The sequence below is a fragment of the Brienomyrus brachyistius genome, chromosome 24, assembly GCF_023856365.1.
Source record: "Brienomyrus brachyistius isolate T26 chromosome 24, BBRACH_0.4, whole genome shotgun sequence".
Taxonomy (NCBI): Eukaryota; Metazoa; Chordata; class Actinopteri; order Osteoglossiformes; family Mormyridae; genus Brienomyrus; species Brienomyrus brachyistius.
In genome coordinates, this window is record NC_064556.1 from 4,360,839 (window position 1) to 4,505,017 (window position 144,179).

Genomic DNA, 144,179 nt, shown 5'->3' on the forward strand with positions numbered 1-144,179 from the left:
AAAAAAAAGATACTTCTAACTCATCTTCTTTGTAGTATATACAGTAAAAAAAATAACTACTAATAAAAAAAGATTCCTGATCATAACTTTTGTTTGTTTGTGCTCTGGCTCACTCACTGATTCATTAGGTCTCATTGTGAGTCTTGAAATGTCAGTGTGAATATTGTTTTCCCATAAGAGTCTCATGCCAGGATAAACCATGAAAAGACTAGTGATTCTTGGCGACTTTCCATGATCGTCGTACGACTGTCGGGCCAAAGTGAATAGCACAACCGCCTTCATCTCCACACTGCTTAAATTTGTGTCTTTCATCAGAGTACGGAATGAATGATTTTGCAGAATATTTTGTCTGGCTCATTCTGACTAAATTCAGCACTGATGAAAAGCTGTTTCAATAAACACTGTAAAAGCAATACAATCTTCTAATATATGCAGTTAATCTGTGTCCAAGTAGCTAGTGGGACCTTCCGCTGATTTGTCGTCTTAGACTTTTGTATTCCTAATATTTCACACATCTGTACTTTCTCAGTTCCAGTGGGTCAACTTTTCATTTAGGTAATACTTTACATTTCCACTGATTTCCCGTACACGTAGGTAATATACGGGATACCGTTGACCCATTTGAATATGTTCATTAATGGCATTTTGTTTACATTTTCCAAATGGTAAATACTGGTAGACTGAAGTTTCAGATTTTGTGTTTAAGAAAGGCTGCCGTTATTAATGAAAATTACCTTTTGTAGATCACACATCTTCTGCGTCCTGTTTAATTTCACTGAAACTTTCTCCACAAAATTTCTAGGTTAGAAGTCTGGTCCCATTGTAATACATCAGATGCGACATCTGGGATGTATGCCGACTTTGGTGACACCCTGGGAGTCTGTTTGTGATCCCCCCCTCATAATAGGCTCCAAGACCACCATGACCTCCCAAGCTATGGGACACACATTTCCGCTTCAGAAGGCAAGAACAGCCCTAGTTGGTGAGCTTCTCATTTGGATGATGAAAGACCTCAACCAACTGGACTGGGACATATGGCACGGAAAAACGAAGAAAAAAAAGTGTTTTGCTTTTTTATTTAGTTTGTCTGATTACGACATATTTCCATCATCCGCGGTGATGATGCATGTTCACTGATGATGTCATTTCGCTACTACAATTGTGGAAACACTATAATCATCATATGAATTTGAGTGGTATATTGGTTAATATAGAACAAATTCATATACAGTTTTGTTTAGGTTGCATATCTCACTTGTGATAATATGGTATAAACCACTGCAGATATTTAACAGCCTTTATGCAACACTCTCAGTGTGCCTCCCAGTATGGGTGAAACAGGAAGGATGACATCATGGCCAGAGCACTCGAAACAGGGTTAATTAGGTCATTGATTTCCAATGTGGTTCCTTTTCTTCGTCCAGCTGATGTCAGGCAGAGCAGACTTTTGTGTTTTCGCTGCCAAATGCCAGTCTGAACCCTCCCCTAAGTCCTCGAGATCAGCGGGACGGAACGAGCTTCCATCTAAACGCGTTCCTTGTGGTTTAGTGTTGCCTCGACATTTCAGAGATGGCTGTTTTGTTGGCTGTGTTCCGCTTTGTCTACGAGGGAAAGATGTGAGGCTGACGTTTCCAGCGAGGGAAGAAACAGGCGGAATTCCTCCGCAGTTGATGACATCACTCCTTTTCGTTTCGGGGGGCTTCCAGAAGATGGACAATGCGACAGCCACAAGCAAAACGGCACAATCGAAACCCCACAACACACCACTTCTGAGGACTAATGCTACGCGGCAAGTGACAGCCCGCGATGTCACTGAGTGCCGTGACACGGTCACACGGAGCCAAAGGCAGACACCTCGTTGACTTTGAAGAGTGGGTCGAGAACGTTATTAAAACGGAAAGACACAGCAATAAATATTGACCCACAAAGTCATCAAGCAGGAAATGAGGGTTCCGGAATGATCTGTTGCGGTGGTGAGGGTTACCTCACACCAGGCTGTGGGATCATCCCTGGGGTCCCAGACACCCAATTTCAGGGCTCTAATGTCATTTCAGGCCCTAACTGGATTTCAGGGCCGTGTGTTTCGTCTTGGGCAGAAGCGAGTAGTTTGATGCTTTGCGAAGGGATTGGGGGTTATTTATTAATCTCTCCCCCAGCTTCAAGTGTACCTCCCCGTCAGTCACCGATTACAAACCCGATCCCGCGCTCTCTGGTTTCCTGCCGAAAAATGCCTCGTGTGAACCGATAGCGAGATGCTAACTGCTAGCGTGTTCCGTGGATGTTTGTCTGGGAAAAACACAGCTCCCTTTTCAATATCAGTTTTATGGCCATTTCTTATGTACTTACATTTCTATGAAACAACCGCTAGGCATTTTTATTTTGTTAGCGAAAAGCGTTTGCTTTTGCTTACACCAGTTATACTTTGACACTTGTCATGTTTGTTAATCCAGCTTTCAAATGTTTATCTTAAATGGGGTTGTCGGGTATTTTTGTCGGTGAGAAATAAGTATATATTTGTCGCATAAAACATGGCTAATAATGAACATAGCCAAGTTAAGTTTTAGATGCATGGATCGTTGTACTGCCCAGCACATCCAGTGACAGTACTTCCTTGTCTTATAACGAGCTATTACTGCAACCTTTTTAATGACATTGTAATGGACAATTTCGACCGGTACTCTAAAATCAGGATTTATGGAGTCTGACACACGTACTTCCGTAATGACACGTGATGGCACCAGATCCATTGACATGGAGCGTTCACTAATAGTTTCCTGGGTACTTACGCATTGCCTACTGGGAATTGTAACGTGTAACATAAAATAATGTATTACGTACAAGCAAGTGGGAGCTCAGAACAGACAAGTTATTTCAGCTTGTGTCAGCATGTAAAGTTTCGCGTCTGATTTTAAACTGCATCTCTTTCAAATGTAGATTTTTTTTCGCAGCTTTGTGAATATTTTCCCAAAATCAAAGATCTACAAAAAGAGAGAGAGACAGAAAAGAAGGAAAAACAAGTTCGCTAGCATATGGGAAGGTTGTTCAAACACGTGTCATGCCAGAGATGGTGTGCAATCGCTTGTGGGAATGGAGTCTTTGTCCTTACAGTATTCAGCGTGTGTTTATCAGAATGTTTCCAAGGCAACAAAACAAAGGAAGCGTCTGAACTACACAAATCAGCCGAGTAGTGATGAAAGAGCTGAACGTTTAACTGTAAACATATAAAATATATTATATAATTGAAATATATATTAAAAGCCTTACTAAACACGATTTTCTCTTCCCTGTGCATGTGAGGACATCGTTTCAAGAAGTTTAATCTTCCTAAATCGGACAAAAATGCTAAGCACGTTGCTATGTCCAAAGCAGCAGACAAGGGACTTACTTGTGCTTTAATGTTAACTTAATGCGAGGCTTGTTTTGCAGGAAAAGGGCAATGCGGAGCCAACCGACATTGCTGCCCCGAATCCCTGCTATTTAAAGCCTGCGCGTGATAAATATTTTGGTTAGAATGTTTCTTGATCCATTTTCGGCATCTTGATAGGAAAATGCCTGACTTATACCGCTGGTTCGCATCCATATGGCCGGATTTAGCGGGGAGGTGCGTTTCCTGACATCGTGGCGGCTGAGTTTCCACTTGCCGTGATCTCATGCCGCTTCTATTTGACGATCTGCGCCGTGGATGAGCGGACTGTCCTCCGCAAATTCTTCAAAACCGTGATATTTGTAAATGCTCCGTATAGGTCTACCTTAGGCTCTTTTTTTCATAAATAAAATGTTTTTTTTCCCAATTTATCAATCAATGTATTGCACTTTGTGGCTTAATGATGCTATTGGAAAAATTCACTAACACACACTGTTCAGTACATAGAATCCATAAGTGAAAAGGCGAACAGGAAAAAGAAAATTCTTATATGTCCTGCCCCTTTCTCAATGATTATAAAGTAAATTACATATGGTCATATAAACTAACATACAAAAATAACTTGCAAACAATATCACTCCATCTCCATTATTCACCCATAAGTTCATAAGATATATTTTTTTCTTTGTAGTTTCTTAAATTGATAAATAGTTGAACATTTTTTCAACTCGTCATCCAATTTATTCCAGTTTTACTCCATATACTGAAATACACATCTGTTTTAATGTTGTCCGTACAATTATACTTTTAAAATCAAACTTCCTTCTGTTATTACCATCACTTTATCTCAAAACAAAGAACTTCTGTGAGTTATTTGGCAATATTATCTTTTTAGCTTTATACATAACTTGGTTTTTTAATTAACCAAGTCCTTTAGTTTCAAAATTTTTGATTGAATAAACAGACTAATTAGTATGTTCTCTAACATTCCTTTTATATAATATTCTCATAGTTTTCTTTTGTAACACAAAGGTTTAATATTTGTTTTATATGTATTTACAGTCGACCCTTCTACTAAAAAACTTTTGCATGTCGTCCGCGGCTTTCGCAAAACAGTCAATTTAATTTCTTACGCCGACCCCACGATATCGATGGGAAAAGTCGCGGTGTAGAAGCGTCAACTTCAGGCCTATCACAGCGACTCCGGAAATCTGCATTTATATTTAATATTCTCACAGTATATAAAACGTTTTGATGTGCCATAGGATTTTTAAAAAATAATTTGAGTAGTTTAACTTAAATTCCATGTTTATACGTCAGTCTTGTGTATCCTCTAAACAAAATTCTGTTTTATTTCATGATACAATGACGAATGCTCACTCATTTTCATAACCTGTCTCGCTGCAAACGTTTCCATAAAAATAAAGGTTGTTTTAACAATGCTCTCGTGTGTTGGTGTAGAGAAAGCACCTGACACACAGCTGTATATATAATTATTTCATCTCCGTTCTTGGAACCCTCTTATTTCGTAGTACACTTTCTCATCCCCACTTCAGTTTTATTAGGCCTATCACGTCATTCTTTCATGTTTATTTGCACTACAAAGAAGCCCTGACTTGCGGGACCGTGCGAGTTCCCTGGAGAGTATTCAGATCTGCACGGTATATGAGTGTTTCTAAGCCGCCACTGAATACGGGCTATGAAATCCTCTCTGTCACCCCGCAAAGGGACAGGCTGTACGCGAAGGAAACGAGGCACATGACAAGTAATATCTGCAATATCCCTGCTACAGTCCATGAGCGCCAACTCACTCTCTGAACTCTTACAAAAGGCAAAATGCAAACGCATCCTGGAGCAATTAGGCTTATAAATCAACGTACATTAGGTCCACTATCCAAATCCTCCACACCAATGGGTTATGTAAATAAGCTTTCACTTAAACCCTAAATGACATTTCATAAAACCGTGTTTTGACTCGATTAAATCGACTGACACTGTTTATTTGATGGATTTGAACCTGACAGACAGTTTTGCTTTGATTTGCGTGAGTTTCATCCTCCATTCAATGTCCAAGTTTTGTAGGCTAACTTATATTTCGGAAACGTGCTGGCTCAAAAAATAAGCAGTACCACAGATGTCAGTAGGGCCTATCCATTTAATGCTATGCTATTACATAGGGCTTCAATTCGAGCGGGCTGATGAGGTTCCGAAAGAGTCACCTGTCCCTCAGCAGTCTGTCAGGTCGGGACCGGCCGATCGCTGAGTTTATGCTGACCGGACCTCCGTGTCTTTTTGCAGCGTTAGAGCCCCGGCAGCCGGTTTGGCGTCAGTCCCGCAATCTGATCTTAAAGACACAGCGCTTCCTTAATTGCCGCAAAGTAAAAGAGCCACGCATAGGGTCCGACCAATAAAAGGCGTTTGAAGGACAGCCACTACCTTTCCCTGGCCCAGAACCTACGCCGAGGCGCTTGGTGCTGTGGAAAGTATTTTAATGATGAGGGTTGTGCACATTTACTTATACAGTCTGTGCGCAATTGTAATGAGCAATTTGGTTCCTTTGTCAATTTGCTAAATATAAAATTTTTGAAGCATAACCATACGAATAATCAAGATGAGGTGGGGTTGGGGGTGCCTGATAGTTAATCGAAGGCTCACACCCCCCCCCCCCCCCCCATCTAAAAAATTACCAAGGGAACCTCCTCTGCCACGCCCCCCTCTTTGCGCACCTGCCCACTCCGGAAAGTCTGTGCACGTACCTGCTTAAATAATCTTGGACTCAAAATATGCGCTTTTGACTTCATGTTTAAGAACGATCACAAACTAAGATGTCCATCAAATGCTGAATATTAAGGTGCGATACACGGGTCTGCACGACTCATAATAATTTAGTAAAAAAAAAAAAAAAAAAAAAAAAAAAAAGTTTAGTGAACTCGATCTTAAGCCGTTTATTTAAAACACTGTTATTACAAAGTGAGATGGTATATACTTTCTCCATCGTTACAAAAATTTAATATTACTAGTCTCCTACTTGGATATTTTAAAACAGTAAATTTAGCACCTATACAAATGAGCTTTGCCTCCTTATAGTAAATTCAACGCGTTCCTTATGAAGAGTAGTTCTACAGCAAGTTCTAACCCAGTTTTTAAGGGATACCTTAACATATCGAACGCTGCCTATAGGTTAGTTAGTTGGTTTAGTTGTTGAAGGCTGCCTATACGTTTAGACCCCCCCCCCCCTCCAGATGGGAGATGAATAAGTGAGAGAGTGTGATGCACCGGCAATATCCTTTGCTGGTCTTGGGATAACAGGCAGCGCTGCCACCTCCGGTATTAAGTTTCCTCCTGGTGCCGCTGCCAGTGCTACAGTAGGACACTTGGCTCGGCACAATTTGGAGACTTTCGTCTTCTTTCCTCCATCTCCTTTCGCCTTAAGATCATGGCCGAACGCAAGAGGAACTGGGACAAGGAGGATGACCTGCCGGTTTATCTCGCCCGACCGGGAACGACGGACCAGGTACCACGGCAAAAATACGGCGGCATGTTCTGCAACGTCGAGGGGGCTTATGAAAGCAAGACCATCGATTTCGATGCTCTGAGCGTCGGCCAGCGAAGTAAAAAGGAGGGATCCAAAGAAGTGACGAGTCCAGATATTGAGAGATGCAGCCCATGTACAGAGAGGCTCTCTGGGGAGCGTCAGCCGAGGGATTCGGGCATCGAAATAAAAACTACCGGAGGAAAGGAAGTCCTGCAGAATCTGGATGACATAAACGTAAGTTCATCTACATTTACGAGTTTTGATCGTCATCACATTAAGTGGAAAAAATACATCCATCATAATCCACATTTTATAGACTCGTTCAGCTGTGTGGCTCTCATTAAAATGTCCTCTAATTTTCATTCCAATTAACCAATGCATTTGAAACATTTTATACCGGAGATTTAAGTTTATAGCCATGTCATGAAGTGTAAAAACGCCTGTCTGGTTTATCGGACTATTTAGGGTATAATTGCGTGACACCACCGAACGTCCTGGATTAATCTATACGAGAGTTTCACCAGCGTGAGCGTTTGGTGACCGGATATTACCATGCTGCTAGCTGCAGGTATTTCAAACGAAATATGGAAAATGATGTAAGTGAGAATAATTAACAGTGATGTCTGCAGCTCAGGCAGTGACAGCTGCTATTCTGTATTACGGGGGGGCGGGGGGGGGGGGGGGTGTTCACCCTTTGCCCCAACGGCTTCCAGATGCTCGGGGAACGTACGGTCACATGAAGTCATTTGACTCACTAAATAATACACGTCTTAACATTTAAGGGTAAAAACGTTTCGGACAAAGTGCCTCTGACTCATTGTAAATTGCATACTTTTTTTTCAACCAGTATAAAAGGGATGGAATGTTCTACCTATCCGAAATAACCTAATAAGACTATTTCATGTATTAATGACCATACTGAGTTTGTTTCTAGGAAAGTTTTGAGTATCTTCCCTATAACGTAATGCCTTAGAAAATTGGAAAATGGCCTGTCATTCACCCACAATTTTCTCTGCTCAGATGGAAGGAATGTCCTTTTCAAAATTTAATAAAAAAGTTCTCATTTAGAAAACATTCATTAAAATATGGAGCGAATACGAAGGGTATTGTTCCTGAACACCGTTGCACACTTGTCGGGTGTTGCGTTAAATATAGGTGTCTTGTTCATTAGGACAACAAGGTCTACAGGACTGTTGACATTTTCAGGGGCCTGTCTGTACTGTACAGCTCGCGTTTCCCGATTAACCCCGCTAAAATATTTTGATATCATTTCATAATTATCCCTTTTACTAGAAACAAAATCTTTCAGGTCACCTATAGCCTATAAATGTGATCTGTAGGCCTGCCTGTGATCTTTTGGTCTATAGCTGTAGATTCGTTTCTGTGTAACTTCGGCATACGTTAAGGCGGTCGATTAACACTTGTTTTGTTGTTAACATGTGTACTAGGTTTTGCGGTTTAAATTACACACGAATTACCCCCCCCCCCCCCAAAGCATGACTGTGTAGAACCGTTCTGCTCTCATTTTCTGCATGCTTAGTGAATAGCCTACGAAGTTTGTTTTTACCGGTGTTAGAAATATATTGGAATGATTGGACCCAGGCTTATACATGCATGCATTTTATAGCAGTGTCGAAGGACAGTTTCAAAACGTTTGTAAGGATTTGCTAAGCCACCAGTAAGTGGTTAAGTTTGCTTCTTACGCTCAGTTTTAATATCATCCTTAGCAATTCGGCCTGCGGTCCTTTCTGTGGCGGAACCGAGCCGTCTGACTCACGAAACATTGCAATTATGTCGGCCTCCCGCAAGCCAAAGTAAAGCACGCGGGGATGATTTATAGTCACTGACCTCGTTGCCCCAGAACAAGGAAGTGCATTAATGGGACCTGAGGATGATTGTGCTGCAGTCCAGCAATGACAGATCCAGGGCCACTCGGCGTCTGACAGCCTTCCAAGGAAGCAGAGCCTCGCTCGATAAGAAGCCGGACCATTTTTGTCGCATCCTTAGCAATAAGCAGAGCGAATATTAAGAACCAAAGCTGCGTCCTAACTACAGACTTTATTGTGCATCTCTTTACATTTTTTTTGTACATTCCCCTTGTTCTTACGCTATGTAAAGGGGCTGCCCAGCCGCCATGTGGTCAGGCTTATAATTGCAATATTTTATAATAAACACATTTTGAAAGGCTTGTTTTGTTTGACTTTTTTTCCCTCGAGCCGACCTTCATTCTTCCACGCGTTTGGTCTTTTAGCCTGTGCTTTGTACGTATTTCTTAATGTCACAACGTATTGAATCTGCGCTCAACCTACCAACGTAGGAAAACGCAGATCTTTGCGTGTCACAGGCGCCGGTCGCCTTGAACGCTGATTCTGCAGAAAACAGAGGCTTTCCTCAGACACCACCGGAGTTAAAATAACAGTCTGCACTTGGTGCGCCTCTGACACGGTTCACGGCGCCTGCTAATTTTGGCTAAGTGCTGCATTATTCTGGCCTCGACTGAACCTCTTCCACTGGTTCCCGTGCAGTGTCGAGCTAAGGACTGCCGTCGCGCCAGCTCTCTATCACTATTTCCTGACATTGCCGTGGCATTGTCGACGCCAGACCGTGCCAACTGCTTCTAATTACAGTAAGTGTATCTCCTCCGCGCGCCAGGGTTCTGTTCATCCTCACTCTCGCGCTCTGTCGGGCTATGTGCTCCGCTCTGCAGGAATCTGCACGCAACCCTGCTTATTTAAAAATGATCGGCAGCTGTTTCATCGTCAGATGAATACTCAGAATATCAGACTTAATCATATTTGCTCCATATGTGCATAAACTCCCCCTCCCCCTCCCCATTAGTTTGACTTGGATGTTTTACCAAGTTCAATAGCATCAGATGCTACTTTCCCCAACCCCATGATTATGCCATCAAGCAAAAAATATTCTCTTTCCTTCTTGATTGTAAAACGGCAAAATTAAACCAGCAGGAAATCCTGGAAGGCTTTGGTCTCTGGGGGGGCTGGGTTTCTCCTCTGAGGGATGCCACATTTACACTGTTCCCTGCTGGGGACATACACTCCAAATCTCCTGAAGTCTGTATAGGCTGAAGGCCACACCAAGAGGATTGGCAGGAGATGGGTGCAGGGAGCTGCCAGCTAAAGTTCCATCTCACACACCGATATATACAGAGTCACGCCTGTAAAGCACAGATGTCCACAGGCCTCTCCAGTAGCACAGTCCTTAATATTCCAGGTCTATTGTTGATACATTCCCCGGTGATGGATTTTTAGAAGTCACGGTCCATCTGCACCTAACACCCACCAATCCATCCACCATGAAGGGTCAAAAGAACAATGCAATGTGGAAAATGGTCGGGAGCCCTCCCATCTGTGGGTCATGTTGGGGGTTTGGTCCTCAGTGACCTTTGGTGTCTACATGACCGCCTGCTTCTGACTGAATTAGACCACATTATGGCTGTTTGGAGCTACAGCTTCACCCATAAAAGTGCTTCTTGGACTTTGATGATGTCACTCTTCTGGTTACACTGCTTGGACCAAAAGAATAGTTACCTCATTAAGCAATAAGGGGCTTGGAGGGGGGTAGGGGGTGGGCATTGGGGCTATGGGGAGGGGGATCTCCTTAGACAATAGACACACATGGAAGTTCTGTGAAGAGCCAAGCCCCAACAGCTGTTGCCGGCAAGCTAATGTCCCGTATTTCCTCTTTGTTCCATTGAAGTGTCCTTCTGCAAATGTTTAATACCTGAAGCCAGCAGTGGACCGTAAAAAACACCGAATTCCAAATCCATAGAATTTTACGATGCTTCTCTTCCATTACGTGCCGGCATAAACACGATGACGGCCAACAAAAATTGCTCGGTGGTCTACATTTATGTACATTATTTTTACAGGAAGCCACTCGGGCAGGAAAAAGGAAAAAGCTGACTGTAGGTAATTTGTAGGCTGATTATTAGTTAGTTTTTTTTAATGTAAAGTCATATAGCCAAGTGCTTCCTATGAAAATTGTACCATTGATATTCAGGCTGTTAATATACTGTAAAGTAGTTCTTAAATTACAGTTTTAAATAAATACACTTCTATATTTCCTTACGTTTCTTCTATTTATAATAACAGTAGTAGTAGTAGTAGTAATGATAAATTATCCAGTGAATGACTTGCGAATCAAATACTGTATTCATGATGATTTAAAAAAAAATGTAAGTTACATTCGCACACAGAGTACACTTGATTTTTTTTTTATGAGTTGGGTGGAGGTGGGGGGGGGTCAAGTCAAGAATCTGGGAAAACCTGGTTATGGGTTAGACTGCAGTCAGTCGATGAGCCTCGCGCATACCGTTAACTCCCCTTTGAGGTGTTTGCGTTTGATTCACTATGTTAGCGGTGTCTGTATCCGTTTCCGTATACATCCGGAGACACGTTAAAGCCTTTCAACATAATGGAACGTTCCAACAGTTGGATGTTACTGTAATAATAGGATAAAGAACATTTTAATACCTATTCAGCATGTATTCTGTAATATCTTGCCTCTTCCTAAGTATAATGTCTATGCTTTCGTGAACTACCTGGGATGATGCCACCATGAATGCAGAAAGTTCGGACTTACGGGTGATAACAGTAAATTATTAATCATTTAAAACGATCATATTTTATTTGCCCCCAATTTAAAATAGGAGAATATCGTTTATTTACACGCCTTTGTCCTGCAAGGCTGCAGGAACGCCGTTGTTATATCGCCCTCTAGTGGGGCAATAGGCGTATTGCAGGAATTCCTGAGCGGTGTGCAGCGAGGGAGGAGCCCCGCGGATCAGCGCTCTTGCTGAGGATAGACGCTTTTTCACGCTAGCGGCGAAAGAGCTTTTAGCGCTGCATAGAGAGAGAGGAGGCGCCCATTCTTTATTTCTCATCTACGCACCAGCAGCAGAGACACCATCCGGGAAAATATATATACATACAAAGCACGGATTTTGCATCCTCGTAGTATTTAGCCCTGAACAAATATGTCTTACCAAGGAAAAAAGAATATCCCAAAGATCACTGTAAGTCAGAATGAATTTAACGTTTAATACGATTGTGGAACATGCAGAAAGCCAGGTGTCATTTAACGTTTCTGCTTTGTGTATGGCGTTTAGAGTTTTTTTTATTATTCTGTATTCGCACTGTTTCCTGCAAAGGTTAATATAACCGTGTGTTATGCATTTGTGAAAGCCAGTTGGAATCGTATAAAATTACAGCAAGGGGGTGAATCTCATTGTGAGTGAAACGAGGCGTTTTCTTAAAGGTGACTTGCATCTTCTTTGTTGGGCAGTGATCATATTGGCTATGCTATATACCCCAGACGTTGCATTGGGGCTGGGCACAGACGACGAGACTTATCAGCTGTTAACTATCAAACTATTAAAAATGTCTTTGTAATATGCAGGGAAACGTGATTGTCTAATTGCAACGCAGAGATCCCTTGTAGAAGTAGAAATTTAATATTTTCTTCTTTTCATCTAATTACGTGAATAGACAAGTCTGTGCTATATAAATTGTAATCCGTATGTGCAAAATATATTTCACGTAGAATATATATACAAAATTTATACAAAAGAGATCGTGGTTGTCCGTATGACTATAGATATAGATAGAAACGGACACAAACGATAGATACACAATTCAGCTAGAATTTCATATACAGATACGTTTATTTCGGTCATAAAGTATTTATGCGTTTTCATGTAGGACTAAAACTCCGCCTGTCTGTCGTGCCGCTGCTGGGAAAAAAACCCCCACCGATTTCCCCACGCCCATCCGAGATTAAAACAAGACCGGCAGTGTGGCGTTTTATTTTCTGCACTGCAAGTATGCAATAATAATAAATAACGAAACCGGTTTAGTTGGGGCTGGGGGAGGGGGGGGGGGACTTTGGGCGGATTGCTGCCTGCAGGGAAACGCTCTTTGCGCCCATGTCTGACCGGTGCTGGGTGTTGTTCAGGACCCGGGAGAGCCGCTCTTTGTTTCCGCCATATTCGCAAATGGCTCCGGGTTGTGCCGGACGGCCAGAATCGGTGTCGCCTCCATGAACTCGCAGCTCGGCTACTTCTAATAAACGTATAAATGGGAGTATTTAAAGTTTGCATGGCCGGTATATAATTTAACGGACGGCCCGGCGTATGCATGGACACCTGCTTGGACTGTTACGCTATAGCTGCGGAAATAGAGATTGAGGTTTTCAAGTAACACTGTGGGGAATCTAATCAAATATGGAAATTTATGTAATACTTATTTAATATGGTCTGCGCTCCTTTCATTCTCTCCATCATCTCATTTTAGCTGATATGCATGCAAAAAATAGCATGTTTTGCTTTAAAATTTAAGGTGTTTTAACAAGTCTGTTATTTCCTAAGACAACTCAGAGCGCTTGTATTACATTTCTTTCCAAATGATAACATAATAGCGAACATTATTTGCTTTTGAGTGAACATCGTTGGGCAAAATAGATTTGTAAGCAAATATGTATTTATACACTGTGCAGATGTTTAAGCATAAATCAATCATGTTGGATTATGTTTTTTTTAATGAAAAAAAATCCTCGGGGGGAAAGTCAGTTTAATAGGAAAGCAGAAATAAAAATATTTCAGCAGGCTTTTTTAGGCGTGGCTTCGTTTTTCCCATCCACTCACAGCAGCTCGGTGAGGCTTCCGTGTAAATAATCCCCCCAGCTGTATCCTGCACGTTAGAGGTGCAGCGACAGCAGCGAAATAAATGATAATTAAAAAACGCTCGCATTTTTCGTCAGTGCGGCGGGGCAGGGTGGGCTGTCGGGACACTGTCAAGAAAACTGAGTTATGCTTGCGGGGGTTACTGCATGCAGGGCAGGTCCCCCTTTCCCCGCGGTAATGCATGTGAAAATGCGCAAACTAAATTAATGCACCTTTTCCGCAGAGCTGCGCGAACGAGATTTAAGTTTAGAGAAAATCGAAGTCATTCCAATGAGAATTTCACGAAAAAAAAAAAACACACAAATCAATTGACGACGGCATTATAAGCGATAACAATTTCAGGATAAGGATCGCTGCAAGTGTGAGAAGTGAGGAACTTATTTTGATTGGTAAGCTATGCAGTTTTGACATTTCCACAGAAAAAAAACGTAATCTGTCTTTGAAGAGAAAGTAAATATTTTTGTTGCTAGGCAACACGCTTGAAACTAAGTGGCTGGCTCGCATGCTGAGTGATTTTCTCCTTCCATCCGTCTCTCCGCGCCCAACTTACACATCTTGGCACCAGAGCCGGTGTCCTCTGTAATGTTCTGTTGGCTGTATTTTTTGGCTGTTGTGCTTCCCTGCTAGCACCAACAAAAGTCTTCATTCATACCGCCATCCAGTCTATAAAAATGGTGCGTTGTATGACCGCATCCTAGTGTATGTCCTCGCTTACAAACCAAAGAATTAAAGGCGACCATTTCCCCCCTAACAACCCAAAAAACATGTTATATAAACTTAATTAAAGAAGCTCACTGAAGTCATGTAGTGGAACTACATAGCTTCCCCACTTAGGGTTTTTGATAGCGTTTTAATGATCTTTGGTAAAAACAAAATAAATACCACTCAGAACAACTTAAGACAAAATTAAAATGTGGTTTTAAAATTAAAATGTGCATTTCATTGTTTTCCCCCTGCAGTGGAATTGTATCCGGAAACGTGACAGAAGGAGTTAAATTAGAATGTACTATTTTTTCCCCCTGACCACTTGCAAAATGTGTACATTGCAGGTTAAAATTAAAAGTGCAGTGTGCATTAATGGTTTTCTAATGCACGGTGCACAGTTCCTGCAGTGGGGCTGCCCTGCTGATGTATCATACATTAAGCTGTTTTCAGCTTAATGGGCTTTAGGAACCATCTGTATGTGAAGTATGGTGGCTGAGGTCAGTACAACTGATCATGGATCATCTACGGTTTAATGCCAGATGATCACTTAACCACATTTAAAGCTTCTGATAATCCCACCAGAGCAGGAGTATCGGTCTGAATACACGTCTTTTATGCAAGCTGAGGGTGACCATGGTGGTAAAACAAACTTGATGTTCTCTCATATTCATCCAGCAGTTTTTTTTTTTCTTCCAGATAAGAGCAAAGGGTCAGAGGTCAGGTTCCATGCTTGAAATGATTGGTCAGGCCTCCAACAAGGCCCGCCTTCTTTTCCCAAGGAACTGTCCAATAGATATCCTTGTTGAGGAGTGCCGACTTGCTTGTTTGCTGGGTTGCGACCGCAGTGTTGGTCGGGGTGAGCAGCAGTTACATCCCTGGGGCTGCGGTGAGATGGAAGGGAACGTCACTATGTCCACTGGATCGAGCTGCGGTGCTTCTTTGTAGAGAATTATCAGGGTCTCCGACCACTCAGAAGGTTCGGCGGTCTCGGGTAGAATTAGAGTGGCCGACTTTGCCCACGAATTTCAAAACAGATGCACTTTCCAAACTCGGGTCATTAAAAATGATCATGGATTTGATTCTGTCTGTCGTTCATGCTGTTCCTCTGCCCTGCGATGGCAACCGGACGTTTTCCAGCAGCCAAAAAAAAAAAAAAAAAAAAAAAAACTCGATAAATACATGACAGTAATTTAATAATTTAATCTGTAATTTGAAATTTAACCTGTGAAAGAACTAGAGGGTCTGAAGACTTTTTTTAAAAAAACCTCCTTTTCATTTAACTCCGCCCATTAAGAAATTTATAGAAACGCATTAACCTACTAAACTTTATCAAATAAAAATAGATTTTGATATTTCCAGACTTTTAAACCAGACCACATGGCATGTAAAATGTTATATAGAGGAGAGGGTGGAGGGAAGATCGGGGATAAGAGGAGCCTGCAGCGGTGTGGAGATTTCCACCGAGCTTCCGGATGAGTAGCGCAGTGTGACAAAGTGCCGATCCGTCCGTGAGATTTCTGTGCTGCGTCTGTGTTGACGCTCTGCTGGGACAGAATCTGGTGGTGCACTGGATCCACTCAGGTGCTGTGGGCATTGGGAGGAGGAACTTAGACCCCCGTGTCTGCATTACTATTGTTTCAGAGCCAGACTCCGCTCATTGTCACGCCCTGAACAAGCTCCTTAGCATTAGCATAACAAAGGGGCCAGTGTGACTCCTTCGTGTCTGATGGGTAGAGAGAGAAAACATTTGACCAATCAGTGCAAGGGGCTTTTGGTGGGGGAAGGGAGGGAGGGGGGGGGGGGCAGATGGCTGTGGTCTGCTCCTTAATTAAGGGGGTGCCTGTCAGTGGAGGACTGGGCTGGTGTGTGTGAAGAAGGTGGGTTCATTGTGTGGATATCAAAGAGTTGTACACATGGAAAATGCATCCAGATAATCTCAGATCCTAACGACGGACTTGCACCGCATCCAGGATGTACCCCAGCCTTGTTCCCTCTGCTGTCTGGGATGGGCTTTATGACCTCCTGTGGTCCTGACCAGGATTACTGGTTAGAAGATAGCTAAGATCTGAACAGGGTGGGACTCTAGGGCCTCTGGCCCCACCCGAAAGCTGATAGGGGAGGGGATACTCCCCTGGCCAATCACTCATCAATTTCATGCTTATTATTGGCTAATGAAAAGGATGGCCAATCGTAGGCATTATGGTCATCTTATGCCTCCTACCTTTATAAAAAATATCAGAATTGCCCCCGGACCCATAAACCTTTTGGTTTAAGGAATCTTATTTAGAGCAGTTTGTATATTCAGCTCATGGGAGTTTCATTTACACAAACAAGTTCTGAGGGCAGAATGAAAAATGATTGGTCATCTCTCCCAACCAATCAGATTGTAGTGGAGGTGGGACCAACCAATCAGATGTCTTGGTCCCACCTCATGTTGTTACACATAACTTTTTTATTTTTAGTACAACTCCCATGAGCGTATATTTACCATTTTGATTTGCACGAGGGTTATCATCTGTGATATCAGACACGAGGCTGAACCCCTTTATCTGCCAGACTCTCTCCTCTGCATAATTTTCTGTGTGATCCTCCCGGATAGCCGGGGGTTAACGGGCAGCTTGAGATCTGCAGCCGTCAGCAGTCTGCCGGTGCGGCTTCTTCTGAAATGGCCGAGCCGCCTGTCTGCCAGTGACTCCCCCTCCAGACAGTGAATCGCATCAAATGTGCACCGATGGGGAAACAATAAAGGAAATCGATACTCGATTTCTGTGGGCCCACGAAGTCAAGATTTTTATGGAAAAAGATTACAACCTGTCGCACTATACGAATGCATGAATATGTGATATCTCCCCTGGTACCCCATACCCCCATTCCTCTCTGACCTAAAAATCATGTTTTCCCCGCTGTGGGGCTTTTTAGCACCTGATAGTTTTTGTATAAAGGCCGGAGGAAGCTTGGCTTGTACTAAGATTGTCTCCTCTCTGTTCCAAATGAAGTCTTGTGTCCATGCCAACAGGGCCACCCCCCCCCCCACCCAAGTCCTCTTGGTATTTGTAGACATTTTTCCTGAGTGTTTATAGCTTATCCTAGTTCCCATACGCTCTTCAACTCCTGGATTGCTTGCTGGTGGCCCCTATAGGCGAATTGGGCCACCGGCAGAGGCGGCTGTGGTGATCATACAGGACTATGTGTGGGTCTGGCGGGTGGCCCCACGCTCCCCATAATCTTCACCTTTTATGAGAAAACTGCACAGCCACCAGGGCGGCGCTATGGAGTAACGTCGTTGTGCCATTTGCCCCTAACCCGCCGCATCTCCTCTCTTTCCAGAGCGACAGGCTGCTGATCAAGGGCGGCAGGATCGTGAACGATGACCAGTCCTTATACGCCGACATTTACATGGAAGACGGTCTCATTAAGTAAGCGCCCCGTCATCCGTGCTGTTATGGTTTTGGGCTTGGCGTCTGCCACTGGCACCCGGCACTCTCGGCCGGCCGCACAACACCACTTCCAGATGCGAGGCATCGTGATGTTCGAGCTCCGGCCTGTTCTCAAAACATTATTGGGCATTGTTGGCTTTTCGCTCAGCGGGTCCCTTTGTCTTATACTATGTCCTCTTGGGGGGGGGTGGGGCAACCGCAAAAGCTGGGAAGAGCTCCCAGAGACATTAGTGCCGCATGCCTGTTACCCAGGGCATGGCTTGTCCGTGTCTGAGTACTCGCAGTTTCCTCTGTAGTAAGCGACCTTTACACACGGCTGTATCGCAGTCTACAGCACATGTCGCGGTGAACACGAGTTTACCAAAATGAAACACAGTTATTCACAGCTACGACTGAGTACTGGGACGGGAGAATGCATGTCTTGAATCCTTGCCTAAAACAAAAGACTACTTTACCGGTTTAACACCCAGAGCAGTTCAGAAATCTTCACTCAAGCATCCATTAGTTACATGGATTATCAATATTTATTATTATGTCTTGTTAAAATGAGCATTTGAATAGAAAGCTGGTAGCGTTTTAAAATGACTCTATGCTACACTGTGTTTTAAGATGTTTGAGAGAAGTTAACCTACTTTCCCTTCCTGACAAGGCAAATTGGAGACAACCTGATTGTCCCTGGAGGGGTGAAGACTATCGAGGCCAATGGGAAGATGGTCATTCCTGGGGGGATAGACATCCACACGCACTTCCAGATGCCCTACAGGGGTACCACCACTGTGGATGACTTCTGCCAGGGGTCCAAGGCGGCCTTGGCTGGAGGGACCACCATGATTGGTGAGGAACTCGCTTTCTTCTGTGAAGGGCCTTAGCCAGTGTCGGAGTGCGTTCCAGAACTGCTCCGTTTTCGACTGACTGATTTTCATGGATCTGACAACAAAAAAAAAAAAAACAATTGCATAAAATAAAAAAATGAAATATGCATTTTAAATTTACAAACCAATTTTTATGCATGTCGACGTCTTTTATTAGTTTCGATTTATTCTTAAAAATACAGAGCATGTTTTCAAAACCATGTTTTGTATACCTTCCGGGACCTGTGGCTGCCTTGTCACCCCTCAGCTATAATGTCTTTCACCTTTCAATACCTTCCAATTTACAAATTAAGCATTAACTACTTAACAGATACTCCCTCACACTTTGTAATATAGCACGTTCTCAGTAAAGCATATTCTGTCCATAGTCAAGTAACGGAAGAGCAAAATTTCCTCCATTTCCTCATCGTATGTTACAGTTTTAGGAACAATAACTTGCTCAGTACCCGTGTAATCCAACAAAGAACTTTAGTTAAATTTCCAAACTCACCAAGTCCACAGAATTTCTTGAAAACGTATCTCATGGACTGAATGAGTTTTTCTCTGCAGTTAGATTGTGGTTCTTGAGAGAGTCTTGCAGTTTAGGTTTAACTTTAAGTGTAAGTATTGACTTCAAGACATTTTCTGCATTTTCTTTAAATGAAAAAAATTTGGGTCGCCTCAGATATTGTCTCCACAGCCAACAAGATATACATTTTTGGGGTTTTATTGCGAATATGGGTGCCTGTCGTAAAGAGCGTGGGTCTTATGGGTCTTAGTGAAAGACCCCTCCGTACGGAGTCATCCACGGTCAGACAAAAGGCAGAAACAGCAAGTAGTGCCGGTACCTGCAACAAAGAGACATCTGCCGCGTGGGAGCAGCTGCGGTGGGTCGTGGGTGGGCGGCCTTCCGGGGGGGGGGGGGTGGGGGGGGGGCAGGGAAAGGGGTCGGCTGAAAGACAAGATCCACCATGGACTCTCCGGGACACGGGCAGCCGCAAGGACAGCTGGCCACCGGATTGCGTGTTTATTACGGTTTTAACCATTAATGAGCTGCAGTCTGCACGGACTCACAAAGAGGATTCCGGAATCGGTGCGGAGGGGGAGCGTGCAGGCTTGGGACAACAGGAGCGCTGTACGGGTGTAAACAGAGGCTACGCTGTGCGACCTCAGCTGTGGCGGGTGTATTAAAGGCCGTCATGTGAGTGGCGGAAGTTAATCAGTGCCGAATTCGGCACAGCTGTAGAATGTTCTGAGGTGTAGGTCACGAATGCGGTACATTGCCCTCCGTTTACATATCCCATCATGCTCTTCTGTGGGACACATATATATAGTTGAGACTGATGCCTGAGGTCCAAGCAAAGGGTCAGTCGATTTATCTGACACCCCTGGGCCATTTCTGGGGGGTATTGGCCTTGCTCAGGGGCCTACAGGACACGCGACTATTCCGCTGAGAATGGAAGGTCATCGGTTCAAATCCCAATCACATGCACAGAGGCCTAAACCACTGAATCATGCACAGCCCTTTTTAAAGGAATGGAGTGCAGTCCCTCTGCTTCCCTGCAAAAGGCTTTTAAGTCTTGGTCTTTGCATTAAAACCGCATGAAAGCGGCAGCGCAGGATGTCGGGGGAGGGGAATGCGAGACATGCGACCGGCTCGCCGTCACCTTTGGCCGTCTTGCCTGGAAGGCGACTCCCTCACATGACCGGTTCCCCGTCGCCCGGCGGATAAACGATCTCTGCTTTAGAGCCCCCCCCGAGCTCCACTGTGGTTATTGAGTCTCGTTCCAAGACTCAAGCTACTTAACTCCCATCATGCATCACAAAGGGCTGTTTTACGAAAAACTCAAATAATTGGAAGCGATGTACTATTTATGGTTCTCACCAAATTAGAAACACAGACGATTTTTCTGTCTTACGGTACCAGCGTCGGATGGCATTTCAGGGTGGAGAACGATCTGTGAGCATTAAGGGGATGGACTGACTGAAGTGCTGCAGCAGCGCGGTAACTGGCCCCCGGGATGGGAGCCGTTTGTCCCAGCGTCTGGGCTTCCTCCGTGCTAAATGAGAACCGAATGCGGTGACTGACTCCAGACTTGAGGCTCGGTCACTGTGTAGAAGCAAGGAAACCAAAACACAAAAACCCACCAGTCACTGTCAGTTGGCCGATGGCTTTGCCAAAAAAAAAATAAAAAATCTCCGGGTCTTTCTCAATATGCATACTTGACCGTACTTGTGTTCTGGCGCATCCATTTTACATCATCTTCCATCACCGAAGACCAGTTCCAATACTCAAGGACAGAAAAAAAAATAAAATCCCAAGATATTGGTCTTGCTCCGCCCCAAATATCAGGGATCTATTGGTTGCAGCCTCGCCGAACAAGACCAATCCCATGATTCACTGCGGCCAAGTTCGGTTTTGTTAGGCAGGTTAGCAAGACCGCTCTTGCCAACGCCGCAAGTACGATCTTTGCATTCTTCGTATTGAGATTCAGCCTCCATCTCCCTGAATCACACGTTAGCCAGAGGAGACTAAAGAGGCCTTTTGATCAGTCTCACTGGCATGATTGTGCTGTTTATTCGCACACCCTAATATCCAGTTACCATTTCCGATACAATGTTACAATGACACAAAGTTCAATAATGGCAGAACTCGTATAATATGCAGTGAAGCTGCAGAATCAATAAACAGAACTGGTGGTTAACGTGACTTAATGGGAGGGGCGGCAATTGTACCATTGATGGAAGTCATCGGTAAAAACACCCCCTTGTCTTTCTGGATATACTATACTTTAGTTGTCCCCTGCATGACCCTCTGACTGATTTCTCCTCCACAGTGGATCACGTGATCCCCGATCCAGGCAGCAGCCTGATCGAAGCCTTCGAGCAGTGGAAGCAGTGGGCAGATGAGAAGGCCTGCTGCGATTACTCGCTGCACGTGGACATCACCCACTGGAACGACAGCGTCAAGCTGGAGGTAGAGACCTTGCTCAAGGAGAAAGGTACGCAATGATCTTTCAGATTCTCACAGCAAACCTTATTGTATTCCCCGGATGTGGAGTGTATATGGTTTAGGGACTACGCCACTGTCGCCGACACTTTTAGTGTGATAACTCAAAAAGTACTTGACAGATCTTCAAACTTTGCAGACACATTGTATGGGTGAAGATGTGAAATGGAGACATATCACACCAAAGTTAACACAACACCACACAGTGACAGCAAAGAGAAGGGCAGCCTCAAACATGTGGTGCTATTAGTGTGGGAAAAAAAAGTATTTGATTGATCTTATTACTATTTTGCAAAAACACTATATAGAAGATCATCTAGGTGGCAGCAAAGGAAGATAAGGACAGCTGCAGAAGATACTTGTCGAATACAATAACTCTATAAGTGTTTGATGGATATACTTCAAACTTCCCAGGAACAGTGATGATGTGGGATCTAATGTACTGTATTTTAAGACAAAAGAAACAGAAATTCAAGCAGTGCCACTTTGTGATGTGAAAGGAAAGATCTACTGCTGTTAAGAGTTTGTAGGGGGCCTTGTGATTGTAGAGGTTGGGTAATGTGTGAGGAGTAGGGATTGGATGGGGACAGGGGGTGATGTCGTTGTTCTGACAGCACATAGGTTTCAATGAGCACAATAATATGTTCCCCTCTGTACGTAGACTTATTTTATTAGTCACAGTAGGACGTAGAGGGAATTGTAGACAGACTGACTCTGTAATTAAAAGCTTTGAAAATAATTACTATTTCTATGAGCAAAACGCTAATCCCAACTTTGACAGCCTTAATCCCTACCCAGCCCAAACCTTAACCATAAGTAACCAGTCAGAATACAGGACTCGTGGCATTTTTAGATTTTAGTTTTGATTGTGTTCACGGATTTAAAATTAAAAAAAAAAATAAATAAAAAATTGAGGTTCCCCTAGCGGTGACCGAATTAAGCATCCCCACCTGGTCAAATTAATGGATTTTTATCACATTGTGAAGACCACACACACACACACACACACACACACACACACACACACACACACACACACACACACACACACACACACACACACACACACACACACACACACACACACACACAGGCACACAGAGGCACACAGAGCACCATTTAGGCACTAAAACGCTCTCTTACTCTCAAACCACTCACTCACAATGTGACAACCTCTCCTCAGCTCCGGCTGTATTTAAGCTGCCGCTCAACAGGTGTTACCACTAATTAGCCAATTACCTAATGAACAATGAACAGCTTCCACAAAATACATTGACTTCGATTGTATAGTGTTGCAGTTTGTCACAATAAATATCTGAAATACTTTTAGCACTATAAAGTGATACTAAACGGTACTCAAAAAAAAAATTGCAGCTTTTCAGGCTAATGCCTGACAGAGGATTGCTGACGCTCAGGCCTTATTTAAAACTCACTCAACATCGTAACATTGATTTGTTTCCTATATCTGGAAGGATAATTTATCAACTTTTAAAGCAGTAATAAAATTCATTGTGTTGGGGAAAACAGATTTTAAAGTCCATTTTATTCTCCGTCCCCTTTGTACCTCAAAGGAGAGTCGAAACTTTATGTAGCACAGGTGTTGGCAGGCGGGAATACCAGAGGGTTTCTACGGCAACAATTCAGGGTCCCGGCATAGCTCAGTATGACACCTGCTGGTGGGAGGGTCAGAGTGCAGCCACAGTGCATTGTGGGAATTCAGTAAAGGAGCAAAGAGAACTGGGTTGTTGGGGGGGGGGGCAGATGTGCGAGTTACTCCTTTCACTTCACGGAGCTGGGAAAGTTATTAGTCGATGTGTCTGAGCGGATCCTCTTAAACACTGGGGGACCTCCCAAACTAATCCATGACGGGCATGGCGGCAAGCACCGGGGTAACGCTCAGGGCGTCGCTGGTATAAATAGCATCTTTTAAACTTTACACCTGCACTCTAAAAAGCAAATGGCCCCTATGGATTCACCCCCAGAAGGTCTGATCCATCATTGGGCCGTAAAAGATTACAGGGATCGTTCCCCTTGTTCTCAGACCAGCAGAGCTGCCTGCAGGCTTTCAGATTGTAGGGTGAGGTATTACGTGGGGTATCCCATAACTGTCTGGCACCGTTTCGGATCTTTACCTTCAACCCCCTCCGTGAGCTTCTGGTTCTTTCCATCTGGAAGTGCTGGATTCGACCCAAACACGACGACCCCGTTCGAAGGTGGGTGTGGTCTGACCCCCCCTTGGGTCATGTGATCAGACCCGTTTACTTTGCGAGGGAGCCTCTAATGAAAAGCAGAAGCTTCCAGAAACTACCGGGTCATTCTGGATTCACTGAGTGGTCCCACAGATTGTCTGCGTCGGAATGGAAAATGTTCATCTGCGGGAACACCCCCTCCCCCGCGGTCCATTAGTGTTCTACAATTATGACGCCCCCTGGGGTGTGTTCCCAGTGTGTTTTTAATTCCACCTCCTGTCTCCCTAGGAGTGAACTCCTTCCAGGTCTATATGGCATACAAGGATCTCTACCAGATGAGCAACAGCGAGGTACGTTGCCCCCCCCCCCCCCCCCCGAGGCATCATGGGACACCCTCTCCCGCCTATTTCAGGCCAGCTGTTTTGCGTTGGCCGGGAGAGGGCCATTTCTGCTGGCGAGCTAAGAAACGATGCCATCAAACTGTAAAAAAAAGATTGAGAAATCCTCTCATTTCCCCGTGAAAGCAATTGTGTCATTAATGGCAGCCTGGTAATTTAAGAGCATGATGGTGCGGGCCGGCTGCAAGCCGCCTGACAGCGAATTAGGTCACCTCATGCCGCGAGGCAGGGCAGGGTAGGGCTCCGGCGTTAGCTTGGCGCTAACATTTGCTGGGGCATCTCCGCGCCTTTCCAGCTGTACGAGGTCTTCAGCTTCCTGGGGGAGATGGGCGGCGTCGTGCAGGTCCACGCCGAGAACGGAGAGATCATCGCGGAGGTACAACTAAAACGCCGAAACAAATTAACTCCCTTTCATCGGCACCCTATTAGCCAGAAATGGTGTGACTGATTGAGCAATTGTCCCCACAGGAACAAGCCCGCATGCTGCAGATGGGTATCACCGGGCCGGAGGGTCATGTGTTGAGCAGGCCGGAAGAGGTGAGGAGAGCTGTGACCTTTGACCTCCCAGGAAGGGAAAGTGGGGTGGATGGGGGCGATTTGGCCGTACTGAGCTTTTGCTGCCATCATCTGGCAAGAGCCGGGTGGGGGGGGGGTGGGGGGGTGTGTCTAAATGCATAATGTTATCGGCACTGCGCCTGTTGTAACGCTGATGCAGTCCTGAGAGGGAAGGGTAGGAATGTGCTCAGGCGGGACACAGGAGAGGGTCAAGCCCGACCCAAGCAGGACATCTCTGACTTTGCCCCGTCCCCGTCGTTCCCGCAGCTGGAGGCCGAGGCCGTGTTCCGGGCGATCACCATCGCCAGCCAGACCAACTGCCCCCTGTACGTCACCAAGGTGATGAGCAAGAGTGCCGCTGACATCATTTCCCAGGCCCGGAAGAAAGGTCAGCACAGCCCCGCTAATCGCTCCCCCCCCGCACACACGATACTAGGCCATTTCATTCCGACATGCTTTAAGGTGGGTACTTCCCCTTTAAGTGCTGGATGTGGGAGCCACAGCGCATGGAGGTTTTCCTGACTCTGTCGCATTGCGCTCTCCTTCTCCGGGCCTGCGGCTCGATTTATTGCATCTCATGCCGGTTACGCCGGCCTTGCAGATATCAGCAGGAAATGGAGGGGAGCTCATTTCCCACCGATCTGCCTTTCAGCCATATTGGCTGCGTGGTTATGTAAGAGGTATTGGTTTTTATTGAAAACCGCCAGGCGACTTCAGAGTGCTGCATGGCAGACTGCTGTCTCGCAGCTGTAGTTGGAGCTGCGAGACACCTGCAGCCAATTGTTGCTCTTTCCCAGGTAACGTCGTTTTCGGCGAGCCAATCAGTGCCAGCCTTGGGACAGACGGGACGCATTACTGGAGCAAGAATTGGGCGAAGGCCGCTTCCTTCGTGACATCGCCTCCTCTCAGCCCGGATCCCACTACCCCCGACTACCTGAACACCTTGCTAGCCAGGTAAAGAGCGCCCCCTGCTGACGGCAGCGGTCATCTCTCAGGATTTAGGCCAAGCCAAAAAGACAGTCCGTAATGGCGTTGTTTGTTTGCCGACATTTTCATTCATTGGGATTGAATAATTCATTCCAGGGTCTTTGCAGAACTGAACAACAGCAGAGCTAAACTGGGCACTCAAACAGGCAATTTTCAGAGCTTCTAAATCGGGGTCCTTAACTACCACGCTACTGTCGTCACCTGTATCTCCTCATTAAAGTGTAGTTCTTCATCCGTATTAGCTGCTGTCTTTTGACTGGAATAAGCCCCGTCGATGCTAACCTTCCCCGCCGTGTTTTTCCATATGGAAAGTCGAAATGGAGGCCGAGGAACCAGGTTTCGGGGACTTGGCGCGCGGCTTGTAATTCTCGTGCTTTTCTGAGCTTCGAGGCCCCCAATCCTCGGCTTTCCTGTTTGTCCCCACGGGACCACGACCGCGGCCAGGACTCGAGGATTCCAGAGGACGGATCCCTATTTTTCACTTTCCTTTCGGTGCCCGGGGAATGGTGCAGGCCGCCAGACTGAAGGCGTAGTCCTGAAAAGGACGTGGAGGCTCAGTGCTGCTTTACTGCAATCCATGATAGGTGGAGACCCCCCCCCCCAGGCATTTGTGGTTTGGTTGGCAGGGGGATGTATTTGGCAAAAATGGTTAATTTGGGGCACTAGTGTTACACGAAGGCTGTTGTGGTCATACCCATTAGTCAGTTCCTTAGGTTAAATGTTGGGGGTGGGGGCTGTATTATTGGAGGGTTCTGTTAAGCACATTCCACTTCAGGGTGGGTGGGCTGGCAGCAGGGGGGGGGTATGTTAGTGTCACTGACTGCAGTGGCACATACATCTTTGTCGGTCACTGATACTCCCCCCCCCCCCCACCCCCCAGCGGTGACCTGACTGTGACAGGAAGCTCCCACTGCACCTTCAGCGTGGCCCAGAAGGCTATTGGCAAGGACGACTTCACCCAGATCCCCGAGGGTATTAACGGTGTGGAGGAGCGAATGGCGCTGATCTGGGACAAGGCGGTGGTGAGTGAGCATGCCAGCGCCCCCCCCTTCTGGCCACTTTCTGCTTCTGCCCCCATTCTGTCATCCCCCCTGCAGCCAGGCTCTGTGACTTGACGTTTACCATTGATATCTGTTTGCCACAGTCCTCCTTTCCCTGGTTCGTTAGCTTTCCCTTCCTGCATTTTTCTCTCTGTCTCAGTCCTCCTTTCCCTGGTTCGTTAGCTTTCCCCTCCTGTGTTTCACTCTCTCTGTCTCAGTCCTCCTTTCCCTCATTTTTTTGCTGTCCCTTCCTGTGTTTGACTCTCTCTGTCTCAGTCCTCTTTTCCCTGGTTCGTTAGTTTTCCCTTCCTGCATTTTTCCCTCTCTGTCTTAGTCCTCCTTTCCCTGGTTCGTTAGCTTTCCCTTCCTGTATTTTGCTCTCTCTGTCTCAGTCCTCCTTTCCCTGGTTCGTTAGCTTTCCCTTCCTGTGTTTGACTCTCTCTGTCTCAGTCCTCCTTTCCCTGATTCGTTAGCTATCCCTTCCTGTGTTTCGCTCTCTCTGTCTCAGTCCTCCTTTCCCTGGTTCGTTAGCTTTCCCTTCCTGTGTTTGACTCTCTCTGTCTCAGTCCTCCTTTCCCTGATTCGTTAGCTATCCCTTCCTGTGTTTCGCTCTCTCTGTCTCAGTCCTCCTTTCCCTGGTTCGTTAGCTTTCCCTTCCTGTGTTTGACTCTCTCTGTCTCAGTCCTCCTTTCCCTGATTCGTTAGCTATCCCCTCCTGTGTTTCACTCTCTCTGTCTCAGTCCTCTTTTCCCTCATTTTTTTGCTGTCCCTTCCTGTGTTTCGCTCTCTCTGTCTCAGTCCTCCTTTCCCTCGTCCGTTAGCTTTCCCTTCCTGCATTTTGCTCTCTTCTGGCAGAACCCATGCTTGGAAGTAAACAGGAAATGCCCACTGTCATATGATGTTTTTCCTTCTCACAGGAACTGGCCAATAATCATGAACACGTAATTAAAAATAAACACAATGTAATTAAGCCCCAACCCCACCCCCAGTAACTGTGTGTAAGAAATTCAGTGGTCCTTGTCTGGTTTACCCCAGGTCACAGGCAAGATGGACGAGAACACGTTTGTCGCTGTGACGAGCACCAATGCCGCCAAGATCCTGAACCTGTATCCCAGGAAGGGTCGGATAGCTGTGGGCTCTGACAGCGACCTGGTTATCTGGGATGCCGACGCAGTCCGGACCATCACGGCCAAGACACACAACTCGGTATGTCAGACGGGCTGTACATGGTAGGGAGGGGGGGGGGGGGTTAGCTTGCTCATTATGGGCACACAGCCAGGAATGCTGTACGCTTTTCCTTTTGGGGGGGGGGGGGCGGATAGTCTGCGTCCAGCCGGCCTCTCCACTCCCCAGAAAGGAAACGAACTCCCTGCAGGCGATCGTAGCCAATAAGATGTGTCGGGGGTGAGTCTCCCAGCGTTTACTGGATTACTTTATCCAGATTCCTTAGCGCGGTATGTTTTGTGAAAGCAGATCTGCACGTAGGAGGGGGAATGTGAGGGAGCGAATACCACAGACGGTACGGGACACGCAGCAGCCAGGCTTGTCTATGGATTCTTCTTCCAGTTTATTATTTAGCTTATTTTTGCTTGATCTTTTTATTTTGGTCTTAGATGCAGCACATGGCCTCCATCGCTCCTATATCAATCTATTTTACAAAATCACAACTCTGGGGGCAAAGGGGGTACAGAGGGGAATTTATACCCAGGGGTACGGCTAGTAATACTGGTCCCCCTGACAGAATGTTACCTTGGGGCCCCCTGCCCTGTTTTATTCATTATTTTATGTATTCAAGGGCCCCTGCAAGGTGTTGGGGCCCCTGTATCATCGACCAGAGAAGCCGCTGCTGAATTTTGAAAAGACCCGTCTTCTGAGCGTTGGCCTCCACCTTTATGTCCGTCAGGGGTGGGGGGGTCTGTGAGAGGAAGACGAGCACCAGTTACGTGGGAGCAGGGGTCGCGGGGGGGGGGGGGGGGAGTGTCGCCACAGGAGGTCGAGGACAGGACCATGGGGCATACTTCCTGTTTGTACAGAGAGAAAGAGGATGCGCGAGAAGAGGAACGGAGGAGAGGAAGGTGAAGAGATGCAGATGAGGGGAAGTCAGAACGAGCACGGGGTGTGTGGCGAGGTATCGATGGCTTTCCCATATGTGGGAAAGATCCAGTGAGATCCAGGTTCTTAAGTGGTGATGTCAGCTCCCCATGTCCTCACAACACACAGCCCTCGGCCATACGTACGACGCCCAGAATTAACCCCCCCCCAACGGAATAGCGGAATACTGCTCCGGGTCCCTCACCATTCCCAGAACAATGCAGTTTATCTTAAAGGGTTTTTTTTTTTTTCTGCCGCCCTGGTTCGTGTTTATTTCAGTGGGACCGGGCTGTGATATCATGGTTGGCAGGCAGCACTCGCTGCATCCTGTCCGGGAAGGCGCACAGTGAACAGAGTGTGCTGAGGGGAGAGTCAGAGAGAGAGAGAGAGAGAGAGCGAGAGAGAGAGAGAGAGAGAGAGAAAAGGGGGAGAGAGAGAGAGAGATAGAGAGAGAGAGCGCATGTTTAGCGCTGTTCAGTCTTGCTGTGTGAGGGCAGCTGCTAGCCTTCATACGCCAAGTGGCCAGGCGGGGGTGTATCAAGTTAACTTCTCCCACACATGTGGTTAATTAGCAGCGAACCTTAGTCCCATCTTCGCAGAAACTGCCTGCTTCAGTCTCCCACCCAGCGTCGAGTCCTGTGTCTCAGTTACCGCACAGTAGACCCTGAAAAGCTCTTTTGTCTTTGAGTCGGGGAACTTCCATTCTGTTCTGCACGGCTGGGCCTTAGAAGGACTCCGGGAGGATAATAAACCCAGGGAAAGAGTTTGGTTGGACACCCCGTGCATAAAGTATTCCACAGTATGGGCCGGATAGGGTTTGCACTTTAAAAGCTTGTTAATCAAGTGATTGACAGAATTTCCCCAAAGCCAGATTTCAAAAACTAACCAAGTATTTAATAACGAATCTCACCTTAGTTACGTCTTGAAGACGTGAAGGATGACTGCAGGGAGTGAAGCCCTTGTACTTGAAGCTGATGTTTGTTTATCTACGGCGAAAAATTGTTTCTGGTCCTACGCCGGTTCACGGTGGTTCACGTCCCAGGATCCAGCAGAAATGGAAGGTGCCTCTGGGTGTCTAAAAAATCCCAAAGTAACCACTCTGTTAACTAACCACACAATTAGAGGCTGCAATCGGCTCATTTTCACGGAAAATCATGAAACACGATGCCTTCATTACGTACACAGACGTGTGGATGTCATGACAATCCGTTAAATTTCGGTATTATCTGAAAGTCTTAATATCCAGGGGGTTCCTGGGAAAGTTCCGCATTGATCGGTAACGTGAAGAGCAGGGCTACTCAAGCCTGCATGATCGATAAGCCGGCTGAGGCGGTCTGGGCTAATTTAGGGCAGAAAGAACACATCTGTATCCTGTCAGTTTGGGGTCAGCTGCATTTCAGCCTCCAGGTGGTGAGCTGATGAATTATTGCAGTCAGTTTGCAGTGGGCCGCATTTATCAACATGTCTTAACAGAGCAGCATGACATGGTCAGAATACAGATATAATAAGGATGATGTGGCAAACTCTAAAAATGAAAGGTCTGGTTTTTAACGTTACGTTAAGGAGCTAAATCATGTAGTTAAATGAAGTACCAGGGTATTATTATAACAACAGCAGCCCCTGGAGTACTGCAGAATTACAAATTATAGGTTGCCGCTCTTTTATTTCAACGTTGGGTTATTTCTTAAAGGTAAATTAGTACCTTATTCTGTCTGTTACCAAAAAGCCAATTGTAAAGTAGCCCAAATAGTAGTCATTGACTGACAGTCAGATCAGTTGTATTTACACGTTGGAACATTTCCGATGTTCCATTATGAACTCATCCTTACTAAAAGCTTGTTTGTTGAATCGCTTCATTGTAGAAAAATGTTAAACAACGGGGTGGTTAGGAATAGTTGCCGTCTTGCTTATTCTGTGTTAAGACAACAGATGGATCTTGGTGAATCATGTAAATGAATTAATTGGTCTTGATGGCAGCGATGGGTTCCTCGGTCTGTTGTGACTTCCACCCTACGAGAGCCGGGTCATGTGACTAATAGTAACCCCATTTCTCATGTTACCTATGCCACAGGCCGCTGAGTACAACGTGTTTGAGGGCATGGAGTTCCGCGGCGCCCCCCTAGTTGTCATCTGCCAGGGCAAGATCGTCCTGGAGGATGGGAATCTGCACGTCACATCGGGCACCGGCCGCTTTATTCCCTGCTCTCCCTTCCCCGACTTCGCTTACAAGCGGATCAAAGCCAGGAAACAGGTGAGCATGCCCAGTACAATCGACCGGTCTAACCAGAGCCTGGTGACATAATGTCTGCTAATCAAATAGTCTGTATAAACTGGGAGGTGCTTTAACTGGTGAAAAATGTAGCCATTTACCTGACATTTTTATCCAAAGTGACTTGTGTGCTCCCTAGGATTTGAACCCACAACCTTTGCATCATTAATACAAGGCGCTACTTTTTGAGCTACAGGTACAAAGCAAGGTCAGACTATCCCGGGATTAATCGGGGGTTAAAGGCCTTGCTCAAGCGCCCAACAGTGAAAGTCACTTAGCAAACCCTGTGATCTGAACTGGTGACCTTCTGGTTTAAGTCCCTGGATGAGATCTATTGGAATACCTTTGGCAGGATTACTTAACTGTCCATCTGTACAATCTTCCATATGCGCTTATCCGGTACAGTGTTATGGTAACTGGAACCCCTGGAAGCTCCGGGGAACACCTTAGACGAGATACAAGTTAACCTACAGGCGTCTTGTAAATTCTGTCTGTATAGATGGGTGGGAATTGTAAATGACATGTCCGCTCTGCAGCTGTATGGTTATTTTTACATCCTGGCTCCCACACTCTTCTGATTCATTAGCAGTAGAGGTTAGTGGCCGGTGATGTAATGAGGTAGCGTAGATGGACATCTGGGACTCTGGACGGCCACATCCCTCGTTTGCATGAGATCACCATAGTTTTCAACATGTTAAAGTGGCTCTGGAGAGACTTTCTACATGTTTCTGGCTCAGAAGTCTTTGGACTTTATTGCCTTACTTATAAACAATCCAAGAGTTTCCGAAAAAAAAAGGCTGGTGCGCTCTTTACACCTGAGGGCATCACATTGAATCCAAAATGCCTTCCGGAGACCGGTAAGCATTTTAAGTGCACACCATCGCTGTCAGAGACATGAACATCGGCCAGGCAGAGGAACTAAATGTCACTCTTGTCTCTTTGCCGTCCTCTATCCTCATTGGGCATGGCACGGATTTTACAATGCCCTTAGCCAATCGTGCTGTGCCCTAGAAGAACCAATGGTGCTCTTAATAATACCCTTATTTACTTGCGTTTCTCGGGAAACAGCCAGTCGGCAAGCACGCTCACACTCTGGCGTAATTCAAACCAGACCCTGCATCAGTGAATGCATTTTTTTTATTTGAACGAGTCCATTTGATTTTGTGATAGATTGCCGGCATTTCCCCAAACAGCTGGCTCGAGAACAGTAAACTACGGGAAAGACGTCCTTGTTTTGAATACCTCACCACTCTCCAGTGATTTCCCCGAGTGTGTATTAGTTTTATTATCTTTTCTGTTCCCTTATTCCCAGACCGGTAGACGAAAAACTATTATGGTGGACAATAAAGTTACCATAGTTATCGTAAGAGCTGGACCGTTTTCACAATCGACTTACGCAAGAGTAAAAATAGCAATCGAAGTGTGTAAGGCAAATAGAAGCTCCCAGAAAACGCAAGAAGTCTCTAACTGCCTCAGCAGAGAGGCCGATTTATCAGGGGGAGAGGGAGGATGGGTGTAGGGCGGAATGTACCAACTGCAAACCTGTGAGCTGGTTAAGGAACCAGTGGGTTCAACCCCCCACTTTGGCTCAGGCATGTAATGATGCTATGCTGATGCCTCTGGTGCCTGTTTTTCTCAAACTGATATCTGTGAAGGTGTTGAGAGATCCTCACGACTTCGGGCCCAGACTAGCAGAGGTTTATGGCTATTGCCATGATAGCTAAAAGTGACCAAGCATGGGATAAATAGTCAACAGTTTCTCATTGGGGTCATTCTTGACCTGTTACTGCTAGTTTAGGGAGAAGCGTATAGCGATCGATTCGAAACCTCACAAGCCGTTGTTTCATGGAGAAAATGTTGGCAATGTTATCTTGTTTTTGCCACGGGGTAAGTGTGTTGTTCTTGGATTGTTGACATAGCAGTGCTTAAAAGCCCGTGAGTGGCACATGACCACAAGCGAGAGCCAGTTGTCTAATCAGATTGGCTATTTCTAAGCCCTCCCCCTTCCCGCCACACCTCCTCACCCTGCCAGCCAATCAGGAAATTCCTTCCAACATTCCGGTTGGGCTGCACATTTCTACATAAGCAGAAACAGCTTTACACATTTGTCTGGTTCCACGCGTGTTATACTGTGCAGACATCAAGGGAGTTTTTGTACACGAATAACCGCTCAGTCTCTCTCTCTCTCCTTCTCTCCGTCTGTCCCCTACATAAGCTGGCGGTTCTGAGGCCTGTGCCCAGGGGAATGTATGATGGGCCGGTGTCCGAGTTCTCACCCATGTCCCGGGGGGGAACCCCATCAGCCTCCGCCCGCACCTCCCCTACCAAGCAAACGCCACCTGTACGGAACCTGCACCACTCCGGATTCAGTTTAGCAGGTAACCCTGCACAACGCGGTGAGCTCATCACGCCCCTCCCCCTACTGTTCATTCCACCGCCTCCCATTGGTCAAGAAAGCACTGGGACACTTTGAAATCAAGAAGGTGGCCAACAGGCTAAACCATGTTCGGCTTCACAAACGATTGAAATTCGGACCGTTGCATAGCTACTGCCTTCATTAAAAGCGCCTGTTATGGGAAATAAGAACGCTTATATCCCACAGAGGAGAAAGCTAGTTTAATTTCCAGCAGGGTTTCTTTGCCTGATGTTGAAATAGTACCCTCTAAGGGCTGATTAGGGAACTTGCAGTTTGCCAATCATCTACAATGAATGATCTGGCTCTCATTCACTCATTAATATGTATCTGAAGATACATATAATTCAGAAAGCAGATTCATACAGTCCCTGGAGCAGTTGTGGGTTAAGGGCCTTGCTCAGGGTCCCAGCTGTGAAATTACTCTGCTGACCATAGGATTTGACCCAGCAAACTTTTGACCATGGGATATGAACCAACAACCTTCTGATCAAGTGAGACCTGCTCTGTGCTAAACGGCACGCTAATCCCGATGCTTTCTCACCAATGTTGATTTTTTTTCTACACTTGCTGCGCTATGTTTGATTATTATGCGCTCATTTCCCCCGTTCACCCATCGGCTGCTTTTACTTGCTTTCGGTTTGAAGGTCAGGTGGGGGTCCTGTCCCCGTCCCTCCCCAGTTCACTCGCTCTTACGCAACTCGTTTTGTACGCTGACTAAGCAATCAGATGGCACGAGGGCCTCTTTTCTGGCCAAAGCGCTTTAAAACATTCGCCATTTACAGGTACTCGTTAAACTGAGACTTATTAAACCAAGTGTCAGTGATGGAGTGTCCTAAGTGCGTAGAGATAATCATTTCAGTGTGCTGCTCCTGAAGCAGAGCCTCTGTTTAAAGGGGAAGACGTAATCTAATAAAATGGGTTTTATGATATTAAGACGTCCACGGTCGGATAGAAACAGCATGGTTATGGTAACAGTGTACTGGTTTCTACCCAGTAATGTGCAGTAATCAGTTCCGGCAGAAAGTATGTGAGTCATCACACTGCTTCAACATTCTAGAGAGCGTTATTTGTAATAGAAGCTGTTTTTTTGTCGTATTTCATCTTCCCTACAAATCCTCATACTTCAGCGCCCTTAGTGGTGCAACAGTGCTACATTGCTTTGTCACAGCGTCTAGCCCCATAGAGTCCAATTTGAATATCAGCCAAAATCTGGGGACTTTCATTTTGAGCATCTGACATTTTTCTGTGACAACCAGGGCGTTGAGCTGAAGCATTGGCTCAAACTGGCCACCATGCTGGAGGGCTCGATAAGGGGTTAGACCTGATGTTTCCTTTGCGAAACACAGACTTTTCAAACTGACCCGTGGCACTAAATTTGCTTCCTTTGGTGCGTGACATCATTTGGTGCGTGACATCATTTGGTGCGTGACATCATTTGGTGCATGACATCATTTGGTGTGTGACATCATTTGGTGTGTGACATCATTTGGTGCGTGACATCATTTGGTGCATTTTGGTGCTACACCACCCCACAGCCTAAGTTACATATTTTTTTTGCTTTCTTTTGCCTTTCTGAACCTGTCTATTTCTAAACTTTACTGTTTTAGAGGGTCAAAGAAAGCACAGGTGAACGGGGTGTTCATGATGTCTGGATGGTTGTGTTAAAAAAAAACACTTGCTTGTAAAATGCTGTACGCTACAGTTTGTGCTTAAATCTCCCCCCCCCCATTTTTTTAATCCCACAGGTGCTCCAACCACAGAGGAAACCCCAATCCGGCCAGCGGGCCGGCGTATCGTAGTGCCCCCTGGTGGTCGCTCCAACATCACATCTCTGAGCTAAAGAATTAGAGGCCCTGGGGAAGGAGATATAATTGGTTAAAGTTCAAGTCAAGCTAAACACTGAATCCTCATGCCTTACCGATTACGACCGCTACCTGCTATAGCTTTGAGGATAGTATTCCTTCTCCTCAGAAAGCCTTGGATCACCAACAGAGAAAGTAAAAACATTAAAGCGAGAAAAAAAAAATTGCAGAGGAACAGGCTGAAGAATTACACTTATCAGGTCCCGAGACACAGACACAGCTAGCTTTTCCACACATTGTTTTTAGCGGTAACTGTTAACTTGAGGAATAGACAGATGATGTCACCTTACAGAATCAATAAAGCACCTATCTAGATAGTCTCCATTGATTGGTCATCATGTAGCATTAAAATCCACTCATTCCCAATACATAAATCTTTAAATTACAGTTCCCAATCCATTTTATGTAAGCTTCATACAATTCTGTTCTAAATATAATTTCATATTTATCCCACTCTTTGTATGTTGCATAAACCCATAATTCTGTATGTTTAAATACATTTTCATTTCCATTTTAATTAGCGGCTTCCTTCAGCTATTTAGAGTACGGTAACAAGTGGTTATAGAATTGCTTTTCTTTGCGTGATGTGAGCAGAACATTCCTTCATAACGCGATTCCCTATAACGGTGCTACAGCTCAATACCTTTCCACAGAAATTCACTTGCTTTCTCTTTTGCCTGCTCTCTAGGAAAAGGAATACTGTCCGTTTCAGAATGTTGCTTTTTACTTTTTTAACTTTTTTGTTTTTTTCTTTTTAACGTTACTTTCAGGTAGCTTGCGGCATCATTCCCGCGCAGTAGAGTTACGCAGTTCCATAAACCGCCTGATAGGTGGCAGTGTGAGTTCCGGTAGATGTCCTGTAGCTTTGTGAATGGTGCAGTTGCTGTATCCTTCGGTTATTGAACCAGGAATATTTGATAGCGTGAAAAAAATAAATAAAATAAAATGAAATTGAAAGAAAAACATGTATCTGGTACGCAGATTCGGTAGAAAAGGGCCACATTTTTACCCTTCATCCTGAGTGCTCTCTCCTGGCTGTTCGTTGTAACTGTCATTTCCATTCGCTTGTTAATCTACAGCTTTTTTTATCCTATTTACACATTTAGCGGATAATTTGGGGGAAAAAAAATAACATGGGTTTCAGAAGAGAAAGTAAAACATAGTAAGACATAGCTTAATTTGCCTGCAAAGATAACTCTGGTCAAGCGTTTGGTATTAAGAAAAGACCCACACTAAGTGGAACAACCTGCTTCGGAATAACAATATTAACCTGCGGCCATTTTGATTTTTGTTCCTTTGCCAACATGGCCAGTCAGCTCCTGTCACTTCCCATAAAACTCACATCCCTGATGGAAAAGTTAGCGGCTGGGAAATGCAGACGTCGATCCAAAATTATATGGATTTTTTTCCCCCAGCAATGGGTGTTCAATTTAGTTTGGGCTTCTGGGTCAGACTCTGGTGTGGCAGAGTGAGGCCAGTGGATGTCCTACCCCCGGCGGGGGGGGGGGGGGGGGCGCTCTGGGATCCTGGGAATATGGTCCAGCAACCCTTGTCTCCTCTGTGTCCACCTTGGTTCATGCCTTGATGCTAGTCGGTCAGATCCAGTCTGTAGCATCAGCACCTCCAGCACATACTGGGACTCAACCTGGCTTCTCTTTTCGGGAGTCGACCTCTGCTGTCAGAACTTTTACACCAGTGAGTCCATGGAGACGACCAGACAGGGTTAGGAGGAGATTTATTTTTGGCAACAGGCAACGTGGGAAAGATCTGTCTGATTCAACATACAGTGTGGATGTTTCTAATCTGCGTGTCGCACCGGGAGAGGAAGTCGGTCAGGATTCTGTAAGCGTTTGCGCTACAGTGATGGGAGGAAGGTTCTCCAAACCCAAAGGATGTTCCTTTATTTGTTTGCTATTTTTTTTCCTTTGCAGCATTAATCAATTTTGCAGTAGTAAGAGCATAGGAGCTACAATCACTGAATGATGTGGGAAAAGAAAAACAAACAGCCGGTTTTTAATATTTATGTTACTTTGACTGTTTTGGTTTGTTTTTTTAAATGTTCTTTTTTACTGTTGTATCAAGAACCCAGTAAAAGCAGGTCAAAAAAAAAAAACAATGACGTGATTTGTGGTTGTACGAATTTTTTCCGGAATAAACGAGTTGCAATCTAAATCACTTCTCTGCTTTAATGGAGGGGTCTGCTGGGATCCACACTGCCCCCCTATCGCCCCCCCCCCCATCCCTCACACTGCACTTTTCACTCCACACTGGACATTTGTGTGTAGATCCACGCCTCACAACCTTTGTGCTTCCGTCAGCACCCTTTGTGAACGAAAGACTTTACGCCCCCCCCCCCCCCCTTATAATTCACCCCGACGCGCAGACGAAAGCTGTGGGTTCACATTTTTAACAGCCTAGCAAATCAACATCTGTCAGCGATCCCGAGTGCTTTCCCCCCCCCCCAGCCCAACACTGCAGTGTCCCCAAGAAGGACTTAAAGGTGATATGTGACGTTTAGTTTGGAAATTATCAGTGTGAAAAGGTGGCCGAGCACCCTGGTGGTGATGCGTTAAATTAGCTCTAACAGGGTTTCTGCACCGGTGACGCCATAACTCAGACCCAAATTCCCGGTAACTTGAGAGAATCTGCCGGAAGTTTCTCAACATGCGTGCTTGACAGTACTTGAGTTCTGGCGCACCCATCTTACATCATCTTCCATCGCCGGAGACCAGTTCCAATACTCAAGGACAAAAGTACCGTGAACAGTAAAGATACCCCGGTGTTGTTCTTGCCCTCCCCAAATATCAGGGGCACATCGGCTGCATCCTTGCAGAACGAGACCAATCCCATGATTCATTCCTGCTCAACTTCGCTCTAAGACCGGTCCTGCCAAGACCCCAAGTACGGTCTTTGCATTCTTGGCATTAAAACAACATCCATCGTCTTCTCAGCCCTGTCCTCCTGCCATCCTCCCTCTCTGGGACACCATTATCAGCAGATGTCATCAGCATTTGCAGCAGGCCAGCTGGATACACCAATCTACCGACCCCGTTTAAATGGGAGTCGCATTACGATAATCGATGCATGGCTTCTGCTCGGGCATTCATGTTCACCTTGTCTGTACTCTCCAGACCGACGCAGAGGAATTAATGGGTATCTTAGGTAACTTTATTTTAGCAGATGATTTTATTGAAAGGGACGTACAGTTTTTGAGAAGGAATTGACAGCCTGGGTTAAGGGCCTTGCTCAAGGGCCCAACAGTGACATCAGACTGGCGACCCTGGGATTCGAACTAGCAACCTTCCGATCACAGGTACACCATCTCATACCCACACCTGTCATACTGCTGGAGAAGCTGGGATTAAGTCGACGGTTCCCGCTCCCTGCCCAGGGTCCCCACGATAGCCCCGTGCTGCTATTAGCCGAAGCTCATGCAAGGCTTGGAATTCGTGCCACGTCGTGTCCCCCGTTCAGTAGATCAGCGGCATGATTTAAAAGCACCGTCCTCGAGGCTAGCAGTGTCCTTAGCTGCTCCGAGCACCACCCCGTGTGTTGACACGTCCATGTGTTACCCAGGAAAAAAAAAAACAGGTGAGATATTTAAATCTTCTGGCCTAGATCTCTGCAAACGACCTTCTTTGCTATTCTCTAGCAGGGAAGGAGCAACTTCCTGGCAGAAAGTGAGAAAAGTGGTCTCACAGTTTAAAAACTTAAAAAACTATTTCTATACCCTGTCGCAGGATGCAAACACACACCATTCGCTCACACACACACACACACCTATAGGCAATTTAGTCACTCCAATTAACAATCCAATTAAGCATGTTCTTTGACTGTGGGGGGGAAACCGGAGTACCCGGAGGAAACCCCACGACGACATGGGGAGAACATGCAAACTCCACACACATGGAGCCATGGTGGAGACTCGAATCTTCTGAGGCAACAGTGCTAACCACTGCACCACCATGCTGCCCCCTTAAAGAATTATTATTACTAAAAAATTATTATTTACTAAAACAGGAGGGGGGATAACGTGTTGTGTTCCCTAGTGTTTGGAAACCAAAATTATTGTGTCTCGTCTCATTCCCATCACCACGTACTTCTACCACATCGTAAAACAAAACCGCTTTTCCCGAATTGGATTGTACAACATTCCTTTTAAAATCAAGGCAAACAAACCAAATTTAAACCAGCTTCCTGTTTCCAGTTAACGGGCAATTGGTTCTGGTACAAAAGAGGACTATATTTAGGCTGTTTATCCACCACAACATCACCCCACAGAATTGTTTTCTGTGTAAGTAACCCACCCAAGCAAGGGTGCCCGTGATTGGCTGCTATTTTTTACATGCTGCTCCTTTAAAGTAACTGAACAAGAACAAATGATTGATGCTTTCAAGTTCTCAGCGACAGAGGCCAGGGAATAACTTGGGATTCATGTTGAGAGCTTATTTAAAGAGGCAGGCACACTTCAGAGCAACTGATACCATTGTTATAATTTTGTTTGCTGAAATATGTTTTGAGGTTGCTTCCCGCAACTGTTGGGATACTAAATTGCACAAAACGTCCACATCTTGGGTTGAAGTCCACACCTCATGTTCTCGAACCTCCTCTGGCCCAGTAAACATCAGACTCGTGTCCTCGCGCATCACTGAACAGCCTCATCAGCGCCCCCCTGGACTTGAATGCTGACCGAATCACTTTGGGACATATTATCTGATCTGCAAGGGACGGGCTGTGCCGGCAGCTGCTTAAGTCTGACGGGTTCTTGTCCGCTTCAGGATGCTGGTGCTTTTCCTGTAGTACTCTTGCTTTTTTGCTCCACATGATTCGAACGCTAATCTTGGTAGATATCTAAACGGCACAACTTGTTACTAATCCAGAGTCCTTTAAACAGAAGTCATTACAAGACACAGATAGGGAACAACGAAGGCAAACAAACCCAATATCTTACCTCAGTCTGTATTAATAAGGGCTGCTAATTGTGCTGCTATGCACTTGTGTATTACAGAACTGTGTTCTGTCGTAAAGCAATACCTCCTGCGGTCACTAGGTGGCAGTATTTGATTACGTTTAAAAACAGGCCCGATAGTGAAAAGGAAACCATGAAGAAGAATTTCATTGTGGCTGTTACTGTGGGGTATTCATATCAGTACTTGTGTTGTATGTCCTCTAATAATCACAGCTGTCCCACCTCCACCTTCGGCTACATCGCCGAAGTGTATCTTTGAATAGCTACCTGTACACCGTCACTGAGGCAAACCCATCTCACTGTGTTATTTTACAAAACTGCGAACACTTCACGTAATGTTTTTAGTAATTGTTTCAACACATTTATAACAAATAATATTGCATCGATAAAGCTTTGTAATCATGACTATAATGTTTATCACAGGCATAACACATTATATCCATGTTTATTATGCACTATGGGATGCTTTTTGAAGCTCTGGTCTATAATGCACTATAGATGCATTCTTAATGCTTATATTAACCATTATAATGCATATATAGTGCATTATAACTGAGAGCTTCATAGAGCATGTATAATGCATTATAAACATGGTTATAATGTGTTATGCCTTTTTATAAATATTTATAGCCATGTTTATAAATGACTAATTCAATTCAATTTAATTCAATTCAATTCAATTTTATTTGTATAGCACATTTTCACACCATTACATTGGCTCAAAGCATTGCCTCAAGTAAAGTGTTACCCAGAAACGCAGTAGTCTTGGTGGTCCTAAAAAATCCATTCATATCATCATCCATCAACAAATGCATTCAGACCATGAGCCACAACGTGGCCTACTAGTGTATCGAGGACGCACACACCTCAGAACGGCTATGCTATAAAGGCCTTTGCAGCATCCCCGCATTTCATGTTTGCTTTTGAGGGGTCCACACCAGGAGACAGCCAATCAAATAGCCAACAGAAGTCACATGACTCAATGCCAGCATGGTGCCCCATATATATGAAAGTGTCCTACCAAAAAACAGCTGCTAACGGTTATAAACAGGTTGTTTTAGCTCTGTGACAGGATAAGTACACCTTAGAATAGCAAATATCTGCACTGCACATAGTAATGTTCCCTTCTGTTCCAACATTTGTTTTCATTCACAGTACATATTATTAATATCTGTAAACTTAGCATTCATACGCTACAGGCCCTGTAACCTGCAATTCTCATAGCTGGATTTCATTCATGTACATCGGCATCGTCAGCTAATGTACGGTGAGACGTTCGGCTATATCGTTATTCAGGGTCTGGGATTTAATAGCCAGTCAAGTCTTTACCACTGTTCCGTTGTCTCCTCGGTTCAGCGGGTTTAGCACACGCCTGTGGGGTGCGAATTCACCGATGAGAAACACAACCAGCAAACGTCAAAACAACGTCCAGATGTTTTCAAACCAGATTCTCTTCCAGCTTCGAGGCGAAGCAGAAGGCCACGCAGACAGATAGCCCTTAATGGCAGAGCAGGAGAAGAAAACAACTTCATTGGACATTGGCTCTGTCTAAATTTCTAAATCCACCCAGTCTTTGTTCAATAACTCATTCACTCGGATTTTTATATGCAGCTGTGTAATCGGCTCCTGAATCCAGACAGCTCTCTTCAGGAAGCTGGCCTGGAATGAAAGCTGGCGTTCAGCCGCGGAGGTGGAGAACCACATAAACACGTCCTGCACCACGCGATCGCCAGCGGCAAATATTCGCAGAACTACCCATACTCGAAGCCAGGGAACATCCCAAGTCTGGTGTCCGGTGTCGCACGCGCCGTTCCTTTAAGTTCCTGTTGAGAAACCTCCTGTTGGAGGCCGACCCTGCAGATGTTCTCCTGGCAGCTTGTGATGATCGCCGCAGCAGGACAGCCAGCCAATAGCAGAGCAGCTCCAGCATGCTGCACCTTGCGCCAGATTGCCATTGGTGACCCGGTAGGCCCTAGTATCTTCTCTGATGTCTTGCTATGACCAATCAGACCTCTTATCCCCTAACAATTGTTTTTTTTTGGCTTGAGTCCCCCTGGGGGAGCGACTCTGGTAACCCCAGCAGCATGGGGAGGGAAAGGGTCTCTGGGAGGATGAGAGGCATCACGGTGTCTTGCTTCGATGCACGGCCATGGAATCGTGGGTTGTTGGGACCGGTGTTGCTACGGGCCGCACGCGAGCTGTTACCCCGACTTGAAGGTAGCGGGGACCACGTTATTGTTCTGTCCGTCTTCCGTGTCCTTGCACCTCTCATTACTGATGACGTCCTTCACGTCTGCGTCCACTCGGAGTCTTCTTAACCTGCAGGAACGCATCACCGCGTAAATTCCCAGTTTGCAAAAACGAGCACGAAAGATTCTGCAGGAGCAGCGGGGGGTGGTTATAGCTGACGGCGATGAGTCATTGAAACGAGAGATTATTTCCCGTATGTCGCGGGAAAACGGGCTGCCCTCTGTACCAAACCGTTTCTTCATTCAGAGAACGGGACTTAACGTTCGACCACCTCGATGTACTATTACGACATTCTAACGGGAGAACATTTACAGCGGTTTGAAGTGAAATAGCTACCTAAGTCTCCTTAATACTAAACTGTGAATTGAAGCCTCAGGCTTTTAGTGCTGCAAACTGAGAGAAAGGTAATAAACAAACCAACGATAAAAATGAGAACTGCGGGCTTTTGAACATCAATCACCATCAAGTCTATCAGCAATATGAATTGCGTCAATAGTATCTTAAGAACTGGCAATATTCTTTTGTAGCTACCAATTATGCATAGACTTACTTCTCTCTGTTGAAGACGATGAACTCCCTCTGAATGTTCTCCAGTCTCTGTTGAAGCTGGTTGCTCTGCGGTATTGAGGCAGAGAAGACGGGGTGAGTGGAGAGGTGACAGAAGCTTTGAAGGACATGCGCTAAGTGCATTTTGGGAGAGAATGCGACAAAATAAGGGGACCACTTAATGAATCCGATCTGATGAACCGGAATATCTTTTCAAGAAGAGGAAGCTAACAATGGTGACTAACTGACTTTGACAGAAATAGCCCAGGGAGTCCTCAAAACAAACAGGCCAGCGATCATCGCACGGCAGTTCAGGGGGGGGGGGGGGGGGGTCGCCTTACTGCGGGACCCTGAGCCAACAAATTCTCCTGCTTCTCGTGACAACAAACATGACTCGGGTCCCCCCCCTCTGGACACATCCCCTAGCAACCGCCGTGCGGTGGCGTTAATTGGACAACCCAGAGTTTCCCGTGCTGGTATCTGTCCAGATATGAACCGAGGAGATGAAAGGTCACGTGAAGCACTCAGACGCCGCAGCTGTTCCTCAGAGAGGGCTGCTGTCAATACATCTCAGAAGCTTTTTGTTGTTTCTCCACCTGAATCACTGAGAACGTCCATCAAAAATAACAGGAACCCTTACAGTACGTGACTGTACATAAACAAAAGCATTGTTTAGTGCTAATTCCAATATCGGTACTTTAACTTCATTGCACTGCTCATCCGCTATTCGGCGAACACTCTTTTTTGCCAAGAGAACCAGCTGGTTCTGGTCTAGCTGGTACATTTTTTTTAGAATATAGATCAAGGACACAGGAGGTCCCTGGTGTCCAAGAGGCCCTGCTGTTGTACCCCTGAGCGACACACTTAACCTGCACAAACAGGTGCAGCTCAGATACACACCGAGAAGGCTATTTCCACCGGCAACGCCATCACCCAGTCCTGCTTCAAACCGCCGGCAACCGCGAGTGACAGTGTAGCAGCAAACGGTAACAGGGGCTGACAGATAAGATGACCTTTTGGGATATTATAATCAACAAACCTGTCAGGCGTGATGGGAGATTCTGCTTCACGTTTTCGCTATTTAACTATGCCGATACCCGACAGGAATGTTTCGTGGCAAAAAAAAAACAGTTACTAATCATCCAAAAAAAAGGGCGACAGATTTCCTCACACATGATGAGTCGCACTCCGAACGTGCAGAGCTGTGCCGCAGCTGGTTTATGGTGAGAGGTTGTCACGCTCTTCTACTACGAATGTTACGTTGACTTACTGATTAGAGCTTTGGAGATGTTTGACTCCTTATTTACTCGGGGCAGTGGTTCTGAGACGCTCGGCTCTAACGGGATACCGGGGCACCAAAGACCCCAACATCAACTTCATGTTTTACTTAAGTTTCTCCTAATCAGAATACATCGGAAAAATCAACATCCACGTCTCTTACCGGAAATCATGACCCGGTTACTCAACTTACTCCACAGTCTTGGCAATGAGCAGTTTAATATAGTAACTATTTTCTTCTACCAAACTCCACGCACCGATCGTAACACTGCGTAGAAGGTACAAGCAAGGTAGCACTAAAGTCCCTCTAAAATATATGTTGTTTGTATTCAGTCTTGGGCTGTACTGCCCCTTTAATGACTGGCTGATTCGATTGTGACCTGACTTTCAGGATGGCCAATACCGTATGGTGTCACAACTCCATTGTCCTGGCATACAGAGATGTTCCAGATACTGGTGCGGCAGAAACACCGCCCCTATCCTTGCTGCATGCATCTATGCATCTATTACCGCATGTGTTCAAATGCACAAAATCGTTATATTTCCGTTCCAGCACACCTGACTCTAATTACGGTAATTACGGCCCTGAAGATTAGCGGATCCCTTTATAATCAGATTTCCAGAGAGTGAAAGAGGGGGCTGTGGGATGGAACGGTGCAGAAAGTGATGTTTGCGAACCTTTCGGACAGAAACTGCTTCGTCTGGGTAACGACTCGCGGCTATCAAACATTCGCCCACCAGGGGATGCACTTGAGTACAGCGTCACAAAACACACCAGCTGGCTGCAACCGTCACCACCTGAGTGATGTAATTGGGTTTTCCCTCATCGCCGCTAACTGAGGGAAAAAATATTTACATTTATGTTTTATTCATAAGTTCCCTGACTCATAAGCATCTGCGTATGCCGCGTTCTGTCAAAATTTCTTTTTTGCTTTGTCCCAGTGAAACTACGTACTTCAGAGGATTTTCGACTTCTGATAAACAACTCTGCTCCCCAGTGCTTCTCACTATTTTTCACATCTTCTGGACGGAAAGGAAATTACAGGATTCGACAAATTTCTGCCTATCAACGCAATTCCAAGTACAGGGTGACACAGAACCCAAGCCTCCCTTCCTGACCGCTGCACGTCTGCCAAAGTCAGCTCACAGATGAACATACTCCACTTTCTGGAGCCGCGAGGGTAGCAGAGACACTTGACAAATCCTTGCTCTGCCGAACTTTCTCTCCCCCTGATCTCTCCAGTATTGCTGTCCGTGGAGTCCATCTCCATTAGTTTCCGCAATCTCCACCTGATTAACTTTTATTTTATTGCTGCCAGAAAAAAGGTGGCTAACTTACGTAAGAGTTAAATAAATCTTCGATATCACAGTTGTGTTTTAGTCTCTTTAGTCTAATGTCTGCTAATTTATTCTGCAAGAGGCTGCGGGCAGGTACTTTTGTATATTTTTTTACGCGTTTTCAGCATTTGTTAATGTGTCTTTAATTCGTTGAGGTTTCTCGGGAATTCGGGTTGCCATGGCAGCCTGCCTCCCAGGACCGCGAGCCGCGCACAGAGGCGGGAAGAAGGTGGCCATTGGCTTGCACTGTTGAGGACAGCCTGACCTGGGGGGAGTTCTCAGCCCCGTGCTGGTCGCGCAGCCTCCTTGCCAGTCTCTTCTTCTTCTTATGAAGGGGCTTTGACTCCAGGATCATCTCCTCCAGCTCGAAGGTGGGGTCACAGTTCAGCCGCCTCCTCTGTAGGGATCGGGGGAGGGTCAAAAGAGCACAGGTCAGATCAAGGCTCTACTTACAGCTGGTCCTAAGCAAACAGTGACCAGTCATTGGCTGCCCTAAAACAATGGTGATCAGCCATTGGCTGTTCTTAAAGGAGAGTTTAAAAGACCGGCCATTGGTGTCCGATAGTGAGGGGGGAAGGAGACTTGCATTGGGAAGGAAACTCGGGATGATCTGTTTGCTGAGTACAGCATCCCAGTTGATGTCAGACAGGTAATCCAGGTCCTGCAGGTCGGACAGGCAGGAGAGACGCCGATCCATGTCGAGACACAGCAGCTGAGGGAAGAGGGAGTTTGAGGGCCAGGCGTTGAGGAAACACACTTAGAACATAAGAACATAAGAACTATACAAACGAGAGGAGGCCATTCGGCCCATCAAGCTCGCTTGGGGAGAACTAAACTAATAGCTCAGAGTCGTTAAAATCTTATCTAGCTCTGATTTAAAGGAACCCAAGGATTCAGCTTGCACTACATTATCAGGAAGGCTATTCCATACTCTGACTACACGCTGCGTAAAGAAGTGCTTCCTTAAATCCAGCTTGAAATGTTCTCCCGCTAATTTCCACCTATGGCCACGAGTTCGTGTATTTAAACTAATGCTGAAGTAACTATTTGGTTGAACAGCATCCAAACCTGTTAGAATCTTATATACCTGGATCATGTCCCCCCTCAATCTCCTTTGCTTGAGACTGAACAGATTTAGCTTAAGTAACCGTTCCTCGTATGACATTCCTCTAAGACCAGGAATCATTTTTGTGGCCCTACGCTGCACCTTTTCTAAGGCTACAATGTCCTTTTTAAGATATGGTGACCAAACCTGCACACAATATTCTAGGTGAGGTCTCACCAAGGAATTGTATAATCTTAGCATTACCTCCCTTGACTTAAACTCCACACACCTGGAGATATACCCCAACATCCTATTGGCCTTTTTTATTTCTTCCCCACACTGGCGAGAATGGGACATGGAAGCATCAACATACACACCAAGGTCTTTCTCATGATCAGCTACCTTTATTTCAGTGACACCCATGAAATACCTGTACTTTATATTTCTGCTCCCTAGATGGAGTACCTTACATTTATCGACGTTAAATTTCATCTGCCAGGTATCGGCCCAGTCACTAATTAAATCAAGATCCCGCTGTAGCTGCTGAGCCACTAATTCAGTATCTGCTACACCACCCACCTTGGTGTCATCTGCAAATTTCACCAGTTTACTGTATATATTGGTATCCATATCATTTATGTAAATTAGGAACAATAGTGGTCCTAAAATCGAACCCTGCGGTACCCCACTATGAACGCAAGCCCACTGTAACATTGTGCCTCTTATAACTACTCGCTGTTTCCTATCTGTTAACCAGTTATCAATCCAGGTCGCTACGGTACCTAAAATACCAGTCGCTTTGAGTTTAAGTAGGAGCCTCTTGTGGGGGACAACATCAAAAGCCTTTTGGAAATCTAAGTAGATGACATCATAGGCCTTCTTATCATCAACTTCCTGAGTAGCTTCCTCAAAAAACTCCAACAGATTTGTTAAACAGGATCTACCTCTTCTAAATCCATGCTGGCTATCCCGCAAAATGTTATTGGAGTCCAGGTAATCTATCATTTTCTCTTTGATTATAGCCTCCATAACTTTACCAGTTATACAAGTTAGACTGATTGGCCTATAGTTAGACAAATTACTTCTATCCCCTTTTTTGAAAATAGGCGTTATGAAGGCGTGCTTCCAATCAGAAGGTACCACACCTTCAGATAAGGATTTTTGAAACAAAAAGGTAAGAGAACAGTGCATTATAACCCACCAGGACCCTTCCGATGATTGGGCGAGGCCTCTCAGGTCTTTCTGTACCTTTCTGAGCAGGAACTTCATCTCCGTGGACCAAGTAGAGGGGTAGCAAATGGGGTGGCTGCGGAAAGCCTGCAGGATTTCGCTGGACGACATGCTGGTCCGCATGACGTAAGGCCTCTGCAACACAGACACATGGGTACGCGATGGAACTTCGAGCCAGACATCCGTTGCGGTAAATTCCTCCGCTAGGTGCTGTGCCGTCACCATGCTATCGCGCTATCCCCGCAGTCACTTCCGCTAGTTTGTGGCAGTCTTTCAACCCAGCCCTGAGGCCCTGAGACAGTCCATACTTTAGCCCTCTCTGAGCTACCAACAGCCGATGAATTGTTTGTTTGCTTCCGGTTTGCTGGGGGCTGGGAGGGAGCCAGACCACGGACTGTCTGGGGGTCTCTGTTCACTGGATCGGAAAATAGCGGCTTATGGTATCTAAGTTCCGTAACGTGGCTGTGATGTTTACAGCCACTCCAACTGGCTGCCGTTAACAAGCCCAGTGGTGAATCACTTTACCACAGCAGAATCAGGAGAGTACCAGCGCACGAATGAAAGATGGGGGCTGGCGATGTTCGGCCAAGGTACCTGTCCACGTAGGAGCTCGTAGGAGGTGATGCCAAGGGACCACCAGTCCACAGCGAAGGAGTAACCGGGATGGGTTGCGTCAAAGGGCTGGAACAACTCTGGAGCTGGAATTGCATCATGTGACACGAAGGGTCAGAGGTCAAGGGCACATCCTATATACAAAGCATGTAAACACAACTCACGAGCCATATCTGTGGAATGTCCTACTTTAAGATAAACTGAAAGATAATTAGGAAAAAGGAGAAAACTGATCATTTACCCAGGTACGCTACACTGAATATAGACTTCCTCTCTTTACAAAAGCAAGATAATTCACTACCTAATATTTTTTGCTTTCAACGTTGACTCTTGCCCTAAGAATGACAACAGATGCTGTTTGTCTGCCGTCATGTTTATGCATCGGTGTTTGTTCAGCGTTTTTTTCATTCATCAAACAGCATAAAAGGAAAACATTACAAAATGTGTAATTTCCCCCTTCCCTCTCTGCAGCATGTGCTCTGTCTGGCCCGCCAAAAACCGGCATCTTTCATCACATTTAATCATGTCCGATGAGAGACGTGGGCTAGCAGAGGTCAATTTACACTGAATTAGAATCCATATATAATTCAGTTAGCCTGCTGTGGATCCGATGCCTAGGAAGCGGACGGGCATTGATCCAAAGCATTAAGTGAAGCATAATCATAGATGAGCCATTATCCTATGGGAACACAAAGGCGAGACCTTAATGGGAATCTAAAGCTTATGGATCTATACCCTGCAGCTTAGAGGTGCGAACCCAAGGAGAAATACAAGCTGGATGTCCCCAGAAAGTTTTGGGTGATGCTATTGGTTGAAATTTAAAGCAGGAAATTGAAGCTGTGCTATCGACTTGTTTACCCATGTATGGTTTCGTCCCCGCGAGTGACCTGGCTCTCAGGTCGTCCTTTACGACGGCGGCGATGTTGAAGTCCGTCAGGTGGGCGTGCCCTACGACAAAACCACGGGAGAAGCTCACAAGGGCGGCTGGAACACCTCGGCAAAAGTGCGACTGCCTCAGAATGTATGGCGGGCAACGAGAGGTGAATTAGCTCATAGCCAATCAGATACCAGGCATCTCAACTTCTTCTCAAATATAAGACTTAGATGCCCAAACTACTATTATGGCACACTAATGCCTCTGCTGCGGGAATTCTGACATTCCCTGGGTGCGATCATAACGAAAAAATGGTAACGCTTTACATAAAGGGGCACAAATACTTAGCGATAACTCAGTTACTACTGAAGTAAAAATCATGAACAAATACAGTTGCTACTTCAGAGAAACGTTGCGTCACAATTCATAAATAAACACGAGATCAATATTTCACTTGTGTTATTATTTACTTGTTCCTTCAGTGATTCTCAAAGGATTACAGAATGAACAGATATAGTAACAAATATTGTAACTGATTGGGATGATTTATTAATGGTGAATTAACACGAGATCAGTATGTAACTAAGACTTAGTTCGTGGTTAATTAATAAATACGTAATACTATAATGCTATATTATTTGTGCCCTGTCCAGTAGGGTGTTACCAAAAATATATATAATATTTCCTAAGCATTTAAGCCAAATTCATGCGATGAGGCTGGGAATAAGTTTCGGACAGTTCCTACGGGCAACGATGCAATTTGGTTTTGTCAACGCCACCAAATCGCCACGTCATGTGACCGGACCCATTTCAGTAGTTGCTGACTGAACGTACTGCAGGACCACGACTGCTGAAACTTCTGACCCAGAGCTGCTCTCCTGCAGAGTGAAAAGCAGCCCGGTGGGAGGATTGGGTGGGAGGCTGTGTGTCTGCACACTTTGTCTCTACCTCGACGGTGAAAGAGATTCTCCTTGAAAAATGGGCAGGAAAAACAAACTGCGTACATTTTGTTCAGGCGCCAGACCCAAAACGCACTGTCTGTACTTTGAACTTAACGCCTTGTTTGATTCATCACTGTGATAAAACTATTTTTTACTTCTTTCTCGTTGGAAGACTGAGCTGAATTCGTGGAAACACCCCAGCCCACCGTACTGGCATTTTCTCTCGTCCTTGCATGCCAGTTCATGAGCGGCCCATCTCCCCTGGATGCTAGTTACTCTGATTCATTTTCATATGTGACCCGCTTTCTACCGCATGCGACGTTAGGCAGAGAAGCAGGCCATCTGCGCTGAAGGGATCAGTTCGGCATCCCCACGTGGGTCTCCACGTTCAGGCTCGACTAGTCGGTTTGGAATCGGGACGCAGTGGTGTGCTCAGTGATGGACCTGAGCATAGCCTGAGGCGTGGCTGAAGCGTTGGTTGCCTGCTTCACTTCAAAGGAACACGGCTCAACAGGATGTGGCATAAACACCTAAAAGATCTTGGGACATTCATAGCTGTTGGAAATTATAATTCCATAAGAACATCAACAGGTCTTTCCAGACCGATGCCTCGGGGCAGGCGAACAAAGGCATGCAAGCTCTGTAAGAAGAATAAAGCCCGCAGCCCTGGGGCTACCAGCTCTGCATAAACCCCCCCTCCTGCAGCCCCCTCCGCAGCCTCGGGCTGTTTTTCATCTCCACCACCTGGCCCTGGAAGTTTGGTGAGCTTGGCGAGGCTCTCGCTGCTCCCTTTGTTAACATTCCCACGGGCCCCATTTGCATAACGAGAGAGGGCCGTGGGGTCCCGCTCCGAAGGACGTAGTGATGGATCAGTCTTGTTACCGCGACGACACTCGCGCAGGTGGCGGAACCCCGCTGTGACACGTCTCTCGTCCCATTGGCTGTCTAGAAGGACGGCAAACGAATGGAGCTCGCTCCTTACTGAAGACGGTAGCCTCGCAGAGAGCTTAAAACACGTTGATGTGTGCGCTATCTGGTCATGAAGACACTGTCCTGCGTGGGTTTCACGAAAACTTACCGTGTTCGTCCAGAAGAATATTGTCTGGCTTGATATCCCTGTGAAGACACATGACAGCACTTATGTTAGATGGGCTAGATGCATCATAACGCTCAACGATCCATCCACTGACTCATCTTCTAAACGTTCGTCCTGGCCAGGATGTCTGGAAGCCTCTTGCCATTCCCATTCAAACCAGGATACACGGTGGACTGGTATCTATATGCATGCACCCATTACAGCACAGCACAGCTAAGCTAAAATTAGCATAGGCTCATTGGGATGGCAAATGGTGCACATTGTGTGGTGTCACTGAGCATCAAGGGTGCAAAATTAATTGCTTAAGTGTTTTTATGTTGTCGTGACTGTTATGAAACATTCAAATGACATTTATTTTGGTTATAGCAGACTAGCCCTTAAAACGACAATGCTTTTTAACACCAGTGAACCATGCACTTTAGGACTTTAAGTGAACTTTTATACAGACAGCCTGAAGTCTCCTAGAAACAGGTGCCATTTGATGCATCAATGGACGTGTGTATTGTTAGGAAAACCAGTTACTTAACTGTGGCTGTTTGAGTCGTCCCCGCTTAAAAACCAACACTCCAGAATTTAAGTACCTGCCCATCCCTGCCTCTCTCAGAATACATCTCCTTAGAGACTGTTCCCGGTGTGTTTGTGCGCTGGAACTTCCGGTTTGTCAAAGTCACCAGCTCGACATTGCCGGGTAACCGAAACCCAGGTGATTCGGTGTGTGACCCAGCCTTCAAACTTTCCGTAATGAAGACGCTCCTTCCCTCCAGGCCAGAGCAGCATCCAGCGGTAGCAGCAGGTGTTTCGCTATGAACCTGCGAGGGACGCCGCGGTGGGACGGGTCCAGACCTGCCCGTTTCCATGGCGACAGCCTAGCATAGCGAGTTGCGCTTCTTAGCTGAGGAAATGGCGATGAGCATTAAAAACACAGAGAGCATCCCTACCAATGTTGTGGGAGTTGAGTGTGTGTTGAGGGGGGGGGGGAGTTTGGAGGCCCTATCAATGTTGAAATCAAAGTTACGCCTTTGTCTGTAGCCAAAAAAAGATGCCCAGTGTTGTTGGAGAGTCAGCTTGTTCTATTGCTTTTCATTTTTGGAGCTTACACAATAAAAGCATGACATTATTCTAACTATCCTGTATTTAGTGAAAATAGATTTTGAATTATCTCTAGCTTGTGCGTTCACAAAACTGAAGGCATCCATTCAAGTCCTACACGGCTGAGTCACATGAAGGCCCACAATGCCGATGTAGTAACCAAAATCGTTTCACAGAGAAGAGCCACCTCACACAAATACTGGCCCCTGAACATTTCGCTTGGAGCGTTAAGGAACGATTCACAGCCCGATTCTTTCCAGACGTCCACGCAGGAGACATCGACACGTGGTCTTGGCGGATTTGCTCAGACAGTATGAGAAAAAGGTCAGTCTTGTTGCACTTAATGAGCTGACATTTCCTTCTAAGGCGGTAGGAGGAAAAAAAAAACACACTTTAATTTTAAAGACCATTGCCCAGTTCATACAGCGTGAGGACATGCTCAAATCTCCCAAGTCGGGGTGATTAGGAGGGAGAGGCTCCAGTATTTCAGGTCTGGGACAGTCTGGGTAATTCGCGACCGCTAAACATGCATAACTGCTTCCAAACCATAAGACTATGCCTTAGAGCAGATGCAATATACTGATGGACTCTCACTCCTCCACGGTTTATGAAGATGGGCCATGATTACAACGGGCAGAAAAGCGCAAGAACTTCCACGAACACTGTAGAAGGAAAGAGAAATGCCTGCGTTAATATTTTTCCCATTGAGCAAAGACGAAGAAGCGAGCTGCATGTCAATGAAGGCGTGAGGCATAAACTGAACCGTCCTGTCACAATTACACCAAATTACTAAAAGTACAATGAAACACAAGATGAAAACGGCTCTTCATGAAAGAGTATTTTCAAACAAGGACAAATGCACAGTTTCATTCTTGGATGTACGCTGAGCCATCATTTGAAGCGTTTCATTATTATTTTAATAAGACTATAAAGGTACAGCACTTTAGAATTCGGAGGCATGCTTGTCCATTACGTTTTTTTTGCACGGCACTAAAAGTGCGAACCCATAAAACGCATAAAAACATAAAAGCACAAAACCGCATTCTGTCAAAAATGCGACAAAGAAAAAGCAAGGGCTAGCTAGGGGTCGCACAAGGCTGCGAATCAACGGCGAACAAAAAAACGATTACAGCATTTTATATGGTTTATTTACATACCATTTATCGACAGACTCACCAAGGAATGACTCCCTTTGCTATCATAATGACTGGAAAGTAGTGAGTCATATTCTGCTTTTGAATTTTGCTGAATAATGCAGCTGTTGTCTGGCATTTGTAAATCTATTATGTGTCACCCGGGAATTATAAGTTAAGGGTTTCATAATCATTAATCAGTGAAAAGACCACCACTATCGATTAGCAATTGAAGAATACGCCTGCCGCGACCAAAGCTTTATTCTCTGTTGTTCTGAACTACAGCTGAGACAATCTCGTTCCCTTCCATCCTCTCCCATAATCGTCTGCCCTGCACCCCCACCGTGGCAGACTGTGAATAACTGAAGACAGCGAACTGGAATTGCTCTGGAATATGATCAGTGGCCTCTTTATTCTGCTCGCTGATGCCATCTGGTTGAAAAGTACAAAAGTAAAGTAAACAGAACTTCTGGTCCCCCTGCAGACTCCGTGACGGTCGTGATGTAATAATGGCTGTTTTCGAGAAAGTAATGCTTGCTGTTACTCAACCCAGACTTCAGCCTGTCTTGGAAACAGTGTCATTCAAGCTCCTGCCCTATGCGGTGTGCATCGGTAAAACAGGTGTGCGTCTTTTGTGTGGGGGGTGGGCGGTGGGATCACCATCCAGGGGGAGATTATAAGGGTCTACACAGGTATTTGTATCACCCCAACCGATCCTTGTCGACTCATTGCAAAGATAAGTCCGTTTCTTTTCTCGACGACTAGTATACCCAGTATGGGAATTGTCCTGGTCCCAGCTGGCAAAGCTGTGGGCAGGGGGTTCATTTGTCTCAGCCCCACTGACTCAGCATCATTCATGTTCACCCCTGAGAATGACTTCCACTGGGCTGCAATGGGGAAAAATGAACCAGCCGTACTAATCTGAACAGCACTTTCCCACCTTCACTGTATCAGGTGGTTCTGTCCCTCCCTACATATGTTAACTCGGTTAATAAGTTGGCATTTCTCATTTGTCAGAGGGAGGTCTGGGTATCTCTCCTGAAGCTGCTGCCCCCGCGGCCCGAACCCCAGACAAGCGGAAGGTAATGGATGGATCTGTCATGTGGCTAATGCGGGAGTTAGCGACATGAACTCATAAACGGTGAAACCAAGAGTCGCCAGTACAACTTCCAGGATAGTACTCAACGTGCTCACCAGCTGTAATGCAACATCTGACAGAAACAAAGGATTAGATCACCGCTTCTAATAAAATTGTTGGAAGCTGCTTTTGGGCAAAAGTGCCAACAAAACAAGTGTAACAAATTTTATCAGCAGGACAGCATGCACTCTGCTTTGGTTTTTTTCTTCCCGACGACGAGGAGATGCGGTTGTCACGGATACTGACGGCCCACAGACCACGGCTCCCATCCTGCTTTCACGCTGTTTTCCTTCAGGTCCCAGTGTGTATCTGTTTTCGCGCATGGCTGATCCTCGGCGATAAACATCTTTTGCTTTTTCTCAAAGTGACCTAACCCTTGAGGCGGTTTGCGGCGACATTCAAGACAACTTTCAGCAGCTGGCTGAATGTGCAGCGATGTTACCGCTTCCCTAAGACCAGATCTGCACAAGAACCCTATGAATTATCACGTGGATGAGCTGGACATGTACCAACTTTATGTTTCGGTATAGCGTTCCCGCTACTAAAATTAGTCGGTCTTTCAAAAGTGATGGGGACGATTCATGTTGAACAACTTAAAGACTGTTATTTCTTTGCGACTCGATGGAAAAAGCCCGGATTTGGTTTGTGTGATGAATGCGTGATAGGCAGCAACCGTGGGTGAAGCGCTGGACTCACACGGCAGCTGAAATGGATCCTTGATGAGGTCCTGCGTTTTGCATGCCTCTCTCTGCTTCTCTCATTGTCTCTCTGCTCCAGGTTTCCATTCCTCTGATGGGACCTGTCATGTTTATAACCTATAGAGATGCAAGAAGTGCTTCTAGGAGTTTTCCTCTCACCCGTTTACTGAGCCCCGTGCTTTTAACGATGCTAAAAAACGACTCTCCAGGTGAGAAGCAGCTTCTCGTGCTGCTATTCGTGTGATCAAACTAACTTGTAACTAGTGAGGCGATGGCAGATACGGAAACCCGGAAACCAAAAAGGGACGGGCTATTCCCCCTGCTTACTGTGCCATGAAATTTGATTTTTCTTTCTTTGCTTGTAAACACCTTCTGGAGACAGGCAGTAGGTAATGCGTGTTGTTTGTGTGGGAGAGGAGATGGGGAGCAGAGGGGTCGGTTCAACTGATCCTCTTGGTTCTCGTCTCGCTTGACTAGTCCGACAACCTATTAGCTGGATCTAATGGCCTCATTACATCACTTATCCCGATGAGCAGGGTAACTGAGACAGCCGGCCGGTCACTCGATCCTCCTGGCACCCGTGGACTGGAGGACTGTGAATGTGGGGATCTCAAAAGGTCTTTTGTGTGACTCCTGTGCACCAGCTCTGGTCGACTATATGCTGTTGTGCACCTGCCCTACTGAGATAACACCTCCTTGACCGTTATGCGTTATGCTTATCTGGAATGGTTTTGAGTAATGGGGGAACCTTTGATGATACAATGACCTGCACCATCAAAAGCAAGCTATACCAAACAGTATTTGTTTGGCCCAGTGAGGTCAATAACAAGCCTTATATCTTGGTGTGAAAGATGGTGTCGCTTGTTAAAGTCCTTTGTACTGTAGGGCAGGTCTTTAGCTATTCTTCGCTGGTTCAGGTTTCACACATCTGACGTCGTGTTGACTGAAGCGACGAGTTGCTTCCTGCGGGAAACGTTTGGCTTTAAAATGAGGGGGTCATGTGGAACCTGGATCTGGATCCGGCTGCCTGATGGGATGGGTTATGCTAAAAATAATTTGTCAAGCGTAAAAACAGCGACTGAAACTAAAACAACCCGGACAGATGTGCCAAAGCGTGGAGGAAAGAGAAAAGCAGACATGTCTCGAGGCTGAAAAGGGGAAACGACTTCAGGAGTGCGGATTACAGGTGTTGGGTCTCACGTCAACTGGTATCCAGGCTATTAAGCACAAATAAATAAAAAACTCCAATCTGTACACCAGACGAAGCATGACAGGTTGATGAAATGTAAACTGTGATGAAACAACCGCACCTCCCTCTCCATCAATCTTTTGGCCCGTGATTTGGCAATTCTTAAAGTTCGTCTTAAAAGGGCTTTGACATGGCGCCCTATTTACGAGCTGTTCATGTGTGATGACAGCAATATTCTAAGGCAATTTCATAGCTAATTTCGGAACAGAGCACACATCATTTCTTTAACCTGTACTAAGGCTGAGACCCCCCCCTCCCCCATTTCCTCAGAACATGTCCACATCTCTAGTCTATTATTAACTAGCTAGCCAGCTAGCTAAAGGATTTTGCCCTCTGTGTGGGGAGGGGTGTCGTACCTAAGTGTTAGGAAAATTACAACGAATTGGCACAGTTTTAGGAATTATATCTGAAAGAAGGTAAACTGGGGACCTGTAACGGGTATTTCATGTCATTATAATACCTCGTTAGCATATTCGTATGTCACAGATATGTTGTGACGTCATCAATTAAACTGCGAAACACTGCATATATTTCTGACTTTCCATCGTTGGTTTTTGTCACCCTTTACTGTCATATTGTTGCACCCCTAACTTGTACCATATGGAAACATAGTTCCCCTCCCTTATGAACACTGAGCTTCTAGAATTCACTGGGAACAGTCCAATGGGTAACATAGTTGCAATGATAACACAAAATTTAATGAATTATACAGCACATTCGGAGCCCCTTAAACTAGATTCTTTGAATTCAAGTCGGGAACTCAGAGACTTCAAATCAAGAGGCACGCATCTTTTTTAGGCCCAGCGGGGCTGCGTCTGCCAGAGCGTATGGGGGGGGTTCACAAACGCGTTCTGCATTATTTACAGCGCCCTGGCTCGTCGCTAAGGTTTATTACACCCCTAGCTGTACCGCCTTTGATGGAAACTCCTGTGAGCCAAAAGCAATCGCTTCCCGCTGTTTATAATACGATCACATGCAGAGCTCGACGAATGACACGTGGGGATTTCCCTGCTCGTGGAAGTCCAGGGTTCGGCTGAGTCCGTGACCTGGAGACTCTAGCGTGTTCCTGTCCCCACCTGTGCCTGATTAGCTACATAAGCTGTTGCGGTATGGATTAGCTTAGCATCGATGCTACATCTATTATGACACAGACAATGCCCTGTCTTTGAAATCAGGCACACAGTTTCTTTAAATTGCTTGGCCTACGCGATAGGTTCACGCAATTTCGCTGTATTACGGTATACCCTGGTATACCCCGGTATTTAGAAATCACGAAGGTATTATCTTTAACACTGTAAAAAATACAGTCACTCCTCCTTGATGCAGGAATGTATCACAACACGCCCTTGCGAGGCGCCTTGGGGCGACTCTGTTCTACAGGGCGCTATATAAAAACGAATTGAATTGTAGCGAATGTGTTTAGAAGCCTTGAGCCATGAAAATGAATTAAATGAAAATAAACTAAATTCTTGAAAACTATAGTTTATAAAAATGCTCATAAATAAGCAGCCCTAAAAGTTACTTCCAACAAGAAACGTGTTGATCGCAAGCGGCCTAAATACACGTGTTCCTGATCCGTCCAACCACTAGACTATGATGAAACAGCGATATGAAGAATTTTCCCCAACAGACGCAAGCCAGGCGCATATAGAAAACTTCCAAAGGTACTGAGCTTCCCAGGGAGCGTCACTAAATCAACTCCCAAATTCTGGAAAACAAATAAACTACCCACACCGAGCAATGACTTCTAAGGGACCAAAACTAACCCTCAGGGACCGGTGATGTCTAACGGTAAAGCACTCAGCAGTAGCTAAATAATGACACAAATCTGACCTACTTGAAGGGAGCATTAATCTGAAAAAATTTAAAGCAAATTAAAATGAAAACAGCTATTCATACTCTGCTAGGATCATTACTGCAAATCACGTTGGGGAAGCTGAACTGGGCTTAGAAAAAAATTTAACACGGCACAAGGCTATAAATTTTGTATCACGACATTGCGGCATTGGTGTCTTCAAAGGACTAATGCGAGGTATAGTGAGAAAATCCACGTGGGACGGTGAATTCAGGAAATTCACCACAAAAAATATCACCCGTGCTATCTGCCTTTTAAGTACACCTTACATGCAGTGCCTTGTAACAGAGTTAACTACTGGATCGCCATGGTGATTTAACCCCCGCATCCCCTTCCCGCAAAGGCTTCTGGGATGGGGGGGGAGGCATATGTAAATAACAACTGGTCCCCTTCACCGCGGTGAATGGGACACACCGAAAAACAAAATGGCTGCCCGGTACTGGGGGGTCCATTAGGGATGAGGGGGTGGATTAACTTTATTGGCGACCCAAGGCTGAGATGACTTTCCAGTCTGGGGGGGGTGGTTATCAATCGGCCATTTAGTTTGTTTAACCTCCCCATATTCCCGAGGGTGGGGCGGGGCCCCAGGCTATAATCTAGAATAGTCTATGCCAGCGGTCAGCAGCTGACGAACTCCGATCTGCCTCACTGTGTTCTGCACCCTGCCAACCTTAAATTAATAGTTTAATTTCCTCCAAACCACCTCGATGGGCCGAATAGCCTTCCCCCCGACCCCCCCGAATACTTTTTTGCTGGACGTGCTGGAACTTGGTTTTGTGTTGCAGACAGAATCTGGCCCTTTCGGGACCCCTGACCTATGCAGTGATCCGCCCCCCGGGTGTAGGGACGGAGATCAGGATCTGTGCACGTGTTCTGGGGCCAAGGGCGAAGCGAGTGAACGGTGGAATCCTCACCTGACTACATCCATGCCCCCTCCCCCCATCCCATTTTACAATGGCCTATTGCTGTATTGCTGTGCTAAATCATGGCCGAAAAACAAAGCATAAATCTAGAGCAAAGCAGAAGACAAATGTCGACCGGAAAATTATCTCCTACCGCAGAAAACATATGATCCATCGTAAGGGAGACTGAACGCTGAAGACAAATGAACGGCTTGGAATTTCGCTGCTCCCTTCCATCGGTGTTATCCCTGGATAACAGGAAGTGTACAGACTGTAATCTGCTATAGTGTTTCTGATTAATTAGGCCCTCCTGCCAAATTGAGGGCTCCCTGATTTTGGTCTGAAATAAGGGTTCTGGGCGCCATTGTTAACCTGCCCGCGGGCGTTGTCATCCTAATCAGAAGTAGCAGCTACTGGGACCAGTGGGGGGGTGGGGGGCTGTTCAGACTGGTTCAAACTGCCTGAACACGGAATACGGGGAGTCGTATGAGTGAGGGGACGTCTTACCCCTTTAGCTGTCCGTCTGTTTCACGCTGGTTTTCATTCTTGACTTCCATGCGAGCTACTTTTTCCTTTTGAGTCAAATTTTATGATTGGATGGACGTATTTTCAGCAGAAACCTTCGAACTTTAGGCTATATCCATAACATGAGTTTTAGTTATTAATAAAAAATACACCTTATCGGCTCAGTGTGGCTCGGTGGGTACGGACGTTTTTCGTTTGTGATCAGAAGGTCGCTGGTTCAAATCCTAGGGTTGGCAGAATGACTATCTGCTGTCTAACCCTGGGTCTCCAACTCCTGTCCTGGGGGAGCCCCAGACCTGGACATTTTTGGGATTCCCCTCATTTAACACACCTGATTTCACTTCTCTGCTTATTCCCACTCATTTCTTGAGCTGCACCAGGTGCGGGGGATCAGGGAGACAGCTAAGCTGTGCAGGACTCGCGCTCTGCTGGACTGGAGCTGGACACCCTTGGTCCCCCTTGCGTAAACGAACCCCTGCTTGTGCTGCCTGGGATAAGATCCAGGACCCCAGTAACTATGACCATGATAAATGTTTGCAGGATGGATGAAATATACTCAGTGTTGGGTATTTCAGGTCCAGAAAGTACAAATCCTGACCAGGATTTTGTTTCTACCAACCAGCTGAGTCCTCTGTGACTGTGACTCTTTATGCTCAAGTGGTTGGTAGAAACAAAACCTTGGACTGGATTTGCAGCTTCTGGATCGGAAATGCCTATCGTAGCACCATAGCATCAACCCTGACGGAAATAATAATGCCGTCGCTACGGCAATAATAATGCAGTTGTACCTGTGGATGATGCGTTTGCTCCGCAAGTAGTCCAGGGCCAGGGCGACCTCGCAGACGTACAGCTTCACGGTACTCTCCGAGAAGCGTACGTTCTGCTGCAGATGGTACCGCAGATCCCCTCCCAGGAGAAGGTCCACCACCATGAACATGTCCTCCTCATCCTGGAAGGAGTACCTGGGGAGACGGAACAGGACACGTCACGCTTGTGTACTGTGGACCGGGGGGGGGGGGTGCAACTAACGTTCTAGGGAGATGCAACGTCTGGACAACTCGGCTACCTAAGCAATTAAGATGCGTGAGAAAAAGCAGCCCACTCAGGACTGAGATTGCCTTGAGTATGTAAAAAGGGAACCAGATCAGCAGAATGTCTTCATTCCTCACAGGAGGAAAGTTCAGATGATTGCAGTTTGAGGGTGCTACGCTGACGGGTTAATCGTTAAATGATTACGCAGAGAGACCACTCCTACTGAAAGAACGAGGCAGGGGCCACATGGTCACATGACTGCGGCCAAAGTGAAACCCTTGCACGAGACCTGTAAAGCCAACAAAAAACGTAGCATCTGGTCACATAGCCCCCTTCTGTTGAACCTACGGCAACCCTCAAACACGCAGGGTGCATGAATCCATGGAGAAGTACTCAGTCATGCGAGCTGGCAGGCCAGGGAGCTTGCAAATCCTTGCCTTCCCAGTTCGCTCGTCTATCACTCAATCAGCCAATCAGAGAGTGTGAGAGGCCATGTCAGCAGGAAGCCCACCTCAATCAGCCAATCAGCGAGTGTGAGAGGCCGTGTCAGCAGGAAGCGCACCTCAATCAGCCAATCAGCGAGTGTGAGAGGCTGTGTCAGCAGGAAGCGCACCTCAGTCCAGTTCTGTAAAACCAGCCTGAAGGCCGCGGCTCGTTGTCCCTGCCTGAATGCAAACAGCGTTGGGTATCTGTGTAATTAGGCCATGCTGCAGAATCACAAGCTGGATAATGAACCGTTTGTGCTTGTGGAGGGAATCATAAAAATTCAAAGGACTACAAAAACACAGGCTTCCAACCGATGACCAAAAAATAACCTGCACAGTCTTTAGACAACAAATTATATAGACCCAGCTAGCTACATTTTCTCATTGGCCACCACTGCCTGCATGGCTAATTCTGTCGTCCAGATTTCAAAATCCCACGGCATGCCGTATTACCCCAATAACCGAACCAGGCCCGGATCCAGCATGCCAACTAACGCGAGGACAGACTACCTACGCGAAACCCTGCAGCGAAAATAACAAGCGCACTGTCAAGGTCACCGAACTGCCTGCGCTCACTGCCCTTGTGCCCACAGGACACGTTAGTAGGTTACACCACAATTAAATCAGACTGATACGGTTTGAAGGCCTGCGACAGAGCTGCTATTTATAATACTGTGTCACCTGGACCGGCCAGGCCACAACCTAGTAATCTCTGTGAAGATCCCATCACCGGCTCCCGGCACTGAATGCTGCAGCCTTCGCTGACCGTTTCACTCTGCACTACTGTTTATCAGAGGTGGACATCTCAGGTCCAGAAAGTAAAAATCCAGACCAAGGTTTTGATTCAACCACCCAGTTGAGTATAAAGAGTCACACTCACAGAGTACACAATTGGTTGGTTGAAGCAGAATCTTGGTCTGGATTTTTACTTTCTGGAACTGAAATCTCCACCTCTGCTATCTATGTACTTTGCCTCACTAGTGTGAGACTTTTGTGTCACACATGAGCCTTATATACGCTATAATGTTACAGTTGCTTTATTTATTTATTGATAACTGAATGCAGTTGTGCACTTCTGTATATGGTCGAATTTTGGGGGGGGTGATAACTAGGGGAGTTGAGGTGGGTCGATCACATGGTCCGGATGCGGTCGAGTCCGGGAGTTGAGTGTCCCTCATACATTACATGACATCATACAGAACAAGTTAGGCAGGTGGTGGGGGGGGGTTGGTTTTTGTCATTTTTTTCCCAGTGTGGGAATACCATCCACATGCATCCCATAATGACACACAAATATATTTATTTTATATTATATTTGATTGTTCTGCTGCATTTGTAAATATGTATGTATGAATGTACATCGGTGGCCGTCTGCAGTTTTAGAGACTGCAGACCTTTATTCATCTGTTGCTCCGGTTGCTTATTTAATCGTCCAATGGCATGACATTTGTAAGCTTCTTTTATTGTTAATAAACATTATTGCCAATATTTGTTTAGTAATTTTTAAACAGTAATGCCAAAAATGGTCAGTGTTTTCAGAATTTTCACCACTACTGCATGTAACTTAAGTTGTGTTACAGATACTGCTACCAAAATCGTGAAATAAGTAAGTAACTTAAACAACATCCATCCATCTATTTTCCAAACCGCTTATCCTACTGGGTCGCAGGGGGTCCGGAGCCTATCCCGGAAGCAATGGGCACGAGGCAGGGAACTACCCAGGATGAGGGGCCAGCCCATTGCAGGGCACACTCACACATGCATTCCTATGGGCAATTTAGCAAGTCCAATTAGCCTCAGCATGTTTTTGGACTGTGGGGGGAAACCGGAGTACCCGGAGGAAACCCTACGACGACATGGGGAGAACATGCAAACTCCACACACATGTGACCCAGGCAGAGACTCGAACCCGGGTCCCAGAGGTGTGAGGCAACAGTGCTAACCACTGCACCACCATGCCACGCCCAATTTCATAACATCCATCCATCCATCCATCCATCCATCCATCCATCCATCCATCCATCCATCCATCCATCCATCCATCCATCCATCCTCCAAACCGCTTATCCTACTGGGTTGCAGGGGGTCCGGAGCCTATCCAGGAAGCAATGGGCACGAGGCAGGGAACAACCCTGGATGGGGGGCCAGCCCATCGCAGGGCACACTCACACACCATTCACTCTCACACACACACCTACGGGCAATTTAGCAAATCTCAAGCTATCATGGGGACTCTTTTGTGGATTACAAAGGAGCTACAAGAGCAGAGAAGCTCTCAAAAAGCTGCCGTCAGCTACAAATTTAAAAGAGCTCAGTTTGGCTGATTCGTATCTAAAACAGGTAAGGGGTTTGGGGGGATTGGAACTGAGATAGCGCTGGGGCGTCGGGGCCTTAATTGTATCCCTGCCCTTGTATGTCTCTGGCTGAAATAAGCAGTTAATTTCCCCAAAAGGACTGCAGCGCAGGGCAAACTGCCATCATGTAATTATCTATCAATTATATACAATACTGTGCAAAAGCAGTCAAAGGAAATCGTTAAGGCTGTTTATCTGTGTAGTAAGTGCGTATTTGCTCAGACCAAAAATGACAATGCAATTAGAACATATTCAAATGAAGAATAACACAATAGAAACTAACCTGAATTTCTTCTGTTTCCTAAAAAATCACTGATTACACCACCAGCTCACGTAATAAATTGATTAAACTGGTTTTAAAAGCCTGTGGGGTGTCGATTAGGTATAATAAGGGTGTGCTGGTGGGTATGTTGGATGGTCGCTGCAAACAGTAGAGGATTTGATATTGGTACTCCAACACACTTTTACAGACATAATATCATAGTTTTGCAAAAACATGAAGATGATTTAAACATCATTTTCTTTGACTGCCTAAGACTTTTATACAACGTTATTGCTACATTTTATAACGCATCTCTTTACACTGAGAAAGATTATTCTACATTCTGCGTTCCTTAAGCATAAACATGCTGGCAATTTATCAGTGATCTTCTTGGTTTGGCAACGACCCAAATGTATCTCCATTTAAGCCTTAATGTTTGAACGGAATTGATTTGGTAGCGGCAGCCAAATGGGATTATAGTGTGCAGGGGGGGTCAGTATCTACCTATATGAATTTCAGTATTTTTCAGAATGACAGGCCCAGTTGTCACCTAGAGAGACCCCCCCCCCCCCCGCAAGGTTAAACGTAGAAAGGACACGGAGGACACCCCCGTCCCACCTCGCAGATTCGCCGAGCTCGGCGGGCTTCCGGAAGGTTCCCGGAGAGTGTGAGCTGTCAGCAGCTCTCTGGTTGAAAAACTACTTTAATTGCTGCTTGCCCCAGCAGGAGGAAAAAAATCATTCCCATTTCCTCTGCTGGGGGCCCGTCGAGAGAGCGAAAATGTTTTTATTTGCCGTCCTCCTTATGGTATGACATTGTGAACGCGGTACTGAAGGTGTGCGGTACCGGGAATCCTGGTTATAAACAGTTTATAGTCATAAAGACCGCTTGGGGACACTTTACTCGATGGGTCATAAATACTTAGTAATAACTCAGTTACTACATGAAGTACAAAACATAAACAAATACAGTAGCTACTTAAGATGCACCGCGATTCATTACTGATGAACAAACATGAGATCAGTATTTCTTGCCTTGTTCATCGCTTGTTCCTTCAGCAGTTCACAAAGGTTTACAGAATTAACAGATACAGTAACAAATATAGTAACTGCCATTGACATAAAAGATGCGTCACGATTCATTAATGATGATCGAACATGAGATAAGTGCGCAGTCCAAACTTAAATGAAAGCATAATACTATATTATCTGTGCCCGATCAAGTAAAGTGTTATCGCTGATTTTTTTGGAGCAAGATCTGGGTTACCGAAATTCCACAAAGTGTGCATGGCTAGTTGTCCCTCCTTCTCCTTGTTTTATGGTATAATATTAGGTACAATAAAGCTTCTTGTGCTGCCAGCATGGAAGTACAAAACTGCTCAATCCCACACTGGGAGCACTAACAATGCAACGTCTGAAACACATTTTCCAATTATCGTTTGGTCTTTTGCGCAAAATGAACGCTGATCTCGCGCGGAAGCTGTTCGCCATCTCAGTAACATCCGGCTCTAATTAGGCAAATAGTCAGGCTCTCGGCTGGCCTGGGCTAATAGCGGATTTGCTCAAAATTGTTTATGAAACACACAAAAAAAAAATGGATAAAAATATGGATAGAAATGAAAATAGCCCCTTGGCTCGTGACACCTTCACAGAGCCCAATCGTGCATTGATACGAGTATAATCTGAAAGACTCTGCAGGACGAACTCGATAAATGTGCACACAATAAAGGAAAATCACAGATGTTTTGCTGAGGAGGGTCTTATTATTGGATCATATGCAGGGAACGGACGCATTTCGTAAACTACTCAACCTTTCAGACGTTCTCTTCCATGCTTCCACGTTGTAGTTAATGTTGAAGATGAGTCTATACTGACAACAGGCAAGATGCTAAGAGCACATTCACTGTCCCTGTTAAACACTCGCTGCCTTCCTCTGCCACGCAGAATCCCTGCTGCAGAGTATGTAGCAGAGCCTCATACAATCGGGTGAGGTTAATGCCTAATCTTTTCCTTTGTTTGTTTGTTTGTTTAATTCAATGCTTTGGATGAGCAGCAGGAGCTACCCTTGATAATACATAGTTCTTGTATAAATTACCGGAAGGAATCACCACGGTAACAGCATCAGGACCGTCAAGCAGCATCATGCAACGGGTTTGTTTTTCAGCAGGAGGGATGGAGAAGCATCTTGCTGTCAAGGGCAAGGTGTAAGGAACCAAATATGGGATGATCCTCCAGGAGAATTAGTTCAGTTAGCTGGAGTACCGCTTTCTCGACGAGATGATGACCTAAAACAAACTGCAAACACCACAAAAGAGCAAATTAAAAAAAAAAAGAAGGTCAATATTCTGGAATGTTCCAGCCCAGATTTAAATCCCATTGCAAACCTGTACTATGACCTGAAAATTATCGCACACCAATGCTCTTCATCTAACTTGGCAGAGTTGGAGCAAATGAGGCAGTGCAGTAAAACTCAGGGCCTGAAAGCACAACGATGCAGACCTACCTACAGTCTCTGAGAAACAGGCTAACAAAGCACAGACTGACATTTGTAAACGAGACATGAAAACCTTTCTTCTCTAGAAAGCATGATGTTGAATAGAAAATATTGTTCTGTGAAGACCCGAATTTCTTGTGTTTATTGAGGGGGATAAGCATTATTTATAATTTTTAATATTTCTTATTTTAAGGTCTGACGGAACAAAGAGTTATATGGTAGATGCGTGACTGCAGGCAGTGACAAAGCCTGCGGATATTTCTGGAAGAAATGTCAGGTGAGTAGGTTCTGCATCTTGATTAATTTCGTCCATCTCTTGCCCTCCCAAAAACATATACGCTGTACACCAATGTTTCAAAGCCCAGTCCTCAGGGAGCCCCAAACGAAACACATTCCACCTCCCTCCCTGCTCGCAGTACATTTGAACCAAGAATCAAGGACATTGAATACCTGGTTCAGATGTGCCATGAGCTGGGGGGGGGTAAAATGTGGACTTTCTGTGACCCTCAAAGACTGGGTTAAGAGAAACAGCTCTACACCGCGTTGGTTCGGGAGTAAACATGAACATCACGTCATAGAGCGGCACCGGCCGATTAATTTCGGCGGACGGCCAGATCTGAGCTTCACCACGTCAGCAGGGCTGATTACTTTCATATCCAACGTTCTGAATCAATTTTTCAGTTTTTGAAAAGGCTCATTATTATGTGCCAGAATGGAATTAGCAGTTATGTTTGAGATCATTCATGACAGTTGCATAAAATATTATCGTTCATAAAAATCATTTTAATGATCATATGAGCCAATAAAAATAGCTCCATGGAGCGGGTTTGGTCAGGTGTGTCTTACAGAGTCTTTTGTGTTCCTTGTTCATTGTTTCTGGGTGTGTCTGTGTGTATGATTAGGTTTATATTACATTGTGGGGACCATTTTTCAGGTGCCAAATGCCAAAAGTCTTGTATTTAGTTTGGTTACTTATGGTTAATATTAGAGCTGTGTGTGGGGGGGGGGGGTTAAGGCTGTCATAGTTGGGATTAGTGTTATGCCCATAGAAATGAATGGAGAGTCCCCATAAAGATATAGATACTTAATCTGTGTGTGTGTGTGTGTGTGTGTGTCTATGTGTTGAGCTAGTTAATCCTTGTCCAACCTCATCTACTCTAGAAAATACGCTAGCTGTAATTTCACTGTAAATGAACTGCTTGTCATACCTTAAGATGACATATGAAGGCTGCGTTTTAATCATTCGGTATTAATTCTGTGACATTACTTAAATACCACATCTTTCCCTCAGGACACACCCAGGTAATGACGACAGCTGTGCTGACCTGACAGAGACCTGACCTGGTCCAGATGTTCAGCATCAAACTACTGCTGGAAAAGTCTGAAATACCGTGGCCCATTGTCCTTGGTTGAAGATTCAACATGCTCAGTTACTCTTGCCCTAACCCTGATAGCACAGTTTACTCAACGATATACCAGCGGTATGTGCCGATTACCTCACAGAAGACCCGTAACCTTCCGTCATGGCCACTCAGTGCTGATGTTACTCTGAAACAGTCGTGATTCTAGGATTTGTTAAGCTGGGAAGGGGAAATAATTCATACAGAGGGGCAAACCTTAGCATAAGCCAATGGTATGTTTCAAATCGGTGAGTGACAGGTGAAAGTTAACGCCGGGGACCAATCAGCTTTCGGCTGGGTCCAGGGGCCAGTGGCCATGTGACCCCGCCCAGCTCAGACAGATTCACAGCAGCTGGCCTAACGGTAATTAAATAAACTGTGACTGTGCCTTCTGACAACGCAGTGAGTTCACTTTGACTGTTATCGATAAAGTATCTGAACGCTAAAGTTAATATCCCCACAAAGGCAGACGGCTGAGATTACATTCGAACAGCAAATAAGATGCGTCAGACGAGAGTGAGACTATGATGGAGAATTGGATATAAGGAAAGACCTTATGCAGAGAAAAAGGAAACTGTCTTCTATGGTCAATTAGTAAAGTGCATGAGGCACCACCCTGGAGGGTAATACCCTGACAAGCAATTCAATTTGGCAGAAACTCCTGAAAGCCCAAGGGGGGTCACAAAAATTCATTTTTTCATCATGCGCAAGGTCATTGTTAACAGTGCCGTATTGTGTTATGTTCATTATTGTAACTTCTTTTCTTTGACCAATGGTTGGTCGGATTTTTAGTCTAAAAAAGCAGTTGACCCCCCCCCCTCCCCTGCCCCCCACCTCCCACGTTTCTAAGACCTGTTGGCACAGTGAAGCCCAGGAGAATCTGGAATTATTTGCAATTTGGTTTAGCTCGCACTGTCTCTCCCAGATCGATGTGAACGATGTAAGACGCACCTCAAGTAATGAAAACCAGACCAGATCTTTTTGAACGTTTCAACTAAAATCAGCGCTTGTGTTGAAAAGGTCGATAAAAATGAGTGAATATATTCTAACGTCCATTTACGTTATGTGGCCGTATTTAATCGCAGAAAGATAAATATCTCATTATGTTTGCAGTAAATATCCTATGTCTTATGTTATAAAAAGCTATATAAGCATCGTCTTAAGCTTATATCATATGAACTGAAGGTAAACAAACGCTCAGTCTTTAAAGGTATAAATTCAGCCTTGAGCGTGACGGGGATAATTCAGTTATCTACGCCCAGACGGTCAAAACAAAAACAGGAAGCGCGGTACGTTTCCAAGACCAAGGAAAATCCTGTGACTCAAGAGTGGATACGGCTGAATCCTCCCCCGATTTGAAACGTCAGGTCGATTTTCAGGCTTTTGCCTGACTGACAGGATGCCATCATTCCCAGCTGGCACCAGCTGCGGTTGGCAACAGGGTTCCGGAATTTCAGCAATCGCTGTTAAAAGGAATAGGGGACTTTGGCCAGGATGCATTCACAAGAACTGAACGGTTACAAATTCATATACAGCCTCTCCCCAGGTTACGATGGGGTTACGTTCCGATAAACCTATCGTAAGGTGAAAATATCGTAAGGTGAAATTATCATAAAGTGAAAATATCATAAGGTGAAAATATCGTAAAGTGAAAATATCGTAAGGCGAAAATTTTAATACAGTACACCTAACCTAACAAACGTCATAGCCTAGCCTAGCCTACCTTAAACATGCTTGGAACACTTACATTAGCCTACAGTTGGGCAAAGTCATTAACACGAAGTCCATTTTATGATGAAGTGTTGAATATTTCATGCAATTTATTGAACAATGTACTGAAAGTGAAAAACAATTTCCCATCGTAAAGTCGAAATATCGTAACGCGGACCATCGTCACCCGGGGAGCGTCTGTAGTTACATACGGTGTCATTATCTGTTTTTAAACACTGGTGGAATAAGACGATATCTAAAGGCGTTCTAAAGTAGCGCCTCCCGCAGGAGAGAGGCAGAATTGCATAAAACATTCTGCATTTTGTATATTGCCCGTGTGCTTGGTTTGCCATTGGACGTTCCGGAATATGCCAAACATGCGACTGGGTCACTGTCACCTGATCTACAAAGACGGTTGCAGAGAAAAAGACTCCGGAAGAAAGGCGGAGGTGTCAGCGAGGCAGTTTGTCAGAGCAAGACGTAAATCTCGTCAGACACTAAATGAAGCCCAGAGGCATTGTGCTTTTTCAAAGCAGACACCTCTACCAGAGGCTACCTTGTTAGCAAAGCAGTACCACAGATAATTAACAGTACTGATGTATTGTTTTTGCAAAAAAAGCAAAAAATCAATGCACATCTGATTTTAATTTAAACAATATTAATACATTGTTTTATTTATCAGACAATACTATCCAAAGCGATATACATTTTGAGAAGACGGGGTCAGACAGTCCTTGGGGTAACTGAAGGCTAAGGGCCTTGTTTATGGGCCCAAAGGTGAAATCGCTCTGTCAACCCCGGGCTTTGAACCAGCAACCACCTGAAAACAGATACAGCATGTTATCCTGCTGAATCACACCATATGGAAAGGGGGTCAAATAGTAGGTAAAATCGTAGGTTTTATCAATTCAGAAGGGTCAATGAAAATTTTATGTGAAGGTGTTTTTGTCTCAGAGAATCATCCTAAATTGGGAGTGGTGTGTAGCTCAGTGGGCTACGCACCTGTACCTGTGATCAGAAGGTTGTTGGTTCAAGCCTGCTCTTTGTAAGCTAGTCACATGTTTCTGGAGTCCTTGGACAATATTCATAACCCCCCTTGGGTGTCACAAAGTGGCTGCCCCTTCATTGTGATATCACCCCCCCCCCCCCCAAAAGCCTACCCTCACCTGTATAGACAGCAAGATGGACCAAAAGCAGACAGAGAATTTAATTCCCCCAATGGGAATTAATAAAGTATCACTATTCTATTTTAAATGGTCACCTTTAGGTGTTAAGTGTCATAGCAGAAACTGGACAGAAAACAAAAGATTTACTAGGACACCCCGAAACAGGAGCAGGGCGACTGAATGTATAGAACAGATTAACTGACTATGGAGGAAGTGATGTCACGTGTCACATTGTTGTAGCAGGAGGCTGAAAGATCACAGCAGTCTCTCTCAAGAATGACAATGGAACTTGAACAGATACCTTGATCCCCCCCCCCGTCCCGTTTCATCACTACCCAGCTGCCGAGGAGCAGAGCTAGGCTACCACACTGAGCTATTTCAGGAGTTTTCAGAGCCTGGGAACTGCGTGACCCCCACCTACAGTCTGCGTTCAGCTGAGGCCATCGCTCCACAAAGAGGGAATTCCTGCGAGACAGGCAGTCGAGACGAGAATTTCAAGGAGTACTATCCAGCGAAACAAAACACTTACAGGGCTGATAGATTGAAAGCGTATCATTTCTGAAACGCAAGCAGAATGCACTATATAGGTCAAATTGTATTGCATAATCTGTCAATAATTTACTTGGTGGGAGCACGAATAATGTAGTCGTACAGTCTTAGTGCATTAATCAGTCACAAACTAAGTGTTAATTATGTACTGATTCCATGTTTGTTCATCATAAATCGATCAGAATGGTTCGGATATTTCATGCAATTACTATATTTGTTCATGATTTGTACTTGAGTAGTAACTGAGTTACTAAGTTACCCCTCAAGTAAAGTGGCTACCAATAATCCTTTTTGCTAATCCTTAATCTAAACATATGCAGTAGCTATTAAAGGCGACAGTGTATATTTTATTGTGATAGGACGAAACAAATTCAGCGTTTACCCTATCGGGGCATTAGGGCCAGACAGGGAAAACAAACCACGCATCTCGGTAAGGATGACCTTCGCTGTGAACACGCGATCAGGCCACATTTGTGGATTGTGGCTCAGTCGGCGCGTTGTCTCCCTTTATGTGTCGTGCTTCCTCAAAAGAACGTCCCAAGGGCTCTTCTGCACGGCGATTCAGCTGCATGTCGTTCAGAAATAAAAGGAAGAATGCTTCCCCTTTCATTTCTGTAATTAAGGGGAAAACTGGGGGCTCCGGGGAGGGGTCGCCGTATTGATTATGGGGCAGCCGAGCTGAGCTTCTCCAAGCGCAGTCCGACGAGCCAACAGCTCTATTACTAATTAAACGCTTGACATCTGAAAAATTGCTACGGGCAGAATTCCAGCTGCTTTGACCATCGTGCCGCCACCTTTCAAACCGAGCTTGACAGGTATTGTAAATTTAATAAAAGCCCGCAGACGCCCATCCCACGGCCAGTGTCCCCATCACACATCCGCTCAGTGATAATTATGGTCTGGAGATCCTGGCCCTAACCAGAACTGAATGCAGTCAGTCTGTCTTAATGTGATTTGATCTCTGTGACTCATCCGATGATAGGCTCAGACAAGAGTAATTAATTAACATCAGTAAACCAGCGGACAGAGATATTAGCATGAAACCAGACTGGAAACCACTGCTTAATGCTTCAGCACTAGTGCTTCAACATCTAACATAAAAACAAGGGCCACATTCTGTTTGTATCCGCTAACTACTCTGTTTATAAATAAAGCTAATTAGTCATCATGACTAAATGACTCGAATGTCTGATCTCGCGCCAAAACATGCTCATTTCAATACACTTACAGCCCATAAAAATGAAGCGACAAGCAATGTATAAAAATCATTTCATTTCCCTTCAATTTCAGCACCGTAAAGCGATAATGAAGCATGCACTTGCATTTTACACACGCAGTTAAAGAGAAAAACAACTAAATCTATACCTGATAGTATTAAAAAGGGGTAATTTAACCTTCAAGGATAGAGTCACGTACACAATCAAATAAGCGTGCTACAGTATAACAGTATATAAGAAGAAATACACCACATCGTTATGTGTTAACTTACAGACAACTCCTACTTACAAACGGACTGCCATGACGCCTATTATATAAAACAATTGGCTTAAATCCAATGGGTGAATATACATTCTGCTTTGTGACTTCCGCGGTTTGTCATCTCGAGGTACAGTACAGTACTGAATGCAGTAACTTTTTTTTTTACTGTATAATTGAAATTATCGTGTGTTATATTGTTACTTATTCATCTTACTCACAAATTCAACATAAAGACAGACTCAGTGAAAGGATCTCGTTCGTGACCTGGGGACCTGCCTGTATTTATACATTGCTAAACCTAACTTTCCGTGTGTGTGTATATATATATAAGTGTGTGTTACTCCAGCATATTACCAAGTTTCCCAGATCAGAAGTAGCTCTGCTTAATCACAAGGCCCCCTAGGCGGTGTTCCCTGGAGAGACCTAGTGCTTCTTCGATGGAGAAGATGCTGTTTGTGCCACGGCTCTGTAGGGGGCTCCACTTACATGCTGTGCTATGAGTCAGGAAGCCCCATTGCCTACCCCATGCTTACCAATCACTATACCTGAGCCCCCTCTGACAGCTGCTATACTCCTAAACGATCTTCATTCCAAATGATAACAAAAAATAACTGTTGTCACCGCATGCCAGTTTTGCTCCAAGTGGGGCGGAGAATGGATCCTTGTACCATGGGGATGAGAAGAATTCGGGTAGAGAATGATGGGGAGCGGTGAGGACAGAGGGAAGTGTTTGAGGTTCAGAACGGAGGGAAATACACAAAGAGATGAAAAAGGCAGTGGGATGAAATAACAGGATCTGGCAACCCAATATACACATGGGGTCTGAGACGAAACATTAGGCTATTTTATGTCATTGACAATCAAGACCGGATGAAGGAATGGCTTGTTACCTGACGCTGCCCCACCCAGGGACATCCACACCCCTCCCCACTTATACTATACTGGTAATGAATGCCGATATACGGCCATACATGAACACACAGAATACAAGACGTGATCATGAAATGAAATGAAAATGAAATGAAATGAAAAAATAACATTAAATGAAAAATGAAATTATTTTTTCCCCCTATCATCCATTTTACAAACTGCTTATCCTTGTGGGTCGCGGGGGGTCTGGAGCCCCTTGGACGCTATGGGCACGAGGCAGGGAACAACCCAGGATGGGGGGCCAGCCCATCGCAGGGCACACTCACACACCATTCACTCACACATGCACTCCTACAGGCAATTTAGCAACTCCAATTAGCCTCAGCATGTTTGTGGACTGTGGGGGGAAACCGGAGTACCTGGAGGAAACCCCACGACGACATGGGGAGAACATGCAAACTCCACACACATGCAACCCTTAGCCTAGCTAGGGGTGGCCTTCAAGTGGCTTTCGGATGATTGCTTTGGCCCTTTCTTTAACAGACTCGTTCTAGCTTGTATGATGCTCTAGGGGAAGCTCCTCTTTCAGCATCCGTTCCATCCCACCAAGAAAGAAAAACACCATTGGACACCAACTCTCATTTGGAACGATACAAAATAAATAACGATAAAATTAAAAACTAACGGGATTAGTACAAATCGCCCCTACCTCGGGCTTCCGGCGGGGCGACCTGAGGTCAGCTCGGCTCCGCCCCCTTCGCCATCTCGTACTTCAGAGTCGTAGCCTTCCTAGCCCACAAACTAAAATCAGGGCGCCCACTCCAACAAGGTTAACAGACCCACATGTTTACGTGATATCATTGATGTGACGTGCAAACGATCGACATGAAACCGGTCACGCAAATGCCACCATTCCTAATATTTTATTTTCGTGCGGACGCCCCATGCCACCCCCCGGCAAAGATTCCTGGTTGCCTGCCCATGACCCCCATCCCCAAATCCTCCAGTGGGTCCTCCCTCTTCATGTAGCCCGACAGAATGAAGCCACTGGAAGCTGCAGTTGGAGCGCAGAGGCAGAATGAGGGCAGGCCTCGCAGCGGTGCAGCCCCCGCGAGCTGGGCAGCGAATCTCTCGCTATCTCGACCTTGAGCGTCTTGCTCAGGACAGTCCCAGCCATCTGACCGTGCGCCCGGCTGACTTCTGCAGCTCCCTGAAGACAGCCTGCTAGCTCCAAGCCTTAAAGTGCTACTAAAAGGAGTAACCTTTCGAGTCCCTTCAGATTATTCTACTTGGATGCAACCCAGCAGCTCCCGTATTTACTGTGACTTATACTGAAAAAACGCCGCTAATAGCTATTCGGGTCCAAACATCAGTTTTAGTGTCAGGAAAGTTGCTTTTTTAGGTTTCCCAAGATCAGATGCACAACACAGGGATTTCGAATTAGTACAATTTATGCCACAAGCCCTGTTCACGCACATTAAGCTCTTCCGCACAGTAGACTGGAGCCAGCCAGGTCTGAAACGTAATCGGGACATAAATTTCCAGTGTAGTTCAATGCCCCATTGTTGGAAATTTCAGCCACTTTCCAGAAAGAGATTCAAACCTACCAGAAGTTGACGAGGAAGGGGTGCTCCAGGTTTTGCATGATCTGCAGCTCCTTGAAGACGTTCCGCACCTCATTGCGTTCCACACACTTCAGCTTGTTCATGTACTTCATAGCGTACATCTTCTTGGTGTCTTTCTTCTGCACGATACACACCTACAAAGACAGAGGTGGGTATACAGAGTACTGGCACCTTTAGCTGAGTCACTGGCACAACGACCGGACTGCACACATCTTGTCGTCCACTAGAACTGGACCGATCTAGTCTTCAAAATTCAGATTATTTACCATAATGCTCACATCTGCTTTGTGAAAGAATCGCCTATACATAATTTTTAAATGTCAGACACAAGATAGTCACAAAAATAGAGATGGACACTAAATTTAATAAAAAATAACACACAGAACACAAAAATAGTTTTCTACTACACTCAGGAAAAAAAGGTAAATATTTGTACCTTTGCTTGTCACTGGGCTTGTACCCTTGTAATTGTACCTTTTAAAGTACAGAAGTGAACTCAGACGAACATCCCAAGGTACAAACAGCATTAATGTACCATGAATGATACAGAAATATTCTTCAGAATCAATTTCTGTACCTTATAGGTACAATTACGTACAGCTAAGGGTACAATTGACAGCCCCAGTGACAAGCAAGGGTACAAATTTTTACTATTTTTTTTCTGACAGTGTAGGTTATCAATCCTTCCCCTAATCATGCGTATTCACTTCCCATATTCAAACAGCATGTAAAATATTCGGGCAACATTCAGAGCCAATAATGATATTTCGTCTACAGTTGCAAGGAACACACAAGCCATAACGTTGATGAAAATTTGTAATTTGACTGTAATAGGGCTTCAGTAATAAATTAAGTTTATTTCTGACTAGTTTATGCTTCTGAGGTAATTCAGTTCCATTGAGCTTTCATTTCCGTTTACACAATGCATCGTGTCATTTAACATCGATTTGTACCGAGACTCACTGCAGATATGCTTCAGACTGCATGTTTATGCTTCACTAAAGCACTTATTTGCGTGCAGTACTTACAGTATTTACATTACATGAGTACAATATCAATAATTACGACTGTCAAGGTGACAAAAAAGCTTGTACTCATATTTCACAGTGTTGGGTAACACTTTACTTGAGGGGACACGAGTAAGTTACTATTTTTAGTTACTAAGTAAGAGCGTACTACTACATTACATTAAAAAGAAGTACTGTCCTGTTTTGATGTGTTTTTCAGAGACGCCTTTGCATTAAGTGTAATCCAATAATAAAGAATAAAGAAATGTTCATTAAGGACTGAGAAATCGAAAAAGCGGACTAATGAAAATCATTGGACCGAAGCGCTTCACCTTCTGTTCTCGGGTTAAATCGATTACTCGCTGAAAGGCAATCTAGTGCAGGTATAAAAATACAAAATAAAACGAAGACAATATTTGGAGGACAAAACAACCTGCCTGTCCTTAATTGAAAGTAAAATTTGTTATGTAAAGGGTACAGCCATGGTTAGAATTAGACAATATTGATTATTTACCCTACTCATAGATATTAGACCACTAAATTAAGTCTTAGTTACATACTGATCTCATGTTTGATCATCATTAATGGATCATACTTTATCTTAAGTAGCTACTTCATTTGTTCATGATTTGTACTTCAGCAGTAACTGAGTTTAACTAAGCACTTGAGCTGCCTCAAGCAAAGTGTCGCTATCTATTAAAAACCAAGACAAGGCTTTAGTGAATGACGTTTGAGGGCCTCACCTTTCCGAATGTACCTTTTCCAATGGCTCTCAAGATCTGGAAGTGATCGAAATTGACTGCGGAGAGAAGAGAGGCATATTAATCTCCTCCACTGCGTGCTGGCCTGCATTTCACTCTGAGTACTTTTTGAAAACCATTTGCAGACACCGGGTGACAATTCGCCAGTTTTTAATAAGCAGATGTAAAGCAAACTGATGTCATTGTCTCTATCCATCTAACTAAAGAGATAAATGAAATACTAAAATAGTTGCCTTTGCACAGCAAGCCACAGTTACTTGGTATTTCTCCAACCTTCTACTTAGCTGCTTCCTTGATGTGTGCTGAAAATTAACCGAGTGGCAAACACACTTTCAGAAACTCCATCCATCCATCCATCCATCCATCCATCGAGTCATTGGTCCTGTATGTGGGCCCATCATATTCCAGGAAGCACATGGCAAAAGGTGAGGGTATAGTATAAATGCCCCAGTGGGCTAAGTCTCTATCTCTGTGATCGGAAGGTTGCTGGTTCCAGCCCCGGTCTCGCCAAAACAGTCACATGTCCGTGGGCCCTTGAGCAAGGCCCTTAACCTCCAGCTCCAGGGGTGGCACACGCTGGCTGACCCTGCGCTGTGACCTCCCAGCCTCAGGGGGCGCCACACGCTGGCTGACCCTGCGCTGTGACCCTCAGGCTATGGACAGCGAGATGAGGAAGGTGAAGAATCCCAATGTACTCGTGCAAATGACAAATAAAGGATTCATCATTTATACCTTGAACGGGATGCCAATCCATCACGGGGCATGCAGTCACGTGGCTACAAACAATCACACAATATAGGTGAGGTACAGTCACCAGTTTCATTGTTATTGGATTTCGGGAGAAAGCATGTGGAAGAACAGGAAACAGACAACAGACAACGAACTGGGATGAACTTCCAAACTGGGACGAACTTCCAAAAAGCACTAATCAGCTCCTGTAACACATTGACGCTTAACAGCATCACTAAAGGGTGAGGAGATCAGAGCAAAATGTGGACGCTCACATCATCTCGTCTTGTGCCTGAGTATGTGCTACGCGCACCAAATGCGGACTGACTCATCGCATTACGGGCTTGCATCTAGGGTGAGGTCACGTGACCACGCTGTCCCCAGTGTCAGCTGACGCCTCGCCTCCTCTCGAGGAGGGCAGATCTGACCTGACATGTTATGATGCACTTTATTAAGCATATAACAGCCGAGCTCGCCGCTTCCCCACATGTGAGCTGAGCCGGCTCTCCTGGCTACATGAGAACATAATGGACTTTCCGCCCACCAGAGGAATTCAAAATACGAAGATTAACATAAATATAAAACAAAAAAAGCTGCATTTTCACCCAAGAGAGAACGACGGAAAATGTCGCCGGCCTCGTTTCTTGCTGGTAACTTAGTCATGACAGCTATTAGAGAGGAATTTATCTTGTTGCTGTGGTAACAGAAGCGCAATCCCCCCCCCCCATTGGTGCTATCTAGCTCTTAATAAACAATGATGAGGAGACAGACACCCATAAACTACAGAAGATTAGACTTCTGATTTAAAAATTATACTGCTCTGGGACTATTTGAGTCTGACATCATACATATTTATAATCGTGAAAATCTTCAGCTGAGGTATTAATACTGAGGATGAAAAAAATAACCAGGAAATTAGAATTCTGCTGGGAAAAATGGTTACTACATTCGTTATACATCATAACATCATACATCCTCGTACAACGTTGACTGTATATCTACTCAATCTTTCCGTCCTTCATCAAAACAGAATATACTCCATGTATCCAATCATCTTACAACCACTAATCCTGGTCATGATTCCATGGAGGAACAAGACTGGGGGGGGGGGGGGGGGGGGTACGCCCTGAACAGGATGCTGGTCCATCGCACGGCAAACGGTCGGCTCTGTAACAACGATGCAATAACCTGTATATTAAAAATCCCCATAAACGGTCCCTCCACCTTTCCTCAATCATCCCACTAATGAACTGACTGCAGCCACCCTCCTGAAGATGTAGGTCATTGCTGTGAAGCTGTACTGTAATGCGACCGTGTATCTCCGGTTCCAAAGTAGCCAGAAGAAGAATGTGAGCAGACACATCATTTATCAAAGAATTAAGCAAAATACAATATCTCTAAAGAGAATTTTTAGCTACAAAATCCCACAAAGAGTAATAACAGCCCTGGGTGTTTCAGGGTCTTAATGACATGATGTGCGAGAACTGACAGTCGCGGAGATGGATTGCGCCGTCGAGTCCCAGCAGAAATCCGAGTCTTCTAAAAACTTCTGAAGATTCTTCAAAACTTTTTTGTAACTCCAAGAGTGGTCTGCCTTTCCAGTATGAACATGTTACTTCTGAAGTGCGCCTTATGTATTTAAAAGTAAAACTAATAGGTATAGTACCAGGTAAGGTACCGCGGTTTTTAATTATTTTTTAGTATTCAAAATATTGATAAAGCTTTACTCGTGGGGGCACAGATACTTACTAGTTACTCAATTACTACTAAAGCACAAATCGTGAACAACTACAGTCACACTTTAGATAAAATATGCGTCGATATTTCATGAGATCAGTACTTCACTTGCGTTACTCGTGACTTGTCCCTTCAATAATTACTTCAATGGTCCACAAAGGTTTACAGAATTAACAGATATAGGAACCGATATAGTAACTGTTTGGGATAAAAAAAAAATGCGTCACTATTCAGTAACGATTAACAAACATGATGAATATTATACGTGTTATTCATTACTTACTCCTTCAGTAGTTCCTCATTAGTTTACAAAGGTTTACACGATGAAAAGACATAGTAAATACAGTACTAGCTTGAGATGAATAGTGACAATTCATTGAACAAACATGAGATCAATATATAACTAAGTCTTAGTTTGTGGTTAATTAATACATGAGTAATGGCATAACCGTACATTATTTGTGCCCCTCAAGTAAAGTGTTACCAAAATATTTCATTGACGTATTTGCGAGCTTGTAAAAGAAAACATGCATGTAAAAGCTGGTAAAGCAGTTTTATAGTAGGATGCGACGACCCGACTCACCCTCTTCGCTCTGACTGGCGGCTGCCGACTTGCTGGACTGTCCGAGACCCATGCTGTTCTGTGCCAATCCCCAGCTCATCCGCCACTACACGGATCCACAGCTCAGGCAAGTCGAAGCTTGTCCGGGGTTGGACCTGCAATCCGACCTGCACAGATGAAGACGATTTTCAAGACAGGGAAAATCAGGCTGAACATGTTATGTGAGCCGCATTACGGTTTATATTCAAAATGCTGGTCAAATAACACGTGTTGTGTCTCCTATCGCCCGCAGCTTCCATCTGCAAACTTCCTCACCTACCGCTCAACGCGCGGAGGCTCCGACAGAGCAATGGGATGTGAAATAGGATAGGGGTTAGCGCAAACCTTAATGATGTTATTTGCATTTTGCCCTCCCTAAACAAACAACACCCAATATATGGCACTAAATTAATGCTAAAAGCTGGAACTTTATCTGCTTCGCCTGAACGAGGAATCATAAATATGCACGACACGAATGTCCCAGTCAATGATTTTTTTAACAACCTCTCGCCTTGCTGCAGAACTTTCACGAACATTATTTGCGCTAGTTAAGTTGCGTCCTTCCCGGGATGAATTTGATATTGCGGCGAGGGGGACGCGCCTCTGCACGCGCTACATAAAAGCTATACACAGCGCGAGACACGCAAGAGGCGCAATCATAACTACGGAGATAAAAGCACCCCCCCTTCCATAACTACACCTCGCATGCAATGCACACTAAACTTTATGCAAAGTTACCGGCTGATCGATTTTAAAAGCTATTTTCATATAACCTTGCGGAGGTCATACACATATCTCATGCACCTTTCGTTATTTAATCAGAGGAATACCCAAAATTTTAATGGACAGAACAGATTAAAAGCGCACTGATGAATGACTGCTGAAGGACAATATCCCATTATATAACAATACAGAACAAAGGTGTATTATACGTACCTGTACAGGCGCACTGGATTGTCACAGAAAACACGTATATCCAAATAAATAGAAGCTGAGGAGCGACTCGTTCTCCCGAGCATCATTCAGCCCCCTGCCTTTGTCGCGAGGAGCAGCTGAACTCGCGTGCCTAGTGGGAGATACGCTGATGAGTCCCCTGGGATGTGGTTCCGCTTTCTCTGTAACTTGGGTGAACTGCAAGAGAGACGTGAGCTCTGGCACCGGGTAACTGGAATCCAGCAATATCACAATAACAACAAGCCAGTGAAACGCTGATAAACGTGACCACCGCCCAGGCTGGCACGCTGTGCCGTGGCGTGTCTCCAATCATCGATGGGGGAAGTTACAATAACCTCAGCACCTACAATATATTTGACATGTAACGAACATTAAGCAGACGCAGGTATCCCCCCCCCACCCCCCACAGATGCGTTAAAAAGCAAAATACAGGTGACATTTTAAAGAACAACAGTTAATCGACAGAAAAGCAGTCGATGCAACGTACCAGAGCAATAACGCGATATTATGAGGATGACACAGGCAGAAATTCTTCGATTTTTAAAAGTTTTCACCCATATATATATACCGGTATACGATATAAATACATCGTTCATTAGTAGTACATATTATGTGTGTACATATCGCTTATATGTTAGTTATATATTTGTTAGATTTAGGATAGTATATTTTTGTTTGTAGTTAACTGGTTTTACATAAACCAATTAAAATCTCAGGAGTGATTCAGGGTTACGTTTTACTGCATGATGTACTTGTATAACTATGCGACAAATAAAACTTCTTAAATATATGTTAGCTTTTTCCCGATGACGAAACTAATAGGCGTGGTTCAAATGAACATAAAGCTCATTAAGACTCCTGCAGCACTGCGCAGTCCCCAAGGCTTGTGTATCAAATAAAGAAGACGAGGAACATTGCTATGTAATCTCCATAAAGTGCATTCATCTATTGCAAACTGCCCGGCAGCTCTTAATTGCACAGGTCAAGGTTGTGTGACCGTGGCACGGTTTTTGCTTACTGTGCGCGCTGCCCTCGAACCATCCAAAAACGATTTTATTCTATACACTCAAAAAGTTCCACTGAAACGGATCTCACCCTTAATACACGCAGGCAATGGATTTTTTAAGTGAAAGGAATGATCTCGTTTACTGCGCTGATTCATGTATTTCGGTCAGTTTTGTTCAATGAGTAAATCATCGTTCATTTCCTTCACGAGCAAGATCACGCTGATGAAGACCGAGACACTCTCCTTTCGCCACTGGTATAGTGACCTATAGATGTCTGAAGGAGTAACCATGGGTAATTAATGTCAAGTTCAATACAGAGTTCAATATATGAAATATATAGGCCTAATAACATACAATAACTATGCAGCATTCGTGAATATATTGATGTATAATTAAGTGCAATTAGAATAAAATACAAATTTTATAAAAAATAAAAGGCACTTTTTAGGAATATCCATTCACTGAAAGAATCGTGATTTTCATGTTTTCACGTCAACATAAAACTTTAGAAGTTCAAATGAATAGCACAGAATGGAACCTGCTGCCACCTAGTGGACGAACAATGCTTGTATTATCAGGAATAACATTCTTCCTCAGGATTATTTACCCAAATACGATATATTAGCGCTTCTGCAACTTCCAGTACATATCCAATATAATATGCTTTCGTGGGGCGGAAAACCTTTAGCGTCACCAAATAAGATCTCTTATTGTTGGACAAAAAAGTATTAGAACAGCTAAGACACCCAAACTTACCAATTTTGAATATCGTGTGACTTTTGGTGTTATATATGGTTGGTTTATCACCTGGCAACTCTCGTGGAATAGTTTAGAATAGTCTGACAGCCAAATTCGTTACAACTAACTGGTTGACCGCAATTAAGTGCAGAAATGGCAGTTTAGCACAGCGGGGATGTGCAGAATGGTGTCTCCGAATACACAACTCGTGCACAGCGTGTCTTAGATTGCTGGTAACATTCTGACTCGGAGGACCAAAATTGTCGCGCAGGCTTGCTATATTGCAATCCGCTGAACCAGTGGCGCCACTGATGAGTTTGCAATCGCTGCAGCTTGTCCAGTCAGAAAAATCAGCCAAATGTCCTAAACTAACTCTGTTCGAAAAATTAACATTATACAAATCGCACAATTAAATAATCAACAACATATAAAGGTATTACATTATCAGACTTCCATCCTCCATCAATCTATCTTCCAAGTGCTTATTCTGGTTCCAAATTCATATTTATAGCGGAAGAAATTACTTTCTCAGACTTCAGTGTTTATGTCTTAGGTTCGTGGAAAATCGGGAACATTATTTGCGGAGGACGAAGCCAAAGACATTCGTGGCCAAACGTCACTAGCATTTTTAAAGTATGTCTAAATTCTTTTGAAAAACGGTGTCTCTGGGTGCAGATTGTACGGAATGCATGAATATTTCTTCCATCCCCTCATCAGTTATGAGGTTTAAATATTGCTGACTAGAGCTAACTAAGTTAAAGTCTGAAATAGTATTAAAAATGTGACAGGATGACAGTCTGAATCCGACTCTATAGAGGGACTTTAGTCATAGACGATTTTACTAGGGTGCAATTGCACCCCCTACTGGTCACATGAAAATGCTGCGCGCACAACCGAAGTGTGTAGATGCTGCAGCTCGACCCTCAATTTTCAGGGGGGAAGGCGTGTCATCAGTAACGTTCGTTTTATTTAGAAGAACAAACCAGTGCATACTCCATGCCATAACTGGACTTATGCTCGCAGTGTCAGAGGTATACAGACACATTTCATTTTCGGGAGTGACTTGCAAATGTACATTTTCAGTTGTTACAGGCGTTTAATGTCCTGGATTATGCTCATTTGGTGGCTGGCATCATTTTTCCTCACGTGGCTAATTTGTGGGCTGTTTCTATTTAAACTACGCGTTGCGTGAAATTAGTTTTGTTTGTATGTATTGGTCTTTTTCACAACCCTCGCGAAACTAATGTATTCCTGTAGGATCAGGTTATCGTTGTGGGTAACTGAGGCGTTGGACCACCAAGACAGCACAGTGACCTAAGTCAACACCCCCCTTTGCTGCATATCTGCAACGTCGATATTTTCTGGGAAAACGTGCCACTATATGAATAACGAAATGGAAAGAGTTTGTGTCACGATTACGTGTGTAAAAATGCAGTTTGCATGTATTGATTATCTTTGATAGAACCACTATTTTTCTCTTAATATCTTTCAGCGTGAACCAAAGAATTATTAGAAAACTTATTCATTTCCAGCAGCCTCACATCTGTGGGACCTTGGCTCCTTGTGTGGAGTTTGCAAAATTGTGTGAAGTTACCAAATTGTATGAATGTGTTACCAAAAGGCGTGAAGGTGCGTGTAAAAGGTGTGTGACTGTGCCCTGCGATGGATTTGCACCCCGTCCTGGGTTGTTCCCTGTCTTGTGTCTGTAGCCTCCGGGTTAGTCTTTGGACCCCCCGCGACCCTGAATAGCGGGTACAGAAAATTGATGTATTAATCTATGCACACTCATAACGTCAACTTTATAACATTTAGTTACGGTATAAAACTTTTAAAACAAGTTAATCCTCAAGTACCGTAAAATGTCGTAAGTATATAGGAGAAACATGTTCAAATCAAGAATGAAAGGGAAACGATGACATCAAAAGGTGTGACCACGTCCGGAGCGCTGGTCAGCTAATAGTGGTAGTACTGCATCAATTAGATCAGAATCATGAAACTTACTTTATGATCCGGAAGGAAATTAGTTAGAAAAGTAGTGTTTGTGCCAATTCAAACGCCAGGGCGAGTCTTGTCCTATTGTTAGTTTTGAAAAAAGTAAAGGCATGTGAATTTAACTATAAATATAATTCAATGACAGACACGCACAATCACCACCAGGTGGCAGGTGTGAGAAAAAAATTATACAGTACTAATATAAAGTAAAGGAGTATTAACGCTTTGTAATAATATGACATTATGTTGAGATCCTTACCATTTCTTTGAAAATTTATAGTTTTATACCACAATAGTTTGTTATATAAAGTATAAGTAAATTTATGTGCAGCCATTCGACGCCATTATTTCATACATTTACATTCAATTTTTAAACATAAATTGTAGGCTTATTTAAAACAAAAGCATAAAAAATCTTGCAATAATGTCAACTGTAAAGATACATTGCCTTGCACACAGTTGTATTTCTTTTCACACTTAAAGCGCTCTAGCATCGAATTAACTACACAAATCGCGGGTAATAGTTCTGTGGTTAAGACTTTGACCAATTTAACGGAGAAAAACACACTTACATAGATGCGCCCATACCGACGACGGGAAATGTAGTCCTATTATCGCGAAACTACATAATAACCAATGGAGGAAAAACTACAAATTCAAGATGGCTACTGTTGGCGGCTGGTAACCGTAGGGTGGGGCTTGTCTGTTGTGCGCTGAGTCGGACCGAGAGCTTTAGCTGAGATCAGTTTGTAGCAGGTAGAAACAGTGCGGACCTTTAAGAAAGAGAGTCATTTCGGAGGTCAGCTTGTATTTTGCGAAAAAGAAGAGCTCTGTGCGGGGAAACAATGCAGAATAACGCGAGCTGTGTTAAGTGAAAAGATTTTAAGTTACTTTGCTGTACTTTTATAGAATTTACCAGTTATTTGCCATTAGAATATTTCTAAATATTGAAAGTGAGCTTGATACAAGTTGTTCGTAGCGAATGAAAGGCAGTCAAAGGCTGGAGTTTGGGTAGTCAGTGGAAAGTTCACAGTGGAAAGTTTTTTTTTTTTAAGTTTCAAGGCGTCGGCATGGCTTTTGCTAAATTCAGCAAAATACTAAGACTGACTAATAACGATAAAAAGAAAGCAAAGCAATATGAACACGTTCGCCGGGACACAAATCCTAATGACATTTGGGAAATTGTGGGGGAACTCGGCGATGGAGCTTTCGGGAAAGTTTACAAGGTAAGAAAGCGGTCTGCATGTCAGCATGTAGGATATGACAGGCTGATTTGACTTCTTTCTGGATATTACGCGCAAAGCTGTAACTCGTTATTTCACGCCTTTGTCAGATAGATGTAATTTTAAGGCTGAAACACATCAGAATTGCCCATCATAAACTTCCGATCTTGGCGCTGGTTATGCTGCCTGTTTTAGTTTATTGTACTTCATGGCTCATGCGCACCTGAAAGCGACTTACCGCTGCTGTCAAAACACCCCCGTAGAGATCTATTAACACAGCGGGTATTTTGGGGTTAATCTAGGTCGGAAATGGGAAGCAAACTACCCTGCTTAAGTATATTAACACAAGAAAGCATAAATGAATAAGATCGCTGTTGATTAAACGCCGTTAGTGTACCGTTAGGTTATTTGGGGGGGATGTCTGCCTAGACTTACAGAAGTAGAGTAATAATAATGTAATAATGAAACGCGAAATGGTGAGTGCAGGGCTATTGCACCTGTTTTAGGCGTTTTTAATGGGGATCAATCCTTGGCAATTAAGCACCTTTCTCGTAATTGCGTTGTCGATCATAGTAAATAAAAGTAATTTAGTGGGCACGTGTGACACGATTTTCCTGGACCGAGTGTAGAAATTATTAACTAAAGTAGTGCTGAACTATTAGTTTTATCAGTAGACTAACACCAACATTTAGTCAGTGATTATTTTGATGAACGTCACACATATTTTAAACATAATATGGAAGACTTAAATGCCTTGTTGAATACCGTAATGGTATCTACACGCAAATGGTATTACTCATTCTTTCATTTGCTGAAATATTGGAAATTAATAGTATTGCTTAATTCCTCCTTGCTTGCGCACTCTCATCGTTAACCAAGTCATCCAAGCTTGAAAAACAAGTTTTGAATAATTGATTGATGTATTACGTTAAGTAAAACTGGTTTGTCCTTGAAGCGCGTTCATCACAGTCAGTGTGTTTGTGTTTATTTAGTGCTTTTCGGCATGGCGGAACAGAATAATGAACTTTGGAGAAAAGAAACTTTTAGACTTTCTTTTGATACTTGGTGCCGTGTTTATAGATATTGTGCTACTCTAAAGGTGATTGGTTAATCTAATCCAATTACATACATGTTATATATACGATTCCTTCAGTGTTGGGATTGACTTTAGACAGATTTGTTGAAATGGCATCCTAGCAGGAATGCAAGGCGTGATCCTTCAGGCCAGGCCGTAATCAGTGATCTCGGGTTTTTGTCGTGGGCGAGATCCGTCAGGATGACCCCACCCTAAGAATTCATAAACTCCCTGCATGGGGGGACGAGGAAAGGGAGAGGAATCTTTAATTTCGACATGTGTCACGAGATCAGAGATGAGATCTGATTCATACCCGTAAATATCTGCCGGCGGAGGAACAGAATGACATCGACATCGACAGACCCAAGTGTAATACACCCCCGATACTCTGCGTGACAGAACATTTTTTTGGCCTAATCTTGCAGATCATGGTGTGTTGCAGTTTTTTTAATGGCTTATTTTTTTCAGCTTAGTGGACATGCAGATAAAGCAGTAATTTGGCATCCTGGGGGGGGGGAGGGGGGGTCAGAGATATTCTGCCTGGGCCTGTATTTCGGTCACGGTTGGCACCAGTGTGGTTAAGGTCTCCTGTGCCCAATTCCGGTTCCTTTGAATTGAGAAGCATGTGATTCACGTCAGCGCATTACGGAGGCCTGTGAACATCATGAAATGACTTATTAGAGGATGCTGTCTAAATTTAACAGGCAGCGTTGTGCTTTTACGTCTCAGTATTTCACATCACACATCCTATAAAGGGCTGGCTGGCTTTTGTTGTCTTCTGAAGAGCCTTGTTGACGATGTGCTGTGTTTATGGTTGCGGTTCACATCGGCAACGCCCTTCCGAAGCAGGTCACTTCTGCTAAGAGAATAACAGAAAGCAAAAACAAAACCTTACCGATGTTCTTTACAGAATGGGGGCTTTTTTTTTTTTTTTTTTTTTTAAGGTTCAAAGATCAGGGGGGGATTGCCATTGTACCTTTGAGACGGGACTTCAAAGTAAGCTGTTGCAATACAGTTTGGGTTGGATTCATGGATTTTTTTTAAAGTATTAAATAATCTAATAACTATCGAGAAATATGAATTTCTGTAGGATATCTTTGCTGACTGTTGGACTGACATTTGCAGTTTATTTGCGTCAGGATTCCCCACACCTGTAATATTTGGAGGCTTCCTATAGCACAATCCTCTCCTACACTATAAACACATCTTTTTCTCTCTTACTGATTCTGCTTAAAAATGAGCAAAAGGGAAGATTCACCATCATATTCTGCTCTCATCGTCTTTATTGTGGTGTAAAATCGGCATTTCTAGGTCAGCATACCCAGAATGCCTTTCGGTGCTGTTTCACAGCCAAGTTTTTTCTCTGTTCTTGGGTTGACTTGCATTATGGGATAAAGGAATTCCCTGAGTTGAGGTTGGTGGTTACAGACCTGCTCCGTACAGCCATCTAAAATGGAATCTGTGGTGTTGAGGCTCAGTGAGACTTATAATTTGTCCCCTGAGAGATGGGGTGAGGTGTATGCATCATGCAGCAGTATTCAGAGTCCCTTTGCTGACTCTGAGAATTGCAGCCCTGCTGTAGTCGATATTAATGCTATTAGTTAAAATATTTTTTGCTGCAAGTTTGCTGTCTAATACTGGGCTGCTGTTATGATTATTGTTCAGTGTTGAGTAGATGCTAATCAGCGAGCTACTGCCTGCTGGTCTCGGGTGGGGATCCACTAAGCCAGATTTCTCAGTCGCTTAAGCTAGAAGTCATGATTATCATGACTTCTAGCTTCAAGTTAACCCAGCTAACTGAGAAATCCGGCTTAATGGAGCACTCTCTAGACCAGCGTGTGTGCAGGTGTTTGGGATAACCTATAGGTCAGCTATTCAGACCCTGGTGTGAGGACTCTTCGGCCAATCAGTCTAATTAGTAGTCTAATTAAGGGAGTTGCCCTGAAAACCCGCACTCACAGTGGGCCTTTCTGGGTAAGACTGCCCACCTTCGGTCTAGGCCCTACCATGTACCTTGATTAATTCTGCGGCCCCACGCTGCCTTGCAGATTCAGCCCCCCAGGGTCTGGCCTCTAATCCCGGGCCCCAGTTGCACCCGGGGACGTTCTGATAAGAGGCGCCTAGGGTGTGGGCCCGTGGTAGGTTCCGACCTGCTGGCACGTGTCAGATGTAGCGTTTCTTTTTCCACAGCCATGAGTCAGAGGCTTGCTGGGTTCCTCTAATGCACGTGCTTTGTATTTTGCAACCATAGATGCAACTGTCGACTGTAGAAAATCGAGCGAGACATTCGAAGAAGGCTTGGTTCAGCTTTGGCCATTGCCAAGCGTCTCTCCTCCACCCAGCCAGCAGCTGCCATGCAGGGGATTCCCCACAATTTCCGACTCGCCCAGCATACCCTAATACCCACCCCAGAATGGCATCCTGGTACCTCTGTAACACGCTGTGCTGGAGCCAAAAGGACCTTAAATGCAGTGGGCACCATTTCCCTCGAACCAAGTCTACAAATATATATGTTCTTTTCTTTCATGGCGAAAGTCTAACGGTTTGCCTGTTCTCAGAGGTTGCCTTCGGTTACGCAAGATGAAATGAACTCGGGGAAAATGGGTGTGGGTTCTGTGTGAGTGGGTCGGGGGGGGGGGGGGGGAGGGGACTATACTGTCAGCAATGGAAACTTCTTGCAAGTCACAGAACTCTTAATGCCATTTTCCTGACCTCCAGATGCGATACAGCCGCCGCTGTCCGGTCTGAGCCAAGCCTGGGGTAGTGGTAGGTGAAGGTGCGTCGCGAGGCGGCCGACCGTGAACGGAAATGGACGGACTGCTGGTCATGCTCCCTCACAGCTGCATATAAACGTCGGCCGTAGATGGGCCTATTAGTGAGAGGAGCAGCCCTGCTGGGTCTTACTGTTTCACCCCATTATTCAAAGTTCCAGAACTGGAATTCTTGGACTTCAGCCGTTTCATTCTTGTGCTTAAATACTCCGTTAATTCAGCATATGAATGACATGATTATCATTTTTATTAGCATCTTCTAATTTAGCTTTTTTTTTTGGCATGGTCAAAGAGTCTTACTGTCCCCCCGACAGGGTTCCAGATTTTAACGGTAATAAAACCTGAGCCGTGGGAAACCTTGAAATTCTTACTGTCATTATTCTTAGGCAGGAACAAACCTACAGACGCTTTTATGGAAGAATTTCAATAAGCGTTTAGCATGCGTTGCACTATAGACTCATTCATGGTATATCAACCTTGCGTAAACTTTCCTGGCCTTAGAGTGATGATATGGTGATTATACATGACAGTAAATGTTAGTTTGCTCTATCCGGGGCTAGTTTATTAATCCAGTAATGTGTAGTGTATCCAGCACAATATTTTTCTAAATAGGTTACTTCTCTAATATTTAAGCAGTTGACTGAACTAATGTATTCTAATATTTAAATTTCAGTGGGGAAAAAAGAAAGCTAAGAGCCTTTTATATGTTGAAATGTGTTTTTTTTTTTTTTGCATCTTGAAAATGGTCGAGTGTATGCTAATGGCCATTCAGCCGTTATTTGATAACGCTTCTGAGAGGCAGTTTATGTGTGTGTCATCAAGATAGCATAATTGGATGACGTCCGCGTATAGCCAGTGGAGTGCAGTGGTTTTTAGCGTGATCCGGGCGGGTGGGCGGTCTTTATCCCCATGTGGGATCAGTGATCTTCAGTGTCGTTTCCGGGACATTCCATCCTGGTCTTATTACAGGAGAGCTGTCTGGTTGTTTTCACACGGTCCCTTGGGGCGGGTGATGTTATTTCTGAATCTTTGATGGCCAGCATTTGCCTCAGGGTGGTACTTTTCTAAAGTTTTTTTTTTTGGGGGGTGGCAAGATGGCAGCTAGTTATGGTGTCAGGAAGGGGTCAAGGATACGGAGCAGGAGGGCCTGAGAATGTAGGGGAGATGGAGATGGAGAGGCGGAGGTACGTCTGGGGGTTACAGGCTGGAGACTAACACTTGCTGGGGGTGGAAGTATTAAATATATGATTGACACTTGCGCCTCGTGCCATCTGCAGCGCTAAAGATGCTCTCACGCATCTTCCCTGACGCTCACACAAGAAATCTTACGGCAAAACTATATTATTCCGTTATAAACCTAAAATTAGCCGCATCAGAAGTGTTGGAGCAGTTTCCAAGCCATTCAGACTATTGGCAAGGTAATGAAACTCTTGCATGCGAAGGCGTGTGTGTGGACAGACTTGGTCTCGAGTTTAAAATCTCACTCCAGCCAGCTGACCAACGTTGGCGACCCTGCGTCTGCCAAGGCGAGCAGCGGCGGGGGATGGGAGAGGCGTCCCAGGGCGTCTTTCGGTTGGTGGAGGACGGACGTGCGCATGCCTGACCGATATGTTTACTCAGATGTTTTCTCACGGGATTTAGTCTGAGACCGAAGTGCTCCCGCAACGTTCCTCCTCCTGTCCCTTTCCCATCCTTCTATCAAACCCTCAGACACCATAACCCCCCCCCCCCCATGCACTTTTAGATAATATTTCACCCAAACCGTGGTCCAGTCTTTAGACTCTGGCCTCCTGAGTAATTTGGGGCACCTAATTGACTTCGTGTAGCACGCGTGCATTTGTTCTTTTTGTCTCACTTGCGTTTCGCTTGGGGCAAAATCATCTGCTAAATAAAAACAAATGTAAGCGTAAACCATGCCCCCCTTGTGGGAGAATGTTCCAGGCATTTTCTTTCCCAGTGTCTTTAGACTGAGAGGCTGTAGAGGATTTCCTGTCTTGTCGTGTTCAGACCGCCGATTCGCTTTCCTAGTCCCGATGAAGCGACTGAAATGAGGAATCAGGAACCAAGTCTTCAGCTGCTGCTCCCCCCGATCTTGAGGAGGATGTTAATATTTCTGCTTGTCGTCTTTGCCTCACTGGGGTTCCTCCTCGGCTGTGGTTGGGTGTGAGTTTCCTCTCCTGTTGTGATCTTGAAATGCGGCTAAGCGAGATGTTAATTAGATACTTTCGTGTCGCAAGACTCCCAGCTCTTGTTTTCACTGGGCGACGGCCCCTCAGATAGAGGAATTCGTTAAACTCAGATGGCTATCGGAACCGCTGTGAATTTTTACGTTGATGTCAGTCCTTCTCTCGTGTGCCAGTTGCGGTTCACATCGTTCGTTTTAGACCCCTGAAAAACGGAAGTGTGAAAAGAGTTGGTTCGACGTCGTCACCAGGGGCGGGTGCTGTACTGAGGTCACTTTTTTGCTCTACAAAAAATGTCGAAACATTCGGCGGTACAGCCGTTACGGGAACTATGGGGACCTGGGTAACTTTTGGAGCGTCTTTAAGAGTGCATCGTTAAGAACGACCTACAAATAACCGAAAGCGCACCGATTAAACTTTATTAATTATTATTAAGCATGCCGACATGTGGACATGACTTAATGCCGCCCCTCCCCAACTGAATGAGCTCAGCTCGTTCAGATTGCTAAGCCGAAGAATTGCTCATTCGTGGCCAACATGCGTCACGGGTCACCAACATTTTTTAAACTGAGAGCTACTTCACGGGTACCGAGCCATATGAAGGGCTACCAGTGCGAAACGCCCTCTTAAACTTCATATATAATAAACATATTTTGAATGCTTTTTCAAATCTATATAAATGCAAATGTGATTGAAGAAGAATAGCAACAGGATAAAATAAAATTTTAGACGCTGCTCACTGGTGAGTTGTGCTATTTTTTAGAACAGGTCCGCGGGCAACTCGTGGTGCTTGGGGGCGTCCTGGTGCCCGTGGGCACCATGTTGGTGACCCCTGTGCTAGATGTTCCTCATCAGACGGGCCGCGATTAGCCTCGATTGAATCCCGGGGGCGTGTCGGGACGAGCCCCCCTCTCGCCACCGACACTCGTACCGATGCTGCCCTGCCGATCCCACACAGCTGATTGGCTGCCTTTAATGACCGTGTGACCTCTCTCATCAGGCCAAGAACAAGGAGACGGGGGTGCTGGCCGCCGCCAAAGTGATCGATACCAATAACGAGGATGAACTGGAGGACTACATGGTAGAAATCGACATCCTGGCGTCCTGCAATCACCATTACATCGTCAAGCTGCTGGACGCTTTCTACCACGATAACAAGCTATGGGTAAGGCAGCGACGCCGGTGGGACCACAGGTGGCGCTTACGGCACACGGTTCCGGTAGCCAACAGCCTGGTTAGCGGTTAGCTTTGTGTGATGAGGTGAGCGTGTTTGACACTTGGTCATTCACCCTTTCCCGTGATGTAATGTCACTCTTTTATTACCCACCTCGCCAGAGACACGAGTTCCAATTTGTTGGTTATACCAGTGGTTCTCAAAATGTCACACATGCCCAGTCGTACACGGAGGGCCCCCCAGTGGTATGTAAAGTTTGCGGTAATTCGTAACCGTGATTCTTTTTTCACTTATGTGGTACTTGGTTTGATCCAAAGTGGTACAAGGTCCAAAAAGTTTGAGAACCACTGCGCTGGATTGTTCCGGCACTACTGAATGTTTCATTTCTCAAAATATTGTTTATTTTTTTAAAGCACTTTGTCACACTCTTCTGCGCCAACCCACTCTGGCAAGTAATGATACACTGGGTTAGTGTTCCTCAACCTGGTCCCTGGGGGCCACCAGACAGTCCACATTTTTGCTCCCTCCCAGCTCCCAACCTGCCTGTACCAGGTATTCTGTGTTCTTGATTGGCTGGCAGCTGGGAGGGCGCAAAAATGTGGACTTGAGGAACCCTGCTCTAGGTGGTCAGATTAATCACTACTCCCCCTATATTATAGGGAACCACCGCCCCCTCACGCTCTCTGGTGTCCTTTGTTTTGGGGGGGAGGAGCGCAGGCCTCCCTTCTTGAGTCATAGAACATTCTGGGCCAACAGCCAGCTATCACAGGACAGGACCCCCGCATGATGAACCCCCCCTGTTTGTTGTCCACGCAACCGTGAAATTCCACCCCCGTTAGCGATATGCCAAGAGCGATGGCCCTCACACCTGTGTCTGCTGGCATAGCCCATGACTGTGGCCCATTGCCAGCTAGCCAGAGTGGATCACGTCTGGATCACTTGCACCGTGTGAGTGCGCCTGCCCCAAGTAAAGATGTCTCCCTTTTTACTATGCTTACATGCTTTTTTTGCTGTGGTTAAAAAGAAGGCAAAACGTCCGGCGAAAAAGTGAAATTACATTGTCCTTGTTCCTCTTCAGATTGGAAGATGATTCCAGTGTTTAATGCCTGTTTTAATGAATGTGGTTTTTGCTCTGGATTACTGGTGCACGTATTAAACAGTGTAAACTTTACTCTCGTTATGCACCGTCATCGCCAAGGCGATCCAGTGAGTTCATACTTTCTGCATTGCCGCTCCGATGATGTGGAGGAAGATGAATGAATGAATGAACCGTCCTGCACCCCCTTTGGAATGAACTGCAGGCTGTATATCACTCTGAACCTGCGCTTTGTAACCTATGTGCAAAGTCATAAATTCACCATTTACAGGTCTTACAGGTCCCTGGTATGCAAGCAACACATTTTTTTTGCTTTACGCGAAACCAAAACACGACCATGTGATGTACTGCTTGATTCCGTTTTTTGCACACGTCCCTGAGCATGCCCCGTTTGTACGCTAAGAAGGCCTGGTTCTTATAACTAGGAACGACTCTCTAAAAGATGAACAGAATTCCTGGAATTAGGAAGTTTGTTCCCAATAAACGAGAAGCAACTTGTACAAATACGATTTAGACTCTCAAACGAAAGGGGTTTTTTTCTTTTTGAGACCCTACTCTTCGTTGGGTTTTCGTTCTGCACACTGTAAAGCGATCTGACGTGTTTGAACCTCACTGCTGCTTCTCCGAGGCGCCTTGAAACCTTGTGACGACCTGGCTGTAGATCCGGCGGCATTTGGGGTTAGGCCCACGCCGGTCATCTGTTTGCTTTGGACGTCACCTCGAAGGGCCCGTAAACTTAACGTCAAACGGGCGCCGAGGAGCCGTTTGAAAATAATGCGCGAGTAGCGTCTTTACCGACGCTCCGGGCGAGGTAGTGCGCCATCGAGACGGGGATCGTAAGCCGTGCTAAACAACGCTAGCCTGCCATCTGCCTCTGTAATAAACGGTGACGAGGCGGGCATGTTTGCGAGTTGTCTTCTGGCAGAGATTACACATTCCTGCACCCGACCGTGCCCTGGAGAGGGAATTTTTTGTCCTCGTATGACAACAGCGTGCACCGGAAGCGGCAAGACACCACATACTTTTGCATCTTGCCGTTTCGAGTGGCTTGTAAAACCGCCTACGTCATAGTTCAGTCGGCTATGGTAAGCGGGTGTAGGCACTATGACATCTATGAATGTTTAACTTTTTATGTAAACGTGGTGAGATAATAAATATATATATATATATATATATATATATATATATGTAGCAGTGTTTACAAGTCAGTTGACTATTCAAAACTGCCTTTGAAATGTTGACGATGAAGCAGTCGTCACTCCGTCTCTTCCAGGGTAATGAAATACACACATATGTTCTCGCCTGTTAATTTTCCGTAGCTCTGCTCTGTTTATTGTAACCGAAGCTGTTAGATGTACAGCTGCAGTTTTTTTTGGGGGGAGGTTGATCTCAACACTATCTAAAGATCAGCTCTTATCAACGGGCAGAAATGCATATCATCATCTACAGCATGAATGGGGAACCTGATCCATGGAGGGCCGGTGCGGGTTTTCGGGATGACCTCTCGATCAGCCAATGACAGAGGGTCCCCAGGACTGGAGCTGAGAACCACTGCTTTACTATTAGCTGATTGAGAGGCCATCCCAAAAACCCGCGCGCACGACAGCCCTCCATGGAACAGGTTTCCCACCCCTAATCTACAGCATCTAGAAATGATGCGCGTAAGAACCCCACGATCACGAGGCCGTAAAAAGAACACAGAATATCATCTACTGGTGTACAATGGAAGATTTGAATAAAGTCCTGATATCAATAGGCTGTTTGTTAAACCAGCATTCAGCTGTCGTCTTCATCCAAAGCGACGTTCGTCCCAGAAGCGACTCGTTAAAGGCCTTGCTTAGGGGCCCTATAGTGAAATCATTCTGCCAACCATGGGATTTGAACTGATGACCTTCTGATCACAGGCACAGATATTGGATAATAGAACCTTCACTTCGCTGTTTGGAACAAATATAAAATGCATAGCTTGCATTGTATAACTCCAGTGACTGGGGTTGCTGCGCTAGTATTTGCAAAATCTATGTCAGAGACGTAGCAGCAGGACAGCCGGTGTTTTCATCTGGTAGTTATGATAATAATAGCCTGTGAGAAGGCTAGTCTGAGCGATAAACAGAGGTGTGACGCCGAGAGTGATGTCACCGATCGGCCGCTGTACTGTATGCACAGTGCGTCTCGTCTCCTAATCCTCCGTCTTTAAAAGCGAACAAACGAGACGTGACCGACAGAGGAGCGAGGCTTCACCGAGTGTCACCGGGCCCCGGGCCGCGCCATTGTGCCAGGCATGCGGCCCGACCTGCTGAACCACCTCACCTCGGTGACATCTGGAATATTCTCAGAATCTCAGACTCCGAGTTCATGACAAGATACTTAATATCTTCCTCTTTTGGAGTGTCTTCGGAAACCTTCCTGAGCAGTTTTACTCTTAATTAAAATAGCACCTTTATATTTAAATGAGACTTGTGTATATTCGATACAGTTTTAATATTAATAAATGCTGACTGGACTCATAACATTGCACCTGCTTATTCATGCTCATTGTAATGTGATTCTGGATCAGAAATGTCCTGCCAGCTGCAAGGTCTGTAAAAGTCTGACCTGTAAAGAGTCTGAGGGCGGGGGGTTTACTTCCTGTCCCGGCATAACGAGCTCCCGAGAGAGCTGCGTTTGTGCGAGGCCTTAGCAGGTGCTAATTGCCTGCTCTGTTGTCGGTGCCAGAGGTATCCCCATGAGGGGGGGAGGCGCTCGTCATGGCAACACGGTGAATTGGTGCCGGTCGTCCTAGCATGAGGTCAGAAATCAGGCACGCGGTGGACGACCGTACGCAAGTGGCGGTCAATCTGTGAAAAGGACCCCATTTGTTACATCTGAAATCTATATTAATGCGTGATTCAAGTCACTACGACTTTCGCAGAAAAATGGTTCATGCAGGCTGATCCCAAAGGTCTCCCTTTACTCTCCCCAAATGCTTGTATCTCACCTTCACCCTACTAGAGTCAGCTAATCATGGGCTTGATATAAATCCCCGTATTCATTCCTGCATTCCTTACAGAGACATGCATTCGTGCATGCAGTGTACATTCACTAACTACACATGCACAATCTGGACACACCTACGGAAGATCATTTGGTCTTCAGCAAGATACCGACCCCAAGCACCCCTCCAGGTTATGAAAGCACTTTATTATCTTGTGAACAATGAAAGAGATGGAATGCTGTGACAGATGACCTGCCCCCCCCCCCCCCCCCCCACAATCCCCCCCACCTGAACCCTGTTGAGCTGGTTTGTGATGAGTTGGATGTAAGAGTCAGAGTACGGTGGCCAACTTGTGCCCAGAACCTGTGGAAACTCCTCCAGGCCTGTTGGAGAAGCATCCCGGGCGGCTACATCTGTAAGCTGGGTGAATGAATCCCGAGAGTCTGCAGTGCGGCCATCGGAGCAGAAGGGGGCTGTTTTGAAGAGTCGAAAATTTTTATGAAATTGTACAAAATTTTTTTTAATTTAGAAGCTGAATTCTTCTCTTGCAGTATTTGATATGTGTTACTCCGTTGCCTTAAGACCTTTTACTGTAAGGTTAATAACACAAATGCATTAAACGCAGCTGTCTAGACTTTTGACTGGTAGCGTGTATCAACCAGACTGCATATGACCATCATCTCATCTTGCATTAACTATGTATGAGAGCCTGATGCTGATGCTGTAAGGAATGACTGGGCTGCTCCAGTGGACGATCGGGGCTCCAGTGCTTTATATTTTTTATATTTTCTGCCCACTAGCCCCCTATACCTCAGACAACATGTTGCTTTCTTTATGCTTCTCGATTCCCCAGGAATGTCTTCCCGAGTAAACATGATTGAAAGAGAAAAATGTCAAGCTATGCAAATATATTCCTCTAAGGCAGCATGATAAACACGGAGAAGGAAGTAAACGTCGAAATCGCGAGGTGTCAGATGGCGAAATTATGAGCTCGGGGCAAGTAGGGGATTTTACAAGTTATTTATTTTTTTCAACATCCTGCATTGTTTCACATGTAATCTTCAAGGGTGGTGTATTTTGGTCGCGAGATGCATGCCGTGATGCGCTCAGTGAGATCAGGACGCGTGCTTTCGCCGTTTCATTTTCGTTGAGCCGTACGACGTTGCAGACGCTGCTCGTTTCAGGCTGTTGTGCACCCAGGCGACTCTGAAGCCCCCCCACCCCGTGTTTTTGACCCTCTACGGAGCTGAACACTGCAGTGTGACCGAAGTTCGCCGATGACATTTCAAGTACCTTTTTTTTTTTTGGAGAGACCTCTGATTTCCTAAGAGGCGCCCCCACAAAACCTTCTCATTTCCTTTAGCGTTGCGAAGTAAAGTGTTGGCATTTTGCCCACCCCTAACTCTCACCCCCCCCTCCCCCCCCGCCATGGACCTCATTAGAGAGGGAACAAGCCGACGTGCGTCTAAAAACAAGGACCGATCTGAAGCTGGTCGGGTCCTTCAGGGCTGATCACTGCACCTTCTGGTGAATCCCAATGGCCTGGGGATCCCCAGACAGGGGACATTTTTGCTACCGGGAGCGAAAAATGTGGACTGTCTAGCAGGGAGATGGGTGGGAGCAAAAACATGGACCGTCTGGGTGGTCCCCGAGGACCGGGTTGAGGAACACTGCCTTACAGTATGATTTGTAGCAGGGGTGAGACACTAAACAAACTGATGTCTAAATTAGTTGTGTCGGTTATGATCAGTGAGCGTGACGCATGTGGAGATCACCATGATAAATGGCTCATCTGGGAAGGTGAGGAACTGCAAAGTCTGTGCAAAGGCAACGGGTTCGAGACATAAGCCATTCACTGGTCGCTGGCAGCAAGCCAACAGCTGGAAGCGCAAATACTAATAAATAAAAGCAGCACGGCCTGTAGTGAAGGTATATTGGGATAAACGTTAGCAGCATGAAGGGAGCTGCCGTCTTATCCTTTGTGTTTGAATTATGATGTTGTACAGGCTTTATGGCCCCTGGGTGGTGTGATGTGCCGGTGGGGAATTCCTGCTTTTAGTGCTTACAGACTTTTGTTTTGTCTCCTGACAGATCATGATAGAGTTCTGTCCCGGGGGAGCTGCGGATGCCATCATGTTAGGTAAGGTGCTTCATCTTCATCGTCACTGTCTGATCAGGTCATGTCTCACTGGGCAGGAGTCTCCTCTGACCTTTAGCATGTGGTACAAAAGCACGAGTTCCCATTGGCTGAGTAGGCCGGCATGAATTCTCTCTCTGACACTGACGTAGAACTGGTTTAGGTCTGATGCCTTCTGGAGTAGAGACATCTATGTGCGAGCCTATGACTGAGGTGTACCTTTTACTTCTGAAATAAATGAACTCGCGAATAAATGAAATGTTCAGGGAGGAAGCCATTTTGTATAGAAATTGAGATACTAGAAGTTACTTGTGGCATATTGTGCTTTGTCTAATTATTCATCTGTGGATTGACCTTCACCCACAGAGCTGGACCGGGGCCTAACGGAGCCTCAGATCCGGGTGATCTGCTGGCAGATGCTGGAGGCCCTGGACTATCTGCACGGCATGAAGATCATCCACCGGGACCTGAAGGCTGGCAACATCCTGCTCACCCTGGAGGGGGACATCAAACTCGGTGGGTGGGAACACTGAGCTACGGCCAGCCCCGTTACTCGTAAACCTTGCCCAGTCTCTAGTTATCGCGGTATTTATCACGCAGATGAGAAGCAGTAACCTCCCCCTGCAAAGGCCAGTTCATTTTGGTCAGACGCTTCAGTTCACCGTGAGCAAAAATCGATCATTTCCCTTTTTAATCATACTGCCCCACAAAGCTGAAGCAAAGCAAACATCTGAAAACATCTTGTGGAAAAATGAAGTTCAAGGAAGATGTGTGCCAACTTTCTTGAGTGTTGTCTTTGATCGGATGCCCTCTCCCCTACCTTCCCCCCCCCCCCCCCCCCCCCCCCCAAATCCTCGCCACATTCCTTGGCTGCTCTGAGTACCCTGGACGTAGCACCCTGCGATGGCCTTGCCTTAGCCCCCACCCCCCGAACACGGCCACATTGTCTGTCCCGTAATAGATCTCCAAAATGTCAGGCTGAGTGGGAGGTAGAGGCTGGGATTTGAGGCATGGGGAAAAAAAGCTATTCTTTCTGGTCGTCCGTTTAATCGCACTGGCTGGCTTTTTTTTTTAAAGGCCACTCAGTGCTCAAAGTCTCTGCTTTCGGTTAGCGGTGTTAGCGGTGTTAGCCAGGCTCCCCGGTCGTGCCCCACCCTCCAGGTTAGCAGTTTCCTTGTATAGCCTTATATTTATTACAGCTCCTACCCAAAATAACATGAGCTGGCTATACAGCTGGTTGAGACCGTGCAAACCTACCTGTCGACGTCATCGTCTACCCTGTCGATGCCATACGGGCTTGCCCTTTTCATCGCCCAATCGGCTGTCAAGATTCAACATTCTTTATTGTCATCTCACCATATAAGGGCAAACAGGGTGGATGTTCAAGGTGGATGGCAATAAAGGCAGGGGTGTAGTAACCAAAGAAAGTTACTGGAGGCCCTCCATGCTGTAAGGATTCCAGAATGTTCCAAATGCACAAAGCTCGTTTGCGTTAACCAACGATTGTCCAAATACTGTCACAGTTTTAAAACAAAACAGGCAGATCAAGATTTAGTTTCAACCAACAGGTTGAGTATAAAGAGTGACAGTCAGAGCACTCAGCTGGTTGGATCTTAGTCTGGACTTGTAGTTTCTGAATCTGAAATCCGAGAACAAGATGTTATTCCTATGCAAATGAAATCATTTTGCCGGTAATGATATCAAAGCCCCTCCATGCATTACAGGGGAAATGTCCTTTTCCTTAAATGGCTACCGTTTCTCTCCCCATAGCGGATTTCGGAGTGTCAGCGAAAAACGCCAAAACCTTGCAAAGAAGAGATTCCTTCATCGGAACGCCATACTGGTGAGTGAAATCATTTGAATATCGGAACATCGATGCATGGACAGTTTCCTTTGTTTGCCAACACATCTTTGTCTGCGACCTCATTTCTCGGCGGCCTTTGAGAAATGGTTTCAGGGTTCCGGTGACTTGGTGCCATTTCTTTGTGTCAGATCAGATTGGCTCGGCGTATGACTTCACCGAGTCGGTCTGTCATCTCTTAGCCCTGTCATCTGTGACATGTTGTCGGACCTTGTCCTCCGCACGAAGCAGGACAGGTTTTTCTTTCTCTGCGATCACAGTGCAGATTAATCATTGGCTAGCGGCCTCCCGACTTAACGTTGAACTATTTTCCTGCAAAATATATTCTGCTGCCAAAGGAAAGGAGTTTGCTACTCTAGATAATAATGAAATGCAATGCGTTTGCGTTGCAAAATGCATGTGTCTGTCTGACGGGCAGGGAGACAAAGACACCCCCCCCATCTTAAACGTCCAAAACACCCTTTCAGTGGCTTTTTTTGCTTAGTAAGCGTTTTTGGCATCACTTTCAAGTTTTATTGTAATAGTATTTATTGCTTTGAATGTATCTTTTGCGGGAACATACCTTTCTTGGTAATATTTCACCTGATTAGAGAGGCTCTGAACTGCTGCTCTGATGATGATGAGCAAGAGATACCTACTATTGCTTAGTCTAGTCCCTACTCAGAATTGGATGGTATTCGGTACTCATACTGGGTGTAGACTTGGATGTAGGTCTGAAAGACTCATTGGTTTAAATGGGTTGGCATGTGGCTCAGCAGGATGGGGGACTGGCTTGTGATTGGCGGGTCGGCAGTTCAAATTCCTGGATTGGTCAAACAACTTGGGCCCCTGAGCGGGGCCCTTAAACCCCAGTTACTCCAGGGATTGTCTGACCCTATATGCTGCTGTTCAGTTGGGTGGTATCTAATTTTTCATATTACGCAGCGATATTTTGATGCAGTTTTTAAAAGCAACTAATGACAAAGTTCGTGGGAGGGGGAATGTATGGTGAATATATCACAGTATACCAAAAAAACCATGGTGTCCCATATTACGGTGTGGGAGGAGGGGCAATCCTATCCGCAAAGGGTCAGTGTGCATGCAGGTCTTTGGGATAACCAACACATCCACGTTCAAACCCAGGTGTGAGGACTCTTCAGCCAATCAGTCCTCTGATTAGTAACCTAATTAGGGAGTTGCAGCGAAAACCTGCACACACAGCGGCCCTTTCTGGATAAGATTGGCCACCCCTGCCATATTACCATAATACTACCCAAGCCTTGTTGCTATGGATAAAGCTTTTAGCCTCTGCTCTTATCCTCTAAATGGATAATGCATTTGGCGTCTGCTAAATAATACATTGTGAATGTTTTTGCTCCCAGAAGCAAAAAATCCATTGTGATGTCACCTTATCAGTATATCAGACGCGTAACTGAAGGAGAGGTGTAAACCCAGAGCTTCTGAGTGAGGCTTTGATGACCACGCCCCCCTGAATCCCAGCCTCTGCTCCTCCGGGTCCTAAGTTGCGTCATGTCTGTGTGCACGTGTGCAGGATGGCACCTGAGGTGGTGATGTGTGAGACGATGAAGGATTCCCCGTACGACTACAAGGCGGACATCTGGTCGCTGGGCATCACGCTGATCGAGCTGGCGCAGATTGAGCCGCCCCACCATGAGCTGAACCCCATGAGGGTCCTGCTGAAGATCGCCAAGTCCGAGCCACCCACACTGGAGCAGCCGGCCAAATGGTGAGTGTGGGCACTGGGGGCACCCAGACAAGCAGGCGGACACATGGATGGAGAATGAAAACAGCTGTTAAGGCTATGGGATGGAGATCAGGGGGAAAATAAAATGACACTGAACACGTGTGGAGAAGCTAGACAGCCGCACAAATGTTCATGCGTAGATGAACGCAGAAGGGGAAGCTGAACCGACTTTGATGTGGAAAAATAGTGTCATTCCTGCAAATCCACTGAAGTACGTAACCTTAGATGCTAAAGCCTTAGCTTTAGATGCTAAAATCTGTGCAGGATATAACGGGCGACTTATCTAGAGAAAGTGCTGCTTTTCCACCCGGATTAATGTGCCAGCGATTGTGTTTTAAAGGTCACAGGAATTCAAGGATTTCCTGAGAAAGTCTTTGGAAAAGAGCCCAGAGAGTCGGCCCACTGCAGCCCAACTGCTTCAGGTACGGGGATGTTATTTAAGACCAAACCTTAGGATTTTTATTAGCGTTGTTTTACTGGTCTTCCTTTTTGTACAGTTGACAGATTCGTCTGGTTCCGTCAGTCGTTGCACATCTTAAACGGCATGATTATTTTTTTTGTATCTGCTGCTATGTAAGTGGCCATACTGGGAGTCAGATTGAAACCTGGGGGGGGGGGGGGGGGGGGGCAGGGTCAGCTGAACACCTAGATGATCAGGTGCGGAGGGGGTTTTTGGGAGGTGGCGTGTTAAATATCCTGCCTTGACAGCAGTTTTTGCTTTAACATGCGAGTCTACTGGGATTTCCTGTAGCATACTGAAGCGGGTAAACAGGAAGCTTCGACAGGCTACAGAAATTAGCTCTCAAAATTAAAGTTTCACATTGAACCGCCTAGTCACACCGCGCACTTCAGCTGTACTTTGCCACGGGTAAGTGCATGTAAGCTAGCGCATGAAGTGTTCTGATATTTTAAATGCGGGACCCCTTCCGCTATAAGATAATATCGTAACTTGACGCAAACTGCAAGTTACGCGTCATTCGAGTGGTTCGGCCTCTTGATTGAGTGCGTTTTTATTATTCAGTTAATTAATTGCAGTCACCGGAGAAGTGAAAGGCCTTGCCGGCGTTTTCCGCGCCGATGCGCTAGAAGTCTGTTCTCTTCACGCTCGATCTGTTTACGGGAGGGTCACACGTGCCAGCTGTGAGCAGTCAAGCTACCAGCTGTGTCAGTTTCCTGAATAATGCATGGGCCCTGTGTTACCTGGCCACAATGCAGTAGCTCTCGTCTGCTTTCTGTAACAGGTCCTGTGCCAGTTTCCATTTCTAAGGTAGCTAGTAGCATGTCAGCATAAATATTTATTTGTACCTGCCGGCGGTTTTCCCTCCAGTGAAAGTGGCCGCCACTTTTCCGGCTGGTACCCCAGCGATCCCAGTTTGGTGCTGATGCTAACCCTCTTTGTCCCAGCACCCCTTCGTGTCCACGGTGAAGACCAACCGGCCGTTGCGTGAGCTGGTGGCCGAAGCGAAGGCAGAAGTCATGGAGGAAATCGAAGACAACAGGGAGGAAGCTGAGGATGACGACACCCCTGTAAGTAGCGGCTCGCCTCTCCACCTCGCTCCATCTTTGTCGTCTTGGCTCTCTCTATCACTCCCTTTTAATTAAACGTTCTGTATTTCCATGTGGATCAGTAAGGGGCATCAGCGCCTCCGGGATCCACCCTACTGGCATTATACACAGCTCTGATTTATGTGCTAGTCGTCTTCGGAGCTCCATAAATGTATTTTTACTTAGAGCTTCATTGGACTCTGCCCTCTCCTTTTAATAATGAATCGACCAGTCCATGGGGTTTTGCATCCCACCTGAAACAGCATTGGTCGAGAGTTGACAGCTCTGACGGTTTCCGGTCGTGTGATTCGGCCTCCACCTGTGTGGGAGTGGCCTGCAACCCGCGGCGTGCAAACACACATTGCTGTAAACCAGACTCGCACGTGCCGTGCGTTCACACCCTTGGCGTGTCACGTGCTCCTCCCAGATGACACCGGCACATACTAATTGCACTACGTGTAATTATTTCACTATCACAGTCACCAGAGTCATTAGGTGCCTAAGGTCAACAGTTTAAATGCCACGGCTGGCAGATGTTAAGGCCCTTAAGCCCAATTTCTCACTTGTGTGTTACTTTGGACAAAAGCATGTTCTAACAGATAATGCAGTTTATACAAGTAGTCGACAACAGTCCTCATAATGTAGCAGAACCTCGAGTTTGTGTAAGGAGCAATGATGGTCAGTACAGGCAGGCATCGCTCTGAAGGCCTTCGGGAAAACCTGGCTCTATTTTTAGACTATGCCATTCAGTTTGGCACAAACTACCCTCTCGTGCCTGAGGCTAAATCGACGATTTCAGTGAGGGCATGTTGCTCTTAACTAGTTCCCAAATCGGTCTGGTTTAGCTGTGTCAGCCAGTGCCCCCCCCCCCCCCCCCCCCCCCCAAAAAAAAAAAAAGGAACGCGAGGTAGCTGATGCGTTAGCTGGACCTGGCTGACAGAGAGAACAAAAAAAAGTCAGTAGGTCGGCCACGCGGCGATGACGCTAATCCCCCCTCCGTCCTGAGACACACGGCCCATCGCAGGACGCCAGAAGCGTTTCGTGGCGGAAGGCCATTGTGTTTATTTGTCCCATTACTTCCCTTGAGACGAGTTAAGTGTGTTTATCTGAAGTGCGACAAGCAGGAAAGGCTGATTCTGACTTGTAGTGCCGCGTTCCTTCCACCGATCAAGGTGGCCACATGTAATGGAGAAGTTTGGCCACAGCACAAGAACTTATTCTGCATGTCTATAGGATTAGTTTCTGTCATTTCACACTCTGGTGTTAATCTGCCAAAGATATGCCAGTTAGGTGAATGCTGATATGGCGGTGAACTTTGTGTTGACAGCTGCTTGTTGTTTTATCCAGGCTCCTTGCAAAGATCCTTCGGAAACCAGTCAAACCAGTCTGGAGGGTGACCGCACCGCCGGCGTGCCCGTCAAACTGCCCAAGGACGGGCCGAAGGCTCCACACCTGGGCGACCTGCCTAACAAGCTCGACAATAGCCTCCCTGATGATGAGATCGGGAGTGGAGACCCCGACAAACCCGAGAGTGACTCCTCGGAGAAGACCACCAACTCCGACTCGGGGATCGAGGACGGAAAGAGCACCCCAACATCTGAGGAGGGCAAATTGCTGGTACTGCCCGAAGCGGAGCTACCGTCCTCACCATCGCCCTCCACAGGAGGCAAGGAAGAGTTGCAGGATACACAGCACCCTTTTGACGAGCCTCAGGCCTACGAGCTACAGCCTCATCCCGAGCAGGTCCGGAACTCTGGGGGCGGCGGGATCCTGGAGTACTTGGATAACAGGCGCATGCAAGCCAGCAGCCGGAACGGCAAGCGCTACTCGGACACGGGCAGCCTGTCTGAGAATATGGACATGAACCTCAACCTCTCGGGGGACATTTGCGTTAACAAGGAGAGCGGCTCCATATCTGTCAAGGTGAGGGTACATGGAGGACGTCGTCTTAGGAAATCTTGTTCTAGGGGGTTTGGCTGGTGTGTGGGTACTCCATGGGAGGGGGCGGTAAATATCCTGGCTCCGCCCTTTGAGGCCACAGTACTTACCAGGCCTTCCCACATTCTGAGCCAGCTCCATCAAAAGCGACCTTGTTGAGGGAACATAAGGAGGGAGAATGGGCACTTGGGCTTGGGCCTGGGCAAGGAGACCAGGAAAAGACACGTTCTGAAGCTTGAGTTGGGTGGAAACATCTCACAAAGAAAGCCCTGTCTTCAGCTTTCACGGGGAGGGGGAAAAAAAGTAAGGATTTCATTTCTGTTTCCAGTAGTCATGCAGCAGTACTCAAGAACCAAGCCGTACTTGACGTTCCGTCCAGAACAGGAAATGCAGTGTTGTGAAATTGCTCATAGTACATAAGCTGTAATGTGTGGATCATTCCTTCCATAAGAGTCTTTACATACTGAGGTTGGTTGTGTCGCTTTCACAGCGTCGACGCCCTCTTTGAGTTAATACAGTGTTTTCCATTCATCTGGGCCAGTAGATGTTTTGTCTTGACCTTTATTTTCCATTGTCGTTAGTTTTCTATACTGCCATTGTGATTGGCCATTTCTGGTCAGTTATGGACCGCCATCTTTGGCATTCCAGTCACAGCGTGTAGCTAAATTCGTTCGTTTGTTAGAAATCTAGAGCAGATCATTCGCTGGTTCACTCAGTCATGTCAAACTCGCATAGTTAATAAGGGTTCAGTGTGCAGGAGTACAGTATGTGATGCATTACTCAAAAGTGGGTGGGTTTAATGAGGGGGGGGGGGGGTCGTCTGCTGGGGGGCGTTGTGTCGCTCAGCGGGTTAGGCCTCTATGCCAGTGATCGGAAGGTCGTTGGTTTGAATCCCGTGCTGAGCAGAGTAGCCACGTCTCTGTTCGGCCCATGAACAACGTCCTTAATTCACCTCCCCCTCCCCCAAAAAAAAAAAAAAAAAAAACACGATCCAGACCTCATGCTTCACTCTCAACTCTGTGTAAATGTCGTAAAGGAGAGCAAGATGGGATATGCAACAAAAAAGAAACATTCCTATGTTCCTGTACTCATGCGTGTACAGATGTGAAATGGAGCCCTTTTTACCCTGTGAAGTAGCAGCGGTAGAGTGAGGCTCCTGGGGTGTGTGTGTACACTGTGAGTGTTTACACACTTGTTCACTTGTAAAGACACCATGAGCAGCATCTCTGTGAGACGAGCCAAGTGGTATCCCTAGTACGCGGAATATTGGCCCACGGGAAGGTACTTGCCTGCACGGATGTTTATTCAGCTGCCTCTGGCTTTATTGACACTTCATTTTCACTCATCTTATTTTATAGCGTCTCTTAACGTTGTCCCGCATAGAGCTGTGACTCTTTACCAGACTTCGCAAATAATTCCAGTATTGACACATCAAGCGATGAGTAAGATTTCACTGCAGGCCTGGTTCTTCTGGAGGGACGTTCTTGGGTGTCTGTGTGGTGTGGAGTCCCTCGATATGACTCATGGGGGTATAGATATGAACAGAGCTATCATGGGGGAAGGAACTGGCCTGGTTGGGTCTGGTCCAACGCTTGGCCTGTTCGTGGGAGACTCGCTTTGTTGGTCCACACCCTGGCCCAGTGGGCCCCCCCAACACCAGATCTCACCACTGCCCCGTTTCCCTCCAGAACGGATTCTCCAGCAAGACTCTGAAACGCACCAGGAAGTATATGATCGACGGCGTGGAGGTCAGCGTGACCACATCTAAGATCATCGGCGACGACGAAAAGAAAGACGAAGAGATGCGATTTCTCAGGCGAGTGAAGGGGGCGTGGTGTAAAAGCAAAAGGGGAATCCTGGGAACAGCCATTTAACAACGGGGGGGGGACTTGTTTTTAAGAATAGATGTTAATGCCAGCATATGACAGTAGATTTTTCCAGATCAGAGAATAATGAGCAAGGTATCACTAGACGTCTGTGTTCGTCATGCATTGAGAGACTAGTTTTAAAGGTGTTGAGGGTGTTTAAAGGTTTCGAAGATGTTGGAGCTGGGATGCCAATAGTTTTGGTCTGCTGCCATCTAATGGTGAGGGGCTGTTACTACACCCCGTGCTGCTCTTAAGGAGCAGTGTCAGCGACTGGCAATTGCTCTTTCGCCCCAGAATAATGCCTAGTATATGATTAAAGAGGTGTGTCTTTCCCACAAACCTTATGCTTCTTGGATGGGAAGAATGTCTGAACTGTTTTTTTTTTTTTTCCATAAAATGTATACTTTCTAAAATTTGTTGAGTCCACTTTCATTTGATTTTAACTCCGTGTGTGTGTGTGTGTCCTCAGGCGTCAGGAACTGAGAGAGCTCCGTCTCCTACAGAAGGAGGAGCACCGTGCTCAGACCCAACTGAGTGCCAAGCTGCACACGCAGCGAGATCAGCTGCAGCGTCGCCTCGACCAGGAGATGCATGTGAGCTTCTTCTCCTGCACCTTCCTGCCTCCACACCTCCACTCAATCACACACCACTTCACCACACAGAAAATCCTCCTTTTGAGGGAGCTGGCTACTGGTACAGTTTGGTATTACAAGTTCGTACCACAACACTGCTCCCTTCTGTCTACTTCACCAGTCGCCGCCCATCACCCCAGAGAGTCCCTTCACATGTTATGTGACCTTTAGTGCCCATTTTGTTGTGATTGTATTACGAGGTAACAAGTGGTTTTGGGAACCGAAATTTTCATTCTTCGTCACTTAGTTCTGTCTATCTCAGCATTTATATGGTGTTAAGGAACTGACGGTTTGTCAGTAACCCAACAGAGATTGGAATTTAGGGTAGTATGGAGATTGAAAGGGGCTTGACAGGGCAGGACAGGACAGGTCTGGGCCTGGTGACCACCGTTGTCGTTGGGTATGGTTGGAATTACAAGCCTATACAAGAATAAATCACAAGATACCCATTTGCCTTGTCTGCAGTTTCATGACGGCCATGTTTGTCCCTTGATTTGAACCCACAGTAGACATTCCTGAGGCGTATCTTGGGACCCCCCCCCTGTCCCCCCCACCATCTAGTCTTGTACCTTGATATTTAAGATAGCACTCTGTTACCTTGTGAGGTTTTAATTATATATTCGTCTTGCGATTCAGGTATCAGGGGGGCGGCAGGCGAGCGGCAGGTTGTCAGAAAGGTGTTCAGAACTTGTGGTGGATTAACTGATCCAGTCGCTGCCTGGGTTCAAATACCAATACACTAGCAAGGTGGGAGGGGTTTAGACGAGTCTGCAAAATGGTCATGGCCAACTGTTCCATCCATTCAGGCCAGGAAGAAGTACTATGACACGGAGCTGGAAAACCTAGAGAGACACCAGAAGCAGACCATCGAGAAGATGGAGACGGACCACACAGTGCGCCTGCGGGACGAGACCAAGCGCATCCGGGGCGAGCAGGACAAGGAGCTGAGCAAGTTCCATGAGCAACTCAAGCAGAAGAAGAAGGAGGTGGGGTTTGTGAAAACGGGGAGGGACAGTGACCTTCTCACCTTGAAGGGCGTGTGAATGAAATGAGAATCGGGATCCAACATGTTCTAATGATTTATTCTTCTGTAGGTCAAGCATGAGGTGGAAAAGCTGCCGCGAAACCAGCGAAAGGATAGCATGAAGCAGCGCATGGCCGATTTCCAACACTTGAAGGAGACGGAGGTATGTAGCAATGAAAGACACCAACGTCCAGGACTATTGGTGAGAGGGGGGTCATGCCATGCATTCAGGCTTCAGGCTTCAAGTCTAAATGTTTATTGTCACGCGTGTGCCGAGGAACACAGTAAAATTCTTGTGCCAAGAATGGGGAAAAGATGCATAGGAGATAATAGGACAAACTGCAGTGCAGTACAGGACAAACTGCAGTGCAGTACAGGACAAACTGCAGTGCAGTACAGGACAAACTGCAGTGAAACAAAGACAAAACAGTCAGTGTTTCTCAGCCCAGTCCACTAGGACCCCCCCTCCCTCCCCCCAACCTCTCAGCATACCTGACGCAAACAATGAAGTACTGAAAAACACAGAACCACTGAATGCCTGATATAAGTGTCTTGGGACCTGGGGGGGAGCGAAAATGTGGACTGTGATTTTCTGACTGAGAAATGCTTTACTGGTTATCTCTCCTTCCAACTCCAAATATTAACATTAACCTCCATGTGTGTTTTGTGTTCTCATACTGGAATTTTGTGGTAGTTTGTCCCCCCCCCCCCCCAAGTCTGATTCAAAGCTTGGTCACTCCATTTTTCAGGAGGAGAAGTTCCTTGCTGGCCAGAAGAACTTCCTGGACACCATGCTGAAGAGGATCATCGTCCAAAACAAGCAGGAGACCTGCGAGACGGAGCGGCAGTGTCTGGACAAGAAGCAAAATCTCCTCCGAGGTGAGGCTGCCCCACGGAGCTGGACCCAGTTGGGATGATCTGACCCCCCCATGTTAAAGTTATGACACTGACACTGTGCCTGCCCCCCCCCCCACCCCAGATAAGGAAGGAATCCTCTGGGAAATGGAGGAACAGAACATGCAAGAGACATACCAGCTGATTAAGCAGCAGCTTAAGGATCAGTACTTCCTTCAAAGGCACCAGTTACTCAAGAAGCATGAGAAGGTACAGTCTGTGTGTCCTAGAGTGTCACCCCTACTCCTTACAATAAATGGACCTGTACAGGGGCAGGGCCACAGGGATACTGGCCCCAGCTAAAAGCTGATTGGTCCCTGGAATGCCCCCTCGACTGTCACTCATCGACTGGCTAATTGGCTAACTTTCTGGTGAAAACTTTTTTCCTTTAAAAACTGCTTCCTCACTGTCCTTTTGCGTGCGCGTGCGACACTGCAGGAGCTGGAGCAGATGCAGTGCTACAACCATCGCATGGTGGAGCGTCTGAAAGCCCGACAGCAGCAGGAAAAAGCCCGTCTGCCCAAGATCCAGAGGAGCGAGGGCAAGACTCGCATGACCATGTACAAGAAGAGCCTGCGCATCGCCCACAGCGGCAACGCCGCCGAGGACCGTGAGAAGATCAAGCAGGTGAGCGCCGTGGCCTTGAAGCTCCGTACTGAGCCTCGCGGTGCCGTCTGCTTTGGTCTGCATTCATGGTCTTTTCAACCAGCTCAAGCTATGTTCCTCATAGCAATACCCATAAGCTTCTAACGTTTATCTGTCTTGGTAGAAATAATTGTCGCTACCCAGAATACAAGTGAACCTTCTGTCACCCTGAGGTCTACAAGCTGACTCGCATGCTAACCTTTTCTCTTGCGAAATGCCTCAGAGCGCCCCCTACCTTCAGCCTGCGGTATAGCAACAATGCGCACTATTATGGGACCTAAAAACGTCCTCCTTGCGAGCTGGTAGCTTCTGCACGGGGGAGGTCCTCCGCCAGTTGTGTGACCCCCCCTCCCTCCCCTTTCCGGTCTCCCAGTTTTCCCAGCAGGAGGATAAGCGGCAGAAAGCGGAGAAGCTCCACCAACAGCAGAAGCATGAGAGCCAGATGCGCGACATGTTGGAAGAGTGTGACGGCAACGTGAGGGAGCTACAGCAGCTTCAGGTGAGGGGTCTGCCTATGGACACGCATGCGCTCCCTCATATTCGCATTCGTGTGTTTGGTGGGGACCATCCATGACACAACGACGACGACCTTAACCCCCACCAAATGCGCTCTGATATGCAAACGTGTCTTAATTAATCTTCCTCTTCCTGCAGAATGAGAAGTGTCACCTGCTGGTGGAGAACGAGACGATGAAGCTGAAGGCCTTCGAGGACGAACATAACCAGCAGCTGAGGGAATGGAAGGAGCATCTCAAGTTCAGGAAGAAGGTGTGTTTCTCGGGCCTCGTGGTCGTCTTATACCCAGCTACTCCACCTCCGATTGGCAGACGCACAGCCAATCACATCCCACACGGATGAATAGAGTACAGCTGAACTTTGGCAAATGGCCATCCGGAATCGCAAAGCAGATTTCCAAAGCTCACTCAGTCCACGGGATATGATTTTGAGAAAACTTAAGTGGACTTTTGCGAAGTTTTGAAAATTTTTCGTGAACATTCCTTATTGGATTAGCACAGTGATTTTTGGTTGCCAGTACTGGAACATGCGATGAGGGAGCCTGACTTTAGTTCAGTGACGATCTCGTCTCACAAGCACAAAATTGACCGAGTTTTGGAAATTTGCTCTTCAGCTGAGTATCCAGGTGGTGATGGTGGAGTTAACGAAGGTCTAGCCTACCCTCTTTCATGGTCTATGTTTTCTTCCAGGAGCTGGAGGAGGAGCTGAACAAGAGGAAGAGAGAACAGGAACTCTTTTTTAAGACGAGCATGGACTCTGAATGCGAGAATCCCAGCTTGCCCACCAAAGTCGCCAAGTTCCTGCCGTACTCGGAGTGCTCCAACACGTAACAGGCCTGCAGCGGAGGGCGTCACCCCCAGGACCGCCGTTCGATACAAGGCACAAACAGCCAAGCCTTCGTTGGCCAAACGACTATTCCCTTTTAAGGAGTTTTTAATATTTATATTTATATATGTCTGTATGTTAAGTTTATTTTAATTTGCTTTAACGAGTGATTCTCGGTATCATTCATCCGGAAAATATCGGGTCATCGAAGTTTTAGGTTTACTTTACGGTGCATGAACTCTTTCGACGCTGTTTAGGAGGAAGCTTATTTTACGTTTTTAAATTTTCTTTTTTAATTCAGAAAACTCTTATTCTGTTCATCCTTTTTGACCTTGAGTCTTGAAACCGGTGTGATAATTTCCATGATGAGAGGATCATATTTATGATTTACGTATTGTTATATTTTGATTTCTTCTTGCGTAACAGCCCACCCTGTCAGACCAGCTCACAGAGGAACCTACAGGATGTGACCAGAAGTAGGGCATGTGGTACTGGGACCAAAATGGGGAATATGTACCTCAAGAATGTTTTGTGGGCGATTTCTGGATGCCTTTATAGGAGCCCTCTTGCAAGATTACCCCATTTGCCTTTTTATTTCTAAAAAACTTGGTGTTTCTCCACTGAGTGCATCACTGTAAATCTTCCTATTATGTGCCTTAGTTTGACACAAAAAAATGTTCTGAGGGCCAAATGAAAAATGATTGGTTCAGAGAAATAACTAATCAGATTGTAGAGGTGGTAGGTCCACGCAGTTAAAGGAGACAGGACCATCCAATCACATTTCTTGGTCCCGCCTCCTCTAATTGCTTGGTCCCACCTCCTCCGCAATCTGATTTAAAGAGAGAACCAATGAGTTATTTTTTTTTGTTCTGCCCTTACCAATTTTGTCTGCAAGTAAAACTCTTAACAAACCCATGAGTGTGATGGGAGTGTTATAGCCAAAAATAGTAATGCAAAAAAACATATCTATTTTTTAATAACCATAGAGGGGCCCTCTTTCTTAAAATAAGTAACCCACAAAGAGAGCTTTGTTTACATGTTCAAGGTCACCGAACCAGAATCTGCGCATTTTCCTGAAACGTGCACCGTAAAATGTTTTTGTTTGTTTTCAAATTTAGCACTGCAAATATTTACAACAGAGCTGTCTAAATTAAAATAATTCCACTTTGTTTGCTGGCTAAACAACCCTAGTGTTGCTTTTTCCAGCTACAAGCAGGTCAATTGCACAGACACTGAAGTTTTATTTCACCAGTTTCTGTTTCGAAGTGGAAAATATACTCGTAGCTAATTTTTCCACCAAGGCATGTCCCCCCCCCCCCCCTCATGATAATTAAGAAATAAATCTATATAATCATCTTGAGAATGCTCGATAAAATATATTAATATATCTGCTATGTAAAAGGGATTTTACTGTAACTGACTTTGAACACTGGATTGGTGGATTGGCATTGTAAAGGTACCCACAGGAGCCAAGTTTGATACTGTTAAATATGACTTAGGGTATTTAAATACAAATAAAGTTTATTTGAAGGACGTTTGGGATTATACTCACAATTGATTTGTGCATTTTTAAGTTAATTGATATTTTATTGTATTATTGCACTGCCGAATAACAGAAGTGCAATATGCTGTTTTCTCAGTAATAAATTAAAATTCTACCAGTTATTTGGTCTAAAGAGTGTGGATTTTTTATTTATTTTTTTTTTTTTTATGGAAATGATTCATTAGGTCTTGGTGTCTTTCCCAGGCAAGCTTCTACAGCCCAGAATATCCCGCTGAGATTTTACCAGTGAGTCAGACAATGACTTTGGCTCCTGGAGCCATACAGTGAACACTGGAGTTACAGTGAACACTGCTATCCACCATGTCTGCTCAGGTAGGCTTGAAAGTGTTCCGTTATTGCATAGTATGAGTAACATATTTACTCATTTTTTATGCGTATTCTCCTCCATTGTTGTCACGTCCTTTGTACAACTGGAGTCACGTTTTTTTTCAGAATCAGTTCACTTTATCTGCCAGGTACAACTCCACGCACTAGGAATTTGTTTTGACAGTATTGGTGCTTACGTTCACAGATAACGTAGAAGAGCCGGAGCATGAATTAAGGAAAATAACTAATTAGAAGTGAAGGAATAAAAAATAGAAAGCTGTGTAATTATAATAATTATAATTATAAGGACTTCCAGGGGAAGAGAGGCATTCGAATACTGGAATGTAAAGGTATGGAAATGTATGATGTCCGGTAGAAAAAAAGATCTACAAAAATGCGTGGAGAGTAAGGGGGGAGGTGACAGAGGCAGGGACTGTGTCAGCAGGGGTTAGGGGGCTTGATGGGAGGGATTGGCTGATCTTTTTCCTCCTTCCTTCCTTCTGGGTTCCGGAGGCATATAGGGATGTCAGGTTATGCTCTTGCGTATAATTTATTTAATTACTCTATGAGTATGACATGCTTTTGGCCCAGAGAGTAAGATCCGGTAATTATCTTAAGGAACTCGAGTTAATTGATGATTGTTTTAAGCTTGTCGGAAAGAGTTGGTTGTATTCGCTTTAAAGAACTTGGTTTTCAGGAAAGTCGTCGTGGAGAGCCGAGTCGGTACCTTCTTGCAAATCGCCGGGAGGCTCCTCTTGAAGAGCCGGAAGGTGAATGTGTCGTACGGTCAGCTAGCTAAAAGCGTAACAGGCGGCGCGCCCCTTCAAGGCCCATGAATTTCGAGGGAGACAAAGATCGTTTCATATTTTGTCGTTTATTAGGGTTAGCAAGCTTTACACTTCTGCGAATTAGTATAACTCATCTTTTAGGACAGTCATGTACCTTTTAATAGTGTTTGGGGGCGGGGCTACTTTGCTGGAAGTTATTTTTAATCCTGCTGTACGAGAACAGGATCAGAGTTACAAAGTAACATTGCCGCTTTCATTTCATTGCTAATGAATCAAAATTCTGGCATAAAACTAGTTGAAAAGACTGAAGTCTGATCTATTTTAGGACTAAATTCTCACTGGACGCCAGGAAACCAACCATGAAAACAATTATTTTATTACTTATGGAAGCTAAATAGTAATTTTGCAGTAGTTTCCTAAAACAAGGAATGACACAAAATGACAGCCTTTTCGAGTGGCGAGTTATGGTTCAGATCTACACTGTAACCCTACCCGCCTTCTTCCATTACCGTAATTTCTTCATACTGAAAACCATCATATATGTGTTTCATGGTTGTATTGGCAGTTTAGCTATTGCAAATACTTGTAGTAGGTGGGTTTGAACACAGGCAGAAAGAGCCTTGAGCTTTTAAATGTTTATTAACACAACATAAACAAAAAAAAAATTCCAAAGTTAGTAAAGTGTGAAATTTCTTACTCTACAACTTAAAAAAAAAAAACAATGGCCAATTACAGTACTATGACGTATTGGGAAACATGACAAAGCGACCAGCATAAGATATTTCAAAGGTACTCCTGTAATATGCGTCCTGACTGTATACAACAGAGAGAGAGAGAAACATTGTTTTTCCGGAGTGAAAAGTTCAGGATGGTGCGGGGGAAGTTTATGTGTATGTGTGTGTGTGTGTGTGTATGTTTTTTTTTTCTTCCAGTTTTCAATTTTGTGGCATGTGTCCAAAGCTGAGCTTTCCAGCACGATAATCCCCACAGCTTCATGGAGCAGCAGTCACGCCATTTCATTTGCACTGCCCAACTTTCTAGTGCGTTAAAAAAAAAAAAAAAATGAAATTGCATAGATAGATATTTCGAAGCTCCATGAAGATGGATATACGATGGACTCGGCCGGTGAAGAAAACAGGATGAAGGATAGCGGTACGTGACGGTTTCTTAGCGACCGGGAGTCACAAAGCCTTCAGGGGTCCATGCAGCCTCCCAGCCTTGTCGCTCATTTTCACTAAGATGTATAACCCTACGGTCTGACCGAGCCTGTCAGTGCCTTGATTCAGTTCACGTTTAACAGCCTTGCGAACAACTTCCCAGGAAAGCCCTCATTCCATATGGCACAATGAGGTAAAGGAGGGAAAAAAAGAGACTAACATTGTTTTTTTTTTTATTTAAAGTTGCTAATTGCAGATTTGAAACCAGTCAAGCCTGCATTTATATAAAGAAAAAAGCACCTTCTTGAGATTCAGTGTACACAAATGGTTTTTGTTTACTAACTCACCTCAGTCTCGTTTGATAAAATGAATGTATATGAAAGGTGTATATATGAGGGCCAGAGAGCCACTCCCATTATAATATCATGATGTCATAATGTCATGATTATGATGTCATAACTAAAGAGAGAGTTAGGGGGACACACTGTCAATGACAAGTTCGCGAGAAATTTTGCTCCCCGCGTTTCAAATACTGCCGACAACTTTTTGTAAACATCGATACGCAGCTTCTTAGTCTTGCGCAGGTGTCAGTTGCACAGTGTGCTTTTTGCAAGCGTACTTCACATCTTAAAATACTTCCAAAAATTACATTATAAAATTAAAAAATATAAAGCCACAGTGCAAGAACCTGAACTGCTGACAGAATGATTTTTTTTTTTTTATATATATATTTTTTTTTTTTATAAGAAAAAGTGCACCGTACTCTCGGATGTGAGCCGCAACAATTGGCATGTATTTAAAAAAAAATGGCTGAAGCCAAAAAGTTAACACATTGGAAAAAAAAACAGAACTACGTTAATATTAGCACATTGATACTACACTAATATAGAAGAATTGGCACCCGTAGATTTAAGGGAAGCTAAGCAGGCAGCTTTTGCTCGAGCGTCTAAATCCACGGCCTGGCCTGAGTCTTCCTCGGCAGTTCTGCACACTTCCATCTGACGGTCCGATTCCATCCCGGCACCGGCTCTCAATCCAGTCTTCCTTTGTTTGTGACTGCGTGTCCGAGGACCACCTTAGCTATCCTGCATATATAAAGCTTTGAGCACTTACCGCAATAAGAAGAACTATCATGGCAGGAAAGACGTACATATCTTGCGTAATTACCGCAGTTTGATACATATTATAAAAAACAATATTATAGGCTTGGGTAATATATGGCTCAAAAGGTGTACAGCATGAGCGAAAATGGAAGGGGGGGAGGTGGATTTCCCTCCTCACATAAAACAGTGCATTATTTTTTCTAGTAGCTACTCCTCTTTAGTCTTGCATTACACTATTAAAGAAAACAGGTCCGGTGAAGCCTGTTCCACATGGTTGTTCCTTCATTGTTAACTCGCTTGGACTTGAAATGAATGGAATGTATTAAAATGCTACTATTAAAGTACCAGCTATAAATAAAAAGCACTTTAAATATATTGGTAAAAAAAAAAACACAAACCATGGCCTCTTGATTGAAAACTATGGTTTCTTGGCCAGGTAATTGGAGGGGATCCAGCCCTCTTTCATTAGACCGCCACTTATGTTCTTACAGAACCACCAGCCGCTAGCGTTCTTCTCCAGAACTTCAAACAACGTTCCCTCCTTAAACCCCGGGGTCTGCTCATCACCCTCAAAATCGGCCACGGCAATGAACAGCTCCTCTTTAGATGCTTCTTTTATGAGTGGAGGGAGTTTCTCTTTCGGCGGCTCTGGTTTTTCGATCTTGTTAAATTGCTTCGGAGCCATCTTTAATTTGGATTCATCTTTGTCCTTGTCCTTGGGCACCGGTGGTCCAGAAGCCTTCGGTTTAGGAGGAGGAGGTCTGCTCTGGGGGGCGACGGGCTTCGGTTCGGTAAAATCTTTCACTGGGAATTTGGTTTCCGTGGGACTCGAAGGGCTGGCCGCCTTTTTGGGAGGAGGAGGTCTCCTGGGTGCGACCAAAGGCCTCTGTGGAGGTTCCTTCTGGGAGGTCGCGATGACCTTAGCTTCTGCCGCATCTTGGCCGTGGCCGTTCTCTTCCTTAGCCGGGCTGCTGTTGTTGACCAAGCCGTCCAGTTGGGCGCCCTCAGCGCTCGCCCCTGCTTCCATCGGCTTTGGTGGCCGCAGCTTGCTCCGCAGGTTGCTGATATCCACCTTGTTCTCTTGCGGTACGTCCGGCTTGGCCGTTGGGATCGGCTTGGGCCTAAGGACCGGTTTCGGCTTCACGAAGGCCGCCGGACTCGGGGAGGCTTCGGGCTTCTCCTCCGGCGACTCGGGCTTGGGCTTTGGCGGTTTGGGAACAGGCTTAAGGTTGAACTTCTTGACTTCCTTGGCGGACACCTTGTGGCCGCACTCTAGGCCCATCTCATTCCGGAGGTGTAAAGCTTTGTTCTTGTCCTCTTTTTTGGGCTCAGGAGGCTTATCTGGCTTGAAAGGAGCCGCCTTGGGGGGGACCAGGGGCATAATGACCCCTGGTGCGGGGGGCTTTGGGGGGAGAGCTTTGGACAGCTCCATCTTGGGTTTCTCTGCAATATCAACCTCCAGACTCTTGTTTATGGACTCCCTCCGTGGAGGCAGGGCTGGTTTCTCCTCAGATGGGGGCGTGGCCGGAGCCGGAGGCAGCGGTCCTGAGAAAACATTGCTCTTGCCGGCATTTGTCTTCCAGTCCCTTAGCTTGGGCCTGGCCGCTGAATCGTTATTGTTTGACGGCTCCTCGGGTAGCGGTTTGGACCAGTTGTCATCAGAGCCCAGGCTGTTAGCAACCTCATCCTCCAGCTTCATCTGGGCCATTTCGTTGGGCAGCGGTGCCAGGAAGTTGGGCCGCGAGGCACTGCTGGTCTTCTTATACTTGTCTATGAATGTGATGGGTGCCCATCCTTCCTTGTCTTCGATCTGGATGTACCACCAGCCACTAGAATTCTTCTCGATGACCTAAAAAAAAACACAAAGCATGGGCTATCAGAAGATGAGATTTTTGTAGCATGGTAGTATCGTAGTATAATTACGGTGCACGCATGATTCATTTTGATTGGCCTTGACAGAACAGTCGCATGTTTACGGGCCTTTGAGCAAGGCCCTTAACCCCCCATCTTCGGGGCTCTGCATGATGTTTGACCTGTGCTGTGACCCCCGGGCTATGAAGAGCAAGGTGGGAGAGGCGAAGAGAAGAATTTCAACGCACCAGTACACATACTTGTGGAATGGCCAATAAAGGAGTATTAAAAATTTTTTTTTATATATATATAGATGCAACAGAGTTGCCCCAAGGCATTCCTACATCATTTGCACAGAATAGTCCAAAAACAAGGAAAAGGAAAGACAACGAAATGAAAGAAAGAAAGGCAGATGACAACAGAGGAGAGGAACCAAAAACTCCCAAACAGGCCAACTGGCTGCTGCCCCCTTCCGTTAGCATTATTGGGAAAGATAGAATGGGCTGTCTGGCTAAAAGCAAGGTCAAAGGTAAAGGTCAAAGGTAAAGGTCAAAGGTAAAGGTCAAAGGTAAAATCCATCGATGAGTCGGTTCTCCATGCCAGCCAGAGTTGGCAGATTGAAGGCGGCACCTGCGACGTTGCGCGAGTAATGCGCACGTATTCCTCACTACCTCATCACCAGCGTTAGAACATGACTGCTCACACTATTCAATCATTTCCATCCACGATCAGAATCAATAAAAATTCACAGATGCTAGTACGAGATGATTCCACGCTTTTGTCCTGTTTACAGTCCAATCCGTTTAAGCATGTCAAGACCCGAATAGTAGTCCTACTGCAGCAGAAGCTCACTGCCATTAACAAGGTCCTACATACATTTATAGAGCGCGACTTGGTAAATTACGGTTAATTCAGAATATTTGCAGGAAAGACTTCCTGTGTTCTTAAGCTAAATTATCCATACACTGCAAATGTAACTGCAAACAACAGCATCGGTTTCTGTAAATGCATTTAAGCTATTACTAAATCAATTAGGTGATGCATCAACTGAGCTAATAATGCTGACGAATTTCTAACAAATCAAGAAAATAGACACTATACACAGTCTCTCCCTGAAGCGATCGAATGCGTACAACTCTGCAGTACATTCTAGAAATGATGGCATGATGTGTGGGATACAGACAGGAATCAATGACACTTGAGCTCGATTCACACATGAGACCCGAATCGGGAGAGCTCTGCGGGCTTGTCATCTTGTGTCGTGGAAACAGAGAGCCTTGCGATCCGTGATCAGTCCCTGATCTCACCTCTACTTTAACCCCAGCCTGGAAGCTGATGCCGTCTGGAATGGTGGTCTGGAAGTCTGCAATGGTGTAGTATTCTTCCTCCACCTGGGGAGGGGTGGGGGGCTTGGGCAGGTTCACCCCCCGGGGCTGAGCACATGCGGGAAACAGGGGGAAAAAAATGAGCATGACTCAACGATATGAACAGCATCTTCTTAAAGGCTCATCGGTGAGTAATCCACTTACAATGGTGAGGTCGCGGCGAGGGGGTGGTCTTTGTCTGGCCCCGTCTTCTGTAAACAGAGTGGTGAGTGCACCATTACGGTATTTTAAGTCAGAGGCGGGTCTCTTTTCGGGGGGGGGGGGGGGGGGGTACTATGGAATAATACTTAGCACTATATAAGGTAGAATATAATCATTATGATATTATTAAAAAGCATGTCAAATATCCATGATGTAATCATTACAATGTAACCATTATCATGCAATCAACACAATGTAATCAACTGAGTACATTTATATTTGCACCTCGTCTTAGCCTAAGAGTTTTTGTTGGCTACTTTATGTTAACCCTGAATCTATGAATATCCACTGTATGCTTTATCACTGTGTTGAAGGACAAATATATTATCAACCCTTTAGCCTACTTAGTCAATGTGCAACAGGCTGAAGCTGCCAAGGTTTGCTGCTGAAGGAAGGGATTCACCTGAGTTCACCAGAACCAGGTACCCAACATGCAATGTCGATCCGTTGAACACACTCACTGCGCTTGCCGTCAGCAAAAGGCCCCTGCCTTGCCTCCTTCTGCCCCTCGCGGTTCTCCTTGGTGGCGTTCTGCTGCCTGGAGAGGCCGTCCAGGTCGTTGGTGCTAGCATGCGCCGCTCCTCCCGCTGCCAGCTTCTGGCTCAGGATGTCGGTCTTCTTCAGGTAGGAGGCTGGAGCCCAGCCCTCCTGTCCCTGGTACCTGCGGGCGGGTGGGTAGAGGACGCTGAAGGACCAGGGAGCAGGAGTTCGGGGTTCTCCTCAACAGCTATGCTCCCCTGACTTTACCTGATCTTCCACCAGCCCTCCAGGTTTTTCTGGATGATCTCCACGGTCATGCCCTTCTCCAGGTCTATCTCATCCTTGTCACGGGCCGCGTACGGGTAGATCACCGTGTACTTCTCTTCTGCAGGGCGGGAGAACAGGGACTATATTAGGAGCTTAACCACCGTTTCCGATATACAGCGCTCACAGAAAGTCATGGAGCGCTTGCTTAGTTCTGTAATAATGTTGCAAATTTAGGACAGTTTTTTTGACCAAATCATTCTTTTCTGTTTTTCCCATTTCGCTATTAATTTCAATTGTAATCCTTGGCTCCAAAAATAAATACAAAAAACCCCAATAATGCTTGTCAATGAACTTTCTAACTCAGAACAACTCTTTTAGAACTATAATTTGGGTTTCAATTTATTACTACTTGAAATGAATGTTTTACTTAAAACTTCTGGTCATTTACAACGTGGTATATATTTTTTTGTAAATAAAGTAATGATTTTTGTTATAAAACCAATAAATCTTCATTATTTTTACTGAATAAAGCAAGCGTCTCAAAACATTCTGTGAACGCTAAGTATTAATACTGAACAGAAGTCGTCCCCAAAGAGAAATGTTAAATACACAGTTGATCTATAATTAATTAGTTAAGCAGAGCAAATTAAAAGGTAATAGATCAAAAACCCCTCATACGTTATCTACTCCTTAATTCACATCTAACTCTACGAGACATTAGCCACTGCATTCTTATTAAGACTGAACGCAGACGTGTGCGAATCCTGCAACTCATGGTGGTCTATACCGTAGACCACATTGATGGATAACACCTCAAACCTGCGCCGCATTCATACCCGTCCTCACCATACAGAGTAGCGCTATAACGGTTCGGAATGCGCAGTGAGACAAATTAATACATATCTTGGCATAGACCGAACCTAACTTCACAAGTCAATGTTCGACATGGAAAACATTAGGGTAACTGCGGCTGTGAGTTGGTCACAGTCAGTCAAACGGCGACACGAGAGACCTAAGGCCTTCCTACGTCACTTCAATGAGTAATTTGGGAACATTTCGGTTTTCCCCAGTGAATGACACGAACAATGGAGAAGGAGTAGTTGATAAGACTAAGATTGATGTTGGCTCTGTTATACCAAACTTGGAAGTGATCCTGAAAGCACATCCAGCAGGCTAACTCATTTGGGATTGGATCATCGGAGTTTAAGTACGATTAAAACAAGGCAGAAACCCTCTGTAAGTTAATCTCCTCGTGGCATTTTCCAGGAAATTCAGACCAGGCTAAAAAATAAGAAAGGCATCAGCGGTGATCCTTGCTACTTGGCGGTAGAGAATTAGGGATTTTGATCATTAGCATTGTTATGATGCTTTATTTCTCAGCCTTTATTTATTTTACACATTTATTTATTTATAACGTGCAAACAAGAATCTCAGATTTTGTAACACAGGCACGTCTCTCTGCGTTCGTTTTACAACCGTTTCTAATAATTTTTAACACGGTGAAAACAAACGACTCCGAAACAAATTCTGTTTTCCTTGCTGTACCAAAGCTCCATCGAACCGTGAGCGCAAAACAAAGATTTGTACCGAATTGTGAATTTTGTGTACCGCTACATCCCTAGTACAGAGTGCGACGCTCTCTCTCCCCCTGTCTGCGGGGCGAAGCGCAATCCATAGGCAATTGCTTTTTGAAAACAGATGCCTAAGACCACGACGGCCTGATTTAAAACTCCCAACTCCCTCCTAACAGTGGGGGCCTCACTTCTGTGCACAGTCCGGGACTGAGTGTGTGTGCGTGTGTGTGTGTGTGTGCGGTCAGTAAGTGTGGAACACATGCAACACTTAACACTAACTCACACCCTCGACGGACAAAAAAACGTAATAAAACAGTTGTTAGAAACCGGCACACAGTACACGCGTGATTTCCAAATGATGTTAAACTGCTACTAACTCTAATAAAAGTTTCTGTCTACAATTGTATTTGTAAATCAGATCACGAAATAATTCATCCACAGAGGGCTCAGTATTCTGGACGAGATCAGACACGCTGAATTAAAACACAATTTAAACATACAAATCTCACATTCTGAAAGAAAACGACTGGAAAAACAATTTTCTCTCCCCATGTCTAAGTACATGCATTAGTACGTGGCAGACAGACCCCCCCCCCCCCCCCCTTCCCCATCTGCATGTCATATGCATGTAACACACAGTCATAGACATGCTACACGCATGCCACATGTGAGCTTAACACCATGCTGCAGTCCCGCATGCAGAACGAAGATGATTCACATGGGATGCAGGGGAATGGGGATTTTGGGGGGGGGGGGGGGGTAAATGAGGTGTGCTCTCCACCTTGCCCAAAGCCTGTGCTGAACAGATCCCCTAAAGTGCGCCGACGACCCACGTGCCTCGGCAGGGACCAGAACCTCCGAGGCACTGACGACAGAGTGGGCAGCAGGAAGTAAACAAAGAGGAAGTGAGCACTGAGACTGTTACCAGTGACGGAAGACACAGATTAACAACTGCATGAAGAGACGAGGGGATCACTCATAGTTTTTGCTTTATCCGAAAACGAGGGATGCCATTTCTGTGAAATAGGTACAGTGACCGACTCTCCAGGTATCATGCCCTCTCCCGATCCATCATTAAACAAGACCAGGCAATATTTATATGCCGAGTCATTCCATAATATAGTGGGGCTGGATTTAACTAGGGGAGGGCACCCTGGGTGTGAGGCAGGTGCTACGGGCCCGTACCTTCTTCTGCCGGCAGGGAGAAGTCATCAGGATCGTCTTGGGCCTCCAGACATGTGGCGGGAACCCAACCCTGTGCATCATCGGAGCTGACGAACCACCAGCCTGTAGACCAACAGCATTAGCATAGCTGAAGTCTTCGCTGATTTGGTATGTGATGCCACCCCAGGCCAAGGGTGACCAGATAATCCATGTGGCTGTAGTTTATCCATCCATCCATCCATCCATCCATCCATCCATCCATCTTCCAAACCACTTATCCTCCTGGGTCGTGGGGGTTCCGGAGCCTATCCCGGGAGCAATGGGCACGAGGCAGGGAACAACCCAGGATGGGGGGCCAGCCCATCACAGGGCACACTCACACACCATTCACTCACGCATGCACACCTACGGGCAATTCTGCATCTCCAATTAGCCTCAGCATGTCTTTAGACTGTGGGGGGAAACCGGAGTACCCGGAGGAAACGCTGTAGTTTATTTCAGGTAATTTTCGTCTCGATTTCTTGCTTTATAAATATCGCAGTGTTACTCGTGGACATTTCACATGTGATATTCTGCAGCACTACACGCTGACTAGTAAAATCGTCCCCCCCTCCCCCCACCCCCGACTATAGACATAATATAAGGAAGAAAACTAAAGATTAGGACCGCTGACAGCAAGTGGCATGTCCCGGAACACGACACAGTATGTTGTCTGTGTCACATGACGTCTGAATATCAGTCATCCTTACAGCGACTAATACATGTAGAAAAAACTGTCTCCCTTTGATGATTGTCAGCAACATGTGCTCTGCTCTCCAATGAAACCTCATCGTCCGGACAGCATTTCTCAGCTGCCCTGTTACGTCACCCCCCCCCCTCGACCCCGGCTTTTCGGCTCCCATACCGGACTCATTCTTCTCGATGACCTCCACCACCTGGCCCACGTGCAGGCTGATCTCCGAGCTCTCCTGCTTCTCGTAATCGGTGACGGCCACGTACTGGTCAAGCAGCAGGGGGTCGGAGGATGCGGAGTCCCCTGTCGGGGGGGGGGGAGAGAGAGAGAGAAAGGGGGGGAGGGCCGGCAGGGTCAGCAGAGCATGGATGTATTGGAGGGGGGGCGGAGCCATTAGGGTGGGGGCGGGGCAAGGGTGAGTAAGCAAGAGTGATTGGACAGAGCTGACGGTGAAGGGAGGAAGACGACTTTCCATATGAGAAGAAAACAAACAAAAAAACACACATAAAAGGTGGAAAAGGGCCCAATAAGGTTCTGCAATCACCAAGATGGCAGGATGAAATGACAGTGAGAACCACGGAACCCACCCACTGCTTGCTGAGGCCGTGAACCAGCCCCTATGAAGATATGCACACAAACCACGATTAACCAAGCCAGGTTGTATTGTTTTAATGTGACTCTATCTCTCTCTCTCTCTATATATATATATTTATATATATAAAAACATTACAGAGCACAGGAAGTGGAATGGGATTCATTTTATATACTATATAATATCTGTGTGTGTATGCATGCATGCATGTATGTATGTGTGTGTAAAATCCCCTTCCACTTCCTGTGCTCTGTGACATAATTATGTAGCACAACATACCAATCTGTCCAGTACCTTTCGGCCCCAATTAAATGGGCAGCCATTGTAGTAAAATATCTAACCAGCCAATCCCAGGACCATTATCCCTTGATTTTACTGCCTCCATACAAAAAAAAAGAAAGTGTTAATATTAATATTAGAATTTTGCAATTGAAATACTGAAATGAATTGTCAAAATTTGGTCGCATCGTTTCATTTACATTTTTCACAGCTGAAATGCAATGACAGTGGAATAAAACAATGGGCGGTGTAACATGCAAAATTTCTCCCAGTGAAAAATTAACCCCAGGCCAAAAGGTTCCCAGTGATTTTGCATAAAGGCAGGATGCTGTCCAGCTCCACTGACACACGGCCGTGCGTGAAGTGTTACCACACCGAAAGTGAGCACCAAGCTTGCCCCACCCACCCCTGCCTCGAACCCCCGACCCACTGATTCGGATGGAGACTGATCGTTAGCCACCCTGAGATCACACACACAACAGGGCCAAGCGAGTTACTACCTCTCTTTAGGAAAGAAGTCGCTCTCTCCACAAATCCTGATGAAGGAAAATGAATGAAAGCAGTAGTGAGGGAAGGATAACACCGAGCTGCCCAGGTGGGCGTGGCCAGACAAAGGTCAGAGGTCAAACAGAGGTCAAAGAGAACTACAGCAAAGTTTCCTGTAGCCATTTTCTCTTAACACAGACCTGTTAGAAACTTCACAATTCTGTCCTACTTATTTCCTGATTGCAAAGAAGACTGAACACAAGGGCAGACAATATTTAAGCTGTCATTCGAGGGGGACTGTATTAATTTGTTTAGGTTCCTAAATGAGGAATATGGTGGGCAAATTTAGCAATACATGCTCCACTGATCCAGAAAAACAAGGCTGATCCCACCTCATACGTGAGACGCTAAAATATTCATATATCAAGTTAATCTAGTTGTTTTCTATACTTAGGAACTTTCTCTGCAATTAAATTTTTTTTTGTAATTCACTCTAAAGGCTTCGGCATGTTTGTAGACATGAATTACAGCAGTGGGTGAGAAGAGCCGTCACTAGAGGGAGCTCTAACTTTCACGTCGGCATGCAATCTCAGCGTTTCAGCTGTGATGGATGTCACTGCCTGCTTTTACTTTGTCCTGACAGGCCAAGTGAGATTTCCAAAGGGACCTTGTAACCTACACGTATTTTAAAAATGTTAAATATTTCAAAATTCCCAAGAATACTAGGCTACTATGTATACAGAGATATTTGAACTTACCCTGAATCGTTACCAGTTTAAGAGTAATAGAACTTACCTAACCTCTTCTTTCCAATTGGGTCCCTGTGAAAACAAAACAGACAGCAGTCAGTAAAAACAGATTTCAGGACGTACAACATTTGAGAAGGTCACACCTCCCTCACTTTTTTTGGGGTCCAGATTTCACTGGCAGATGTGGAAAGCTGAGGTTCAGAAAGTGCAAGTGAAAGTCTGGACCAGGATTTTGCTTCAACCAGCCAGTTCAGTACTCTGTGACTGCACTCAACTGGTCCGCTGAAACAAAAATCCTAGGTGACCCCAGCAAGTGTCAGAGGCGCGGGGAAAATGAAAGGCTTATTTAAAATCGACAAACACCTTTGTGTCCATTCTGATGTCAGCCTAAGGCTGAAGACAAGTTAATCTATCGCTATTTAATATACTTTAAGAAAAGGATTAACTCAAAAACCAATATCCCATTGTGCCAGTAACAGATGAGTATGGTATACTCTCAGTCCCATTAACCTAAATCAGTCTTTTAATAATAATAATAATGCTCTTTGTAGAGTAAGCTGTCCACGAAGCTGGGGGTTAAGGGCCTTGGTAAAGGACCCGCAAACATGCCGAAGCTGGGTTTGAACCGGCAACCTTCTGATTCCCGGCACACAGGCTTAGCCCACTGAGTCACATGCTGCCCTTTGCTTTATTAGATTAAAATACTTGTATTTAAGGTAGGGGCAGAAGAGGGGCTGGCCTTATCAATAGCCAATGATGTGTTTTAAATCGTGATTGACAGGGAAGGGGAACTCCGGGGCCCAATTAGCTTTCAGCTGGGGCCAGTGATGCAGTAGCCCCGCCCTCCTCGCGCACCTCCTTGTCTATAAAGCAGAGTGTTGCAGGTGAGGTCTCTGTGCAGAGGTGAGCTGAACCATGGAGGAGCCAGACGGACATGGGGTAGACCCACTAATGACTGATCTGGAGGCAGCATAAGCGCCGCTTCCCAGACGTCGTGCGATTGGGCCATGGACACAAAAACCCAGAGGGGGAAAAGGGCAACACCGAAACAGGAAATAAGGGCTTCCTGACAAATATGACGAAGATAAAGTCAGAAGCAATAAAGCGCCCAGCATCTCCAAGCCCTGGTGACTGTGCTTCAAATAAAGCATGATTTCAGCACTTTTTCTTTTCTGTTCTTCTTAAATGAATACAGAAAAGATGTGGTTTCTTTAAACTGGACCTCAGTAACATACAAAGGCACAGAAACGAATGGACAAAGGCGGCAGCCAATCCCGTGATCCGTTTCATTCGTTTAGGCTACACTACTACATTAGTCTTCATTGGCCTGGGTCAATCCAACAGCCAGATGCTCTTGTTCACTGTGCAGGGCTAAAGGACCAATGGGCCAGCTCAATCTATGTCCTCGGCCAATCACCAACCCTTTGTTCCGACACCATGATCATGAACCAATCGTGTGCCATCATGCGACCTCCATAGTTTCAATAAGCCTAACAATAAATATCAACCAAACAGGAGTTTAAGTTCCACTAACATAAGACTACAACTCGTCATTACAGCTGGCCTTGTATACTCTAGTTTCATTTTTCTACAATTGCACGTTTAACATTTTATGCTAAATTGACATTTCCCATTATTCTCCCTCGCGGCAAAAAATGTTACTAGAGAAAGAGCAAACATCACAGTATCCAGAGGATAATGAGAGATAATTAAAGGCAAACAAGTTCTGGAAGCAGTTTGTAACGAGGCAGAACACACAGAAAGGGCCCAGCTTGTAACTAGTACGACTCAACGCAGACGTTTATTCAGGTGATGACTAGTACGATTCATCGTAAAAGTTCACCCAGTTGATAACTAGTAGGATTCACGGTAGGTGCCCAGCCAGTTGATAACTATCTCCAGCTTAAATCAGACACAGAGGGCCCCTTATTGAGGATGGCCAGGCCCCAAAGCACTGCCATGCAGTGTGACCCCCCCCCCCCCCAGTAGACAGACAGTCCTCTGGGGGGTGCCTCCCCTTCCTTCGCCTGCCAATTCAATCCCTCACTCCATACTGCTTGATGTCCCAGTTTGCCTCTTGGATTTACGGCACGTCATCCTTTATCACGGCCCGGAGCGGCACTCTGGCGCCGTGTCAAATCACAAAAAGCCGAAATAAGAGAAAGCAGTAATCCAATTTTAATAAAGAACAAACCAAGGTCCTTTCCACATTAATCTCCCACTTCTGACAAGCACCACATGCTTGGGATATGTTGAGAAAAGGTAATAAGGAATTTGTCCTTGGTTGCTGCCAGAAGAAAACCTCTCCTTCTAGAGAGATGGGGGGGGGGGGGGGCAGCTCAATGCCGGGCCCCCAGCAGCGGGCTGCTTCCTTCCTCCCCAATTCCTCGGCAGCATCCACCGTCCACCTCCACCTCATTTGTTAGCTAAGACCGGGGTCCGTCCAGGGATCTTGGGGTCTGGCCAACATTCAAATCGACGAGGTCAGGAAACGCCTAGCGGGCGTTTCTGTCGATTATACTCGGTGGATTTAGGCAGGCTGAGTGTAGAGGGGCTGGAGGGATTAGGCAGGCTCGCCAGGCTACCAGGTGGTGGAGAGGTTAAGGTTGTAAAGGCAAACTCGAAAGGTTCCTGGCTCAAATCACAAAAGGTTCCAGGCTGAAATCCCAAGTGGCACCCTTTGGTAATACCTTTAGGAACGATGCCCAGCAGCGAAATATCTGGCAGCGGAAAAGGATAGAAATTAAACACCTCTTAGTATAAACACATCAAATCAACTTCCAGCCTTCTATACTCTGGCACTATTCGAGTACAGGATACCTGTCAGCCAATCACAGGAAGCGCAGGGCACAAGGCAGGGGACTCCCTGGATAGGATACCTGTCAGCCAATCACAGGAAGCGCAGGGCACAAGGCAGGGGACTCCCTGGAGAGGATGCCTCAGAGATGAAGGGCGATTTAGAGATGCTGCTCCGTCTAATCATGATTTTTTTGGACTGTGGGAGGACAGTGGAGTACCTCGCAAAAACTCACGCCCACGCCAGCGAACAGAGCAGGGAGTGGGATTCGAACCCCCAGCCGAGGAGGCTTGACACTGCAGCCAAATGCTCCTTTGCAAAAGCTCACACCGGCCACCCGGGTCCTAGTCTGCTGTGAGGCGGCAGCCCCCTGGTCTGGCAGCCGCTTCACTGCCTACCGGAATGTTCCGGCTCACTAATGGAAAACTGTGAGCCGACCGGATCGATATTTACTGCTGTCAGGAGTTATGTGTTGGTTTTGCCGAACAAAAGGGACTGAGGCTTACTCTGTGGGCGGGTTCAGATCCTCGGGACGGGTCTCGAAGAAGACGCGAACCTCCTCGCACTGGGATATGTACACAGGCAGCTGGATCAGAGCCTGGGTTCAAAAAAGACACAGGAAAAAAAAATATGTCAGGATCCACTGCACGAACAGATGCCACTCACAGAATGCAAATGATGTCATCAAAGTGCGCGGCATCTGGTGCCACTCTGCGGCAAAACGGGCACGGAAGCGTGCACCATTTCTCACGGCCATCTATTTCGAGACTCTGCCTTTAATATGGTTAAGTGCACCAGCGGCGTCCTTGCCCCCCCCCCCCCCCCCCCAGAGTGAATAATGTCATAAAACCTGACTGGCATAGTAGCCGAACTTGGGGGAGGGGATGAAGGTGACCTGTGGCAGAGAGGCGGCTTGTTTTATGCCCCGGCCCCCGTGCCCAAGCGCTTAGACTCACAGCTGGCAGAGGGGCACCCAGGACAGCGAGCCAGTCGGACAGGGGAACATTCCAGTGCATGCGTGATGTATTATACATGACAAAACACACACGGACATCTTAATTAATTTTAATGGGTTTTTTTCCCCCCTAAATGAAGCCACCAATTACTCTTCTGGAAGATCTGTCTCTGTGTGTCATGTAATGAAGTGTGTCTGTGTATGTATACTTTTATATATAATACACTAATACACATATACATACATACATACAAAGATATATACCACAAATACATATATATGTGTATACACACACACACACACACACACATATATATATATATATATATATATATATATATATATATATAGACACACTGATGAGTCAAAAACATTGTTACATTATGACATTATATGCCATTGTTACATTATGACATTATATGCCATTGTTACATTATATGCCATTGTTACATTATGACATTATATGCCATTGTTACATTGTTACATTATGACATTATATGCCATTGTTACATTGTTACATTATGACATTATATGCCATTGTTACATTGTTGCGTTACCATGAAGCAAACAGCGCTGACTATAGTGTAAAACTGACGCATGTCTACGTCTGCGATATAATAGACGGTAAGCTGACATTCAGCATTCACAGCCGACATGTTAAATGCACACGTGATGGGCAAGCATATTTGTGTTTATTCAAAATCTATATGGACTCTATTCAATGTAAAAAAAAAAAAAAAAAAAACTAAACGTTCCGGAGCTTTCCTAAATGTCCTTTCTGATGGCATGGAAAGGCAATGAAGGACAGAATGACTTTAATGTCAAAAAGGCTGCAGCCACAGTGCTGTCAGGACGTCGCTGCTTTCTCTGAGATTTATAGCTCTGCCTCTCCCCCCCCCCCTCGGACCAGCCAGCAACCTCTTCACTCATTAGTATTCCCCCGGGTGTCCAAAAAGCGAAGGGGCACGTCACGGCAAATTGACTTCATTGGCGTTCCTTGCAGCGAGAGGCATTAACCTAATTGTATTCAAGCTGGTGGAGGAGGAGGAGATGAGGACATGCTAGACAGGCCACAGGAAGTGATGTCACAGAGGACTTCCTTTGCCGGAAGCTCATGCTCTTACTTATAACAGCTTGAAAGTTTCCATTACAGGCTCTTGCTTCGGTGGAGATTACAGGGCTAGTGAAAGAGCGCAGAGCGTGTCATTACCCCCCCCCTCCCGGTGTTTTTGTAACGAAGTAAAAATAAGTTAAACCACCTGGCCCCCTTTTGCCTTCCGGTAAACGGGGCTTATTCAAGGGGGTAGTGTCCAGAGGAAGAGAGTCCGCCACGTACAGGAAAAAACGACGACTCAGGATGTGATGCTTTGGTGGTCAAAGGGTTTCACACGTATAAGCAAAATACAGACTTATATTAAAATCAGGCCTTTCTTAGCACAGCTTTCTGAGAAACAGGAGAATGATGCTGAGTCATCTCTAAGTGTCCACAGCCACCCTCCCGGCCCTCAGGGCCTTTGATCTCACCATCAAAGTTGCTCTCTAGGAGTTCAAGGGGCTAGTCAGTGCCACACACACACACACACATACACAAAGTTTGTATCTTTGTGGGGACCATCCATTCATTCCTGTGGGCATATCTCTCATCCCAACATGACAACCTAAACCCGTACTCAGCCCTAACCTTAACCATAAGTAACCAAACAAAATACAAGACCTTTGGCATGTTTATTTTTTTGATCGCAGTCATAGATTAATTTAAAATTGAATTACCCATTGTGGGATACAGCGTGGTCCCCATAATGTCAAAATAACAGGGTTTATCACATTGTGGGGACATCTGGTCTCCACAATGTTATAAATTCACGACCCACACACTCCATAAATAGAACCCGAAAAAATGCAGAAGGATCCCCTCCCCCCCCCCCCAACTTAACATAAAATTTAATTTATTTAGCAGGCTCCTTTATCTGAAAACACTGATTTTTTTAGAAAGTGGGGGAGGCCAATCCCTGCAGTAATTAGGCCTAAGGGTCCTACTCAGAGGTCCAACAGTGACATCACTCTGCGGAACCTGGGATTCGAACTGGCGACCGTCCGATCACAGGCGCAGGCGCCCCCAAAATTAGAGCCTTGCCCCTTTGTGAACCACGTTCGTGATCACAGTGTCTACCCTGCCAGGTCAGTATTAAAGACGACGTGAGAATGAATTGCCACCAGGTTACTGCACAGACCATCCCTGACCTCTAACGTGACCCCCTCAAAACCAAATAGTTTTCGAAAAATGGAGGCAAAGTTCATTCTGTCCACCCGCTGTCTGGCTGGATGTTCCAACTGATGTGGCACAAATCTGCAGAGTTTGTTTTTGTCGAGCCAAATGTTTCAGCCCAGTGACCGGCCTTGAGGCTATCGGGTACTGTAAAGTGGTCGAGACCGGCCTGCGGGGGTCGAGACCGGCCTGCGGGATCAGGGTTGGGGTCGGCCGGGTTTCAGTGTCAAAGGTGCTGCAGTTCACATGGGATCTTTCTTTTCATTTAAAAGGCTTGTAAGCACTTCAGAAATTCCTTAACCTCAACGAGGCTCCCCGAGGGCATCCAGGCTGTGGGCTTTACCCCCCACCCCACCCCCACGTCTCACTCAGCCCCTTTCCCAGCACAAAATAAACAAAGAGCGGACGTTTCTGAGGACAGCCCGGTGAAAGACACACAAACATGGTATTTTTACAGGACAGACCGCCTGAGCTATTCAGCAAAGTCCCAAAACCGAATCCGGACATGAAAGTCTGAAAAGAGCTTGGTTAAAGTCGGGGGGGGGGGGGGTGATAGGGTGGGGGTGGGACTTGTGAGATGTGCAGACGAGATCCAGCTTAGCAGTGCTGTGAGCTGGACATCCGCCCATCTCTGCGGGAAGCAGGAACACCTGGACTGCCTCAGAAATGTAGCATATTAATGCCATTTCAAATAATGAGTGAATGACTGTGGGAGTGAATGACTGTGGGACTGAACCCCCCCCATCGACTCACCCTGCAGTACTCGTTGATCGGCCGCAGACGCTTCATGGCCACATCCCTGACGTGGCTCCTTCTGAACAAGATCTTCCCTAGAAGGGAACGAAAGAAACACACAGGATGTGAGGTCATAATGTTGGAGTCACCATGGCGCCATGGTAACAAGAGTAACATTTAAACCAAAACAGATAAATGATTTATCTTTGAAAATTTGCATTAAAAATAATGTACACCAAAAAAATCTAAATCTTTAAGCATTTGAGGCATTTTGCAGTTCAATTTGATTATCTTCCAAGTGAGGATACACAAGGGGCGAATGCTTAAAATGCCACACAATTTTTCTCCCCCTGGCAACAGCGTCACTTACCACCCCCCTCCCGTATCACAAGCTGTAGTGAATGCACAAAACACCCCAAGCTATGGACTCCCAAATCATCCATTTGCTTTTTTCATATGACTCGCCGTTGCCTCGCACAGTTGCGTGCGCTTTGCTTGGTGGGATTTTCCACTGAACACCACTTCCACCTCCCAAAGTTTTGCTTTTGCAAAGACTGCAAATCGCTGTGCCGCTATTTGTTGTTTCAAGTGTAACACACTTCTAGATGGTCGCCCTCTTATCCGATTCTCTTACGCTCCCCCTAATGCGGAGGTCATGCGCATGACGTCACAGGAAGCCACTGCGCTCACACCCACTGAGTGGCAAAAAACTGAGTGGCAGCGTTTGCGTTCAGCTTGAATGCCGCAAACGCACATCTAATATGGGAAAGAGCTATAGTGCGACTGATTGTGGAAATAGGTTTAACACGAAATATGAGCCATCTTTTTAGAGACTGCCAAAGTAAATAAGTAAGTATCGGACGTGGATCGGTCACGGGCAGCCGATACCCGATCCGTCAAATAGATCTGGATCGTGCTGATACCAATCCGAAAATCGGAGTGCTGCGTGTCTAGTGAAATAAGACGAAATCGATGGCAGCGTGCTATTTAGCATTAGCGACACTTTTCGCTATGGTAATAAGCGCAGTTCACTTTACCAACAATTATACTGCAGAGGTCAAGAAAAACACTCAAACAGTGTGACCATCTGCATGTGTCAGTGGGCTGCTTGTTTGGGAGATCGTTAGAGAATAATGAGAAAATAGTTCATCAGCTTAAAAACGGTGACCACTTCAACCAAACAAAAGGTCTTATGTTTGGCCACATGAGGCAGCTCCTGCTACTTCCAGACGCCAAGAAACAGATGCACAGATATTAAAACTACAATAAACCAGCTGTGGATTCTAAGATATTTAAAACCTTGATTTTTATGATGTTTCAGAAGAGCTTAAGTGAATGCAGACAGTGAGAGAGTATAGAATTTCATCCAACATAATACTAACTCAACCCAGATATGGAACAAATTCAAAACTGTGTCGTAATCGCAGGCTTACAGAATTTAGTAAAACAGCAAAAAGATGTGTAGTCCACCCCCCCCCCTCCCCACCCACCGACCCGCTGCACTCCTGAATGGACACAGCCCCCTTCAAGTGCAGCCACGGGCTTCATAAAACACCCCCAATTCCAGATGTGTAGGACCCACAAGGCTTCCACTTCCCACATTACAAGACAGATTTCATTTCCTGGACATCCTTCAGTGCAGTTTCCAGCGGTCACTATGGTAACCCGGGGGGCGGGGCCAGGCCGGGGCTCTAGGGGTGGAGGGTGCATGAGAATGAAAGTAAGGAGGGGATGAGAACCGGGGCAGAATTTTTTCCAGATAAGTGTGATGACAACCAGACTCCCCCAAGACGCCCGACATGTTCCCCACACAGCCACCATCGTCGATCGGCTGCCTTGCACAAATCGCCAGCCTGCTTTCATCCTGTCAGAGTTTCCTTTCGTTTTTCTCTACACGAGCAGCGCTGTTTTGCCCTTCAGCCGGCAGCTCGGCGCAGGCCAACGGCATCGATGCAGAGCCATTTTTCTTTTAAGCACAGGAAACCGGCTGGTCTGGAAAACGCAGAAACGTGGGTCTGACAGACCCGGCTGAACACAGTTAAGAGATGAGTGGTCCACTAATACAGCCAACAGTCACCTCAAAGACAAAGTTTAAAGGCCCAAGGGCTACGCTTTGCCTTGGAAACACAGTCGGCAAATTTTAAGCATTTTTGTTATATATACACACGATTGTTTTAGTTTACTGCAACAAACTCCGTTTAACTCGACACCACTCAATCTCGGAAAAGCCACCGCGATCCGCACACTGACATTTGATCCTGATGTCAGCTAGATGACAACGGAGTAGTGATCAGAAGGTGATTTCTGTAATCCCCATAGCAAACTACTTAAGCCAATCAAAAACAAACGAATAACAACAGATCATTTGCTCTGAGGGAAATAAAAGGTATATAACTGATCATAAATTACACTTAATTATTGAGCAGAGGCTTTTACCCAGTGATATATACCCGGGAAAGCAGGCTCAGCCAGTCTCGGGGTTTAAGGGCCTCGCTCAGGGGCCCAAAGGTGGAATCAGCCTGCTGGCCATGGGATTTGAACCAGCAACCCTTCGATCACAGAGCCCTAATTCACCAGAAAGTCCACCAGAGTAATACATATCCTTCCTCTCCCCAGGTTACGATGGGTTTACGTTCTGATAAACCAATTTTAAGGCGAAAATATCGCAAGGCAGAAATGCATTTTAATGCAGTACACCTAATCTAAGAAACATCATAGCCTAGCCTACCTTAAACATGCTTAAAACACTTACATTAGCAGTTGAGCAAAATCATTAAGAAACTATTTTATAATAAAGTGTTGAATATCTCATGCGATTTACTGAAAGTGAAAAACATTTACCGAAATATCGTAACATGGATCACTGTAACCCGGGCAGCATCTGTATTTCGTGAGAGTTATAAATTCTCACGGCATGCTCATCATATCTAGGCTTATTTTGTATCCATAGCATTTCATTTGAGCTTAGTTGAGACGCCTTGGTTCCTGGCATGACCATACCTATTCAAATAAATATACAAATTCAAGCAGCATAATAAGATGGCTGTATTTGTACTGAACATCTGACAATTCGAGTCTGAGAACACTTATTTTTAAGCAGAAAGTTTATTACAACGTTTGGAAACTCATCTTTAATACGGCTATCATTTTGAGGGGCTAATTTTCTTGACGGCGCTTTCGAAAGCGGTTGAGGCCGTTTTTTTTTCCCACATCCATTCCAGTCACGAAACGTTCCGACCGGCCGTAATGAACACAGACGTCCGAGAAGGACTTTCAGAATGCAGGAAGGAAAACGTGACACCAGCCGAGAATGGCAGCACATATGATTCGATTCCATTCGCAAAATGAAAACGGCCAGTCGGTAAAAATGACGTTAAGTTTATAGCTACTGGCCTCACACATGTGGCATCCGCACATGCTAGATTCCGATCTGCTGTGTGCATCTCGGACTAAAACAACTGGATTTCATAAACCTTAAGCAGCATCACTGCAGGCTTCTACACATCAGACTTTGCCAGTTCACTGGAGTTTCTCCTAAATGAAGATTTTAGCTTTGATGGCTTCAATGGTCAAATATAACGAAGAATGATTACGATGATCTCCCATCTATCCCCCTAACCCAGAATTGGGTCACGGAATTATTAATACACGCTTACTAATTAAATTTACAGGTTACATTTTATTAACAAGAACATCTGCCATTACTTAATTCGCCCTGCTGTGTCCATAACTCAGCTAATAAATTTAGCGGAGAACGGAGGGAAAGCGTAGGACGAAAGTAGGCATTTTTTTCTTTAATTACGAGGGATTCAGCTCAAATTGCCGTCGGGCTGCTGACTCATTAACTTACGGACACTCATTAAACTTGCTTGCGAAGCCTTGCTTATGTAGCTGGCGAGTAACAACCACTCAGGACTCTTTCGGGGAGCGGGGCAAAATTACTGCATTCGATGGGAGACACTGGCCAACAGCTGACAAGACAAGGCACCGAATCTGAATTTTTTTTTTTGCCGCAAACTAAGCAGATCTGCAAGCACACAATGGGGGGAACGTGATGTGCAACAAATTACAAAAGAAAAACAAAGGAGATTTTTTCAGCTGACACTGCGTTTGCAGTAAGCTGTAGAAGAGGTAAGGCCTACATTTAAGGATCTGAATTTCAGGTGAGTCAGTCTTGCATAGACTGAGCTTAAGCAGCGTCTGGTTAACTTGTGACATCTATCTGCACGACACTGCATCGGTATGCGTGGAGGAGGTGACCCAGGTTCAAAGCGTACACAGTGTGCCCAACAAGGGTACCGGTCATCCGCTAAACTTTAGTCCAGGGCTGCCCAACTCCAGCTCTGGGGGGCCGGAGCCCTGTGTAGCTTAGTCCTTTCTCTGTTCCGCCATAAATGATTTAGCTTATTAGCTGTGTGGTAATTAGCACAAGGAGTTGAATCAGGTGTGTTAAATGAGGGGAATCCCAAAAATGTGCAGGGCTCCGGCCCCCCCCCAGGACAGGAATTATTTAAATGATGTACATCAGTAATGGGAGCCAATTACCTTAATAAAAGCAAATCTGATTGAAGATTATATGACATGTGACCAGCTGTTAGACTTCCAGTGACTGCACGATCGCACTGCATAAAGAATTGAAGCCCTTTTAAAGCCTGCCAGTGAAGCACCATATACACAGTGTTCTTCACTGGTACTTCTTTTTTTGGGAAAATATAACATTTTTTGCTGAGTAGGAGCACACAAACTCAGATAATCCCTAATAGGCTCTGGCATCCATTCTGGCATGAAAAAAAACCCCCCAACACCCCCCCCCACCCTTTACCTCCATCTTTTCCACTTGTTCTGCCAGTGCTGCACCCCTCATCCACCCCCATGGCACCCCCCAAAAACCTCACAACCTTACTGGTTATTCATTCTCCAATAACAGGCACTGTTATGGGGTGGGGGGTGGATACGATTCTCTCTCTCTCTCTCTCTCTCTCTCTCTCTCTCTCTCTCTCTTTCTCACACACATACATACACACACACACAGACATGACTATGTGTTCTACATACAGCCTCAATAACTGATCAGCATCCACCGGGGTGACCTCTGAAATGAAAAGCGGCTTTCAAAACAGTCAGTTTTCGCCTAAAACACAGCCGGACGGATACGCAGATCTGGCGGATTTCATTTCAAAATGTCCCCTAGTAGGACGGGGGCCTGGCGACCCATTCTAGCGAGCAGTCCGGCTGGAAACGCCAAGCTGGCAGCGGTCCGGTGTTGGGAGGCCCGGGGCGCTGGAAACGCTGAGATCACGACTTCGGGAGGTTCCAGCGGAGCGCTCCCGCTCGATTAACCGCGACAGAGCCCATCGCTGACCTCAGCACCCTCAGCTCGCCTCCGAGCCGCCCTGGCGACCGCTGACCTTTGAACTCCTGGTCAATCGAAAGTCAACTTTTCACATTTTCCCCCATTTCTTCCCTCCTCGGTACCTGGCAGGAAGGGGATTATCCGCCTCTTCGGATCCTTCTGCCCTCCTTCCACGGGGAACTTATCGAGAAGCTCCATCTGAGAATGGGGAGAGATAAAAGGTACAAAGGTCAGCCTAATGTCCCCCAGACTCATTTGTGACTCTTGCAACGAGTTCCATTCTCCCGTTACAAATGTTCCGCTTGAAAATCTGCGGTGGATAATAAGAATTATTCAAAAATGTACATTGCAGATGGAATTCCTGGTCCATGTGCAAACTAGCACTTTTTTTCGTAGGAATGTTTGCATAGTGGAAAAGTTCATTGCCTGAGCCCAGGTTGCCGCTGTCCCACAGCGCACCATAGTCTGGGCGTCGTAAAATAACCTAATAAAGCACATTTCTAAAGTGTACCACCCCCACATCTGTACAAAACAGACACCCGCACCTGTCAGCACACAAGCTGAAGCTCTAATAGGACCAATGATGTTCAGCACACAAGATTCTGCACGTTGGGGTTGGGGTTTAGTTGGAAAAACTTCCAAGAAATGATTCAAAACCCCCAGGCCATAGTATGACGTCATACAGTGCGCAAGCGTAACAAAATATGACACAGAACATAGAATCTGCAAATAATTCACATTGATTAATTAACAGTTAATTAATCTCTAGACCCCCCCCCACCAACTAGAGTAAGTAGTAAAACAAATAACTAACATTTTGCTGTGTGGCTACAGGGATCATATTGTCATTCAACTTCAGGGAATCACTTTGGTTTCAATTGTCCGAGTAAATTGCCAACTGGCAGGTCCTACGGAATTTTACCATCATAGGACTCAAGATACCTCAGAGGAGTCAGGGGATGCAATTAAATTACAACCCAGAAAGAGGGTGGTGCTCTCTAAAAAAAAATAAAAAATCAACTGGACGGAGGAGACCATTCCAAGAACATTCTGAGAGGGGTCCACTAATGACTTGCAGGGAACTCAAATCTCTGTCCGTGGGCGTACAGTGCAAATCGGAACAGAAATCTCCTACTGCTGACATTAGAGGGTGAAACTCTACCGAAAAATCTCCAATCGTGTCACTTTCGATAGCAAAAATCATTCTGCTATCGAATCTCGATGAGGGGAAAACAGAACCCGCCATGATGTTTCACTGTTCTAACTTCAAATGCGATGCAAAAACATTTCCTGTTTCTAGAAAGATTTCCGTCAGAAGCGGCCCGCTTAGGAGGCAGTAACCATGGCACAATACAGAAGGCTAGGTACTGTAGCTGTCAAAGAGCAGGATGGCCGTCCGCCGTGGAAAACTGCCCGGGAGAATCCGTAGTAACATTCCGAGGGAATGCCGGCCGGAGATAAAGGAGGTGCTTTGAGTGGAAAGCCGATCTCTCCCCTCGGTGTTTCTGGCAATCCGCATGGGGTGGGACTGCAGAGTCTGCAGCTGTGGTTGTGGCACGAGTGCGCCTTACTCCATAAAAAAAAAAATTTTAAACTTTGCCGGAGCCAGGTGGACAGAGCTGGTGGTGTGGGCGGAGCCGGAAAGGGGCGGGGCTGGTGGTGTGGGCAGAGCTGGAAGGGGGCAGGGCTGGGCAGAGCTCATGGTGTGGGCGGAGCCAGAAGGGGGTGGGGCTGGGCAGAGCTGGTGGTGTGCACGGAGCCGGAAGGGGGCGGGGCTGGGCAGAGCTGGTGGTGTGCACGGAGCCGGAAGGGGGCGGGGCTGGGCAGAGCTGGTGGTGTGGGCGGAACCGGGTGGGGCGGGGCTGGTGGTATGGGCGGAGCCGGAAGGGGCGGGGCTGGGAGGGGCAGGGTGGCAGCCACCATGTGACTCTGCGGATGACGGAAAAGCAGAAGCAAGAGGCGTGGTGGCCAGGAAGGAGGCTGCTGTCGTCGTCGCTAGAGAGCACAAGGCCAATCAGCGGGGAGTGGAAGTGATTTCATCTAGGAGCTATAAATGGCCTCTGGTTGCTTAGCGATTCGGCTCGGAGACTGGGAGCACTGCCGCTGGTGCCTCCTTCCCTACTTCCACGCCATTACCAACCCCACCCCCCCCCAACTACTGCACTAACACACGCAGGGATGAGGTGAAGGGCTTTGGGGTTGGCCGGTCACGAAAATGTTCGTCTCCATGGTGAGCATCAAAAAAAATCCAATTCATGGACACATAATAAATGTAACAACTGTTCAAAGTCTATGCGCCTACACTAATGTAAAATATACATTTACCTAATACCACCTCAGGCCTGAGGACTACAGTCAGATGCTGAGCACACGGCATTCCCTTTAATTATGGCAAATGTGAGCCCAGTGTGCTTCCCTCTGACCTTTGGCTCCCAGAATCCATTGCTGCAACTTCCACTCTTCCCCCATCCAGCCTCCTCACATGCCTGATGTGCGCCGCCCCACCAGTGCTACACATCTACCTGGTTTGAAGTTTGAATTGAGGCCAACTGTTTCCTACGGAACTGGATTAAATAAAAGCAAATGATACCCAAGTGTTTACTGTCAATGTTCCAGAGGGAAAAAATTGAAGCGTGCCTCTTAATTATAGCTGACTCGTCTGCCTTTTGCCTGAGCAGACCAGTAAACAACCCGACTTACTCTAAAGCCCATTACTACCTACTGTCAATCTAACATTCGTATCCCCCATTGTGTCCTGTCCATGTGTCAAACATTATTTCTCAGACATGCAATATACAAACAAACAAACAAACAAACAAAAACAAAACAAACTGTAGGTCTTCCATTAGGAGTCAATCTGCTTATTTGCCAATCATGCATAGATGAAGGATTGTAGTACAGGACTATGGGCACTTATGTGTGTTAAGATTGTTTACACAAAGGTAACTCCAGCTAGAAGAGCACTACTCGTTTTTATAAACATATGAAGTCATATCTAAGGAAGACCATGTGTATATAAGCTGTTCCAGACAAAATAATTGAAGCAATGCAAAACAATATGTTTTCCGTAATAAAAGACGCAGAAACGAATCCGTCACCCCGGCATACAATTAGTGTAACAATTAAACCCTGTATTCGTACCACTAAAACTTAAACGGAACCCTACTACTTATTTAACGACGACACTAGACAAACCACAAGAATTTTAAAAACTCGATTACATTCCAGAATGGATCGGAGACACGTAATCATGCCTGTTATGTTCACTGTCCTTGCGAAGAGCAACTCTTTCAACAGACAGATTCTTTTGTTTAAGTGAAGGAATGGCAAGGCCTTGGAGTTCGAGGTAGCAGGTCTACAAGAGGGTGACGTGTCTGGAGTGACATGACTGAAGTGACAATATACCGGCGTCATTTCATAAGAGACTAAAACCGCAAAGGAGTCCCGACATATGAATCCAAAATCTCTTATCTGGGAATGTTTCAGAGCAAACTCTGCGAATGAGGAAGGTCAAGCCTACTGCATATGATCTGTAGGACCCCAGGATAGACAGTGTCACCCACAGAGAGCCATCATGCTTACAATGCATGAGCGGCCCACCCAAGGGGAATTCTGGGAAGACGCAGCAATTTTACTGCAAGCCTAGAGGAATTCTGGGAAACCACAAGGTGCCGTTATTGCAAAACTCAGAGTCATATCAAGGCCGCTTCCAGAAAGGGTTTGGGGGTGGGGGGTAGGGCACAGGATGTACAAGCCACCAAACCATCACAAAACCGCTCGCACCCAACAACCCACACTGGAGTTCTTTAAAAACATCCCATAATAGGAATAGCTTTTAGTTTAGCTGGAAATGCCTAATGGTTAAAGGGGATTTCTACCATGTGTTAGACATAACTGCCAAGCCAAGCCATTGACAATGAGAGAATATGCCCCATCAGTGGGGGCATTTAAAATAGCTAATTTTCAAACGGGGGGGGTGGGGGCGAAGGAAAATGCGTAAATGTGTTATGCAAATCACGGTTTCTAGTTGCTTTGAGTAGCGGCTCCATGGAGGGGTAGATTTAGGACAATTCCAAGGGGCCCTAATTGCATTGGTTTGGGTTGGAGGCCTAATAAGATGCACTTTCATGGGGTCCAAAAT

At 45.6% G+C, this 144,179-nt stretch overlaps 4 protein-coding genes across 12 annotated transcripts in view; 2 read left to right on the top strand and 2 right to left on the bottom strand.

Moving 5' to 3' along the window:
• The first annotated feature begins 6,652 nt into the window (after positions 1-6,652).
• dpysl3 (dihydropyrimidinase like 3) lies at positions 6,653-37,581 on the top strand. 4 transcript variants are annotated; one of them, XM_048995415.1, is made up of 14 exons: positions 6,653-7,133; positions 17,632-17,720; positions 18,391-18,575; positions 21,430-21,594; positions 24,080-24,141; positions 24,485-24,565; positions 24,658-24,726; positions 25,012-25,132; positions 25,542-25,698; positions 26,612-26,753; positions 27,807-27,977; positions 30,934-31,113; positions 33,347-33,509; positions 35,293-37,581. In XM_048995415.1, the coding sequence occupies exons 1-14, from the start codon at positions 6,801-6,803 to the stop codon at positions 35,385-35,387; spliced, it is 2,013 nt and encodes a 670-aa protein (XP_048851372.1). In that variant the 5' UTR covers positions 6,653-6,800; the 3' UTR covers positions 35,388-37,581. The 4 variants fall into 4 exon arrangements, with proteins under 4 accessions (XP_048851372.1, XP_048851371.1, XP_048851374.1 ...); XM_048995414.1 differs by having other exon boundaries at positions 6,654-7,133; positions 33,347-33,527; XM_048995417.1 differs by lacking the exon at positions 6,653-7,133 and adding an exon at positions 11,718-11,934.
• Positions 37,582-41,049: 3,468 nt separating this feature from the next.
• On the bottom strand, positions 41,050-81,670 carry stk32a (serine/threonine kinase 32A). 2 transcript variants are annotated; one of them, XM_048995449.1, is made up of 13 exons: positions 81,374-81,670; positions 80,420-80,565; positions 77,353-77,408; positions 75,585-75,736; positions 60,966-61,139; positions 51,571-51,608; positions 49,536-49,625; positions 48,660-48,763; positions 48,084-48,200; positions 46,377-46,502; positions 46,056-46,187; positions 43,179-43,243; positions 41,050-42,697 (listed from the first exon to the last, which is right to left on the bottom strand). In XM_048995449.1, the coding sequence occupies exons 2-13, from the start codon at positions 80,496-80,498 to the stop codon at positions 42,580-42,582; spliced, it is 1,251 nt and encodes a 416-aa protein (XP_048851406.1). In that variant the 5' UTR covers positions 80,499-80,565; positions 81,374-81,670; the 3' UTR covers positions 41,050-42,579. The 2 variants fall into 2 exon arrangements, with proteins under 2 accessions (XP_048851406.1, XP_048851407.1); XM_048995450.1 differs by lacking the exon at positions 81,374-81,670 and adding an exon at positions 80,942-81,068.
• Positions 81,671-85,849: 4,179 nt separating this feature from the next.
• stk10 (serine/threonine kinase 10) lies at positions 85,850-114,918 on the top strand. The gene is made up of 19 exons (XM_048995404.1): positions 85,850-86,354; positions 93,381-93,545; positions 99,716-99,764; positions 100,128-100,277; positions 101,532-101,604; positions 103,154-103,348; positions 103,707-103,788; positions 104,771-104,893; positions 106,259-106,834; positions 108,538-108,665; positions 109,187-109,310; positions 110,156-110,335; positions 110,444-110,536; positions 111,123-111,252; positions 111,353-111,477; positions 111,706-111,894; positions 112,286-112,411; positions 112,567-112,680; positions 113,118-114,918. The coding sequence occupies exons 1-19, from the start codon at positions 86,199-86,201 to the stop codon at positions 113,256-113,258; spliced, it is 2,919 nt and encodes a 972-aa protein (XP_048851361.1). The 5' UTR covers positions 85,850-86,198; the 3' UTR covers positions 113,259-114,918.
• Positions 114,919-115,978: 1,060 nt separating this feature from the next.
• sh3pxd2b (SH3 and PX domains 2B) overlaps positions 115,979-144,179 on the bottom strand; it is a 35,463-nt gene continuing 7,262 nt past the window's right edge. The window contains exons 3-15 of one of the 5 annotated variants that reach the window (XM_048995407.1): positions 140,161-140,236; positions 134,704-134,780; positions 131,236-131,327; positions 127,979-128,004; positions 127,198-127,233; positions 125,998-126,129; positions 125,115-125,216; positions 124,711-124,794; positions 122,356-122,473; positions 122,070-122,269; positions 121,552-121,595; positions 121,330-121,455; positions 115,979-120,020 (exon numbers count right to left, since the gene is read on the bottom strand). In XM_048995407.1, coding sequence (XP_048851364.1) covers positions 118,590-120,020; positions 121,330-121,455; positions 121,552-121,595; positions 122,070-122,269; positions 122,356-122,473; positions 124,711-124,794; positions 125,115-125,216; positions 125,998-126,129; positions 127,198-127,233; positions 127,979-128,004; positions 131,236-131,327; positions 134,704-134,780; positions 140,161-140,236 — 2,544 coding nt within the window. In that variant the 3' untranslated portion in view covers positions 115,979-118,589. Of the gene's footprint in view, positions 120,021-121,329; positions 121,456-121,551; positions 121,599-122,069; positions 122,270-122,355; positions 122,474-124,710; positions 124,795-125,114; positions 125,217-125,997; positions 126,130-127,197; positions 127,234-127,978; positions 128,005-131,235; positions 131,328-134,703; positions 134,781-140,160; positions 140,237-144,179 lie in introns of all 5 variants that reach the window. The other 4 variants (XM_048995405.1, XM_048995408.1, XM_048995409.1 and 1 more) reach the window with 4 other exon arrangements.

Coding starts and splice junctions, on each gene's coding strand:
- stk32a (XM_048995449.1), bottom strand. CDS start 80,498: ATGAGCTGGGGATTGGCACAGAACAGCATGGGTCTCGGACAGTCCAGC. Junction 51,609..60,965: donor AGCAAACGCATCATCCACAG/GTACAACTGCAT, acceptor GTGTCTTCACAG/GGATATCAAGCCAGACAATA. Junction 42,698..43,178: donor ATCGTCTTCAACAGAGAGAA/GTAAGTCTATGC, acceptor GCGTTCCTGCAG/GTTAAGAAGACTCCGAGTGG.
- dpysl3 (XM_048995414.1), top strand. CDS start 6,801: ATGGCCGAACGCAAGAGGAACTGGGACAAGGAGGATGACCTGCCGGTT. Junction 24,727..25,011: donor TGTTGAGCAGGCCGGAAGAG/GTGAGGAGAGCT, acceptor TCGTTCCCGCAG/CTGGAGGCCGAGGCCGTGTT. Junction 25,133..25,541: donor TTCCCAGGCCCGGAAGAAAG/GTCAGCACAGCC, acceptor GCTCTTTCCCAG/GTAACGTCGTTTTCGGCGAG.
- stk10 (XM_048995404.1), top strand. CDS start 86,199: ATGGCTTTTGCTAAATTCAGCAAAATACTAAGACTGACTAATAACGAT. Junction 108,666..109,186: donor GAAGAGATGCGATTTCTCAG/GCGAGTGAAGGG, acceptor GTGTGTCCTCAG/GCGTCAGGAACTGAGAGAGC. Junction 109,311..110,155: donor GCCTCGACCAGGAGATGCAT/GTGAGCTTCTTC, acceptor CCATCCATTCAG/GCCAGGAAGAAGTACTATGA.